This window comes from Nesoenas mayeri (genome assembly GCF_963082525.1).
Source record: "Nesoenas mayeri genome assembly, chromosome: 3".
Lineage (NCBI taxonomy): Eukaryota > Metazoa > Chordata > Aves > Columbiformes > Columbidae > Nesoenas > Nesoenas mayeri.
The window spans coordinates 34,478,255-34,597,727 of NC_137544.1; the positions used below are offsets into that span (position 1 = coordinate 34,478,255).

Genomic DNA, 119,473 nt, shown 5'->3' on the forward strand with positions numbered 1-119,473 from the left:
GTAACTTCTGTAGGGTCTCAATGTTATTAGCAAACCAATACACACAGTTGTAAGCACAAAATAGTACATGTACATCATACAGGCATGTGTATGTGATAAGTACTTGTATTTCTTTCTACTCCTAATTTGTATGACCTCATGCTTTGTTTTTCAGGGTAGAAATCCATCATATAGTACTACCTTTTGTCCCTAAAAATGTATTGTTTGCATTATTCAAAGTGAATTTCCTGATGTATTTATCTGCATTAAAAAGGATGCACATGGCTCTTTGTCTCACTACCTACCTCCTAAAAGCTAAATTTATTCACCTTGATTTTATTGTAGCATATAAGGTTTCTCTCTAGAGTGCCTTGAGGCTGTTATAACCTTGGGGAAAATTAAAAAAAAAAAGGAGCTCTAATCACCTTTTTCTGCAATTTAAGATGTCTTTTAATCTCCCTTTCCTGGTGTGTTTCCTCCTGTACCACACTGTAAAATGACACGGCAAATTCCCACATTTAAATTAGCAGAAATGCAAGAGCACCTAGAGGTTAGCACTAGTTTAAAAGCTGCCTGTTATTTCCCCCAGACACAGCAGGAAGTGTACAGGCTGTATCCCCGATTCAAAAACTGGGAACTACGTAAGCTGTCAATACCAGATTTGTTATTGGAAACACATTGTCAAGCCTTGGCCAATTTTATGAAATTTAATACACTTTCCTCTGCATGTGAACCAGCATGTATATACAATAATTTACAGCACAAAACTAACAGCCCTTTTATCAGCTGAATGTCTAGGTCCCCTTGGAAACCAATCTGTTACAAGAACTTCAGGGATAAAAGAAAGCATATTATGTAGTAATTTCACACAGCTAATTTGTCTTCATTAGGTAGCAAACAGAAAACGAGCTTTTGCTTTTTCTAGGTGGGTTTTAAAGCCCTCTACCTCCTGTAACACAGCACTGTTGCAGAATTGTATTTAAATTATTGTTAAATGCACAACTGTGTTTAAAAAAAAAAAAAGGCAAAAAGAAACATTTGAAAAACTACTGCAGGCAAAAATACACTACTTTAGAGTAAGGTAAGGACTCAGGACACTGTGTAATTATTGTGGTCTGGCTATATATTGATTAACCAGCAATATGTTAAAATTATCTCAGCAAGATTTGCATGCTTCAAATTAAATGCAAATGTTGATGAAGGTGAGCTTAAAAACCTAACCTCCAATCTACTATGTAAGTGCAGGGTGAAAGGGTTCCATCCAGCCTACTGCTTTTATAGAACCATTCAACCATTTAACATGCGCCTAAATTCAAATTACATGCTAAAGCATTTACTTGTAATCATCGATCCAACAAATGTGAGCAAAAGATTTAACAATGTGGTGTAAAAATTGTAACGAGCTTGAAGTTAGTGAATAGATGGTATTTTTTGTGTTATGTATAGTCTTTTTTGGTAAGGCAAACACCTCTGGCACGGATTCAGAATTAGTACTTGAAAATATTTGTACAGCAATATAGTAAATAAGTTGTCTCTACACTACAATTTATTTGTTTAATAAATATTAATATCCTACGTGTTGCATCAGGGTCCTTTATCAATTCATAGTTTTACAAATATTAAGCCATCGTAATATTTAACTCAACCAACTCAATCTTACAAGTCTATCAACAAACTGAACACACGTACAAACCCGACACTGTACAAATAAACATACGTAAATCTATATCACAGCAGTCTAATCACTGGAGGAAGACATTTGTCTGTAAAGCTGTATCACTGGTAACTGCCAAGTGACAAAAAGCTCTAGTTCAATATTGACAATGAACACTATAGTGGTAAAATTTAAGTTCTATTCCCAGAGAACATACTAACAACAGAAACAGACTAAAAAGTTGTTAAGTATGTAGGCACAGGCACAGTGATTTCTGTTAAACACTGAGAGCACACCGGTAGCACAGAAACAGAAGATATTTCCTCAGCGGTAGTGAGAGAACACACTTAGTAAGATACCACTCACTGGTGAATACCAATTTTAATGTTTTTCAGTATAGAGTAGAAATATCAGAACAGTATCCTCATATCCACATCAAATAAAAATGAATTTAATTAATCAAACTGTGTTAATTGCTGCCAGGTCTGTAAGATTGATTGAGTGTCTATGACTATGAAACGATGTAATATTTACAATGCATATGTGAAACAAGCACATGAGATTTTGATACTCCATTTTCTGAACCAGTTGTTAGGTACTTAGGATGCCATTATAAAACATGCATAACGATAGTTCTTAAAATTATTTCAGAGCGCTGATCAATAGTTTATTGCTCACATTTAAAAACTTCAGACTTTTTAATCAAAAGCTCTTTTTCTGTGTTGATACACTCATGTCACAACAACTTCAAATAACATTTTTCCCCAACCAAAATGCACAGTCTGATGGTGACTAAAGTCTCATAAATAAAGTTCCCAACCTAGAGAAATTAAATTATAAAAATATAACTTTTAAATAAATCTGGTATTAATTCCTAATAAACTTTTAGCATTGATTCTATTTTAAAAAATGACCCAAATTATCCACAATTTATTTCTAAACGGAAAACCATTAGTGTGTCTAATATGAATAAAAAATTATTGGCTAAAGTCACCAATATTATTGGGTGGGAAGCAGTATCCATGTTTGGCAGGTAAGGCCTCGTAAAATTAAGATGTAAAATTTTCTACCTACTGTTAAGGGAACGCATGTTATTTCAGTCTCCCAAACTTACATACAAGGTATTTTTGATATATAAATACATACATAAACATGCCATATAAAACATTATTACAAATGGAGTAAATACAGAAGCTGAATTTTGATATAATCTATTTCTTATATTACAATGCAGATAACATCAGGAAATTACACATTTTCAAATGATTGCCTTCATCAGTGAGATTTGACAAAATTACCAAGTAGAATCAATGAGCTTTGAATTGTGAAGCTGTATTGCAACTGTACAACCATCGCTTGTTATCTTTCCATGTGTTTAGTGATTCCAATTTAATTGAATGATAAAGAAATAGTTGTTAGAAAAAATAAATATACCAACAAACGAAATGCAAACTAATCCCTGTTACCCGAATTCATATCCATAACAATTCAAAGAGGATCTGGAAAACAGTTTAGTCATTTTTTGGTAGCAAAATGCGTAATGAACTACATAAAATCAGGTATGGTGGATAACAATTTGCCATCCACAGTAGCATATTTCTATTCCTCTTGGTGCCAGATACCAATGATCTTTGTTTAAACATTTAACTTTTTTTTTTTTGGTAACAGAAAATAAAGGGTGAAGAATCAGGCCTCAAATACATATCCAGAATCTGTGCAAATTTAAGGACTTAATTCTGTATGCCCTTCCCTTCCAGATATTGCAGATGACATTTGTTAAAAAAAAAAAAAAAAATAATAATTAAGGGTGTACAGAATTGAGGTTTCATTTCAGGTTTATTTTTTCAACTAAGTTAGGGTCACACCAATAGAAAAAAAAAATCTTTCACACTACCCAAACTCCCAAAATAATGCATAACCGGAAACTTTTGGTTACATTTTTGTACCATACCAGATCTCAGAAAATATGACTCCTTCTCTAATTTTTTTCCTTAAAACTGGACAATATTTTTTTAAGTGATAGAAAATGGTATTAAAGTTTGTTTGTAAAGGTATAAAACAACTAAATGTACCATAAACAAATAAATAACTGCTTTTTTTTCCAGAGCAGTACATATAACAATACATTCCCCTAAGTCATATAGTTATCATTTACAATAGACAACTTAATTTTACTAAGGATGCAAGAAATAATAGAATACAAGGCACAATCATTAAATGGAATTTTTCTTTAGGGTGTATATTGACTTATGTCAGCGTGATATACCATAAAAAGTGCAGAAAAACACAATGTGCAATGAGACCACTGTATAAAACATGATTGCATAAAAAGTGATTTGGCCTTTTAACCTTAATAATTGAAAATAACCAATCTTCCCCTTAAAATTAAACTATAAAGTATGACATTTTAAAATTTATTTTCAATTCTAGTGCTATCTAAAAAATCCTGAAAAAAATTTATACCTGGGTAATATTTTATATGTACGTGTTTATGTATATATTAATATATACACATACACTCTTCTTTGTAGGTCATTTTAGCCTCTTAAGCATGTCTAAAGTTGTAGAAACAACAATCAATCTGGACCAGAAAGTAAACATCATAATTCCACACCTGTCCTGTAGTTTCCTTGAATCCTTTAACCAATTATACATTTTGTCTAAAACATCTCTGTCAAAGGACCCCACCAGTGCATTATTTTCTACCAAAAGTACCAAAAAGGATACATTTCGAACAATGTTAACAACTCACTATTTAAAACAATACACAGCTTTATCACTGCAAATGGTATGCTGTACTGACACTCCAAAAGAAAAAAAGGCTTTCCACTGCACTGATTCTCAGTCTTTGGCACAATAAACAGAGATTTAGTGATTGATACAAGAATCAAGGTCTGAAAAATTAGACATCAGTCAAACTTTTTCCAATGTGGATACATATATATATATTTGTGATTACATTTTTGCTATGTTTGGCAGAACTTGGATAAACCAACAGCCTGTGCTAGGCTTCTTTTGCAGTTCAATGTTCCATCACAACTGAAATTAAGCATTTTCAGATTAGCAAAGTTTGGTATTTTTGTGTTTAATAGAAAGGTAAGTGAATTTACTGCCACTTTTTGCCAAAATCTGCCTTCCTAGGCAACTTGACTTTACAATCAAAGTGTACCTACTTGGTCAAAAATGGACTTCTGTTTTCAGTTTGTGGCATTCAAAGTTCTATCACCTTTTTTAAATCGTGTAGAGATACTACTTACTACTCGAGCAGAGTAGTTCTCAACTCCGTACACCAGTCAGAAATTGCTTCAATTATTCTCAACTGTGAACAAAATGACTGTTGAAATGCATAACCTATTTGGAGGGCAATAAATAGCAAAAGTTTAAAATATATATTTCTTTCAAAGAATGTTCTTTCAGTTCATTTTTTGCTAAATTTTTCTCCCCAAATCAGAACATATTCTTCTAACCCATAATAGCAGCAGGGAAGCAGAAGTCTGTTCTGCTGTTCCTTTATTGTACCTGCTTCATAGCATTCCGAAGTAAAACCCTTGGTAAAAATTACCAACCAATTAAATTAGCTTTTGCTTTTTCAGTCAACTTTCGGACTCTGCCTCTGCTGGATGTTCCAAAAGTTAAGGAGGTGTCTTCAAACAACAGCTGCCTTTGCTCTTCCTCAGAGTCATCTTCATTGTAAAAGGCTGTCCTCCTACCCTGGTTTCTAGTTCTCATGTGAGGTTCAGAGTCTTTAAGCTCTTCAGACCCCTCCTCCATAGGCTCATCTATCTTTTTCCTCCTGCTTCTTGTTTGCATTTTAACATTCGCAGGAACTAAAAGGTCCGAGCCCACCTGATGGGTCTTCATCTTTCTTTTTGGCTTTCTACCCCCACGGCCTTTTTTTTGTACCAAGTCTTCCTTCATATTATTTTCAGAAAGAGAATTGCATGCAGTAGAAGCAGAGGCTTCTTCTGGTATGTCCCTTGCAGTCTGGATGGTATTCTGCTCTGCAACCTTTTGCTGTTCAAGAATTTGTAGCTTTTTTGGTTTTCTGCCTCTTTTCTTGTGCACCACTTCACAGGTACTGTTGTTAGTCTCCACCTTCGGTTTCCGTCCAGGACCTCTTTTAACTGGAGGTTTCGAAGGCTGTCCTCCATGTCCGTTTACCTGAATGCTTCCTGACGCCAAAGCGTTATCCTTGCAATCTGCTGTAAAGAAATGAGAGTATTTATCACACAACAGATTTGCAGTTACATCCATTTTCATACTGCCTCAATAAAACTCTTACTAAAATATCTGAATGGATTCACAGTGACTGCCAATCTGTCAAAATCTAAGGAACCCAAAGTCGAGCTCAAAGAACTTCATGCCAGTAGGCAATGAGGACTAACTTCTGTTTGGGGTTAGCTCAAGGTAGCCTGAGGAAAGAAAAAAACCAAAAACAAAAGGGAACGGGAAAGGGAACGGGAAAGGGAACGGGAAAGGGAACGGGAAAGGGAACGGGAAAGGGAACGGGAAAGGGAACGGGAAAGGGAACGGGAAAGGGAACGGGAAAGGGAACGGGAAAGGGAACGGGAAAGGGAACGGGAAAGGCAGGTGCTCAAGAAGCATTGCTGAAAGGACTGGAAATGCCTCACAGCAGGTAATCTCTGGAAAAATAAGTTTCTTTCAGCCTGAGGTAACATCCCAATATAGCCAGTTCATTAGACCAGGGTTATTTCAACAACAATCAAGAAAAAGGGTAGAAACATGAGACTTAAACAAAACAAAACAAGTATGCAATCTGCACAAATTTCTCACATTAACAGACACATGGCAGAAGGCATTTGCTTCAAGACTTCTATGGGCCATGAGTTTTTCTTAGGTGAGTGGTACCTAGCTTCCTTGGTGGGGAATGTCACAGGACCCCAATGGACATGTTCTGATAACACAGCCTTTGCCTGTAACATGACCAGGAGCAGACTTGCAGCCAGCGTGACAGTACCTCCAGTCCTTTGATGGAACATCCATACACAGCTTCTGCTGTGTTCAGATGTGCCCCATCATGCACTGAAAGCACAGGCCTCCACTGTCATATGAATAGATATACAGGGGAGAAGGGATCACATCAACAACGTGCAGATTGTTGACTTCTGACATGACCAACCATCCAGTCATATAATGGGCACATTCTTTAGCCATGCAGTGAGGCCTTTGTGAGAAAGCTTGCAAGGAATGGATGTATGATTTAACTTATCAGATCACAAGCTGCTTTTTCAGAAGCATGGAAGAGTAAGAAAGGCCAGATAATCTTCAGGGAGAGGAGTACTACAATGAGTAAACAGATTAATCAGGTGAGGCTCAATTTCCAGACTACTGTTTCTGCATCTTCAGAGTAAAGTTGCCTAGTGGATCTAGTTGCTTCACAGCAGCTTCATAACAGTTCAAAGCTCCTTCATCAACAGGAAAGCTTTTATGACTAGGAGATCTTATTTCAGTCTCCACAGTAGCTTTGAGTTTTAAGGTATCCTGACATCAAAAGACCAAACAAGTTCAGTCAGAAGATTACATGAATCTACGTCTGATCAATCCATATAAATATACTAAGCAGAAACAGTAAACACTGCATAGTTCAGTTTTGCTGGGGCAAAAAATGAAAGAACAAAGTTGCAGCTGGGATGCTCTGACCTTTATGCTCATGGTTGTGGAGAGTGTCATCACATTCAGTATTACTGAGTCAAATATAACCCATGTTAAGTTTTATTAGGTAAAACCCACAGGGTTTAAAGTGTGACCCTACAGAAGTCTGCTTTGGAATCTCAGAACTCATAACATGATCCTTGTCATAACTTCAATCACAGAATACCAGGTTGGAAGGGACCTCAAGAATCATCTGGTCCAACCTTTCTTGTCAAAAGCACAGTCTAGACAAGATGGCCCAGCACCCTGTCCAGCTGAATATTACAAGTGTCCAATGCTGGGGAATCCACCACTTCCCTGGAGAGATTATTCCAATGCCCAATGGTTCTCATTGTGAAAAATGTCTGTCTTGTGCCCAGTCAGAATCTCCCCAGGAGTAACTTGTACCCATTACCCCTTGCCTTTTCCATATGACTCCTTATAAAAAGGGAGTCTCTATCTTCTTCTTATGTACAGATATGTTAACATATCAAAATTAGTTAGACAACACAGTTATCACACCATGGACATGGTGTTAAGAGTAGTGAAAAACATGTTAATTTATCAAGAAGGAAAACAACTGTGACTGAGTTGTTACATTAGACTTCCATATTCTGCTAAATCATAATGCATACTAATTTCCCGACCCCCAAATTATCACAAATAAAGTACAAGAATACAGCCACCACATCAATAACTGGGGAGGGGGCGGAGGGTGGAATTCCAAAGAACTCTGTACCTTGTTGATTAACAGTGGAGGACTTTACTTTGCGCTTGATTTGCTTCTCTTTCTCGGGATTTTCTCTTGTGGAGTTATTCCTGGTGTTATGACTGTAATCAGACTGACTAGGGATGGATACAGTATTCTGGTTCTTGGAATGTTTGGTTGAATTCTCCAGTACTGGAAGGAGAAAAAGGAAAAACAAACAATTATTCAAGTTAAGTAGTTTTTTCCACATTCAGTCTTATCTGGCTAAAACACAAGTAATGTTCTACTACAAACAAACAATTTGAATTGGTGATCTACAAGCAAGAAAGCTTCCTGGATAAAGTAACAGCCTCAGTTTTCCTCCAAAGTACCTCAAAGGCCCAACAGCTTGAAAACAGAACCAGTCTTAACAAATACATTAATATTTGCAAAAAGTAAGTTTTATGTTTAAAAAAATATTCACAGCTTAACAAAAAAACCCCATACAACAACAACCAAAAAAAAGGGCAAAACAAAAAACCCCAACTTGCCTGACTTTCCTGACCCTGCAGTAGTATTAGGCTTTGTAATTAAAGGCTTTATTGTTAAAGGCTTTGCTCCTGAAGAAGTAGATGGTTGCTCTATAACAGCCACATCTGTTATTGCCCTATTGCTTCTAGTCCGGACCAGGGAAGAGGTTTCAGCTGCTTTTCCATTCATCTGAGGTGGAGCATGTCTCAGTGCTGTTGACCGTGCAGGTGCAGAAGATGAAGAGGTGGCAGAACTTTCTGCCTTCAGCTGAGGTTTTATTAATCTCCTCTTCCTTTCAGGGCTGAAAAAGGAAGAACAATTTGTATCCTGGTTGACCACTTTTTTATTTTACAGGAAAAAATAAAATTAAATACCAGTGTCTGAAATCATAGGAGTAAAACAATCATCTCTGTATGAAGTATGTTAAAAATATGACATTTACTGTGGAAATTCACATAGCTGAGAGCCTCTGAAAAGTGAACCTTTACAATAAAAGCTGTAGTTGTATGACAAAGCACGATGTCATCGCAATCCTAAACAATGCTATTTTGCTGTGCATGTTTAGTAGTTATTTGAATTTTAAGCACTTACACCAGGATAGCTCTAAGTTTAAAACTCTTTCACATCATAGGGACTTGCATGTCAAAGCTATAATTCTGTAATATAGGGAATAGTAAAGGAAGTAATATGAATAAAACAAACACAACCACTCTAAATTCTACTGTTTAGGAATGTCAAACTTGCACACCATTTCATGAATACTGTAAAGGAATAATGTACCTGGATGCAACACTACTAGAAACTGAGCTGCTTCTACTTCTTTTTTTCCTTCGTTTCTTTATTGTATTTCTTTTATGAAAGCGTAGGGCAGATTTATAATCTGATAAAATAGAACTTATGTGTTCTTCAAAGAAAGCAGAAAGGCGCAAACTCATGCTGTAGATCTAAAAAAGAAAAGCCAGTAAACAAGCAAGTTTTACACTTTTCCAAAGCATTCATTTCACTTACTTTTCTAGCTGTTGTTCAATGATAAATAAATTGATTAATAGGGAAATGTTTTAGGGAAATGTTTTAAGGAAATTTACAGTCTGTCTCAACAAATTTACACTAATCCATGTGTACATTTGCTTTAACTATTTTCATGGTTTTGAAAAGTGTATTACCACTGAAGATCACACACAAAAGGAAAAAATAGAAAAGCCACTATTTTCACTGCCCTTTTTCAACTGCCTTTCCAGAACACATCCCTTTCCAGCTTCAGCAGGAACCACAGAGAAATCCTTAACAGAAATTTACTGTATCACATCTAGGGTCAAGAAATCTAATTTTCTTCTATATTAAGTTGCTTCCTCATATCCTCTTACAGATGAATTGATACTACCAGTGAGCTGGTTGCAAGAGGTACAAAAATGTATTAGAATTACGTAGGTGCACATTTTCCCCCCTGCCTTTAGCCTTGGATGATTTAGAGAGACCAAATCAAACTCAGTTTTGATCACGCCTCATTATCTGAGTACAGTTGCTATTAATTCTGGAAACAAAACCACAGAAGTGAAACGCCTAGATACTCTAAGAGGGGACACGGCACCTACTTAGAATGTGAAGCAGAAAGGCAATATTAAACAGTTGCCTGTCTAATGACAGACCAGAAAAACTATCTGAGCAGCAGACTAAACAGCTAAGTGTAACCAACCCTGCATGCATTACTAGAGAGGACATCCAAAGATATTTCTTAAGAAAACATGTAAAAAAAGGATACAAAAATGTATGTCTAATGTACCAAGGAGAAGAAAAGCTTTCAGGTTTATGTCTACTCTTCAAGTTAACATCAGTCATGTAAGAATAACGAGTGAAAACATCACTGTTTAACTAGTATGTGTTGCATGCACTGAGAGTACATAGGTTCTGGAATATTAAAATTCTTGACACCAGAAGCTTCCTCTTCTAAGTAAAATAAAAAAGAGCTACAAATTTACTACTATACCAGTCTGTCTGGAAGAAATATGAAAAAATACAAAAATATCAGAAGAATTTGTGAAACTACACTGGAGCGAAGATCACATCAAGCATTCTACCTTGGTTTGAGGAGATCAAGACGAGAACAAAAACCCACAAAAGAATCCAGACCTGCCCAAAACACCCTGCCCTTTGATGCAACCGAAAGACAAAAGACTGATTCTTAGGCAGCCCAAACAGTGAGTGCAATTGTCTATTACTGACTGAAGAGAGACCAATCACTCATCATTCCTTCTGGAATTTGTCTCTGTGTCTTAAGATAGTAAAGTCCTGATGATTAATTTGCTATTTGGAACAGCCAAACATAAAAAAATATTAATAATTCTAGTCTAACACCTAAAGCATATTAGTAGAAGGAAAGCTACACAGAAGCCTTGAACATGTGTAAACATATATTTATAACTTTCACTGCTAACAGATACTGCACCTGCAAGATAATCTGAGAGAAAACATTATTAACTCTACCAGTGGCAGGGTATTTCCTATCAGCTAAGTAAGAACGGCTCTGTAGGCTCATGCTTTATGTAAACAGTTCTGTTTCCCAGAAATCTTAAGTCCTTCTTTACAATCTTATTGAATACCAGTGAAGAGCATACAATACCATTATCCTCAACTCTCTATACCTGGACATTTTAATTTGGGGCAACCTCTGAAGTGGAGGAGTTTGAAGCTCCGTGTGTGTTTTGAAAATCTGGTTTCTTGCCCAAGATATCAGTTAAATTCCACAATCATGTTTCTACAGATCTTTCCTTCAATGTGGCTCTCCCTTTAGATCCACTTTCAATATTTACTTTCAAAACACATGTGCAGAACATTAGAACTTTAGGCATTTAAACAGACAATGTTCCTTTATTTTTTTTTAAAAAAGCTATTATACTTTCTCAGAAATATTCATGTCTTAGTATCAGAAATAATTAAACTTGTTTTTCAAGTAATCAATTACACTGTCTCTCTGTTTTTCTGTTCTGTTTTTTTCAGCTGAAAGTACTCTTTCAAACAAAACTCTTACCCTTGATCTTTTACTTGGTGTGTAGGCCTTGGAATTGCTGAAAATAAGTCTTACATCTTTACATAACTCCATTGGTGACTCATAGTTGCCAGCTTCCAGTGTTTCTCTAACAGTAGCAAAATCCATAGGAGTATCTATAATATCTCTATAATCCTGTTAAGAAATAGCAAAGCAGTGTATTACAATTCTTTTTTCCAAATTTTAACATATCCTTTTTTTTAGGATGCATTTGATAAACCTGTTTAAACGAAATGTCCTTTTTAAATAGTTCTAGAAGACTGCTGGAAGACATTTTGCTCCTTTCTACTTGTACACAACATAACTCCTCACAGACATACCTGCCAGGATCGAGGCTAGAAGTTAACTGATACGAGACTTAATTCATTTTGCAAACAGATTTACTGAAATACAGAGCTCAAAATTCTGTATCCTAAGGGTTGTATTACCGACACTGTCACAAAGATAACCAGGAAACATGGAAGTGCGAATACAAGCTCTCCTGGGTGGCTTAACAGCTCAAACTTGGTACTAAGCCTAATACTGTTTTTACACACTAGCTTTACAATATGAAGTTTGAATATTTGAACCTGATCAGACGTTTAGCACATCCCTGCTGAAATCTGAGCAGTTTCCCAAACGGACACCTGACGATTTAGGCAAGTAATATTAAAATAATGAAAACTCCACAGGCTTAAACAGGACCCTGTTCAAACCAATAAAAGAACTTTTTTTCTAGGCTATGGAAGAAACAGAGGAATACCCATATTACAAAAAGCTTAAATACCAAGTCCATCAGCGCAAACAGAAACTGTGCGAGTGCCTCTGAACATTAAATAGGTTTGTGACGCCAGGGAGCAGAGTGTTCCGTGCATCAGTTCATTTGAGGATCTCAAACATAAAAGGCCGCTAGATTCAGCCACAACATCAAGTTTAAGTTACTTCAAAAATGATGGTACCCCACTGGCTGTGGAAGTGTCAGGACAGACCTGCTTGTGACTTCCAAAAGAGAAGCACTTCTTTTCTCCCACTGGGATGAATTATTTCCCCCAAGTTAATCACCTCAGAGTGATCTTCTAAAGAAAAACTGAAGGAAAGCATGCAAAACCTTTGCTTTGTTACTTAAAGTAGAACTAGACTGAAAAGCTAAAAGAGATACAAGGCAACAAGACTTCTGTGTTATAATATTCTGTAGTTACAAATGGTTGATCACGGCAATATGAACTCCAGGGTAATGACCCAGGCATAAAGTGAAATTTGGGAGAGTCACTGTTACTACAGTTAATGTTTCACTACAGTTCTTCAGTGGGTACTTTTTATGCATCAAGCCCAGATGACTGTGGTATGAAAACTACTTTTAGCTTTTATACTTCTGAAATGCAAACAAAAACTGCTCCATGACATTTGTCACATGCAACAATCAACATATGCACTTCAAATGACTATTTTTCACTCAGAAATGAAAGACATCATAATCGCAAAAGCTGTAATTTACTTATAAACATAGGCAACCCTGAATATAAAACATTTTGTAGCTAATTTAAGAGAGCAGAGAAGTACAATTTCTTCCGAAATTACTTGAAAAAGACAATAAACATTATTATCAGGTGACAATGAAGCACTGAAAAAATATGTCAATAAAGCTGCCTGAAGTTTCAATTAAAAAAGCTGGGAAAATGGTCACAGTTGAAAAATAAAATCCACCTATCAACTGGATCATAACCAGCCTCCTGTTCTGAAATACTCACTGGATATTCAAGGAGATCCACTGGTTGTCGAAATGGTTCAGAGTCTTCACACTGAAAAATGAGATTCAGCAGCTCCTGGCATTGCTTCTTCCATGACTGAATGTCATATGACTGAGCTCTATTACGCAGCCGCCGCTTCGGCTGATGATCCTGAAATGACAATGTTGTCTGGTATATATTAAATAAACTAGCTTTTTATACAAAATATAATGGAAGAGTTACTCTGCAGGATATAAATTCTAATTAATGAATTTGTAGCACACAGCAGCACAGACAGAAATGCTTTTACATTGAACAGCTCAGAAGAACACCACCTCAGTCAGCTTGAAGCTGAAGTTACACAATAATAAAAATGTTTTCAGTTTTACACTCATTTGTTTACAAATGCATTTCTAATGATGCATACCACTATAAATAATTTAAAAATATATAAAAGTTTACCTTTCTTTTTCTAGTGGAAGTTCCTGGCACATTTGTATCTTTCTCTTCTTCCTTTGAGCAAGATAATGAGTCGCATAAAAAGGTTAAAAAAATATAAGCATATATGAGTAGGTGAGTTCTTTAATACTTCACTTATAATTTGAGTCCTTACAGCTCTATCCCTGTCCCCCTGGGGAACATTTCATGTGACTGTCAGTTTTGAGAACCTCTCCAAAGTCTAAAAAAAAAAAAAAATAATCTAAATTCTCCAATAAACTGTTAAAGCTCTCTGCACTAAAGGAGGAGGATGGATTTTTACCCAGTTTAATGGCTGACAAAAAGAAACATTTAATTGACAGAAAAGTACACCCCACTCCCTTATAGTCACAAAAATAGCACTCTGGCATCCAGCAGGAGGACAGAAAAGGTGATTCCGTTTCTCCAGTCTGTCAATGGAAATGTCTAAGGCACAATCACTTACCTCATCAGAGTCAGACAACACTTTCTTCTTCATTGAATTGTATAATGGAATTATGTCATAGCAACTCTGGTCTCTGTGTCAAAAGAAATACACACTAACATTTATTTTCCATCTTCACCTGTGGAATCAACTGTATTTTGCCTATGGTAGGAAAATGTTTATGAAGCCATTCCCAAATAATACAACAAAGTGTTCAGCGCTATATGAATACCAAGAGGACTGCAGCAATAAGAAAAGCTAATCTTCCGCTCAAAAGTTGCAAGATGTTATCTGCACTCTGTAACACATAGACCACTTAACAGTGCCAATCCTTTAAAATTAAAAATCTTAATCCTTTAACATTAATTTATTAGTATTAAAAAAAATCCTAACACTATACCACATAAAGGGCTTTGGGGCCCATCTAGCTTTGTAAGAAACATTACTGTGGATTTAATGTACAAAAGTGCAAACACATTAGCATCCACAATTTAAGACATTTGAAATGCAATGTTTATTTGTGTAAGGACTAACATTGTTATTATATAAACTTGCATAATTAAATCAGCAAAACAAATACCAATTTTCTGTTCTTGTATAACAGCAAACTCCTACACCAAAGAAAGCCCAAAGGGATTCTACTGTGTAGCAATACAAACCATCAGAAAACAGGAGTAAATACTCAGTAACTCTGCACTAGAATCCTAATCCATAATACAGGCTACAGCACTAGAACAGCTAGGGGAGATGGTGAAAGAAGTCGAGAACCAACCCTCCCCATAATTTCCTGCTTTTTAAAAAGACTTGGGTAACTTGGAGACTAAATCTTAGCTTCCCAGAGGCATCTAGATATTTCACTCCTGTTGGAACCATGTGGTTTGCTTTCCATGGTCTCAGCCTTCTACCCTACAGTTAGAACTAAAAAAAAAAAAAAGTCTGGGTTTTATATATGCATTGCTAATTCACTTTCATGAGTATATTAACAGACACAAGCTATAGGCCATTATTAAAAAAGAATATCCATGTATTGCACTAATTTTACTAAGCCAATTAAAAACACACACTTTGAAAACTCCTGAGCTCCTTAATTAATCAGAAAAAAGCCACATAGAACAAAGATGTTAACAAAATTAGTAACAGGAAAGCCCTTTAGATAAATATGTGTTCCTAGAGATGTATTTGACGAAAACTTTCAATATCTGAAGCAGTTTTAAGTATTTTTCACTTTCCAGCCAGTATGAGAAATCACAGGCACTGAAGATATCAAAGATTTATGCATGGAGTTAAAGTCCTAGATTTCCAAATACATAATGCAATTCTAGTGTTTTTAAGAACACATTAAATAAAAAACAAGATTCAATTTAACACTGAGAAACTAAATCACTAAAAATGTTATAGTTTTTGTTAAACTATTGAAGTATCTTGCCATTTCCACAAGGTGGGAACAGCAACATTCCCTGTGTCCAAGCAAACCAGGGCACTGGACACATAGTAAATTCTTATTACAAACTTCAAGTCTGCAGACATGTCAACTGACTGAGAAATCTGAAACATTTCTCATTGAGTTTTTCTACAGACAATAAAAAAAAACACCTGAAAGACAACTAGTATTTCTGTCAACTACAAAGTTTCCAATGTTGCATATCAAACACCATTTTCAATCACATTATAAATTGTAAAGACTAAAATTAAATGCCCAGAATTATATTAACACAGGCAGTATTGAAACTCAAACTCCTAACTTACCTATAAATATATCACTCCACGAAGACACTCAGACCCATTTTTATCATTTAGCAGAAAGTTTCTTGAAAAATGCCATGCAAATCAATGTATTATAAAACTTCACTTTGTTTTGCAAACTTGAGTATCCTTTGTCAAGAAAAGCCTTACTCTGTTTTGCCCCAACAGTAAAAAATAGGCCTTACTCAAGCTGCAGAACTATCTCACTTGAAAATTCAGATCTGAAAAGATTAAATACCTTTGTAAGAGACAGGAATAACAACAGACCTACTAAGCTACTCACTTTATGAAGTGCAGCAGGAGATCTGTGACAAATTTGGCAGATTTGACAATAGGACTTCCAGGTTCATTAAATGTGCGAGTGTTATGTTCTATGTACCGGACTTCCCACATTAATGAAGAAAGGCGCCTGTGTGTGAGAAGTAAGAGGGGAGGGGGAAGAAAAACAAATACGAATTTGTATACGAAACAGAAGAAAAAGCCTTACAACCTTCTTCCAACGTATTACCCCACCTATAATTTTTTTTACATTAAATCGGAAAACATGCACACTTGTGTATGTTTCCTGTGTGACCAGCAGAAGGCAGCTTCCTCAGGCCTCCCGCTCTCACTTTATGTCCTGCAGTAATTTATACAAAAGGCTTTAAGAATATACTGCCAATGCCCCTCAGGCAAATTCAGTTGTGATGCCTCAGCTTTTATTATTCCTTTATGATATACATAATCCCTCCTATATCACCTCCTCTTAAGTCACAGCTGAGGATTAACAAAATACTAATAAAAATTAAGAGTATACATTTTTTCTGACAGATAGACAATGATCAGATTTCCTTCCATAGCTATGATTTAATGACTTAAGTATAGAATAGCCACAACATTATGAAAAAATTACGTACAAAAGCAAAAATAACAAAAAAACCAAACCATTAACCCCAAATCTAAACAAACAAAAAAAAGGGGCAATAAAGAAGAAAATATATTCTATTTAAAATAAAAACTCTGACAGCATGGAAGTTAGAAATATATAGAGTTTTCTACCTTCATACTAGCAAAACATGATGAAAAAGAAATGCTGCACAAGTGTTTCCTAGAGTGAACTGGAAAATCACTTAAAATGCTTAGTGTAGCATAAGCGTTTAGATGGAATTTAATCATGTTTACAGGTTCAGCAGTGACTGGGAAAGACCATATTTACCTTGTTTTGAATTTTTAAAAAACATATGGACATGCTAAGATTCCTGGATCAGAAGAGGAAAAAATGCCTCATGAAAAGCTACCAAAATTACAAGTGATCTGAACAGTCCCTCCTGCTTCTGCAGGTAAAGAAAACATTTTCACTGGAAAACACAATAGAAGGTGGCTGCTCGTTATCTAACTGGGCCTTGGCAATACTACAAACTAATAAAAACAGATTTATGGAATAAGATAGGCTGATTACAAAAAGTAACTGCTTACTCTTTTGACAAGAGAAACAAAATGCAGTGAAAAGTCCTCACCAACTCTAATTTCAAAGCAGTACATTACAGAAGTCAAAGTTGGATTATCTTGAATTACACAATAAACATGTAACAATAAACGTGCATTATTAAATTATAGTGTATAAAAAACAGGGATATCTTTGAACATGAAAAAGTTATTTTAGTTTAGAATTCAATCTTCAGTTAGTACACAAAAGCACTAAAAATTAACTCTGAAATCTGTCCCGAAACAAAATGCTATCCATGTTTATTCAAAACAAGTATTACACGAACACTGATTTTCAAACCAGAAACATCCCGAGAACCAAAGGAAACAGAGGGAATTTAAAAGATCATACTTCTAAAGTGATAATATATACAGCAAAAAGTAGCAATTACAAACATAGTTTAGGAAAACATCAAAACAATGTCAAAAAGATAAAGCTTATTTTTGTTGCTGCCCAACAATTTAGGATCTCAAGGCAAATAATTTAGGAGACTTGGATCTAACCTGTAAAATCTGCTCTCCAGTCTTTGTTTAATGGTACTGAGGTCTGTGGGATATGCGACAACAGTGCAATACATTGGGTAAGCTTGAAGATCCACAGGTGCCACAAATGCAGAAGCAATATCTAGATAGAATTAAAAAAAAAAATAAAATTAAAAAAAAAAAAATCTAAGTTATATACCACAAAAAGCTTATAGCAGCTTCAAGATTCCACCCCTGCCACAAGATATGCCATTTCTTCTGAAACACATAGCACTTTCCCCAAAATAACACAAATAACTACGCTAGATACTCTGAACAATTTTTGGTATTTTTACTCATAAAAATGTTAGGTGAGATGTATGCTGCCAATATAATCACTGCTGTGACTACCCATTCTGTTGTGCATGAAGCACCACACTTCTCAGAGACAGGCGAGTGTCTGCAAAATACACACCTTTGAAAAGGAGACTTATACATATAAATTATACATATCTGAAGATATGCAATTCAGTACTGTTATTTACAACACAGGCTCAATTCATTTGGTTTTATATTGCCACTCTCATCTTTAAGCAAAGCAATCATTAGATTCTTACCATAAGACTTAGAGTACCATTTCAACGTCATTAAAATACAGGCAAAATCCAGACTAAAAATAAAATACAAACACAACCTCCCGTCCCTACCTCAGAGCAAAGAAGCCTTCTAAAACCAACCCACCACAATGCTAGAAGACTGCTGAGCAATTTAAATCTGTGCACCTACACAAACTTGCTTTTCTCCTCCTGTGCTCAGAAGCATCACAAGTTCCTAGACACATCATGCCTATATTTCACATGTCAAGAGCAAATACAGTAATACAAAAAACATAAAACCCCTTCGAAGTGTCTCTCCGAAGTCTTTAAAAACAGAAAATACGTTGTTGTTAAACAGACTGCTCTTCTTCTAAAAGCTGTTTACTTACTCTTATGAATGTTCTAGCAAATGCTACTTTGTACAAATACGCACCACATATGCCATAGTTGAAACCCAAACTAAGCAGTATGCCATACAACATAATGCTAAATGTAAAACCATTACTCTCTGACAACACAGTGACAACAACTAAAATTTCATTTTCTCACAAGTTTTTTAATTTAAATCTGTAAATTGTATTACTACACCATATGGATATTTCCTTTCTTTTGGAAGCAAAGGGAAGCTTTTTATGTAGTGTGTAACCAGAGAAGTCATCATGTGATACATTTAGGTATCAGAAGTATTTCAAGAGTTAAGTTTTCAGGCTTTTTCTAAATGTGTCTTACCTTGCTTCAGGGACTTCAAAAATCAGTTGAAGAAACTTGTCTGTGACAACTTATCTATACAAATTATGACCACTGATACCCAAAAAACTAAGAGTGCTGACTGACACACTTCGCTCGTCAAAAAAATATACGGAAGACTTACAATTCAGCCTGTATTTCACTAATGGATCTCCATCTCAGACACACATCTTTCATCACGTAAATGTTGCAGCTATATGTCAAATGTTTTAACAATTACCTTTTCAGAAGCTGCCTGGAAAGAGTAATTGCTCTACAATCAAATAGCAAGTGGCTGTTCATAAGTCAATCAATTATTTTATCCTCAACATTTTGCCATTTCCTCAACATTTTGCACAACCAAGAAAATGTAGGGGAGAAAATGGGAACTAGAAAAGGTTAACATAGGGGAAATCAACATATAGGTATTCATTCTCTGAGTAATTATATAACATTTTTTTTAACATATCTGCCTGTAATATAGTTAATATTCTGTTTATCATAAAGTTTGCAATTTTAACCCCAACAAGGGATTCCAGTAGCTAAAGCAAAAAAATCAAGGTTTTAGCATGTAAAACCCAAACCCCTGACATATCAAATTATCTACCAAAAAGCAACAGTGTCCTTTGAAAACAGGAGAAAAATGTAGTTTTTTTGTGTACCCACTACATGTGTGGTGAGAAAGTTTTCTTCAATTTAAGAGGTAAAAGGGTGTATTTTATCACATGCATTTTGGTAATTTCAGAAGTACCATGAGCACAGCCTGAAAAATATAACACAAAAATGTTCCCAACATTATTCATGATTTACCTAGAGTCATGAGTTGGTTTATCCCTGCAATAATTCTGTCACACTCCTCATCTCGTGTCCTGGAGCCCCACTCTCCATCCAGAGGTTTGTAGAGCAGCGTTCTACGTTCTTCATCTGTTAAAGGTACACTAGTTCCCAGTTCTTCTGGAAATACAGCTAGAATGTAACACGAAAACTAAATAAAACATAAATCTCTGTATCTTGTGTAATATACATCCCTATAATTCAAAGATATGTAACAACATAATGCATAATTCTTGATTTGCTCAAAGACATGTTGGATGCATCCAGTATCCTTCTGGTACATTGTTCTGTTAAATTTAAATCCTTACAATGAATTTTGGTGTAAAGTCCTTCATGAAAAAAAATTTATCCTCTACCATATAGCTAATTGTAGAATTTATTTTAGAACCAAGTAAGACACTCCTTTATCAGTTAAAGACTGTTGTGGTTGTGTTTTGCTGTTGTGGGGTTTTGTTCGGTTTGGTTTTTTTACCCCAGAATTCTTGTTAATAAATGATTTTGGTAATGAATAATAGATGATTTTCAGATGGAGTTTAAGATATTGACACTAAAACATTCTCCAGACAGTAGCTTTACTTCATCAGTTTTATGAGTTCAAATGCTAAAACCAGAGCTCCCAAGGAAGCAAATTAAAAGGGCCATCAGGAGGTTCAACAAGGCCAAGTGCAAGGTCCTGACCTGGGTCAGGGCAATCCCCAGCAGGAATACAGGCTGGGGAATGAAGGACTGAGAGCAGCCCTGCAGGGAGGGACTTGGGGCTACTGGTGGATGAAAGACTGGACATGAGCCGGTAATGTGTGCTTGCAGCCCAGAAAGCGAATCGTATCTTGGGCTGCATCAAAGGGTACGTGACCAGTAGACTGAGAGAGGTGATTCTGCCCCTCTGCTCTGCTCTGCTGAGACCCCACCTGGAGTCCTGTGTCCAGCTCTGGAGCCCTCAGTACAGGAGAGACATGGACCTGTTGGAGAGGGATCAGTGTAGGCCACAAAAATGATCAGAGGGATGGAACATCTCTGCTATGAAGACAGGCTGAGAGAGTTGGGGTTGTTCAGCCTGGAGAAGAGAAGGCTCAGGGGAGACCTTATTGTGGCCATTCAGTACTTAAAAGGGGCCTGTGAGAAAGATGGGCATAGTCATTTAGCCTGTTATGACAGGACAAAGGGCAATGGTTTTAAACTAAAGAAGGGGAGATCCAGACTAGACATGAGGAAGAAATTTTTTACAATGAGGGTGGTGAAACACTGGCACAGGTTGCCCAGAGAGGTGTAGATGCCCCTTCCCTGGAAATATTCCAGGCCAGGCTGGATGTGGCCCTGAGCAACCTGATCTAGTTGAAGATGTTCCTGCTCATTGCAGGGGGCTGGGCTAGATGACCTGTGAAGGTCCTTCCAACCCAAACTATTCTGTGATTCTATGATCTCTTCTAAGTTCTTGTAACTTTTCTGTCTATTTTCAGCATACACTAGTTTGTCTAAGTATGGCTGTATGTTTTTTCACAGTTCATTTATCATGATCTGCTTTTAGTTTAATAATTGATTTAAGGATGTTCATATGCAACTGGTTTATGGGCCTTCCCCCTACTTCCCAAGAGAAACACGATTATTGAGGTAAAACCATACAACTTTTTTTCTTCTTTAAATACACCCTTAAAGCAAATTATATTATTAATGTACCATACCATTACTTGGTATCAGCTCCATGTCCCAAGGGCTCATCTTCTCAGTGTCACCATTGTCCCAGCTTTAAAATAACCACATTTACATTATCTACTAATATTGCTTCAACAATGTAATTATTTAATGTTTGTAATGCAGCTTATTTATATACCACAGAGTATTCTAATAAACTGGTACGGTGAGATGCAAGACTGAATTTAATAACAGCAAGTTGCTCAGTCAGTACTTCAAATGAAATAACTAGTTAAAAACAAAAGATTGAAGATAAATTTGCTCACCAGACATTGTAGCACTGAAATAAGCTATCAGGATAATCAGGCTGAAGAGGTTCCTGGCTTTCAATTGTTCCAAACCACCAAGCATCATCTATCACTGACCTGAAACGATCACCTAGATAAGAACACAAAATAATTTCATCAATGCAAGGCATCCTACTCCTCTCAGGAAAAGCAGGTTTTAGATACATTTGGCTTGATTTTGAACACAGAAATCCTTTTGCACACTTGTAGCATCAACAGGCAAACATGAGTTACACCCAGTTTAAAAGAAAATTATTAAATTATTTCTGAAGGTTGCCTTTAAACAAAAATAGATGTTAAAATGATGTTAAAAAACAATTAATGATTGGCAAATCCATCCACATGTTCTTTATATATGAATTTATTTATTATTTTCATGTATAAGGTAAGACATTTCAATGCAATAACTTTAAAACTGAAATCTACTTGCATTAAAAACTACAGTAAAGTGAACATTGTGACACTTCTGTAAAGGCAATATTTTACATGCTGCCAAGCAACTCCTCTGTTTCTGAAGTGCTTTTTCAGCTACACAAATGTAACTCAGAGGTTCATTCCCTTTACTACAGAGGCAATCTGACTGATAAAAGAATAAAATTTATTAAAGCTTCTTCAAAAGGTTAGCAAAGTAATTTAAACTGTGACTTGAAATGGTTTCACTATTGCAAAGCATTTGCCTACCTGAGAAAAAAGGTCAGAAGCGTTATTAAAAATATTACACATGAGAATATGTGTATTACACGCCATCATAAATTCTAACATTTTCTAACACATGCCAGAGAATTTAGAAAAAATTTTTAGTAAAGTATTCAGCTCGCTCAATACGAGAACAAATGTAATATAAGTCTGAGATTCCACAAACTGCATGTTTGTTTTCATGGGGTTTGATTACACACTTACAAATTCTCAACTGCTGTAGTTAGTTCCATTTCAGTACATCCTCATGCTGCCCAAATGTTTGCTGCAGTTATCTCAATTAATAGGGAGTAAATATCTTCTAAAAAATGTTCTGCTTTCTTTATGGCACTTTTTTTTAAAAAAATAATGGATTGCAAGTAATTCTAGGACAATTACAAAGCTTCTATTAATAGTCCCAATTGTGCTAAATGTAATAGAACCAAGTATATCAGAAATATCTGAAATGCAAGATCAAAAATGTAAATAAGGGCTGATGCTTTATTTTAAAGGAATAAATAATTCTGAAGAGGTCTTGAAGTACAATCTCTCAAGATGGCATTCCCTAGTGATCATTTAAAAAAAAAAAAAAAAGAAAAGGGGCATCAATCCAACTGTGGGTGCCTTCATAGGGCTCAATATCAAGCAGATCAAAACCACGGAAAGGAGTGTGTGCTGGCAGCCACTCCCGATTTCTCAAGAGCTGCAGCATTCCTGTGGACAGAACACCACAGCAGAAAACACGACTGAAAATGCCCACAGAACCACCTCCTGAATCACTCTTTTCCAATGTCATCTGTGTCACCTCATCTATGTCGACAGCAGCACAAAAATTCTTATTAGAAGGACTTAGCATAATTTTCCAGAACTGTGTTATTACTAGAAAACATCAGCCTGATGAAAATACAAAATATGTATTGAACTTAAAGTGGTTGCTATGTAAGAGACAAGTATGCACACCTGTCTGAGACATACAGCTAAAACTGCAGGAATCCTACTGGAATAACTTTTAACACAAGTGTTAATCTTGCAGTTAAACTATAATAAGACAAAGATATAGAATAAAAATCTGGGTAGAAATAAGAACCTGTCACTTCTCGAACTTTACATTTGTTCTTTCTGAAAGGATTACACATTAATATACTTTAATATTAATAATTAAAAAAAAAAAAATCAACCCCTAACAACAAAAGCACACGACAAACTGCCCCCCACCCCCCCAAAACAAAAAAAGCCCAACAACAAAACCAAAAGCAAACACCTCACACCAAAACCACCAAGGACTGTTACTGGTTCAAGATCAACATTTTAATGACTTAAAAGTGGAGTCTGAAAATTTAATATCCAGTGACTCTCCAAATAGTAGCTAGAAAAATATCGATTTGTAGGCTAAATGCCAGAAATCATAGAGAAATAAGAAAAGGAAATAACAGTAGTTCCTGAGAAGACAAACCAGCAACTGCTTGACATGAAAAAAAAACCAAACAACCTGTTTGTTGACAAAGAGCGATGGTGAAATTTGGAAGACACGAGCATGTCAGATAAATCTTGGGGATCCCAGATTCACATAGTTAGATACTCAGGAACAGTTTCACATACAGTTCTAAGGCATTTCTCCTTATCCTGTCAGAAAATACCATCTGCTTTCAAAGAACATTTTTATACTGTGTCCCACAGTGCAACAAAACACCGAATGATTTGTTCCAAGTACATAAGCGTACACCAGTACAATATTCCAAGTGACAATGCAGAGAGCAGGGCAGCACTCTAGAAGGCTCCTGGAAGAGCTGTAACATTTTTAACAGTAGTGTCTTTGCTATCTCTGCTTCAGCATTCCATACTGTCTCAAAGAAAGAGACTATTTTACCACTATTTTTACCACCCAAAAGAGGAACTGAAGAACAAAGTCTAATACACACTTGCCAGAGTTACAAGCTGGCATTAGACACTATCAGCCTGAAACTCACATTACTTACGCTGAAGGCTTGATAAGAGGGTCTGGTACTTTTGATACTTTTCGTGTAGCTCCAGTGCCTTCTATATGACAAGCGTCTAGAAATACAGTTGCCGGTCCAGGAAACTATCTGCACTCATAGTTTTGAGAACAGCAATGGTGACACTTGACAAGTCCCTCCTCTACTCCTGGATTTCTATCACGACAGCTGATGTGACCTCTAGCCAGGCTGTTTACATACAAGGTACAGTAGTCATTGTTTTCCTGCTGCCATGATCTTGTGGGAAAATGTGTACGGCATGGCAGAGGAGGACAAGACCACAGATCCATAACCATCGGAAAGAGCAAAGCTCAGTGACATGTTATTAGATGTTGACCAATCTTTAATCTGATCTTTAAACTGAAATGATCTTTAAAGAAGATATCAAGGTTTACATTACCTATTGAATCACAAGCCTCGGGTCTTTACCACGTTCCCTACAGAACTGAAGACTAGCTGTCTTTTCGGACAATGTAAAGTAAAGCATGAGGTGATACAAAACTTATTAATATGGCATCATGTAATTTATACATCTATTGCTAAAGGCACACACATCCTAAGCAAGGATATAATGATGTACATCAAAGGACAAGAGCTCAATTCTTTCCTGGCCAAAAAGTCAGGCAGGGAACAATTTAAAAACCAGTTTTTAACATCCAGCTGTGCCACTTCTTCAGGTTACTTAGCTACAACAGACTTAGGAGACTATAGCACTTGGAAAACAGCAAATACAGACTAAGGAGGCAGCATATTTACAGAAATATATGTCGTATCACTTGTTTCTACATAGGTAATCAGATAACCCATCATGTTTTTGCATAGCAATGTAGGGGAAAGGGACCTGAGGGTCCTGGTGGACAGCAGGATGACCATGAGCCAGCGCTGTGCCCTTGTGGCCAGGAAGGCCAATGGCATCCTGGGGTGTATTAAAAAGGGGGGTGGTTAGTAGGTCCAGAGAGGTCCTCCTTCCCCTCTACTCTGCCCTGGTGAGACCGCATCTGGAATATTGTGTCCAGTTCTGGGCCCCTCAGTTCAAGAAGGACAGGGAACTGCTGGAGAGAGTTCAGCTTAGAGCTACGAAGATGATTAAGGGAGTGGAGCACCTCCTTTATGAGGAAAGGCTGAGGGAGCTGGGTCTCTTTAGCTTGGAGAAGAGGAGACTGAGGGGTGACCTCATTAATGTTTACAAATATATAAAGGGTATATATATATATAAATATACTCTTCTCAGTGAGGGTAACAGAACACTGGAACAGGCTGCCCAGGGGGCTTGTGAAGTCTCCTACTCTGGAGACACTCAAAACCCACCTGGACACATTCCTGTGTAGCCTCATCTAAGTGTTCCTGCTCTGGCAGGGGGATTGGACTAGATGATATTTTGAGGTCCCTTCTAAGCCTTAACATTCTGTGATATGATGCTTTCCTCGAAGCAGCAAGAAATGCTGGCACATCAGCTGTGCACGTGCCAGCCACGGCTCCTGAATGGAAGAACTGCACAAACTGAGTTGTTACAGTACTCACTGCTACTTCACAGAAAATGTGTTTAACAATGAGATCTGCTTTAAAAAAAAAGGAAGGCTACCAACATCTCACTTTCAGGACCACGTCACTTCACAGAATATATTGCTACACTGGAAAGGACTTAACAGTACCTATCGTTCTGTAAATACAGTATGATATACAAATGTCTCTCTTAGGGGAACAGAAGGATCAGTAATACTTGTTTAACCTTTTAAGTATCAGGGACAATCGAATGAGAACATACACACTTCCTGACCTCCGGAAAAAAAAAACAAAACAAAAACAACTTAGAGGATCATTTTGCTGCAATGCAGCTTTCTCCCTCAGGTTAGATTTCATTTTTGAAAGATGATCTTTGTCATCATATAGAAAAGATGACTAGGAAATGGACCTGACTGGAGGATATGCCTGTCATGGACATTCTCCAGTATCCAACACTTGGAAATAACTCAGCATGGGCAAAGTAAAATGAATTAAAAACATTCCCACATCACACAGCAGTGAACTATAGTTATATACACTTCAATGAAGCTAAACTATATGGGGTTTAGAACAGAAATAAAACAAGTATAGAGATATCAGAAGGGTATTTCAAATGGTGGAGAAGGTGTTTCTGTATTTCCAGAAGAAATTCCACAAAGTGGAAAAAAAAAAAATAATCACAATAATTAAAAAAAATTCTAATAACAATGAAGTTGTAAGAAGACCCTCAAACAAACAAACAAAAAGACAACCAATATGTAAGCTGCAATAAATTATCAGTTACTAATAAACACCATATTTCTAAAAAGTATTAATTCCTCTCTGCAAACACACAACCGAGATTTTCTTTGCACTTTCTTCTACAAATCACCTTCAGTATTTTGTTTGCTTGTTGTAGATTCAGTCAAGGACAAAGTAGGACTCCACATCCCATATGGAGAGAGTTTGTTCTCCATTTTCAGCACAGTACTAGAATTTTATTTACCATTATCTACTTTTTAAAAAGTTACCATGAAAATAGGTAAACACTTAGAAAGATAAGCAGAAAAGTCACACCAAAAAAATCCCCACAACTCACCTATGTTCCATCGCCTGTGTTTTGCATCATCAAACTGCTGCCTCAAGACGAGGAAGTCTATGACATCTGGCATATCATGGTACCTAATTACAACAGAACACACAACTATTAAGAGATAAAACAGCAAAAGCACAAAGTAAAGCACTTAAATAAAAATTATTATTTCAAACTCAACACCTCAAAAGCAAAGTCATGATATTAATGATATCTTTTAACTTTAAACATCACATTCCTGCAAGAAATTCCCTAATTTGAATATAATATTTCTTTCCTTACTTCATGGTGAATGATCCTCCAGTTAGTTTACCCGTATCAGGGTCAAGAAAAGCCAGTTTAAGACAGCAGAGAGTAGGCAAGCCCACTTCATACTTAATCCCAACTATTTTCATCAGCTCTTGCTCCTGGAAGAAACAGAATGTTACATACCACGACTGAGGTTAGGAACACTATAACAACTTTCTGAAACATGAAAATATGAGTATACTGAAACAACGAGACTTCTGCCAGAACCATCAAAATCAGGTATCTGAACTTTAGTCTTTCAAAACAAGCTATTATTTCACAACATAACTTGTTTGAAAAATACTTTGCTATGAAGTGTAACCATCTCATCAGCCCAAACAGATGCAAAAAGAAGTACAGTTTAAGGTCTGATAGCATTTGACTATTTATTAAGATAACTTTTCTTCCTTATCGTGAATTACTATGAGCATGACATTAGAAACATCTGTATTAAGGATACTTTTTTCAGTTAGTTTCCAAACTGTTTTTAAGATACAAACAAAAATGAAAAAGAAGTCATACCCGTAATTCCATTTTATGCCACGGTTGTTTCTTGGGATTAATACTATATATTTTGTTCTTCTTAGCCATTACAACGTACGCTTCATGACCTTGTCGGAAATAGTAGACCTAAAAGTGAAATGTGACAGTTATCTAAAAGACTCTGAGGAGCTGAAATGCTAGTCTATCACTGCCATACAATGTTTGTACTTTCTGTTTTATCATCAACTTTTTTCCCATTGTTTTTCTGCAAGACTTACAGGTTTTCAAAAAATTAAGTGATGGAAAACTAAGTAGGTATCATAGAAACATTTACAGAAAAATAGGAAAGATTCAGAACACTGCTTTCCCTTTGAGCAAAATATTCTAAATTACACGTGAGGACAAAATGAAATCAGTAACAAAAGCATCTATTTATCATCGTACTATAGAACAATTCAAAGACAGCAACATGAAGTCCACTAATCCATCCAGTTATTTATCACTGTAGAACAGCCCTGAGATGACAATCAAGTATCAATAAATTCATTATCAGGCTAATTATGTCCTCTTGGAACAAGAAATATATCCTAGAAGAAAAATTCAGCTGCTTGTTACTGTTCTGCTAAGATTTTGGTGTTTGCTTCTATACCAGTGAACAAACAGCCCAACAAAGACATGAACAAACTGAAAACAGACATTCCAAGTGCTTATTAAATTGTTTTTCAAATCCTTCCACTATAAATTTCCATGGTTCAGACAACCAGAGCCTATTATTTTACTGAGATCCTGTCATATATGACACCATGTGGATGAATGTTTTAATTATAAACCATCACAGTAATGAAGCACTAAGCTGAAAACCTTAAACATATTCAAGGAATGCATCTGAAATGCAAAACAGAGGTTCCTCAAACTAATTAGAACAAATATCTGATGAACAACTATATCCCAGGTACAATACATTCCAAATTAAAAACAAAAAAACAATAAAAAAAAACACCCACACTTCTGAAAGTGCCCCACACCATAAACATAGGATTTTTATCAAATAGAAATAGGGAACAATGGCTTAAATGTAAACATATAACACAACAAAAAAAGCAGAGTGAAAAGCCCTCAGTAAGTTTTAAACTACATTTATACAAATAAATACACTAATATTTGTATTGTCATGTGCTTTCCAAAATTGTTGTATCACAAAACACCACAAACAAGTGTCTGTCAAGTTTCTACATTAACAGTTACTGAACTTCCTTAATGTCACATGGTGCTTTTGTTTTTTTAAATGGAGAAGGACTCAGTACAATTTTTTAAACTCTTGTTTTTCGGAGTATTCTATGAGCGCAATATCCTTGTAGGGAAAAAACACACAGTAGTTACAGAGGGCATGAAAGCAGTGAGAATCTCCTGTGCCCTGTCAGAATCCAACTGGCAGGAAAAGGAATCAGGGCTACTGAGAGACAGATCTAAAATAATGTCAATTTCAATTACACTTTCAACATTGTGACAAGTGTTTCCTGTACCTTCCAGGGAATCAAAAAAAAAAAAAAAATTTCCACTTAGTGGCACAGGCTACAAACAATTAAACAATTCCTCCTACACTTACTGCTTCTGCTAAACCTCTACCTGAAAATTCAACCCACTGTTTACAGAAGTGACACATTTTTATTTTGTAAATGGCTCTAAGCATTACATCCTCTGTCAGAAGAACAAATTAGAAAGATATCTGTGAAAAAATAATTTATGCCTTTTTCCTAGAATTTATATTTTTAGTCTTGATAAATTCCTTCTTCTGCATGTTTATGTACCCAGACAAAAGGGTTCTTTATTGTGTTGATGGCCGAATCCTCTAGTGAATATGCATTGTATTTCAATAACCAGACAGGGAAATTCAGTCCCATCTCTCTGATGTGTTTCCACTGTTCCTCAAGACACATGACAAAGGTCTGTAAATGGCAATATTCAGAAAGGGAAAAAGGATGGTATGTGCTATTCTTACGCACCGAGTGTAACTAAATGTAGCAGTACTGGGTTTTTCTTTCTTGTTTGTACAGCTGCAAGAGAACAAATTTGAAATATCTCTCCTCCCAAATTTTGTAAAACATACCAACTATACACCATAATGTTCAAAGGCCACATGAAACCTCTTCTCATTCTATTTCTCTAATTAAACTGATCTTCTATTTCTGTGGATCTCAAAAGTAACTTTCTAGATAAATAGCTTCTTTTCACATCTTAAGCAAATCTGGGGAGGGTGAGTATCAGAGATGGAGTTTTAGACAGAGCTGTTTTATTACAAAGGTACTCTCCAGTGGTGCAACTACTCCTGCTTTCTAGACACAAGACAGGAAATTTCCTGTCCACCAATACAAAGCATTTTTCAGCAAAAGGATGTAGTCTAGTTAGATATTCCTAGTACACACTGCACAAGCTGTTCAGCAGGTGCCACAAACCAAACACAAGGGTTTATCTTACTAAACCGATACGATGTTAAAGTCTTCTGAGTAATAGGGTACAGATAAATCCTTGGCTGCTTCACTGTATCCAGATGGTATCAGGCACCAAATATATTTATTCGGACTTGATCTTTTGAACAGCAGCCTCCAAAACATGCTTGCTGGAGGGCATAAATACATAAGCATTTTCTCCAGTTGCAACTCTCAACTTGAAGTGTTCCTTTCCTCTCTTATTAGCAATGCTGATTTAATTTTTGCATAGCTGTCCTGTGAAGTGCATTAATGAAGTGATCCAGTAAAAGCAGAACTGCTGGCACAAGCAACCTCTGCTCCTGATTCCATTTCTAAGGTGGTGCCTACAAACAGCTCTAGCTCAGGACCAAAGTTAATCGAATTTGCCACCACGTCAAATATTTCTCCAACTGCATTCTGAAGGTGTGAGCTGTACAAGAACTCCATTTAGCACCTCAGAAATGCACTGCTACCTGAAGAACCAATGCACGACACATTACAGCACAAGCCAGCTATTTCCTCTTATTTTAACCTGAGGGGATTTTAGGTAACACGCACAGACTCTGATTTTCAAGATTGCCTTCTATCTGATACTACTTAGTCATGCAATTCACTGTAATGTTCACATGCTATACCTTCCACAGTAAAAACTGGTAGGTGTCCCTTTGCTACTGTATTTTATCTGGGCCATGTTTACAAAGTGTTTACAGTCTAATTCATCTAAAAATACATATATACAAAACTTCTGTGGTTTTCTGTTGTAAGAGACCAGAACAAATTTTCTGATACCAGAAACATAAGTGAAAAGGACAATATTAGTTTTAGTTCAGAATACATGAATTAAAAATCATGAACCAACCAAACCAAACATACACCTTGCCCCCAAGAGGTTTATTTCCTGGTTTTTACTTCCAGTCCTAAACTGAAGTTTTCCAAGCAACTTAAATTCCTATTTGATTTTTCACCTCTTCTTCAGCATACAAGAAGCTCCACAACTAAGGACTAGTTTCACTAAGTAAAGCATCTCATACAGCTTGTATACACCTGTCATAAAGAAATCAACACACTGAACACAGTACGAGAAGGAATATTACCTCAACAGCATGGAATAAAAAACAATCAAAGAAACACTATACAGAATATTTAAGTATGAGAAAGATTAAAGGAAGTGAAAGCAAATTTTAGCCAGATCAAAGAATGTTTTGAAGAAAATCCAAAATATTCTGATAATAAGTCTCTGGAAAAAAATGCAGAGATTAATATAAAAAAGGCCAAAAAAAAAAGCTGAAATAAGCAAGAACACAGAGGAAGAAAAACTACAATACCTCATCCCCCATCTGTGGCACAAATGGGCACCGACGAGGAACAGTGTCTGTAATCCATGCTGACGGCAGCCATTCTTCCAGTGTCAAACCATTTTCTGCCAGAACTCCTACAGCCAGCCTCTGAAGAAAATGCACACAGAAGATTAATATAAATAAACCAACAACTGGGGAACCCTTTTATTTTAAGAAGTGTTCTATTAAAATCAACTGCTATTTCTTAAGTATATTTAATGTAAAAAGAAAATCATTGCCAGTGTGAAAATAAATCTTACTTAACAGCTTACAACATCACCAAGACCAAAAACATTAATAATCTGAAAAACTAAGTGTGTTTTTCTAGTTTGTTGGGTTTTAGAATCATAGAATCATTTCAGTTGGAAGAGACCCTCAGGATCATCGAGTCCAACCATAACCTAACCTAACTCTTAGCACTAAACCATGTCCGTAAGCACCTCGTCTAAATGTCTTTTAAACACCTCCAGGTGTGGTGACTCCACAACTTTCCTGGGCAGACTGTTCCAATGCCTGACAATCCTTTCCATGAAGAATTTTTCCTAATATCCAATCTAAACCTCCCTGGCACACCTTGAGGCCATTTCCTCCTGTCCTATCACTTGCTACTTGGGAGAAGAGACCAACACCCTCCATGCTACAACCTCCTTTCAGGTAGTTGTAGACAATGATAAGGTCTCCCCTCAGCCTCCTTTTCTCCAGGCTAAACAGCCCCAGCTCCCTCAACTGCTCCTCATGAGATTTGTGCTCCAGACCCTTCACCAGCTTTCTCATCCTCCTCTGCACTCTCTCTAGTATTTCAATGTCCTTCTTATGATAAGTGGACCAAAAGTGGACACAGGATTCAAGGTGCGGTATCACCAGCGCCGGGTACAGTGGCACAATCACTTCTCTAGTCCTGCTGGCCATACTATTCCTGATACAAGCCAGGATGTTGTTGGCCTTTTTGGCCACCTGGGCACACTACTGGCTCATGTTCAGCCGCCTGTCAATCAACACCCCCAGATCCTTTTCTGCCAGGCAGCTTTCCAGCCACTCTTCCCTGAGCGTGTAGCACTGCCTCTGGTTGTTATGACCCAAGTGCAGTGGTGGTGTTGGGGCTCTTCTAACAAAGCCTGAATTTATTGACACTCCTCATGCCCAAAAAGATAAAACTGAAACATGCCATTCTCTTTAACTAAATTCATAGAGTAGACTTGGCTCATAAGACATTACAACTATACAGCTGCCTCCAATTAAGGAACACAAAATTAGGAGGAAGATATTTACGAACATAAACAGAGGTAAAGCATGTGGCAATGATCCCAAATGGGTAGATCTCCATGACCTACTGGCTTTTTTACTATAATGTGCTAAAAGAGGCTGAAGAGTCAGCCTCTTTTTTACTATAATGTGCTGAAAATTACATTTTCAGATGTTATATCCACATAACATATTTCCAAGTAACAAAGCTCACTGCAGTTGCAGGTCCTGGGTGCACACTGCAGGTCTGTATCTAATAGGCCAGAAAAAGCAGGTTTTCATACAATCGTCCAAGCAAGGTTGCTTTGAAATTATTCACATCATCTTGTGCACATATAGAAAGCAATCTTGGACAGTTGTACAGAAATCTACTACATATAGTCACTGATAGAAGACTCTGCACCCCAGCCTGCTAATGGGACCCTCCAAGTGTGACTCCATTACACTAATTCAAATATGGTTTCACCAGGATGGGAACTGCTTTGAGTGCAGCCCTGGAGCACCGGTGGGTAGCACAGGAAAAAGCATACAGACAGTCAAAAACAAACAAAAATCAAACCAGATCCTCTCCATTGCAATAAATCACTAACATAGAAGCGTCTTGTAGATCTTCAGATTCAAGCAACTCTGCCTCACGAAAAACTGATGTGGTGCACCAAAACAAAGTTGGTCTAGGTCATTGGTAAATTGTGGGAAGGTAACAAGAAATAGCCTTTAAACATAAAATCTTCCCTTGTTGTAATTTCACACATTAATCACCAGTTTAAGACCCTCTGGAAGCCAAGCCTGAACTCAATCATCAGGAAGAGACTAGTCTCAGTGAATTTGTCTAATCATTTCTGAAACTCTACTACATCTTCAGTAATTAGTTCCACAACTTGATTACATGCTCAGGTTGTTTGGGGTTTTTGTTTGCTTTCAGGGGGTGGAAGTGGCATGAGGAAAGGGCTCTTTTTTTGAGTTTCATGTCTGTCATTGGGTGTTACATCTGACTGTAGCAAAATAAGGAACAAAATACTTCATTTATTCATTTCTAAACCATTCATAGTTTTAATAAAGCTTTTTATTGTATCTCCTCCAAACTCTCTCCCTTTTAAGAGTCAGCCTCTCTGTGTCTGTCCCAAAGAAAAAAAAATATTTGGTACCCTTTGATCTTCCTGGGTGCTCCTTTCTTGCCCTTCTTCACTGCTATATCAGTTTTTAGATTGATTTCTAGTAGACAGGGATTAGAAATGGATGCACCATCAAGATCTCAACAGTCCAATCATTAATAGAGAAAAATAACTCCTTTCTTAATTTCTCAGATTCTGTGCCTGGCTACAAAGATGGTCAAACTTCTTTCCTCAATGGAAAGTCCTAATTTGATTCAAGGTTCAGGAATCAGGAAGAACCTCCTATCAGAGCAAGGGCTGTGAGCTCTCTGCCCAGTAAGGAGGTAGAGTCTCTACCACAAGGAACTTCAAAAACAAGCAGCTGTCAGGTATAACAGGTACAATTAATTCTAGCTAGGGGCACAAGGAAGAGGGATGGTTTTCTGGTATTCCTATCAGCCTAATATTTCCTTGTGATTCAAGAAAGGAACGAGACATCTTTAAAAATATGAAATACCTAAGTCTTACATTTTTTGTATCAAAAACCTCCTGCAATCTCAATAACTGTGACCAAAGCAGATACAAAATTCCCAAAAACACTCAGGTCAGCTTCGATTTAAGTGGAAATAGTTGGCTGTCAGCCAGTACTATATTTTATAATAAAAAGCTAAACTAGCTTTCGACCACTGGAAAAACAAAAACAAAACAAACCCACACCATCTGTTTTCCTGATCTCATACCTTCTTCTGGTTTCAGACTGTGTAAACATCAAGATACTATTAGTATTGACACTACAACAAATGACTGTGTACAATCAACAGAAAGTACCCTAATTGAAGAATAAGACATGCCTAACATCCTGCATGCTGCACCCAGGATCCACAGTAAAGCTGATATTATGCCAACCTGCATATTGAAACAGCTGTTTTGTCATTCTACCTTCTAATGAGGAACAAAATATTGAAATAATGATCTTAAGGAATGCTGAGGACTCCTAATCTTATAAATAAACAAAATACAGTTATTTAGTTACTTAGATGATACAGTTTGTTTCCTTGGGTATAGCAAAAGAGCGGCTATGAGCTTATGAAAGCAATTAGCACCTACCAGACAGATTATTCTTGGTCTCTGTAAAAAAAGCATGAAGAAACCAAGTTTTCTGATCTAACACTTAATTAAAAACAAAATAACCCTCTCCAAAACAACAATACATTGAAAATAAAAAAAAATGACTGAAAATTCCCATATACTGGTCTAAACTGGAATGACAAGGTTATATTAGAAAGCAAACAAAACACAGACAAAACCCTGATGAAGTTAAATTCCCCAGGAAGGAAGCACAGTGGCAAGCATAATGCAAATATCACACATCATGGAACAAACTGATAGGAAAAAAAAAAGACAACATGATTGTGCAGACCTAAAAGAAATTGCAGTACAGCTGAAAAAATACAGGTACACGTTACACCAATACTCAATACATCCATAGAACAGAAGTTTCTTGGTCTGAGAAAAACGGCATTAAGAATAAGTGTCCCTTAAGTGAAACACATCAAATTTAGAAACTGTATCATTACAGTGATCTATCATTTGACCTAGAAGAGTCAGTAATTATCATTTGTTATGAGTGAAAGTTATGTGTTTTCAAATTAGACAATATGAAGTTGTAACTGAATCATTCATCTAATTATTTTTAAGACAGCAGGAGTGAGCATCCTGTAATATACAAAGGACCTCTAACCTTTTGTTTTCTCTCTTTGGGTTTCCTCTTCTTTGGTGATGTTGATGGTCCATCTTTCTCCTCAATGCCCTTTTTCCTTTCCTTTTTAATTTGTTTCTTTTGTTTTTCAGGTCCTTCTTCATCCTCTGAACTACTTTCTGCTTTCTTTGTTTTAATTTTAGGAATTTTCTTTGGTGGTTGCAAATTGATTCCTGCATCTGCCGTCCAGTCGGAATAATCACTGGAGTAGTCACTGCATATGACAGATTATAGTTAACTGTCTAGATAACTAAAATACTTTAATAGTTAAAACCAGTGCCTAAACCCCTAAATTCTTTCTACAAATTAAATGGTACTAAACCAAAAGCCTTGAGACCATCTTGCAAGAAGCTTAACTTCTAGCATCACTCTAAGTAAATCCACTGTTTACTTGGTGGTCAGTTCAAGATGATACATGTTAAAGTCTGGATACTGTTCTCAGGACTTCTGGCTATGAATAGCTTTGAACAAAAGTTATTAAAAAAAATCTGCTAAAGAAGAAACAAAGAATGTGTGGAAACTACTTCAAGCTCTGCGCTCTGACTTCAAGCCAAGGGTCAGCAGAGGCAGTCACACAACTCAGACTGACAGTCATAGGAAACTGCTACCACATGCCTGAAGTGTGCCTGTGCTTGCAAAGAATTACCCTTCTGCAAAACCAACCAGAAACAATTCTGCTTCTGACAAACAAGGATGACACCTTCCCTAAATTTCAGTTAGTAATACAGCTGAAAATTAAATCCATAAAGTTTTAAGCCCTTTTTAATATTTTCTTCTAAATGTGCTCAAGTTTAAGTCATTGCTCATTAACTGGTTACAGAGAAAATTACTTAAAATTTATCAGCAGGACTTCTCTCTGTAAGGTATAATGTTACTTACCTAGAACTGCCATCACTGTGCCACGCTCTTTCATCATCTTCTGACGTTCCACCACTGGCAACAACAACTTCCCCTTCCTAACAAGAACGGGTGGTGCAGAAGAGGAGCCAAGGGAAAAGAAAACATTTTCTTTGGAACTCAAAAAAGTTATAATACATGACAATATGACTAGGACTCTTCTAGGCTTTAAATGTATTATATATTATTTCAGTTTGCAGATAGTTACTTTAAATTAATGGACTTTAATTAAATGCAAATACCTACGCCTGGACACACACAGTGTAAAACAACATTTTTTTAACATATAGCCAGTGGATATCTCAGTGCTTCTAAATCTCCATTTTAAAATGTTAGCTTACCTTTTTGAAAATTATTTCCTGTTCTTTTTATGTAGTATTTCCACATCTTCTCAATATGAAACAAAAACCTAGCGGAAACTTTAACTACTTGTATTACTAATTTCTCCACTGTAGCTAAAAAGGCACAAAATCTTTGAGGCTGGAGACGACCTTGGGAAGTCGTATTATCCCATCTCCTCATTCAATCTGAGACACGCTGATTAGGCTTACAAATATAGGGAAGATTCAACATTGCACTTTGAAAAATGCCCTTACAAATTAGTATTTCTCTCTTCTGTCAATTACTTTTTAGGCAAAACTAAACACATACAACAGCATGTGAGAACCTAATTCGACACCACTTTTTAAAGAGAGAAAATGCACAGTTAAGTTAGCTGAGTTTCCACTAGAAACAATGTCTAATTAACTGAAGCAGGATCTTAAAGAGCAGAAATGGAACAAAGTTTGGCTCATGAATAAGGATCTTACATCTGAGGAACTGTGTCCATTTTCTAATTCTTCAGCAGGCCTTGCAGTTTCTTCTACTGCGTATCTTGTACGGTAGGTGTGCTGATTAGCTTGCTGTTTTCTTGAGTCGCTAGTGTCTAGTAAATGTTCATGAGAATGGTTCTGTGAAGACACAAAAGTCAAAAAGTATACACTTTATTAATACATAGCATTTTTTTCAATAATAGTATTCCAGGAGGCAACTTTTGCAGTAAAAAAAAGATACAGGTTTCAAAATCACAAAATTCAAAACAGGCCACAAGTCCAAAACTAAGGAGCTGCTGAAGAAAACAATTCACATGCATAGTTGAACATTAGCACTAAGTAGTTCAGTATATTCTGGAAACAATTAAAGTTTCTTCCCAGATAAAGACGAAAATTTTCTGTTCTAATTATTAAAACTCCTCATTCTTTATACGGTACATACCAGTTAACTACTGATAGGCTGCTAAGAGCTTGTAGCTCAAAATTACACTAAAAACAGTCATCAGAGGAAAGAGGACTCTTACAGAGAATTCCAGAGTGTGTTATTTTGCAATTGAGGGGTCAGATCTGTTAGAAGACAGGCCCATATAGTAATACATCCCTTAGCATATACGGATGACTGTTAGAAGTAAAGGCCTTTAAATGGTGCAGTGATGCATGGAAAAGTTCAAATGGATGAGTCAGTTGGAAGGAATCTGAGTTCTTACGAAGCTTAGAAGAATGAAATAAGGTTATAATTAAGAAACATTTTACATCCCAGCAAAAAGAGATTTTTTTTTCCTCCTGTAAAACATACATAATGCAAACACTTGATCTCAACACGAAGTGTGTAATCTTGCATTAGTCCCCCAACCCCCAGCAAAAAATCAAGAGCTACAATCTCAGTTTCAAGAGTTTTGGACTATTTTTTTTGGCATGCTTATTCAAACTTCAGCTGAGCTCAGACCAAATAACAGTTTCCGGACACATTCCTAGATGCCACAAAATAAGGTACACTTGCCCAGCGCTCTCTTTCTTGCACAACGGAAGCCTCAGATACCTGTTAGGTGCTGATATGGTTGAAAAAAACAGACCCAGAGATAAAGCAATCAGAACCAAAGCAAACCACAGAAAAGTACTCATATTACCAAAGCCTTCTAGTAGGGAAGACTGCTTGTATCTATTACTCTCATTTTGTTTTGTTTTGTTTTTCCGTGAAAAGAGAGAGAGTATCTTTCCTGCCATGTATGATCAAAGTTGGTTCATAAGGTTAAATTTTCTCATTGAGGAAAAGACCACCACACTTTTTTGTGAAAACTAAAACTTGGCTAAGCAGCAGTAACTAAGATTTGGTTTTCTTTAGCCACAACAATTTTCCTTAAAATGAAGAACTCTGGCAGGTAGAGCTCTTCTCCTACCCTTCCTGCCAGAAGATACATGTTTTTCAGGTGTGACTGCAACAGTTCAGTAGAGTAGGCCAGCATGCCAATCTGTACAATTGCATCACAGTTTTCACTGAAGCACACAGAACCAACACAACCTGCTTTATGTTCTGTTCAGTGAGCACTGTGTTTCTGTTTTTCTGTCTGGTGAATTCTAGTTGGGGAAGCTACCACTGGCAGCACAGCTACCAGAGACACTTCTGACGGGACTGCTCAGCAATCGCTATTTTAACACTGGCCAAGGCTTTTGAGACCTGGAGCATTCCTTCTCCTGGATTCAAACTAGCAGCACATGATCTCCCCAAGCTGCTCTGACCTAACCCAGAGGGCCCAGATGGGCCCTAAGACCAAGCCCATCACACAGCCTGCTGTCCCGCAGCCTTCTGGGGTTGCTCACCTCTCATCAAGCTCTCAAGATTCATTGCTGGAGCAGAGAAGCCACAAAAGCTAGTGTTACAGCAACTTGCTTCTGCTGCTGAATTGCGACGTGTTTTAAAGCCCATCTGCCTCTTACTATCATGAAACACGGACAACAGAACAGAATCACATAAGCCCAATGAAATAAATTAGTCAAGTATCCTGTACAATAAAAAAGATGTATTTTGCAGAGCTTCATTACAGCCAGACTGTAATGCTCATCTTTGCTTTAGAAACAAAAGTCCTAAAAATCTACATCCCCTTTCTATTCAGAGATGAGATTTCTCTCAAATAGGCATTATAAATATAGCTTTTCCATGCTTATACTACAATTATGGATCCTTGGAAAACTGAAGTGCTTTGCATTACTCCTTGGTTTTGGGAAGAGTTCTTCTCTTTTGGTAGTTCAAAGCTTGAGGAAAAAAAGAAAGTATCCCACACCCCACAACTCCTCCAAAATATCATTCCTTTATGGAAGTAACGTTACTGTATAAATACTGTGCCATAGTGATGCCAAAGGGTAACAAACTGCTCTGGGAAATGCAATGTCAAAACAAGAATGGAGAAAAAAAAATAGATAAAACAAAAACAGAACCACAGGTAGTCATCCACAAGTAACAGAATGACTGAAATTTGAACGGACTTCCTTCGCTGGAGACATTCAAAATCCGCCTGGACATGTTCCTGTGCGACCTCACCTAGGCGTTCCTGCTCCAGCAGGGGGATTGGACTAGATGATCTTTTGAGGTCCCTTCCAATCCCAAACATACTGTGATACTGTGACTTCTGGATGTCACCTTGCCCAACCCCACTACTCAAGCAGGGACCAGAAAAGGGACCACAAGGTATACAGCTTCCACATCTTACAAAAAAAAGTATTTTAAACAGCACTCTTACTTAACATAGCTTTGCCAAAGTCTGATGAGAAGCTGCAGGTCAGGCAAGTCTTTATTTACTTGCGGGAAACTGGGGTCGGGGGGGGAAGGGGCAGGAGGGTGGTGTGTTTCAAGTGTGAATGTTTGACTAAAAAGATAAAGTATTACAAGCTTCTTCTGACAACAGAATATACCACCAAAATTTTCAACAACGACTGAGGAAGCACAGTTAATGGTCTTTGCCCCCAGCCCCATATATATCCTAAAGAAACAGCTTAAAATTGGACTCTCAACTTTAACAGAAGGCTTGGAAATAAAGCCAGGATAACCTATGATTTGATGCTCAATCATCAGTCTCTCTCAATACTCTTTGGTGAACAGTCATACATGCTGACAAGTACCTTGTATCATAATCAAGGTTTCCAGTCAATATCAGAGCACATCTATAAATACACTAGAAATTAGAGCTGCTGTCAGAACAGTTTTTCTGTGAAATACGAATGATGGCATTCCCTGTATTTGAGAGGGACAGATACACATACATGTCACCTGGGCACTGCTGAGGGTCTTTGTAACACCATTTGTGAAAGCCACAGTGAAAACGCAGTGGTGTCTTGACAAGTCAGACCACTGCATTTTACTGTCCCTACAACCCTGACTGTACCAGGAAGCACAGCTTTGCTGCGCTTTCACACAGGGTGCAGCAATTTTGGAAAGCTTTGGCTGTAGCAATTATATAGTATTACCTCACCAGCAGTACCTATTCTTTATCTGAAATCGGATCCTCCTTCCTTAAGACAAAAGGAATTAGCCTCTACTAGAAAGTTGAACAGGGGCAAGGCACAAGTGTATGTCCAGTGTCAGAAGCCCAACACTAAATAGATGTTCACAGCCTCTTTAAGACAAAGAAAAGAATCTTTGGCTTTTTTGTCTGCATATGCTTTTCACAACACTACATTTGAAACGTTATGCTGGAAAAAAAAAAAAAAATCAATTTCTGAAGCAGCATACGTAACTGTTTTCATTCTTGACTAGAAATGCTCTTAGAATTCTTCAACCCAATATTTATCTCTGCACTTAAACGTGCGCTTATTGAATTTCAGTTATTTTTTCTGGAGAGGGATACTTTTGCATTAGCCAGGTTGATAATATACACTTTCATCCATGTTTAACATTCTTGAGTGATCATGAGTTCTCCCCAGGTGACAAATACAAAAAATCCCCCATACTGTTAGTGTATAAAGCAGTTTTTATTTCACAGAAAGGTGAGGTTGGAAGGGAGCTCTGGAGGTCATCTTGCCCAACCCCCTGCTCAAGCAGGGCCACCTAGAGCCGGTTGTCCAGGAGCACGTCCAGACAACATCTGAGTATCTCCAAGGTTGGAGACTTCACAGCCTCTCTGAGCAGCCTGTGCCAGTGCTCAGTCTCCCTCACAGTGAAGTAATTCCTGACGTTCAGGCAAAATCTCCCTCATTTCAGCAGTTTGTGGCCACTGTCTCCTGTCCTGCATTTCCTCCTTAGCCAAAGAGCATCCTTCCACATTCCCCTCAAGTCTGGATGGGTGCTTGTAATTACTTAGTTTTCACTCTTACCACATCACATATGTGTAAGAAATTAGTGAGAACTGTTCCAAAAGCAGTGAAGATAATGGACACTAAGTGCTAATCTATCAGGGCTCAGATTATTTTCCTCTTAACATCTTGCTGATTTACCTGGAAGTTGTGTTTAAATAACATGGTAAGTGGAAAAATACCTACTTTTGAGGAACACAACTAAGCAAAACAACGCACACATTTCTCCTTACTGGTTCCTGTTAGCTTACAATAGTCACATGCACCTGTAATAGAGACCTTTGCTTACTTTTGTCTACCCATAACTATCTCCAATCTTAATTCTTTGAAATTTCTGCTTATAACGTCCACTTAATGGTAATGAGAAATATTTCCAGTTTTGTCATTTTTTTTACTAACACACACACCCCATATCAACCCTCTAGTGTACAGAAATTTCATGCTCTTCAGTAATTATTCAAATGCTCTGTAAACCCAGTAGTTTAATCAAGTAACACTCTAATGACTTGAACCAGGAACATTTACCTAAGCATGTTATTTATGTCACTTCTCATCTTCGGCATGGTCCTAAAGATATATATATATGTATATAAGTGTTTTTGTTTAAAAATAATAAGAGAAAATCCTATTCTTCACCAACGACTTTGAAAGTCAAACTGAGTTCTTCATTCCATACGCAGATCAGTGACTCTAAATACTATTCAGGTCAAAATACCCAACAGGTTCTCCCACACAACTCCATTAGTCCCTCAAGCAATCACATACAAACACTTCTCAGCACAACCTATGTCTAAGAAATGTGGCATTTTAAACTTCAAATAGCAGAATACTTATGTGATTTCCATTAAGCTGCAGATATTGTTAAAGAAGAAAGACTGATCTATAATTCTGTACTACTTTTAACACACTCTATAATGACCCTAGACTAAAAATTAGTAATAGGACTTTGGAATCTCCTCAAAAAGTAATTACAGCTGCTCTGTGTTCTTCCTTATTGACCTACACTTTAGCTTGTAATCCAAAATGTCAACATTTGTTCCTGTCCTCCTTTTCATTTTACTTTGTATTTTTGACTCCTTTCGGTTCAAAGGGAATGGAAGAAAATATTATTTTATAATTATTATATGAACATAACTGGTAAATTTCAAAAGCTGAGAGAAAAATTAGTATTTCCTACTGGTATGAATATAAATAAATTTGCATATGAGGACAGTGTTTTAATACAAGCCCTGTTTACTCTGTTCCCAGACCAGCTAACAGTACTGTAGAATGACACTCTTCCTAGAATTCCTGACACTGTAATTCTTAGGTCTATAGATTACTGAAAGATAACATTTTCCCCTGTATTTTGTTTGAGGTGTTCCCCATCTCCTCTACATCATAACTTCTCTCATTAAACCCTTAAGAATTCACTATGCAACACAAAAGGACTGTACTCTTGCAATACTACTGTAATATAGATTACATAGTATCAGTATCAAAACCTACTGCATGCATTCACAGAAAAGATTTACACAGTACTTTCCAGTTCTATCTTCAGTCTAACACAGCTTCTATTTAAAGCCACACAGTCACTGTAAAGAACAGCAACAGAAGAGCTTCTATAATTAAGTTATTAATTTATATTAAAAAAACACCAAACAGAACACTTAAAATATCACACATCAGGTTTTGTAGTGCAGTCAGTCTTGCTTCTCTTACCAGGTGTTTGATTTTAGTATGGACACTACCAAAACTGACAGTTCCAATTCACCATTCCTGTTGTTCAGATACTACTGAGAAAAAGTGTTGCTCATGCCAACCATAAGCAAAAACAATAATCACTAAAAACTGAGCAGTTTATTTAACTGGGAGACTCAATCACATGAGATCAAGTATCATTTTCTTTTTGCAAATTTGCTTATTTAAAGCCCATGTGATACCTACTAATTTCTGAATACCTCAGATTTATCACAAGTGATATGAATTACTGTACTTCTCAGCAACCCAAGTCCTGCAAAAAGGGACACATCTAATGCAGAATAAACTATGGAAGAATATGTCATTTTTATCTCGAGTTGCCATTAAAAAATATCCTGTAGGGTTTAAGAAGGATTTATTTAAGTGTTCTGAAACTGTTACTGAATTCAGGAATAATTCTTATATGGAAAATTTACTGACATACTCAAGTGCAGAGACCAGGGCTGTCTGCTTTTTGCTGTATTTCCTCAGGACGAAGGTGGGAAGTGACTAAAGGATTTTCCAGGTGCTCTCTCCCGCACATTCTGGGCATCAGAACCCAGACCACAGACCCTCCAGGGACTGAGACAAAAGAAAGATGCACTCTTTGGGGTAAATGTAGGAAACTGAAGCAAGGCCTTCCGAAGCTATTATTTGCTCTGTAGGATTTTAAGGACATAAATATGGCACTCAAAATGATCCAGTGATGTCTGGAGACTAAAAAATTTCTCCTCTGAGAAAAGATTTGCAAAAACATGAAATAAAGGTAATTGCTGAAACCAAAATGCCTAACCAACTAGCCTACTCTACTATTTTTACGTCCTAGTGATATAATAGGAAAACTGTAACCCAATTAGAAATTTAATGGTAAGATGGTAGGAATTCACATTGTCAGGTAGGATCTTTTGACTAGGCTGTAGCTGAAGAAAAAAATAAATAAATAAAATAAAACCCTGAGCAGTGTAATTGTTTAATTAAACTAAAAGTCTATAATTCAGCACCAAAATACATCCCTGCAGGAAATATCTTTGTAAACTTCTGAATTTGTGAGGCCCATTTGCTATTATTTCTGAGAGAAAAATAGGAGTTACCAAGATTTCTGATGCCCAGATATATGATTAATGAGCCCTGCCATGGCCACCTCCAAAACCCTAAGTGGCACAGAGCTTCTTCCTTCTCTGTACAATAACTGCAGATACAATGAAGAAATATTTGTTCACTTTATCCTGGGTAAACACAGTGTTGGTGACTGCAGCATTGAAATTAGCATATCAATACCATTTCTTAGGACAGCAAAGCACAGAATTCTAATACAAGGAAGAAACGAAAGAAAAAATTAAGGAATTTAGTGAAGAAATTAAAAATGATTAGGGGACTGTTTGGGAGTGGGGAAGTGTTCATCTCACTCCTTTTGAAAGCTTTCCTTTGAGTATGAAAAAAGAAGCAAAACCAAACACTCAAATTTAGTATCAAGTAGAAACACTTGCCCATCTTAAGTTTATTCTTCCTTCTGCATATAAAATTAATTTACCATTATTAAAAACTACTTAAGCAGTACTAGAGGATCTGAAATTTACTTATTTTCAGATTGCTTTTGATCTCAATCCCTTCCTCTCCAAGAAAATGAGTAATAAAGGCATTAAGCACAGTACTCTGATGAAGTTAAGACATGCACAGCTTTTTGTATGCTTGTTCTTAATATTTCATTTCTTCATTTTTCCACCCTGAATGGCATGTGATATTTACTTCTCCATGGACAGGCTGCAGCATTCTTGAAGGTCTACATTTTACTAAGCTTTTGATTAAGGGTGAAAAAATCTAGAATAAACATACTACAAAGACAAGAGTATGGATTCTCCTTTACAGTGGCCTAAAATTTACTTCCTTCACTACAAAATACAGCTGGTTATTCAGCTAGAGAAGCACAGATAAGCAAGCCAGATGCATAGGTAAAAGAACTTTCTAACTAACAAGGCATAAAATTATTTCTTGTAAATATAGAATATATATCCGTCACACTTTTTTACCAATGTAAAGACATCAATTACATTTTTTTGCAAGTTATATGAACACGTCAAGTTAAGTCATCAAAAAATGCACTCCAGCTCCAGCAAAGAGCATGACTTTCCCTAACACTAGATTCACAGAGCTTCTCACTCAGATGGTCCTACAAGCAACCCCCTTTGTTTATTCAGAACATAATGAAACATCGGTAGAAACATGCTTTCTCCTTCTGGGGAGATAAACACATTCCTGTACCCCTGGTTTTTAAATTTAAAACTGAGAAGAACAACGTAAATTTACGTGGCCTAACACACTGAGTTAATTTTTATGCTTATTAGTGCAAGTGACTACTTACCTTAGAGAAAGTTGGTATTTTGTTTTCTCTTTGAAGGTGACTTATGACGTGTTTTCTTTTCTCTTCTGACCGATATACCCTTACTTCTTCTTCTCCCTTTGCTGTTCTCCATTCTTCCTGCCTACTGAAAAAAGAAAATTGAGATGTTTATTTTAAAGCAAAATACAAGAGAGAGGATTTATTCCAAATCAAGGTATATATGTTCAATATTTATAACAGTCTTTGAACAATAGTTCTTCTCTTTACAGTCAGAATGTGGCTTCAAAATAACCCTTTCTGAAGAAAGTAAGATTTCAATTTTATTTCAAAAAGCTAAAGCAGTTTGTTTGATTGTGGCTAGTAGGGTTTTTTGACTTATTGATTTAAGTATTCATCACTGGAGTTAATTACTGAACAAAATAAATTTCCAGTTTGGAAATAAAAATTAACCTCAGGCACCTAATGGATTAGGTCAGTGCCTGAGCCATAAAATGCCATAAATTAGCAGCAATGAATTGAGTTAAAATATATCGTAATAATATGCTACAAGTCAGAAAACATTGAGGCAGCTAGATCCCATTGCATATGCAAGTTATATTATTCCATCATGAGTTAAACGGTCAATTTTTATTCATAATACGTCTATAATCCCAAGATTTTTCAACAGCAACTCATTTCAAACTGAAAATGATTTTGTAAAAAAAATGAGACCACAGAATAGATAAATACTACACATAGTTCTAAGACAATGTGAATTTCAAAACTGTTCAATATAATTAAGTTCATCAAACTAAAATTCACTGCAAACTTGGCCTTTGTTTACCTGGCCACACCAGAAGACAGTTCAGGCACTACAACCCTGCGACTCCAAGCCACAAGGTCCCGCTCAGTGGCTATTTCACTTCTTGGAGCGTTGCTATGCATCTGCCGCACACCTTCAATTTGTCCACTACGCCTTAATCCTATATTTGGTGGTGAATGTACTTCTGAGGTAGAACTTATAGATCCTAAAAAGTCAAAAAGTGACAGCTGTACTTGATCTGAAACTCTAAGGGAAGCATTTAAAAACTCAAAATGAAAAGAGGAAAAACATTTTACTTGATCTAGTATTGAAAAAGAAATCAAATATTAACTGAATATAACTATTTCAGCAATTTCTACAGTCACTACAACACACACACACTGAAAACAGGTACGAGGCTGCAGTATTCTGTTCAAAAGTTCACATTGAAAAGGACTTATCAACAAACTGAAGTGAAGCAACGTTTCATTGGTTTGCTTTTCTTTTGAAATTCTTTTGAAAACATTTATGTGAAGTCAATTATTGCTACTGCACTCTACATGCCTATTGAATCCCAGTGACCCATTATATCGCACTGAATCAGTGTATTCCTTAAACAGTCTTCTACCTTAAAAAAAATGAAGCCACAACACTGGAAATTATTAAGAGGCCCAGCTGTAAAATTTACAGGCAAGAAATTGTAAGTAATTTATACACACATAAAACCACACACCCACACACAAAAAAACAACAAACCACCCCACCCCACCCCCCCCCACAAAAATCAACCAAAACCCAAAAACCAACATGTATGCAAGATCCTTCAAACACCCACGTTGTAGCAGAATTTCAACATTTTTCCACACACAAACTGTTTTTGCTTACTTGAGTAGATTGCCAACCATGACTTTTTAAGTGTTAAAAACTACTGTGTAATCTAGTGCAAGACACTGAAATATGAAACAGTGGTGCTGAGAAATAAGCAGCTCCTTCCTCTTTTCTTCCCTCCTATTTCTTTATTTGAGACAACTCAGACTTCAGTCAGGTATAAATCGTCAGCTCCAGATTAAACAGTAGGGTAGTCACTTCTAAAGGAATGTAGGTAATGCAGGTTCCCTCAGTGATCAGACAATAACAAAGATAAGTTTGTAATGTTAAGAATCCTGAGATTTGCAGAAAGGTAAAAAAGATGGGAAAGATGTATTATTTTCTATGGCTCCATTCCTCCTTTCTAATAGTTAAACGAAGTGCACAAATCATGTACAATAATGTGATTTACGTTTTCCAGCTCTCAGCTGTTTCAACAGAAAAGCCACAACGCCCATCCGCCAGTAATCTACCTCTGCTTATCCGGCTGGTACTACTGGTTCCTGCCTCCCCAGAACGTCTCTGGTCCTGCTCTTGCTGAAGTCTTTGAATCATGCTGTCCAACGGACTAACTTCTTGATTTGCTTGTTGACTTAGAACTTGATTCAATCCTGTGAATTTAAACATACAGGAAAACAACACATAAATGTTGAAGAATCAAATGTTACAAACATCTCATCTAAGTTTTAGCTTTGAAACTCACAAGTACAGCACAGAATCACATGTGGAAATATAGACTAACATTTTTGTAACAGCCTTTTTTAAAATAGGACAACTTTTTTCTTAATATATTGAGAACGTATTTTCTGGAGCCGAGTCAAGATGATCATATGCCACTCCTAATAAAAGCTTACATTTTATCAAGTGCCAGCAAGTCACAGAAGCTTAGTACAACTGCTGTTTGTCAGCTCAAAGTAAATTGTTCAAATGCATCCTTCGCCTGCTCCAAATGCATTATAAAACACCTTAGCATAAACTTCAACACAATACTCCATCAAGAAGGTCTAACTGAATTAGAAGAGAATTATCTACACTCGACAACACCAAGCAGTGAAATGCCTGATTGAGATCCACATAGGTGTAATGATGACACAGAGGAAGTATTGCTAATTTTCTTTGGTATGTAAAACCAGTCAAAAAACCTCCTTTTGGGTAGGTCTCTGGAGTAAAAGACAGGAAATCATTCTCACAGAAGTGATTACAAGGTGATAACGCTTTTTCTCTGCAGCAAGCAAAATACACAGCATGTAAGCATGAAAAACACAAAATCTGTTCTCATACAACAGTTGCAATAAAATTAGAGATGTATGGAGAAAACGGCAAGGGTTACGGTACTGATTTGACAAGGAAGTCGGATACCTCCACACGGAATAGTTAGATGGTGGAGTAGAATGATGGGAAGCTCTAGTCAAAAGAAGCAGAACTTTTAAAACTTTGTAACAAGGATGACAATGTTCAAAGAAACAAGGTACAGAAATCATTTTTTCAGTGTGATTCCAAAGAGATATCATAGTATAAACTGCACTTTGCAAGATCCAAGACAAGGTATTACAGTAAGTTGTGCTATGAAATGAAGAAATTGGATTATGTGGCTAGATAGAAGCAGCCACCTCTTACTAGATGATGGTATACACAAAGAATATATTTAAGACAGTGTTCTCAGGGTTTCAATGTTACTGTAGTTGAAGCTAACTTCCCTAAAGCAGCAGCAGCTCAGATCATGCAGTGAGCTCTCATATAACCACAGCTGGATGTTTTCTGACTCATGTAGTGAGCCAGTCAGATTTGGTATCTCATGAGCAGACATACTGTCTACTGGAAACAATGAGAAATACTACGAATAACACAAGAATGATCTTAAATAAGGAAACTGCTACCTAAACAAAACAAAATGTTGTTTATGTATCTAGCTTGTGAGATTTTGCTTTTTTAACAGCAAGTTTTCAAAAACATGAAATAGTAAAGACACTGGTATTTATTTTTTTCAAAACATCTAGTTTACAGGAGCTTCATGTATATCTAAGCAGTAAATCAAGCATGACTATCTGAAGTCCACCTATTCTTATAAGCCCCTACAGAAAACTTGAGAAATAATCTGTCAGAGCTCTGAGGGAAATACATCAAATTCCTCAATAACGTTTCAGAAAGAAACAGAGCTTCCTTAGTGGAAGAGAACATAAATAAATGAACATAGTTTCACTCTGGATAAGACTGCATATATTATTGCTAAACTGTAAAGAGGTAGAAAAATATCTCCTCCCTCTCCAAAATCTCTCTTGTCTCTGTCCACCTGGTTGATGGCTTCCTGCTATTAAACCAAATGCTGTGGACATCATCTTCGTATAGACATTTCATGTGTCACACAGCCACTCCATTAAATTTAATATTGTTGAGTCTGTGTGCAGAGTCTGACTTGTTTCAAGATATTACATTGAAGAATACGCTCAGAACATTTTCAAATTTGGAGAATTTCAGAATGTCATGGATCCATGCTGTAACTGTAACAATGAAGTAAAACTGCATTCTTACTTGGAAATCAAATTAGTTTCAAAGCTACTAGCTAAAAAGTTAGAGATAAAACATGGTATACATTCATCAGAAAGGATTTTTAAATTCTTATAATTGCTTCTTAGGTAGCATTTCTTCCTGTAATTTTGGATGGAATATGGAAATACTCCTTAAAAATTATTATTTAAGTATTCACTGGCTTATAATCCTCAGGTCTAAAAATGAGGATAAAGAGATCTTTTGGTAACAACACTGTCAGATGATCTTTTGGTAACAACAGAGTCAGTTCACTTTCCTGGAATGTCTGACACACCCCAAGCTTAACTATGGTGTACATACAGGCTACTATTTACAGGCACAGTCAGTTTTCCCATATTTTCAACAATATCCAAATACTTAACAATGCTTATCTTTAAAACATTTAAAGCTACTTTAACCAGTCACTGATTGCTCATCCATACTAACATCAAACTAGTGACACACAACAAGTAGGCACCATTTTTACATCCCCACCCATGTGGACCACTTTTAGGCAGTTTCCAACAGCCAGTCATTGGCACAAAATATGCACATTCCTCCTGTGTCTTGTGCATGGAGAATACAACTTTTCAGGAATTTCCTAATTTTGTATCGTCATCAAGTCTTCAGAGTTCTCTAACCAAACAATCAAATTTTAAGTTGAATGACTGCCTTCATCTAAATAGGAAAAGTATTTTGCATATTTCAGGTGTCCTCTCATTTTTCGCTTCTTGTTGGTGTTACCTGTTCCAACTGATCTATGGAAGATCAGTATATTTCTGAGGTTTTCTGAAGTAGGAAATCTTACCCCAAAGAGATTAACTGCAAGGTCACTCGGCATCATACACTGTTCCAATAATGAAATGAGCTCCAAGCTAACTGGTGCTGTAGCATCAACTAGTACTGACTTGATCAATGACAGTACTGTAATTGTCACCAGCAATCAGTGCCAAGGACATTGCAATTCTTCCACACTACATGAACTACTATGTCCAGAAACGTAGAAAAACGATGAAGTGAACGGGGAAGTGTAGAACACCTGGAGGTAACTAGATAGTCTACTGTGTACTGAAGCAAAATTTTTCATACCTGAAGATGTCACTCCCATCTGAGGAATAAGCTGTTCCTCCCTGCAGTTCTCACGACCAGGAACTAGCCTCTGATACCTTGCAGGATGAGGGTTGCCATCCACATCAACCAAAAATGGGGGAGGCATAAGGTGTGGAGCCTGCTGTGTCTGTTCATCCAGGACAAAGTTGTTGGCATCACGGATAAGGGGCCGATAATCACTATGAAAGAACATCTGATCTGCTATCTGTAAACAAAGTCATTTTGTAATTTTTTTTTTAAAGAACCTATTAAAAAAAAAACACACAGTAGATAACTGCCAAAAGTATTTTTAACAATGTTACTTGTGGTCACTTTTGCAAAAACAAAGCTGATCTGTTTATCTCAGTTTAAAAGGGAAAATTTAATGACTCCATTATTATTTTTTTCCCAGTATTCCCCTCCTATATTATAGTGCAAAGAGAATAATCCACATGTTTGATGACGGGGAGCATTTAAAGAACAGGAGAATAGGGCAATATTTAACTACTTGAAGACATATGACAGAACACAGCATGGACGTATTAAACAGGTTACAAATTTTCTTCCTATACTATGAATATATAGTCTGATAATGAAAACTGTGTCAAAGACTTAGGAGTTGTGGTATAGGAAGAAGAGGAACAGGAAAATACCACGTCACATCATCACCAAATATTTTAACATCAGCAGTCAAACATGTATACTCTTACTATAATGTTAGATACGTGAAAAAGTTACAATAGATAAAATAAAGCTGATCTAAAGTTGAATTCTTCAGGCTCAAAGTTTTCTTTTTTATTTCAGTCCACCTATTCATAATTTATTCTAGATGACTTTCCACAGACACTCAAGACTGAGGAATTAATTTTGTCCAAATAGTGTGCTCCATCCCTCACTGGCACATGCATCTCAGTATCGTACAGTCAGAAAGATAGTGAACCATAAGGAGAAAAGAGAAAGAAAATGGAATAGAAGCTGACATCTATACTACACATCCCAACACTACCTACTGGCAAGCAAACCCCTTGGCAGCTCATATACTAATTTTAACTTTGAACTAGTAAAAATGACATAATAGAATCAACATTCACGCAAATTAGATTTCCAGTACAGCACTAAAATGATTAAACAATTGACTCAAGGCAAAGAGATCTCCAAAACCAAAAAAATCTTGTCTGAGGTCTTAAAGACAGGTATTTGAGCACAGACAAAGGAATGCCTAAGTTGACCTAGAATATCCTCTGATTTCTGAAAAGCATGCTCTGTCATTACCAATCCATAACATAGTTCCCAGTAACTTGTTATGTAGAAATCAGTGAGGCTGAGGTTAGAGCATCTACTCAGAGGTCTGATCTCTCAATAATGAAAGTTGTCCTGTCCTGAGAAGACCAGGAAAGAAAGATAACACACACCTGTCAATTATAACATCAGAAAGTACCTACATGCAGTACATGAGGTGGACAATTTAAAAAAAAAAAAATCATAGGAATGATGGGATCTGGACCCTACAAAATTCAGAGAAGTAACAACAGGAAGAAAACTGGAAAGATACAATGGCAAAGAACTTACTTCAGGGATTCAAAAGATTACTCTGAAAAAGTGCATATGGACAAGGTGACGTCTCACTGCAGTAAGAAGCCCTGACTGGATTAAGTCTCATTGCAAAATTCTCTGTTAACAGGTGCTGAATGAGAAAGATACTTTTATGTGTCTGACTGAATGAATCAAGGCCTGCTTAACTTTGTTTCTTCAGCTTGAATATGATAAAGATGCAGGTCCTGTGGGAAGACTGAGAATTTTCCCCAGAATCACAATAGTAGACTATCCAGTACTTTCACCTAGTGTCAGTTTTCCTATTAAGTACTTCCCACACTGAGAAAGAAGGGATTCCAATGGCATGATCATACAGACTGCGAGTTTTAATGTGCTGAGATTTGGCTGTCACAATGTTGTCTGCATCCCAGGTTTTGTAACCAAAGAGAAGACCTGAAAATCCTTTCTTAAGATTCAGTGACCCCTACCAGCACAGCCTCCAGTACTAGATCACAAGGGACTTCTTTGTCATTACCCCTCTGTGTACTCTGTACTGCAACTGAGTATGGTAGAGAGAATAAACAACAATTTTCTTCTCCACAAGATAAGAACGGCATTTCATGGAGAACCCAGGCCCCAACCTGCTCTCAGGGAGAACACTGGAATGTCCCTAAACGCTGCAATGTCCCAGGGCTGCAATCTTATCCTCAGGCTATTCCAAGTCCTGAGAAAAATCAGAAGAATTAGATGTTTCAGAGAATCTTAAATGTTTATGTTCAGTAGATGACTAGTTAAAAGTACCAATAATCAGATCTGTTTCTTGATATACTATTAGAGATTAAACTCATGACAGTAAGAATATATATCACCATTAGGACATGAGTCCTCTGCACATATGACTTCACAAACCCAGCTTGGGTTTCAGTGGGAAAGCTTTCCACAAGGTCTGAGCTCTACAAATAGACTCTCCTTCAGTAACTACATTACACTACACATTCAGAATGCCGAGTTTCTCCACAACTACACAAATGCAAAGAGATTTTCCCTACTAGTGCACCAATTCCCCACACAGGAGCTGTCAACTTGCAACAAAGAACTGTGGTTTGGGCAGTGTTTAGGAATTAAAGGCATAGAAAGCTCAAATACCTAGTCCAATCTAAGACCTAAAATGAACAGAAAGTTCTCTCTGGACAAGTTTCCACCTAAGCAAGAACTTCAGAAGTGCACATGCCCTGTTGATTCAGCTGTGCCCTCCGACATGCCCTGTGAGCTCAGCTTATCTCAGACGATGTTCACACATTCGGAAATCTCAGCTGAGACTGGCTCAAAGTTCCTTTAATTGGGTCAAATAACAAAGGAGCCCAAAACAAGCAGCAAATGCATTCTTCCCCCCACTAAATAATTACTCCACAAAAAATATTAAAACAAGAACAACAAAAACAAAAAATGACTGGGGCTGAGAGGAAACAGTCCAAAAACACCCATTCAACCTTCATCATGGCCAAGATCACAATGTGGAAAAAAAAAGCCCAGAGAATGGTTCAAGTCAACTAGGAAACAGAGATGCTATCTGAACATAACATGGAAACATACATTTGGAAAACCAAGAGCTTGTTCTCTCAGCTACAATCATTGTCCTGAACACAACTCCCAAGTGCAGGAATACAGAACAGGTTACCATGCTCCTTTCTTCCATAAATATAATTCCCCAGGACAGATGGAAAACCCTTTAAAGTAAAAAGCAGGTCCTACCAGAGTATATGCTCACAATATGTCTGGAAAAAAAAACAAGTATATTAGGGTGGGAGTACAGAAAAAAGAACACCTAAACTCCAGCACCTACCTACCTGCAGTTACATTTTACAACAAAGCAGGTCAGACAAAAATGAAAGAGGAAATGGACCCAGACAAGAAAGAGACCGGAAACTTCCAAGCTGAGTTTTCTGACAGCTAAAGACTGAGACTAAAAAGGTAACAAATGTAAGTACTATTTGCTCCCATTTCTTCTATGGTCAAGAGTGCCAAAATTACCACTGGCACAGTAACAGCTGAAGAGGATTATTTTAAATTACCAAATAAGTGAAAAATTTTTGACATAACCTTCTCTCAGAGGCTGCAGCAAAAACCCCAAGAGAATGAAGAGTCTGTAGAATTCAAGAAGTGAAAAGCAATTGTCTTCATTCTTCAAACAGATCTAATCCCTCACAAGGTAAATTCTCAAAAGGCAGTGTAAAGGAAGCTCCTGGTCCATCACAGCAAAGACAAAAAGGCTCACTATTTCAATCTCATTTCCAACATTTCTAAGCAGCTGAGGACTATACACTTCCAAAATGACCAGAGAGAAAATTAACCTAGAACAACCCACAGACACAGTGAGAAAAATGTTTCTATTACAACAAGCTTTAAAAGTTTGGAAGAGTAAAAACTCTGAAAGACAAAGACCTTGAACATGATTTGATGATCCTGTTTTTCCTTGCTTGGGGTGTCTCTGCTTATTTGTCTTCTTTGGAATGGAATGGGAAATGCACAGCTAGTAATAGCTGAGGGACAGCAACAGCAGCCAAGTACCGAGTACTTCAAATCAGAGTTGAGAGACAAGGAGTCCCAATATACAAATGCTGCTGTAACTAGCATGAAAATAAGAGCTGAAAGACTACAGAAAGAAATGCAGTGGTGGCTTACAAGATTAAAATTCCTTTTGCTCTCCCCTCTTTCAGGCCCCTCTGTGCTGCTCTTTGCCAAAATGCTTTCAAGGCCAACCTGAGTCCAAATATCCAAACCAGAAAGGAACATCCAGAAGCCAGCACTTCATCAACAACCTTCATATATCAGCTGCCAGAAGCAGAGAATGAAAATCCTGGAGCAGATACGTCTGTTAAAGTCTCAGAAAGAGGGAGAGGAGACATACCTCACTTTTTCCCTGGGTAGCAAAAGAAGAACTAGGACCTTGTGGGCACTCCAGACTAGGTAACCTGTATGGTTCATAGGGCATGCTCATCACCAGATAAAAAAAAATTACCACCACGTATCTTTATAGTCATGAGGGTCTGTGGCAAGACACCCACACTTAGAATTCACAATGCAGACTATGACATTACAATAAAGATGTAATATTTTAATTACACAGTAATGGTAGAACATTGCTGTGTAAGTATCAAGGTATCCACAACAGCAGAACTTTATTAGCAGACATAACATTTTACCTCTAGAAGCTTATAGTACATAAACAATTGTCTCCCACGCTATGTAATGTTTAAATACAGATAGCAGAAACAGTTCTATTACACCCTCCCTCCTTTTTTTCAGTCTTACTTAGGTATCAGAAAAATATTTCAAGGAAAATGTTAAACTACTATCAATTCCACTGCAGTTTATTCACATATCCATGTGGATCCATTAGTAGACACTTTGTAAATTCATCACTTAAGAGAGCAGACAATGACTGGCTAATTATTTTTTAAATTCTTTTAAATTTTCCATGTAAACAATAGATTAATAGCATATTTCTGCTGTTTAAAAAAAGATCGTAAAAGAAAACTCAATGTCAACAACAGGAATCTGAAACATCCCATTTTAGAGGCTCAAAATTATGTTAGGATATACTTTCTTGTAATGAAGCTCTGAAGGAGAGTTTGCACAAATGCATTCAACACAGAGAAACATCTTGATTTTTATCTTGCACTGTACCTTGTCATATTTGCTACTGGAACCAAAGCCAAAAATCAGAAGGTGACCGTGAGAATCAGTACATGCAAAATGCTGTCCATCAGGAGAGCACTTGCAGTCAAAAACTGCACCATGTCCTTGTCCTTCAATCTGAAATACAGTAACAAATAAAAGAATTAAGTTACCAGAAACAAATCATTTTCAGTTATGATTTTCAAAACTGGTGTCGATGTAGAAATTTTTAATAAAATCTGTAAGACAGTATACTGCTAGATGGAAGTTACTTTAAAACATAGTTTGTTTTTTAGCTGTTCACTTTCCAGTGAATTTTGTAATAATGCTCGTGAAAGACGCCAAATTGATAGTAGTAGAAACTGACAGACTTTATCCACAAAGCAGGCACAGTATAGGAAGTGAAAATAAAAGCTTCCCCTTCAAAGTCCTGCTAATAAGCCTAACCAGAAAGCTGGGTCCAGTTCAGGGATTTAGTCGCTACACCCTTTCCATCCTCTGCCTTTTTGCTGAGCTAGCCCAGTAGCGCTGGCTGCTGTGGTGTTTCAGAACACCTGCCCACTAGGAAACGCACTGACATAGACAACCCACATTACACAGCTTAGCAACTGCCTGTCATTCCTACTCCTAATTTATTGGAGTGGGGGAGGTGTAGATTTGTGTAAAAACTCCACTTTTTAAAGAACTGCAAAGATTTTAAAAAAGGAATTTTTACCTGATACTCATTTTCTGTTTTCCAGTTCCATTAAGCCAGAACAAATGGGTTTTTGTTTTTCCCTGCAACCTGTCAATCAAGCAGAGGTGACCAATCACCACTCTGAATTTTCATGTCTTCAGCACCTCTTCAGAAAGCCCCTTTCTATTCTCCCCAGCAAAGCACTTTTGCATTTTCTTTAAAGAGACACCAAAACAATTATTTCCCTAACCGTGGCAGGCCTACATACTGCCAGAAAAAACAACAGTATCAGCTGCAGGCAGTAACACCATGCACTTCTGTAGCACCTTCCAGAGGCCATCAGCATTATTTTTAAAAAGTTAACAAACTAAGCCTCAAAAGACCTGTGAGGTAGGCACTGTTCTCACTGTCTTACAGGCTGAGACAAAAGCAAGAAATCTAAATCTTTTGCCCACAGTCTTACAACACATGCACACCCACATCCCTGCACACCCCCCCAGTGGCAGAGGTTGCTACATCTAGTATCAGTGCTTTCAGGTATTTGATAAAGGTCTTTCTTACTACAGGTACTTTCCATAAAAGCCAAATGAGTTTCCAGATTAGCAAAAGAGGAACATAACCCAACGCAAGTTTTATGTTCTGTTTTGCCCATTACTCCAAAAGAAATGAATTCTTAACAGAAGTATCCTATAGAAAGGGATGGAAAATAAAAACAGTTTCAAGCAAGTGACACTAACATCACAACAGCTAAGAATGCAGAATTAATTTAGGCTACTAAGCAAGATCCAACAACCAAGGCAAAGTTACAACTTTGTGCTGCTTTTTGTATGTAGAAAGCTCACCGTATTAAAGGGAGACAGTTCGGGGAGGCAAGTGGAAAGGAGGAGGAACTTCAGCCCAAGAATAAGCTTTGCAGATTTATAGTAAACACCTGGAAAAGGAATACTTTACAGAGAGATTTCTGTTCCCTTGCCCTTCCTCCAGTAAAGGTAACATGAAAGTATCTAGCTTCCTAACACTCAAGTCCTTCATCAACAGAATTTCAGGGTTCTCCTAGAGCCTAAGATTTGAACTCTTTTTGCTTTACAAGGAATGTAAGACATGTTGTGGGAAGAACTTTTTGCTAATCATGGCAAGGCAAAAAATAAGAAATAGAAGAGAAAAAAAGAAAAGAGACTATTAAGATGGTGGGAGTTTCTAATTCCTCCCACCAATAAATTATTTGGATGGACAATTTTCAAGAAACCCCTGGGAATTAAGAGTGTTAGTTGGAAGACATTGCCTTCATATGTAAAGGAAAAGAATAATGATCTACTATTCAGTGATCAGCACAGTGCAAATTGTTTAAACGTGGCCAGAATCTGTTTTAAAAAGTGCTTTTGGAAAGGACAGCAGTAAGACCTTTTAGTACCATCTGTCAAGTCTGATGTACAATTACTTGGAAATAAATATGCTTAGTATTCTAAGAACAGAAATTACTGCCCGGGATAACTTTCCAAGATATGATTACTATTACAAATAAAAGGGCAAAGTCTGCCAGTGTGCACTACCCAGTAGAATTTTTGTAAACAAAAATATTTGGAGATTAATAAATGAAAATTTACAATGGAATTTCTTAAATAATAAAACTATCACAGAGGACTTGGTCATTTGAAACAGAAACTAAATATTAAGTTTCAAAAGGGGAAGCTGTAGTAAATCACTGAAGCTGCAACTTCAGCAAATTAGATAAGGGACTTGAGCAAGAAGGAAGCTGCTTTCCCCACTCCATCCCTTTTAAATCAAAGATGCAATAACTATATGAAGACCATATCCCAAAGAAGATTAACTGTTTATTGTGTCTGAAACCTCTCCTTGCTGCATGAAAGGGTATCAGTGGTGATGGAAAGAGACCGCTCAGGAGAACAGAAAAAGCGCTGGCCAGTTAAGAGATGTCATAAAGGGTTGCCAAGAGTGAACAGGTTATGATGCTTCTGGTAGCAAAGCAAGTCGCAAAAATTCTTCAGCCACAAAGAGGGGGGAAAAAAGTGATGCTACACAATGAGAACTAAATTGAGATTACTTGTAGTCTCAACCCCAAGAATTAAGCTATTTGCCCACATTTTCATGAGCAAGGAAACAAATGGACATTGATATATCCCAAAGGGAGGAATGCTGATGGAATAAGAGAATGAAAAAAGGAATGCATTCTTTTCCTCTTAGTTTTAAAGAGAGCTTATTGTTCTCCCAAAAGATAAGGAGACTGGAGTTTTGAAACTAGTACACAAAGTAACATGTCTTAGGTCAATAAAAATAATTTGTTGTATGAAAACAGTAGTACCACCTACAGAGAGAGCGCTCAATAGCAAGCCTTTCTGACCTGTTATCAAAAGGCAGTATGAAAGACTTGGAAACCTCGTTTTTAAGAAAACCAAAAGACACGGAGGAGGGGAAAAGTATAAAGTAAAACGGAAATTAATCAAGAGTAGAGAGTACAAGACAAACTTAACAAACTTTCTTGAGTAAAATAACTGAATTTTTATATCAATAAAATATAATTCAGTCAACTTCGCTAGACTTCACAGCCACGATGTGGCACTGAAAACTTAGTTCAAATGGAACAGATTGCGATTAGTAGGAGAAATGCAGAGTTAGGTAAACTTCCTACAGAAAGGATAATGGTTATTTGTTTTGGAAAGACATACAAAGCTAAAAAGATGTTAATGGTGAAGTTCCTCAAGCCAGGCCTTTCTACTAGTGACTACAGAAAAAAAACATAAGAGTCCATTGATGAAATGTATGTTAGAAAAATCATACACTAAGAACAGATTTTGGACACAGCACAAACTATATCAGCTGAAGCAATTAAAAACCACCAGGACAAGATGCAATTGGCCTAGAACCTAGTAAGATTATTAGAAATAACTCACTAACAGAAAAACTAACTGAATTCAGTCTACACGCAATAATGCTATGTATTTCTACCACACCTTCCAACGCAAGTCATGAGCACTGTTTTAGTAAGTCAGTGAACTGAGCCTCTACCAGCCTTAGGTAACAGTCTCTCCCATCCTTCACACTGAGTTTGATGCATTTAGTTGGAAACACAGGCAGACAGATCACCACGTATTTACTGCAATGCATCACATATGATGCAACAACAAAAAGAAAACTATAATCCTAAAATATACCAGCGATGTATCCAGAATAGAAAGAGCACAGATGCTAGACAAGCAGACAACTATAAGCACAAACTCTTCCAAGGAATGCACAGTTTTTGCTTCCCATGTTCAAGATAAGTAAATTCAAAGTGGAACAGCTACAGAGAAATGTTTCCACTCATCATGACAATGAACAATCTAAGAGGTCAGCTTCTTCACACGGACACTAAGGAAAGAAGACTGTTCTGTATGCCTATACAAAAAGACCTTTAGCAGGAAGAGAACTACTCTACTTAAACGCATAGAACAACCAAAAATGAGTTACACGCAACATTCAGTCTTGAAAACTGTAATTTAAATTCTAACAATCACAAAGCTATGCTAGAACAACTTTTTAAAACTAGCAAAAAAGCAAAGTTAACTGTTATTAAAATATATAACCACCTTCATAAGTGATGAAACTACATATCTGCTCAAGTCAAATCAGTCTCCAACATTTTGAAGTTCCTTTGCAGGCTTATGTTCTCCTTTGTTTTAAGTAACAATCTCTGATCACAGCATGCTTCCATGGTAAACCAAAAAATACCTACAGACTTTCTGCAAGGTAGGAGAGCTTGGAGTAGATTTGTAGGAGTGCAAAAGAACACCGAATTTGTAAGTCAGTTTTAAAAAAAAATATATATATCAAAATCAACAGGGTTCCTACGCTGCTTCTAGAACAGTAACAAAGTATCAAATGGTAGGAAGACAACAAGAAGTAATTAAGAGTAAAATGTTTCTGTAGTCCTGCATTTCAAGTCAATTCTCCATTCACAAATGCTGTTAGTCTTGAAAGATAAACATATGAATGAAGAGATCTAACAGGTCACCCACCCTGTTGATGCCTGAAGTTATAGAAAGGTTATATATAAAGTATTTACAGCTTTTTTCTGTTGTTAAAGAAAATTTTTCTTAAGAAACATCCTGCAAACTCAGTACTGGCTCCTACTTGGACTACTAGAGTATTGCTGGCTTTGCTCTTCAGGATCTGCTCTGATGTAGAATCTAAAGGTGGAACCTCTGGAAAATTTCAAAAACATTTTAGTAGGACTATGCACAGATTGATCCAAAAATAATCCACCTACAATCTTATTGTAAGTCATTCTGTATTTCAAATGACTATAGAACCTGGTCTTAAAATACAATCCCTTAACTCAGCAAAACTGGAAGTCTCTTCAGACTTCATGAAGGCCACAACACCAGAAGTAACCATCTTTAACTCTAGTAAACACTGGAGATTGCAATACATAGGCCATATGAGCAAGTGGCATGCCTTTTAGACATCAGTCCAAAAAATCACCTCATGTGGCAGAAAACTCATGCACAAATCATTCTGCTGAGCTGACGGAACCTGATCTTCCATGTTGTTCTTCTGACAGGGACTCCAATTGCTTGGTATGTCATTTAGGCTAAAACTAATCAAGTACTTGCAAACAAAGATCTAGGTAGGCCATGCAGGCTTACTGATTAACAAAAAGGAAACAACGTTGTAAGTGATCTGATTAGAGCTTCAGAGTTTATCAGGTTGCATTGAAAGCAGAAGTAGCATTAGAAAGTAAGGAACTGTATCGCACAGACCAGTGAAAGATCAGACCTGAGACGAGGGGGCCAGGAAAAACATTAAAATACGCAGACATAAGGAGGCACAGCATAGGAACTGCCTGTAATGAAGTGTCCACTCAGAGCTAAAAATAAAGGACAGAGCCAACAGCTCTCTGAAGGAGCAGTACACAGAAAAATGTGATTGCAACTTAGTAGTCTCTGCTTGATTGACAATTTGCAGGAAGAAACTCTTTTGACTTGAATCAGTTGATACCGTAACACTGACAGTAAATTCTATGCAACACAAGGATTAAACTGTACTAGAACATTAAAACAGTCATTAACAAGGGATGTATGTGATCAAATTCACAAAAACTAAACATCGCCATTATGAAATACATTACTACTATCACCCCTGTGGGGGTTCCCAACTTTTTTTTCACAGATTTTATATAAAAACATAAGACATGTGGGAAGAGGGCAGAGAGACCAGGGTGTGGGGGGAGGACAAGCAACACATCACCGCATCCAGATGGTCCGATTTCTTCAATTGTCGTGCAGACTTTCCATTAACTTCAAATAGGGTCAAAATTACACTCTCTACAATTTCCATTGCAGAAATCAGGAAAATTCTTATGGGCTGCTTGAACTTGATTTTTTTATGGTCAAGTTTTATATATGACAATTTCAGTCACTGCTTATGCTAGTAGCTTCAAATAAATCTACAATATATCCAAAGCTCACAAAGCTAGTAAGGTGTTTCTATCCAGAATTTTCAAAAGATACATCCAACATGGGAAAGTTAGGGAAAACATGTAAGCTTGAAAAAGGACCATGCAATACAACCACCATACATCCTATAAAAGTAATTAAGGACCCACTTGGGAAAAATGCATGAAACCAGGAACAGTACCAGATGACTTTACATTAATTAGACAACCAGCTAGCTACAGACTTGGGGACAAAAACTCAGACATTAGCTTCAGCATCTTGCCCTTATTTCTTAATGTCTGTGGCCTCCACTTTCAACGTTAACATCAACACATGCTGTTTGTTTTGCTTTTTTAATATAAAATATTTACCTGTAGTAACACTTTTACACAGATTAACTAGTATCTGGCTATAAAAAGGCATATATTCACCATGGTACTTCACACAGCGAATGTAAAGCAAAACCACTATGAACACACCCACTTGCTTCAAGCTTTCTCACTCGATGTGCAAAAGTACACATTTTGAATTTTAAAAACAAGGTGTATGTTTTAAATGCAACTATTGCTCTGTTATAATATATACCACTACTTTTCCTGATTTTGTGCCAGCATTTCTAGAAGCAAAACCTGTTTCATTAAGATACCATTTGAAATAGCAGCAGCACTTTGGAGCCATACAACTCCAATCATCATGTAACCAGGAAGAAGGTGGCCTTCCAAGGTAGGTTAGTATCTGCTTGCTGATCCAACCACCCCATTTGCTTTCAAAGGCAATCAAATTAAGTAAAAGAATTTCAGAGATCACTTTCAAAACAAGCATATCAAATCCATTTTTTTGTTTCCTCAGCCCAAGGTTTCACAAGAAAGAAGCAACCTGAAAAAGAAAACTAAGGACCAAAAAGAGTCACATTTTTTTCTTTACTATAGCACAGTTGCAAGACTTTTGGTATAAACTTCAAACTGGTCAGGAAATTAAGGGACCTAAAAATAAGTTCTTGAGTATTCACAAACAAGTTCTACTATTTTGATCATATGAAAACATTATATACATAAAAAGTTAGAACATGGACTAATGAAAGCTACTCTAGCAGAGGAATAAGTAAATAACGTTTTGAAGAGCAGTCTTGCATCATCACAAGATCCTTCCAACACTCTTCCTTCTAGCTAACTTTCCTATTGGAAACTGTTAGAAATATGGCCATGTTGCAATCCTCTAAGTGTGAAAAGCAGATGCTGGAGTTTTGTCTCCTCAAGCTTATGGAGAAAGATCTTCTAGTCAAGTAAAACTTTTGTTCTTCACAACTACTACTTCAGGAACACCCAGACATAACCACTACAGCTTTTCAAAAATGTCTATCAAGCTTTATTTACTTAATTGCCTCGCCTCATGTACCTGACATATATACATAGAGATTAAAAAGGAAATTTAAAATTCATTTATAATGAATTTTAAAGTAAAAATAGATATAGTCCTTCCTCCAAAAACTAAATAATGCTGAGAAAGGCATTATGCATGTTTGCTGGAAAACTAGATAAACAAACTGTGGCACTTCTTCCCTTTTCATCTATTTTCTCTTTAATTTGTGGTAGAAAAAATATATTAAGTTGGTCATGCTAAGTAGCTGGTCTTAAGTCTTGCTAAGAAATCCTGACCAGCATTCTCAAGTACAGCTGTTCATTTTTCTATTTCAGATAACAAGCACTGCCCCATTAAATTTGAGACTTCATTAGAGAAGCCATCCCAAGCGCCCAGTCAACTTGGTAAGACAGTGTAAGACGTTCAATACTGTGCAAAAGATGTCACAGCTCAAACAACTCAATAGCTAACAAGTTCACAGTTTCATTAACATTTTTTCCCTGCTGCAACGCTTCAAGCTTTTTGTGTGTGTTTTTGTTGATTTTGTTCTGTTTTTCTTTCAAAGATTATTAACTTCTGCAATACCTTCCTAACTCCAATCAAGGACGTAAGCAAAACATCAGGCTACAAGGAGCTTATGCCTGTTTGTACTATATGTTCAACAACAGTTTATATTTGAGTACTTTAAAAAGTGTTGCAGTACCAAGAGTTTTAGATTTGCTGCTCCCCATTAATGTACCCGTTAAGAATTACTACATTTAAGTTTTGATGTAGCAGTATGATGCAAAGTCAAAATTTTATCTTGCTCAAAGGGTCTGTAACTATTTACATAAGGTTCCAGTAGGATGTCCTTTAATCTCTGAACTCCAAGAATGCAAAGTTTTGTATCCGTTTTTCTTTTAGATGTCACAAACATTCTTCAGAAGAAAAAGAGAACAAAAAGAAATATAACTTCGTTCAAGCAGTTAAATCCAGACTTTATCCTAAAAGCTCAAATAATTTGCGTCTGGCTCACAATTTTAAATGAAGTTGGACAAAATCACATATTACTAATTTGATATTAAAATTGCAACTGCAAAAACTGTAACTTCTTAGAAAATTATTACTTTTCAATTCAGCTGCTTACAGTGTATTTGTTTTAATGTACAGGTTTTAATACAGATGGATGAAACCATGCTCATCACAGCAGCCAGATCTTTGAATATGCTAGTTAACATTTTGTGAAATAATCATGAAAGTGATTTAGTCCTGACTTTGTTTAGAAAATGTTCATATTTATAGTCTAAGTCTCATCATCTGTTGCTAATTAATAAGCATTTTGGAAAGAACACATGCAAGTAAGTCACAAGCTTCCCAGTTCTAGATACAATGTCTACTTACATAAAATGTAAGCAATATATTTTACATGAAAGTGTGGGACTATTCATCATGACCTGCCAACAGAAAAGTGCACAGAATGAAAGGAAACAGCTAAGATTCTGGTAGACATATCTAGATGAAAATATGCCCCCATTTAAAAAAAATTTAAAAAAAAAAAAAACCCACAATTTTTTTTCTAGGACACCTGAAAACCTGTAAGAAGCCTCATTTTTACTTAAAGCAACTACAGCTATTAACGACATTGTAGGTCTCAGTGAAAGAGCAAATCTTAGCCCCAGAACCAGAGTTTTTCAAAAAGAGCCAAGAAATGCAAGTGTACCCTATATCTTCTTCAGCACTGATGCAACAGGGAGGTCAGCAACCCCCCACAGGCTTTGTAATTTTAAATTTTTTTCTTCTCTCTCTTTTTTTTTTCCCTGCTGATTTCCATAGAAGTGAGACAGAGGGCACAAGAGCAACAAACACCAATTCAAGCAGTAACCATTACACTGCTGTAAGAAATCATCCGCTATTCTTGAAGTACCAATTTGGTTTCCAGGGCAAGCAACATGTACACAGTGACATAGAAGAGAACGATGGTGTTTCTGGGAGAGATTAAAGCTTTTCTTTCACAAATCTAACAGAATTAGTTGTCATTTCAAAGGAAGCTGAAGGTGAGAAAGGGGGAGAAGAGGTTTGGTGAACAATTTTTTTTTCTTCCTCCTCCTCAAAAAAAAGAATCAGTTTACTTCAAATCATTAGTTTACAGAGCTTGAGTTCTAATGCATTTCTGAAATATGTTCATGGTACTCTATATGCTCTGATGAAATGTGCTTTGGCATTGAAAAAAAGACTCATCATCAAATTTGCAACAGCTGGAGATACATAGTGTGACTTTTAAGTGCCAAAGCCTAAGGTGGCTTAGCCTTTCAGCAAGTCAGATTAAGTCACAAAGGTAGGAGGATTTTGAAGCATTTGGATCTGTGAATTTAATACAAGATAATACAAACATTCTTTTTGTATCAGTATTTCAAAGCATTCTTCAGAATACCAAGAAAGGACTAAAGCCACCTTTGCATTGAGTTCAAAGTGGGTTCCAGAACTACACCCACCCAGAGCATGTTGCAAAGAACAGTGTAATACAGGACAGCGCTCAGAAAGACTGCTCAGCACCAGGGAACACACACGCATCCAAATGATCTCTCCACAGCCAACGGGAGGAGCACATTAAGGTTACAAGCAAGTAAAACTCTGACCTTAACAGGCATTGGCACACAGGAGGCCCCTGAGACACATGAATGTGTCAGACTTAAGAAAACTGACTCCTCAAAGATGCAACTTGCAATGAGAATTAAGAGCAACACCTAGTAATGAAAGATTGTTCAGTTTTTGGTTTTGTTTGTTTTGTTTTGTTTGTTTGGGGTTTTTGTGTTTGTTTGTTTTGTTTTTTGTTTGTTTGTTTTGGTTTTTTTTTGTTTGTTTGTTTAAATATGTTGACCAGGAGAACCATTTTTTTTTTCTTTAAAGGCATCAGTGTTCCTACTTGATTGATTTCTACATTACACAAGGATTTCTTAAATGTCATAAGGCTGGTTTTTATCAACTAAAACACAAGTTGACTGGTGCAATAATTGCAATGCCTACTAACGAAGTCTGACCAGTCAGGTATCGGACTCAGGCAAAGCAACTGCATTCAAAGAGACAGTACAAAAATCCAATATTCTACAGTGACAAAGATTGTAAAAATGCCTGCTTACTCCAAGTCTTTAATTCTTGTTACTGTAGTACAGTTTTCATACTTTTACATAACTGCAGTCACCATATGTTCCTGCAACTGTTCATAAAGCTATGCTATAAACGAAATCATAAAAAAAAAAAAAAAAAAAAAAAAGAGAAAAGAACAGAGCTACAGGCCTGTACATATCCTGAAACCTTTTGGGAAACTTTTAAAAATACTCTTCTACAGGTCAGCCCACCCATGGGACAAGAACTATCAGCTTTACCACAGAAGAAACCTACACTCTAAGCTCCAGACAGAATATCTTTTGCAAGCAGTCTGAATCAGCAGAGCTTAACCCTGGCAATGTCATTGCCTCAACTCAGAGCTCAACCCTGACAAGTACTGCTTACGGGAAACTACATAAATTCAAAAAACTAAAAATTAAGTGCAGCACCATAACACAAACCTATATAGAGTCGGACTTGAAGAACACCAGTACTTAATGTCCAAATTGCAACACCACCACCACCAAAAAAACAATCACCAAACCAAACCACCATGCATCCACTTCACATTACTAGACACCCCCTTTTTAATCTGGAAGATTCTCTAGTCCCTGGCATTCCTAACAAGCCACCAGTGTCAGGTCCTTTAAGAAGTAACTTAGTGAGAAGACCTGAAGAAAACATGACAACAACCAAGTTGTATACAGCTTTTATTTATGACCCAATAGAGCATTAATCCTGCAAGTTCGAGAGCTTGCCTGAAGCTTGAAGCCACAGCCCATTTCTACCACCTTCTAATTTACCTAGAATATGATTCCATACCCAAGAAAACAAGTCTAGCAGAAGTGCCTAAACCCACAGGTTATGGATTCACACCTCTCCACACTGGCAAAACTTCCAGGAGAAAGTCAGGAAAAAGTCCTCTCTAGATATTCATAGCTGAGACGCCCTCCTGGGTAACTGGCAGATGTTGAACTGAACACCTTGTCACTGAGAAAAGAGAATCTAGGTCTTGCATTTCCCAGCTCAACATTAGTTAAGACAATCCCAAAAGATGAGTGAGTGCCGCTTGCTCCTGTGCCCTCCTTTTAGGGAAGCAGAGACCTTTCTCAGTTACTGGAAAGGTGCCTTAGCACAGAAGGGATACAGATGCCTCATTGCAGCTTTTAATAAGAAACTGCATTTCAAATATAGCTCTATGTACATTATCATGCAGTGGCTTTCGCTAGACAGACCACCATTCCTGGATCATCCACTATGACACCTAAATCTCATACACTGCTCAGTAAACTCAGAATTTGGTATGACACTGCATTCCACCTTGGAAATTAAGGACCTTGGTCCCCAATAACTTAAGTGCCACAGCAGTCAAGTGCTTCAGTGAAGCTAAGCCATGGGTAATGAGCCACAATTTAACCATTTACAAGGGTTTGCCCCGTCCTTATGCAGCAAACTCATTATTTTTTGAAATACATATGCTTTGAAACAGTTCGCTGCAGCAACCACTTAAGGTTTATTACCCCGATCCTTCATAAGTCTGCTAAATGCTTATTAGTACCTGGAAAATACAACATGTGAAACTGTCCTAATATTACAACACCAAAGCCACAGCCTCATGGATTCCTTGGAAAAATGAATGACAAAAATATGCTGGGAAGCATTTTTCATTAGCAGCTGTATTAAATCAAGACTGGCAGGGATATTACACAGGCCACAAAACAAGTACCTGTATTTACACGTGAGACTCATTTGCTGCATCTCAAAATTGCCTAAAAAGCTTTAAGTCTCTCACACTCTTGACATTTCTATGGCAAGTTTCACTCTCTGAGGCAGTGAATACATTCCTAGAGTTTAGCTGACTCAAACCACTGAATTAAACTAGTTCTGAATGTCCGTGAACTCTGACACCAAGTTATACGATACTTACAGAATTAGGTCAAATGAAGTTAAGACTACAGGTGAAAATGTGGAATCTATAAAGCATATATAAATATATATATACTTTCTGAGAGTAAACCCATGTGTGTAGACAGTCACTTACTGGACCGAGTTTACCATTAGTTACAAAGACCAAAATCTGGCAAACAGACCAAAACCGGTTCAAATTAACTGTAACTGTGCCAACTCATTGAATAGTAAATCTTAACTTTAAAAAGCTGGCAAAGAATGTTCTGTAGGACCACCAGAGTCTCCTAGAGGCACCTGTCACCAGCAAGGCATAAGTAAACTTTAATTCTTCCATTTAAGTTAAATACAAAACAAAAAGTGTATTGGGTAACTATGGCTTTGCAATTTCACATTCACTGACTGGATAAAAGGAAAAGTTTCAAGCTGATTGACATCACTTGCATTCCTTGGAATTTGTTTTTTTGATGCTGACAATGAAGGAATTTGGGGGCAGGGGAAGAAATAAAATACCCGACTCTACTTTAGGAGTTTGCCACAAGGCTTTAGATGTACCAAGCAATCCATCTAATTTGGGAATACTTCACTGGACTACCATTAAGCTAACAGTTATCTCAGATTTTGCTAGTTCGACCAACACCCCCAAGGTCTGCAATTTTTTTTTTAAGGAGCTCTTGTTATGACAAAGTCATCCAGTGCTAGTTTTGGTACCACAGAGATTGTTTTGTCAAGCAATGATAATAAGAGGTTCTTGAATGGTAAAGCAGATATCTCATGTCATTTAGCTCTCATGTTTGACTCCTTCAGATGATCTTCCCTGTCTGATCCAAAAGATCTGTAAAAATTTCCATGCCCTGAATAAAAATACTGTTTTTTAGAAGTATGAGATGACATATTGAGCAGGTCAATGAACATCACAGCAGTTATCAGAATAATTTAATAGTGACTAGTCTAATCACGTTGCCAGCTGATATGCCAGTTAGGAAACTGGGAGAAGACTGGCAGCTCTGTATGTAATCATGCCCTCCCTTAGTAAACCAGACACTTAACATTTGCAGCTCAGCAGAGATGACTATGCAATCTAGTCTCATGATCTAGAAGCATCCCCCTGCCACTGCAATCACCTAAGAAAACCTCTAATTTCCACCCATGTCTTTTGAAGTATCAGATGTGGAAGACTGGCTAGTGAAATACTCAGAGACTGTAGAGAGATGCCTTTCTTGCAAAGCTGGCTCATATGACCTATTCAATGGTTTGAGACAAACTGATTGCCAGATTTACAATTCCCCTTACCTCACACAGCAGGCAGACTTTCTCACAGGCATTTCTAACCTGAAGTACAGATTACTAGTTGCTGAAGATTTTCCGATACACATTTCTCTGACTCCAAAGACCTTAAAATGTATGTGATTTTTACCCTTTTTAGGTGTTTGTGTTATGCTGTACCCTTTAAATAAATATTTCAGTCTTTCAGGGGGTTGCTAACGTCACAGGCATTTGCAATTTAGATTCTGGTAGCTCTTGAATGAATTTGTCTTACAAAGAGCAGATGAGCTCATCCTCTTCTGACCTTATATTCCATGAAAACTATCATATCAATACATCCATCGTAAGCAGCAGTGGAAAAGCAACCTAATCACGCAATGAAAATATACACCCCAACCGCTAACAGTGAACAGCACTGAGTAACAAAGATCTGTACTCATAGGTTCAAGATGATTGACTTGGACCCTTCATCAGTTCAGTTGCAGAAATCAGTGCAGAGGGAATGATATTGAAGCTAGGTCAGTGTTGAAGGAGTCTAGGCTGCTCTCTCTCCCATTATGCTCGGCAGAATTTCCTCAGAGACTTTATGAACTACACTGTACACTGTACATCTCAAAATCTTTCTTTAGGTTCAGAGGGACCTTCCTGGCTTGACTTTATTTCTAAATGTCCTTTTTTTTGTGAGTACATCTATGGCAGGTCTCTTCTTTCAGGTGATCTTCTTTATGCTGGCCTCCAAGACTGCCATTCCACTATGACTGAAGGCAGGATGAAGCCCATTTGCCTACTCTCAGCATTCTCAATCATCCCTCATATTCTTTTGTAATTTTCTCCAGGAGACAAAGTCTGAATTGTACAACACATCATTACCTTTTTGATGAAAAAGTTATGTACAAAGACCCACTTAACATCAAGAAACAGATGAAGATACCTGTTGTATCCATCTTCCAGAATAATTAATTTAGTGCAGAACACAACAAATTTGAAACCTGTGTATGGAAAAGTTCTACACAGAAAGGCTGACAGTATTCAGTGCAATGGGCCAAGGCAGCATACAACAACATTGTATAAGATCAGGTGACTCCTGAAGAGCTTTAATCAGATTAAGAATTAGCACTGCATAAATAAACCAAGTTCCACCTTGGTTCTATAGGCAGGAAACAGAGCACTAAAGGAGGGTCTCTGTCACCCTGTCTCTTATGCATGACCTCTGACAATGTAAACTAACACTCCAACTTCATGTGGATGAAGAATAAAAAGATGACACTATGAAATACAGCCAAATCAAAAACTTTTTCCACTCTAGACATTTAATCTTTGCCTCACTAAACTGAACAGGAATTTCTCTTGACTTCACTGGATCTTGCCCTGTACACAAATACATGCTTCAAGATGGCCTACATAAGACTGTACTAAAAGCAAAAAAGTTTAGAAAGGTTGCTGTGGCATAGCTGCGTACAGCACAATAATTACCATGTTGAAGTAAGACCGGATTTTGACCCCTCTTGCCAAATCCCAAACTATGACGTTTCCATCATGTCCAGCAGAGAAGAGAACTCTTGGATCAAATGGATGAGGTTCAAGTACAAAGACTTCATCTTCATGTCCCTGAAATTAAAGATACAAGACAACAAACAAGAGGATTGTCTCAAATACTTACTGAGCAACTCAATATGTTAACACTAGCAACCACAACATTAACCTATGAAAGTGTCCAACAAAGTATGAGAATTTTTTTTTTAGCAGTGTATCATACTCTTTCCAGTTGCAATTTTATGTTCCTAGTAAGTATGCCAAGTATGTCACCTTCACAACAAGTATGCCCTAATACTTTTACCATTATTTTAAAATATTAGAGTCCACAACATTCAGTATTTTTGGTATTAATGCTCTGCAGATTTCAATTTGTTCAGGCAGAGCAGCAGTTAGCAACTTCATTTAGATCTATAAAGAATCAAATATTAACTATAATTTAAAAATATCTCCAAAATTAATACGAAATTTTAAAGCTTTGTATAAATATTTCCACCTCTAACAGAATGTCGAGTTACCTAGAGTCACCTACTTTCTCAGTTAAAAAAAGAGTATACGATTTGTTCTAGCTAGAAGACTATTTTTTTTTGGATTCGTGGAATGATTAGGTTGCAGAAGTGTCTGTTTAAACAGGGCAAATTTATCCATGAATGGTATTTCGAAACATTTGTCACATTAAATAAAGGTAAAAAGAAACAACTGTTTCCCTCTCTCCTTCAAGATAACACTTTAGGAAAAAAAGTCCAAGATTAGTTTCATACATCTTGAAGAGAAATGGTTATTTGTAACTTTAGAGTTTTATTTTCTAATAAGCAGCTGACAGACATCTCTATTACACTTCAATTATCTGAAAACATCTGGTAAGGCAGTTTTCAAACAGATAAAAAAAGGCACAAAAAGGAGAATTTTGATGATGTATAAATAAAATTTGCATTCAGGATTGATAAATCAAGATGGAAAACCTTACCATGAGAATATGAATGAGCTGACCAGTGAAAGAATTCCAGACTTTCAGAGTCATGTTATTTACTGCAGTTATAACAGAGTTGTCATGTCTGTCCCATGCCACCATGGTCACCTTGAGCTTTGTGATTTTATCTTCAACTCCTTGTAAACTTTGTCTAAAACAAAAAAGCAAAAGGTTTCAAGGCAATCCTAGTTTGCCAAAATATTTTTATTTCCCTAAAAAGTGCAAATACTTATGTATTTTGCTTTATTAAGAACAGAAGCATTACTTCTAGAAACTAGAGAAATTAAAGATATTTTCCATTATGTAGCACATACAAGAACAGAAGAATCGTAGATGCTTAAACAATTACTATAGGGTCCTCTTAATATCTTAGAGCTAATATGTTGATCTGTTTTTCCAGAAAATGCCCTCTGATACATGACTTCACCCAATTAAATTCAATAGCTGCATTATTTGTTGTGACATTTGAACAGCAAAAATCCAAACTGGTCAATCAGTGAACAGTGATTTGTCCTGGAGAGCATTTGTAATAAGTAGTTCTCAATATGGAGAGACATATTTTGGTATCATTAAATGAGTTAAATTCTCAGGCTATATTTAGTACTATACCACCACCCTTACATCACTTTACTATCAGTAATAATGGCACTTAACCTTGCGTGTATTTTATTTTTATCCCTATGAAAACCAGACACTAGCCATCTGTAATATAATCTATCAGAATACTCAAAAATTACATTTTTATCAGTGTGGTTTAAAGAGGAATCACCACTGCATTCTCTAACACATTAATTTCTGAAAAAACATCAACCAAACACAAGAACAGCATGTTATCACCAAGTAGGCAGACAAAATATAAAATCTTCCATATAGTAAGCACTACAATACATTACACAATAGTATCTATTGTAAAACTCAATATTGGAAAATGTAGTTCTAGCCAGATTCCTTTCTAGACTCAATACTGAAACCCAGGAGGCTTTATAAGCTGAATTCACTCTTTCTTTTTAGAGTAATTTCATTTTCTTTGATAAAATTGTGCTTGTGCAGAAAAGATCAAATTTGGAACTGTACTTATCCCTCCAGTCAAAAGGACAGAACTGAATTCCGCTAAAGGTGCTTTACTGAAATGAGCAGTTGAGTTTCTCAAAGAAGTTCATCATTTGTGACCACAAGAAAGAAGAACCCATTCCTGTTTCTCCCAGAATCAGTTAAAACTGAGAATTTTTACAGGCTGCATTTCAAGAGAGAGTAATGCAGTCTGTTCTCAAAGTGTCGGTGTTTTAGACACTCTTGAACAATGGTTTTAGATTTATGTTTTGTTGCATCTGTCCATAACTAACAGATATCCTCTGATCTAAGTATTTAACTACATTATAGTTTATTTAGCTTTCTCTTCCATGGCTGTCTCGGTCTTTCAGACATCTTTCCACAGAATTACTCCGGAAATAATTTCCTTTTTCCACAGAATTACTCCAGAAATCTTTTTTTTTTTTTTTTTTTCTTTCTCTTAAATGTCATCCTTCAAACCACTCATGATAAGTAAGGGAATAAAGGTTTACCCTCAAACCTATTATAAGTTTTTCTAATGTATGTCAGTTGGAAAATGTCTCCTCCATGCCAAACTAAAGAGGTGCAAGTCACAATTCCCTAAGTTGTTCTCCATCTTCGAGTCTTCTTTCATGTTTGTTCTAGTGTACAAAGTTTCACGAACTTACAAAGCCATGTAAATTCTCAGATTGTTTTAACAAATAAGAACTCATTACATAGGAAGGGATTTATTTGCTCTGGCATGTGGTATGAAAGAACTCAACACTGCTTTTCTGGGCATGCAGATATCACAGTAAGTCTTAAAGTACTACTAAATGCGAGCAGTCTCAAGAATAGATCTGATCTGACCTGGTTTTCTTGCTCCAGAAATAAATACCGATGTAGAAAGCCAAATAAATTTGACCTTTAGTGGCTTTTAAGTATCTTTTAGTCTTTTAATCTAATCTAAATACTAGTGGAGCTACTATCAGGACATGTTAGTTTCCACAGCTGAATATGTAGTCAAATACTTGTTTCTATTGGACTTCAAGAGCTAGACAAGCATACTGTGCATTTAAAGCAATAATAATTTAAGATGGCCTTCCCCTCATTTTCTTCTTTGCACTCTCCTTTTTTTTTTTAATAAATCAGCAAATTATATTAATGTCCTTCAAGTATCTGTCTGATAGCAAAACATTTTACATCACTTACCCTGCTGGGCGAGTAGCCATATCTAACAAAATGCTTTTCCATTCCCTTCGCTTAAATTGCCAGATTCGTGCTGTTCCATCACGGCTTCCACTCACAAACCTAACAAAAGGGGAAAAAAGTTACTCTGAGATCAAAGGCAGACCTGTACAGAAAGGACACTTGAAAAAATGATGTTCCAGAACTTAGAACTCAGAAAAGGAAGCTGCAAGTAAGAAGTTCAAACAGTGTCAGAATGCTTTATAACCGGTTTGAGGTGAAAAACACTTCACGTACCAGCAAAAATCTGAAATCTTGGAAAAAGCAGAACCTGCTTCCCTATCCTGAGCCCCTTCCAAACTAGCTGGACTTTGATCTTTGGTGCACCTTGCAGAGTTGCGATGCTCTGGCACAGTGACACCATCATCCCACAAGCACTGAGAAACTGACCCTATCACACCAGATAAAGCTAAGGAAAAAATTTAAGAGGTGAAAATAGCTGAAGGGCCTGGAGAGCCCTGCAAGCAGAAGTACAGACATGATTTTAAGCAAAGCCTACTCCAAATAAGTAGCAAACACTTATCTGAGTAATTCTCTCCCAGTTTGAGTTTCTCCCTCACCTTTTTCTTCCCCCTTTTTGGGTGCAGGGGTAGAAGGAGGAGAAAGAGGTGGAGGGAGCACAATGGAACTTGGTTTACAACTATTTATATCACAATAAAAGCATACATTAGAACATCAATTAAATGGAGTGTCAGAAACTTCATAAACTGAACTGTTTTCTTTAGCATCCTTCATATCCAACACCTAGAACTGAAAGTGAAACATTAAAAAACATTAGGCTAGCTAAACAAGATATTGCTAGATCTAGTTGGTAGCTCTCCTGCATCCAGAAGTCACTTAACTGAAATAAGGTTTAAATATTTAAATATATCTAAGACCGCATGTATTTTATATGAGTATATATATATATATACTTTTCTTAAGAAGAAATTTAAAGTATTTTTATACTCCTTAATTTTGACAAATTCAAAATACTTTGTTCATTACAATGAAAACAACTGTAAAACTGAAGTAATATTATTAAACCAGAAGTGAGAATCCAATAGTTACAGATGATTTTACTAGATGAACCTGAAAACAGAAGGCATTTTTAATATCTACATCCAGAAACTGGTATTTACAAATGTCCAGAAGGTCAAAAAAACCAGCTCTGAATAAAGAGTGCACTTACCTGCTACTGCTATTAGAAAACTGAATGCTGTCAACTTTGTCCTATATAAAAGAGTAACAAAAAAAAAAAAAATCAAATATTATTCCAAATTATCCAGATTTATTCAAATTATTATTTTAACCAAATACATATGTAATTTTAAAGAAGTATTTACAGTATGAAACTCCAATTCTGATATCTTCTCTGGCTGACCTGATCCAAAGAAATAAACCCTAATGATGTGATCTGTACTCCCAGTGGCCAAAAACATTCCACCTGAGAAAACAAACAGACAAGTCTTAAGAAAAAACAGCATTCTAATAGTATTTCAGTATTTTCAAATGGCTGTAACATCAACACTTAAATTAATTTCCTTAAAGTTATAGCTGAATCCCATTTCAGATACACCTGTAACTGACCTTTAAGTTAAAAAGAAAAAAAAAAAAATTAGAAACTCAAAAGTTTAACTGGAGTTGAATTACCTCACATTGGCTGTCAGAGAAATGTGCATCTACAGATAGATTTGAAAGATCAGCTAAGTACAGCTATTTGCTTCAACTAAGCCCTTAGAAGCCTCAATTTTAAAAAATCGAACGGAATTAAAGCTTTAGCACACTTTCTGAAAGTAAGTTTCTGTCATTTTGATATTTTATCCAATTATTTATGTTGCATTCTTCAACTGCTAGAAATACTGCTCTGGAATTAATCATATACAGACCATGAGAACCTGGTAACCAACACCTTCTTGTCCCAAATTCCAACTCAGATAAAGCTGACTCTCAGAATCACTCTGAGAAAAATGTATACATTGTGTTTTAAAAGACTTGTAGTCACAAGAGACTTACTTTCAACATTTTATATTTAACTGGTTTCAAGAATTTCCATATCACCAAGAACTAATGCATATATTCTGAATTTCTATTTTAAATATTTGGGGTTTTTTCATAGCTACTTTAATTCAATTCCACCTTATTAAAGCAATATGCTGCAGTAATTATATTACACTTAATTTTAACTCTTCAAATGACTTCTTATATTGACACAAAAAAGAAAAAGGAAAAGAACAAAAAAGTATTTTACCAGCACTAAAAGAAGAACAGATCATTTGGACTCCAGGCCGAGGGCGTTCTGTAAACTTTGTTGGCCTTGGACTACAAACAAAGAAACAGTTAAAAGATTTCCTAATAGAGCTTCAAAAAATAAGTTAGTATCTTAGAAATAAATCACAGAAGGACAAAATTAAATATGAAGGAACAGATGGCTGCCCAACTATAAACAATTTCATGTGACTATGCTTCATGATTGGATCTTTAGGAAACTAAGACATTGAGATGGACTAAGTAATCCATGTATCAAGGCGAGTTGTATCACAACTTCAATCCCATTCCCATCTCTCCTCTAATATTGCTATACAAAACACTCTTCTTAAGTCATCAGCAAAGCAGAGCAGAAGACACTACAGCCAGCTGCCCAGGATGTTCAGTTTTAACCCACTGAGTGAACTGCAACTCTGGTTTGTCCTGCAGCACACTGCAGCTTTCACAACAGAGAAACAAGGCCTGGTGCTCTTCATAGAAAACAAATTTAAACAAATGCAGAGTTTCACAGTATTAGAAGATACATATTATTTGTGGGCTAGTTTCAAATAGCACCCAAAGAACGTCAGGCTAGTGGTTAGAAATTTGTAAGGAATTTTACTTAATGGCCTGTGCGTCATTTTTGACTTTTCAAAACCTGATGTGCAAGCACAACTAAAGCTTCAATGGATTTTATACACTTTAACAGCGTATAAAAACGAAACAAAAAAATCAGATCTGATTCTTCAGTCATTACTTCAATTCTGCTCATGCACTGCAGCAACCTCAAATCAGTAGGTGGTCTTGCATAGTATGCCATCTGCAGTTTTCAAAGAATAAGCTTACTAGAGAACAGCAGTGTTACACCCACAAGTGTCATCACTAAAGATTTGTCTTTACATAAAAGAATGAATATTCATAATTTATCAATTTTTTTAAAGCAAAATGGTCCATATAATTCATTTCAGCAGAACGCAGATGCATGAGACCTTTCTCCACTAATCAGCTATTGCTATGTCAAATAAAGTAATAAGCCTTAAACTTCGGGGGGTGCCTACACATAAAACAAAGTAATAAAAACCAGGAATATCACTTAAGAAATCTTTCTACAAACTGTCCATTCAGTGTAGGCTGTTTCTGTGAACCTTCCTGTAGGAGTTTTAAGGTAACTCCCTGCAGACTCCTAACAAGGAAACTTCACAAGAAGTTACACTAAACAAGACAAAGATCCACTCTACAGAACACTTGAAACCCTTTTTAACTGAGATACTAACGTAAAAAGAACTATCAGATGATTCAATATGCAGCTTACATAATTTGGAGCAAGTGTAAATAGATAAATAGGCTGCTCTTTTCTTCCACTGTGGTTTGTGAACTCTGCCTTTGGAGATAGGACAACTGCAAAATAGAGCAAGTATGCACTTACATTCTAGTTTGAATAACCAAATTAAATTCTCCAACTTATGACTCTCTAATGTCTGTTATTTTTTTTCAGATTAAGTGCCTTCTGCTTAAGAAAACCACACTGATGACAATTAAGAATCAACACCTTGTCCAAAACAGGAACATCAAAATCATCAGCATGTGTTTTTCTTAAGTTTTTTCCCTCTTTTTAAAATTATGAGGGGAAAAAATAGAAAAGAAGCAAAGCAACATTCTAAGCTCCTCTACCCAAAACTGTGAGACGGTTCTGCTGCCTTGTTCATATGGTCTACCAATATCAGACTAACACTGGAAACTTGTGATCCAAACAGGTGGCAGAAGAATAACAAGAAAACTTCAGCATCTCTTTCAGAGATACATATGCAAATATTGTGCAGTGCAACTAATTTAACTTGGATGCACTGACTAGATGTAATAACTCTCCCTTAAATTTGAGACAGATTATTCTTCAATTTCTGATGACCCAAGACTGATTTTTTCTCTCTTATACCTACTGTCAACTGATACAGGATCTGACTCTTGTGCTTTATACCATCATCCAGAATAGCAACAGGGAAAGTAAATATCGGGAAAAGTTGTGATTGTCTAAATTTTTAATTGATTTCCCATCTTGTTTGGGCCATGTTTATTGACTTCCTTACCTGCACCAACAACCAACCTTACTGTTCTTCTATTTGGAAACTAAATTAATCTACCTGGAATATTACTGCTTTCAGGCATACATGAGAAGGGCCTGGTCTTTTGGTCTTGCTTGACAGCTCCCATTTCTCTTTCCTGGGATGGGAGTGGTGCTGGAACCCAGATAGAGGGCAAGCAAGCTCAGAGCCTGAATAACTGTGGTAAGGACCTGATTTTCTCCGCCAGCTTTCCTCCTTTTCAGAGATACTGATCAGAAGCAAGCCTGTATTTTTTGCTACAGCAATACAAGGACACACTTCCCACCCTACCAGTTATTCTCTCTTCCAGATGGCCTATACATCATGTTTTAAAAAATAACCTCACAAAGGGACTTATGAAAAACATTAACATTAATCTTTCCTTCCTGTGATGCTTTTATATTGCTGGCACTCGTTTTCCCCTGGCACATTACTGAACCGATGTAGAGGGAACTTGCCATGTTTCTGCAGTTCTGGAAGCAGATCCAGATCTAAAGGTCTAAGGAAGTGCAATCACCCCATGCAATGACAACCACAGTTCGAGACGTTTACAATTAGCATATTAAGTAAAACCTCCTGTGACTAACAAATTCCCCTGAATCAGTATACTGTTCAATTCAGGAAAGTTACATTAAGACTTTTCTGGGTGTCCAACTATTTTGATATTTTAAATGACACAGGTTCCAGTCCTAAAATACGTATCTGTTTCTTATTTAGACTTTATCATATTTTTATCAAGCTTCAGTTTGGATCAAAAAGCATTAATTACTTAAATATACAGCAGCTCTACTAAGTTCAAACACAAATCTAAGATGAGCATCCTGCCTCCAAATTAGGCAAAACTGGATGTGTAAGACCAGAAAAAGCCCACAGTGATGCCCTTTAATATCTTTGTATAATGCATAAAACCCTGTGACGAGGAGTCTCATAACTTAACTGCATGTTTTGTAAAAAAACATCTCTCTCCAATTTGGAATTGGCTACTTTCATTTTGAACTCTCTAGTACAATAAGGGCCAACAAGCAATTACGCATTATATGCCCTCCTCCAGACACTCGTGACTGTACATGTCTCATCGACATGCATTCATTTTTTTCCAGACTGAAGAAAGACAGCTTAAACAGTTCCGCTATCTTCTCAAACACAACTTATAAAATACTTCCAGAACAGAAGGTAAAGATGGTACAAATTCCAGTCTCAAAATCTACTCCGCACTGTCATGCAACATGAATCACGTGTATGACTCGGGTTACCAGACCACTTCCTTGTTGTACTGCATGAGCTAAGGAACTAATCTGTTTTCTCAGTGCCACTGTCTGATCACATCTGCTGCAACTACTTACGCATGAAGTCATTACTCAAAAAACTTTTATTCCTTTAATATTTGCTGAGTGTACCTCACTGAAAATTTTTATTCTACTGTTTACCTATCACCATAGAAAGGAATTAGTTGAGAATCCCCTACCGTAACCGATGTTACCTTTCTCAGTCCTTAAGCTTTACCTCAAGACAAATCCCATCCAACACCATGATTCATCCAAACATCCATGATTTCTAAACATTCATCTCCAAGCTCATATATAGGACAACCCACTTAAGTCTCATGGATTCCACTATTATCAAATGACAGAATTTGTTTCAAAATTCAATCCCATAGACTCAAACTTTACTTAGGAAAAGAAGAAAAAAGAAAGGAAAAAAGAGAGAAAGAGAGAGAAGCGTGTGGGCTCAAAAGGTTTACAAATCAGGCAGATTTCATCTTGTCAGCAAGAGCTCAGACTTCAGAGACCTCAAGAAAAATAATGTGGTAGCAACTCCTCTCCTTCAGACATTAAAAACAAGCATGTAAGCCATCTCCTCCTCTCCTTGGTAAGAAGAGTCTTTCTTTGATTACAGCATGCATGAGCAGCAGAGGACTAACAGCCTGAGAAGCACCTTCATCTGCAGTACTGAAAACAGCCAAAACACTCAGAAAGCATCAAAATAGTGAAGGTCCAGATAACTAGAGGAATATCTAGGCAAATGTACCTACAAGCCCTGCATAATCTTGGCACAGTGTAAGAAAGAGATTCTAACAGCGATTACCAAAACTGTAAGAAAACGGAACCTGCCTGCTACAAGAATATACCTGTAAGAACACATCCCATCCCCAAAGCTAAATCACTAATGATTACTATAACAACTATTTCCCATTGTAAGCTACAGATGTTTTGTGATAAAGGAAAAGAAGGAGCAAAAAGCATCTGAAAGCCATTGAACAAGTTAATTTTTAAAAGTATCTCTATTTGAGGGTCCTGACAACATTTTTATCTTATACCTTGAAGGCAGAAACATCAGGCTCAACTTCAGCCACAAATCAACAGCTGCCCAAGAATTCTGCCTCCTGCCATGCTACAGTAAAAAGCAACTATGAAAAAGGCAATACAGATAAGAAAAGAACAAATATCAAAACTACCCTAACCTAATTTGTATTAGAGCATTACTGTCTCCTAAAAATCCCTCGATTTTCAAGTTTAAATTGCAATCATTTTATCAACATAATTTTCATTTTATTTGGGATTAAGAGATGAGAACCAAGAAAGCACCAACCTTAACATCATATTACAAAAAAAATCATTAGACTTTTAAAATAAATGTTAGAGATATAGCAAAACTGGGTATAGAGTTATTTGCTTCACTCCACAAAATGCTATATTATCAACTTAGTCCTTAAAAGATAAGCAAGCAAGCTATAGCTACATCAGAAATAGATCACATCCAACAATCACATAGTGAATCTGCCAGTGACAAGTTTTTTTAAATCAAATTTTTCTCCAACATTTGTACATCACTCTTAACTACAAATAAAGAGATAGCAACAAATAAAATAGCAACTAACTTTATTTTAAGGGTGCCAGCATCCCACAGCCAAAAGCATATTGTTCCATCTGCCCCGGTTGAAGACAAATATCTCTTTGAGCCACTGCACAGTGGAGAGAACTGGAGATGTGAGAGAAGAAAAAGAAAAGATCTCCTGTTAATCTGTTCCAGCTATGTCAAGAAGTTCCTCAAGTCATTGACTTCTCCCAAAGAAAACAAACAAAGAAAAAAAATCAAGTATCAAACCATACTTCAGAAAAATAAATTGTAATGAACACCAAAATAACATGATACTGCTCAGTGTCACTCTTCCCTCAGAACAACCCTTCTGGGTTCCTTGCCAAAGCACTCTGGGTTCTCCCTCCCCACAACCCAAGTTGTGCACCAGCATGTAACTGTCATGAGAAAACAGCCAAAGTATATAGCACTGACTGCAGTTCTTACTCGATATACCTGAGCTCAGAAGTACAGCCTACAAAGGACTGACACTTCAAAACAGAACTGCCCACATGCATCATGCAATTTTATTTAGCAGGGATTATGTCTGGCATTTTTCAAGGGTCAGGCATTTTGACAACAAACACATGTTATTTCACAATGCACACCATGAAAATTCCTTCTTGCTTCACTGGCTTAAGATGCCAGGCAAGCATTTTTATTACACAGAACATTCTCAGGTGGTTCCTTTTTCAGTCAAATAGGCATTTTTTTATTGCTCAGGTGAGTTCACAAAGCAAAAACCTACCTGCAATGATGTTATAGATGCACTGTGGCCCTGCAGAACTGCTAAGGGTGCACAAGTTCGAAGGCACCAAACTCTGATCATTTTATCACAGCTTCCAGCAGCTATCATGGTGTTTTCATAGTTCACTGCCATATCAGATATTTCAGCTGCATGTCCTCTCAGGGTTGCCAACAACCTTCCATCATCCGTTGCCCAGATTTTTACAAGGCAATCATCTGATCCCTAGAAATAAGGTAGAAATAATTTCAACCATACCATTAGCTGTTTTGATGTTACAGTTAAGTAACACAATGAACTGAAAAACAGAACCAGTGGCACACATAGATAAATGTTCCCTTTCCATGCTTTTAAGTTTTTCACACTACATTCAAAACACAACATGAGATTATGCTAACTCTCAACAGTATATACAAAGCATGATGCATTTATAATAACGATCACAAACCCTACAGCAAGTTGGATTTATGCTCTTCAGTAAGACACTTTTTCCAAAACACCAGCACAAACTGAAGAAGCTGTTGCAATACACTAAAATTAAAATTTACGTTAAACATGAAAATGAATTATGAATTGGTAATGTGTTTGGCATGTAGCATTATACCCACTTACGTTCCTTATCTTTCTAGTTTGATCTTCATGCCCTACCAGCATTGTAAGTAACACTGTAACAGCTGCTTGCCTGTGTGCAACAAATTCACAGCCCTAGCAAAAATTTCAGAACTCAGTCCTTCATTTTTCATCACATTTCTGCACCTCCCCTAAAAGTCTCAAAGTCTTTGCACCTCACTGAACACAATGACATTTAAACACTGCAGGGAGACACTGACAGAGAAGATCTGCTATAAACACTTCATTCATTTGCTTAGGTTCAGAAGCAATACAAAGCTCAGTGCTGGGTTTTAACATCTGGAGCATCAATTTGCTACTGGACACTCACAGGAGCCACAGCACATTACAATGTGACACCATCATTATAAAATTTCAACTGGGTTTTTCCTCTTCCATTTACTTACAGTGCCTCTACACAAGTTTATCTAGTATTTATTCTTTAAAAAGTCAGAAGGCGGGGCAATACTATCATCCACCTTTTATAAAAAAGGTATCCAAAGCACAGGGACCAACAGCCAGATTCTTAAAAGACTGGTAAGCCTTCAGTGAATGTAAGCATCTAACAATAAAGTCTTAAAAATATTTAGAGGCTATGACCCTATTGTCAACATTACAGCTTTTGTAAACAGGTAAATGACATATTTTCCTTATTTAGTACACTCCTTGGTCTATATTCAGGTAACTATAGAAGTCCCACAGTGCCATGGTCTAATTTAGCTACTGTTCTGGGCAGCCCTGTCCCAGGACACCAATACTCAGCTTGGGAAGTTCTCACCAACACAGCCACTATGTGTGAAACAGAGCTGTCCCACCAGACAGCTAGGCAAATGCTCCAGGAAACACTTTCAACAGGAACCCAGATACATGCTGTAGTTAGTGGAATGCATTAAAGGATTTGGAAAGCTTCTTTGTTTGTTTTTTTTTTCTTTTTAAAATAAATATGAGCCTGTTTACATATGCTAATGCTGATGAACAGACAACTTATTTCCCCTTGTTTCCTTAACTTCTTTATGTTGTTAGTACCTAAAAACTCCTCAGTTCTCTACCTGAAAAAGGTAGCTAAATTTTACTCAATACACTAGTTCAGATTCAAAACTACTATCTGAGAGAAGGAGGAGAACAGCATACCTGCAGTTCTTCCCACCTCTTGCCATCCTGGCCTGCCCCTCCTGAAGACCCTGTATCCATCCAGGGCAGCACCCCAGCCCTATGAGCTATCCCACCCCACCCCACCTGTTGGGTCCCAATGAGATCGTAGCCCTGCAACTACACACAGAATCCCAATTCCTCCAGCTTTTCTCCACAGTGCATGCATTACTGTACAGGCACCTAGTCAGGCTGATTTCTCAAAATGTGAAAGCTTTCCCCATAATCCACTTCTTCATCTGTGTGTGTACACTTGGGATGGGCACCCTCCAGCTCCTTTTGTTGTTTTCATGGTTTCTCCTGTCTACAACACCCCACCTTCTTCACTTACCCACCTGGTCTACTACTTCCTCACATGATTGGGGTTTGTTGTGTCCCACATCTTTCCTGCTCCAACACTCTACTCACCATGTTGGTTACCCTGTTAAGAAAGATGTTTTTGCCCTATATTTGCCTTGTATTCGCTTCCTTTTCACATCTCTCAGTATCCATACCAAAAAGTTTTCTGTCCCCTGCAGGCTTTCAGCACCTCCGCAAGTTAGAATCACCAAAGTCCTTGATACAGTTATTTTAATGGGAAGTTACTCTGTTAACACAGTTGTAACAGTATCCAAAGAAAAAAGTACCCCATAGACAAAACTGTGTAATGATCAAACCACCTCTTTGCTTTTACAGCACAACTTCCGGATTGTGCTAGAGCACCTTACTGAGAGCCATCATTTTCCAAAGCTTTGGACAATGTGACAAGTGTCCTGAGGATTAATCTTCAATTTTTCCAATATCCTTAGGGCATTTTCATTAAAAGAAATCAGAGCAGTCTAGCAGCAAGTACAACACAAATTCTGTAACTTCTCTTAATTTCATCTAAGATCTGACTTCAGCAGTCATTTTAACCACAACACAGCAACCTAAGTATATATTAAACCAATTATTTGCCGTGAATCTCAGAAGTCCTTCTGAATTACCTCAGAATTTCTTCAGAATGTATCCTCACAAACTGTAACAAGTGTGTACAGTCTCTGCGCTCTGCCCCATCATGTCAGACTTCATTAATATGAAAACCAAGTGCTCAGGACTCTAACTTTGTTACTTCTCTTATTCTCTCAAAATCTGTATCAAACCCTAGAAATGGCCATTTCCTTTTAGATCACTTTTTTTTTTTTTTAATTCATATCCATTGAACTAAGACTCAATAAATGAACCTACTACGCATCTTATTCTGTCGTTATTGCTGTATTTAGCACAGCTCAAATACTTACACAAAAAGAAAGTAAACCACCTTCAGGAACAGGTTTTAATAGGCATAACTTGGGACCTTCAAGTAAGATGCACACCTACCCAGAACTTACACAAGAATAAAGAAGATTCACAGATCTCTTATAGTTGTTCAACTGCATTTAAATGTAGTTGAATGCTTTTGAAAAGGCTCCATATTGCATTTATATTGAATACTTTGAAATAGAGACACAGTGTTATTTGTTGAAAAAAAGAGAAGTTTAAATTATTAGCTCAGTCACAGTGTTTTTGACAATCATATACACACAGGCTAATTTCACTTATAGCTCATTTTTTTTGCTTCTACTAAGTTGCTGAGAAGCTAAGCAGAAGGAAAAAGGAAAAAGTTGGTAAACAAGCTCAGTAACACACTTCCAAATCAATCCCAAGGAACAAGTTAAGATGAGTTTACAACAGAACAAGCCAACTTGCTGTTTAGAGCTTTATAAGCAGAGTTTAGAGAAAAAAGGGAAACCTTTTTTCTCTAAACTGCTCATAAAGCTCTAAGCAGTTTCAATTTTAATCTCTGCTTCTTTAAAACAAACATCCAAACATTCTTACAAAGTACTCCAATTTGTTTGGTTTTTTCCCATGCTACTCGATTAGTAAGTTGCCGTAACTGCTCCTGTGTTTCTAGATTCTGTATCTAAAGCTTCAAAAAACTTCAAACACTATATCTACTTGATGCAGTTATTATCTGAAAAATAGCACCAGCTCATTCTGTTCTGTTGTTACAATGTGAGCATGAAGAATCTTGTGCATTCTTCTAGAAAGCGCAGTAACCACCAAAAACCCCAAGAAGTGAAAGAGACAAAGGGTGAGTATGTGTGCGTGTAAAACTGATGCTGACAAATAGCAACCTCACCACTCAAGAGACATCTGAAAGTAGAGGAAAGCAATAGAGAAACTAAAACTTCCACAACACTTTAGGGGGTGGAAATCACTCGCACGTGGATTAATTGCTTTGTCAAAGCAGTAGATGCATGAGAACAGAATCAGGCCATTAATATTTATTGCATCATAGTCTAGAAATCTCAAACCACTGGTCCCGTTTTCCTTGGCACTGAATGAATTAAAAAAAAAAAAAAAAAAAAAAAGAAACACACAAACAAAAAACAAGCCCACATACCCAAAACACACACCACCTCTGTCTACAGAACTATCCATAATACATAAAATATGCTTCTGCAATTCTCACATTGTACAGATCAATGTTACGAATAAGCTACTGCCTTCACAGTAAGCTTACAGTCTGCTGTCATTTTACTGGATGAACAGATTGTTTAAAGCACAGAAAGAATTAAAAAAAAAAAAAAACAAAACAGAATAAGACATGCAATAAACGAAACACTGCATTATGAGATCCCTAAAACGCTGCTTGCAGAACGCAACTGATGAAGAGCAACCTGCACACAGACAACTTAAAGATGTAAAATGGTCACCAAGAAAAGGTAGTTCTGGGACCTAATGCCACCTGGACAGTCCTCAGAGGTCTATTTAATAACAGCAAACCACAGAAAGAAGATCAGCATAAAAACAGCCTTATCCCTACCAGCTGGCTATAGTATAGCCACAGAGGCATGTGTTGTACACCTCCACTGCCAAGAAAAATAACTGCTAGCAAGTCTCAACAAGAAAAAAGGAAAATAAAAAAAAGAAAAAAAAAAAAAGAAAAAAAAGGCAAGAAAATATACTAAAGTGAAATTGTAAACTCTGCAGCATCTTGGCAGGATAATGTTATTAGAGTTCAATTCAGAGGATTCTGCCTGAACTGAATAGGACCATTCCCAACTCTTATAATACTGTTGCAGCTCTACTAGCAAGGGCATTGGCTTATCCAAAGCTCATGTTTCCAACTTTATGTCTACAGCTGCTATGAATTATGTGCCCATTAAGAATCATTTGTCAAAAGTGAATCCTAGAACAAGTTCAGCACCAAGAGAGAACTGATGACAGCACTGCCAAGGTATGGAGTAAAACTGGTTCACTTTCCTACCATTACAGAGACTTGTGGGTGAAGTGAAACTGCCAAGAAATAAATTAATCTTGGGTTGGAAATCTTACACAATATTGTTTATTATTCCCTAGAAAGAATAATCTCAGATGAGAGAATATGATAAAGGTGGGAGAAAAGGAGATAGCCACCTTTCTTTGCAGTCAGAAAGTTATAATAAGTAGTGCAGGAACCAGAAAAGGCAATGCCTGATCCTCTTACCTGGCCTGTGTTCTACAAATCACGCTTTTCAAGAGATCCAGAATACACAATCTCAGAAATAACTACATTTTTTTCACTGATGGCTAATACGTCTTTTAGCTGTACCTTTGTAAGTAAAGAGGATGCCTTAATTGCAGTTATTTAAAAAAAAATACCAAGACAACAGTTTGTACATTAAGAATATTATTTGTATATTCAGAAAAAAACACACAAAAACCAACACAAAAACAGTAAGAGGTTGATCTTCAGAAATCTTGCGAAATCCATAAAATAATATAAAAATGAAGTAGGCAAACTAAGAGCACATTCTTCTTAGTAAAGATAACATCTCCCAGAAGAGTATGCCTCAAAAACATGCTGGATCACTGCCTTTTCCTTTTAAATTAAAGCAGAGCATAAACAGAACTTGAATTTAGAGGCTTTCAGTCCTTCAGAGGTTAGGAGGAAAAGGTAACAGTTATGATGCATCTTCTACAACATATTATATCATATCATATTAACAAATCGAAACCAACCTCTTATATAGTTAATGTCACACTGAATGCAGGAGGTTGTAGAGTAAAAATGTAGAACAATAAATATTCCCTATTTACACATGCAAATTTAGATGCTGCCAACAGACATGTGGAATGAAGTTTGACTTACTTCTGATTATAAACTCCTGTTCCTACTCACTACACTTTTTTTTTTTTTTTTTTAGAAATGGCAGTGGTCTGGATTGAAAAGAATTGGCACCATTTCATTATACAGACACAATTACAACAGGACAGTTCATGATGGTTTATCCACTGACTACATCATGCCAGCCACAGCAACTTGGATTTCACTGGAATGTCAAATATAACCCTTTGGCTTTCTGCTTGACAACAACCACTCACACATCTACACAAAAAACACTGGATCTACTTGAGAACGTTGATGTAAGAAGTTCTGCCCCAGGCCCTCCAAAATGAAAATTCACCAGCCACAATTCATTTCTGTGGACACTATTTAAATCTAGATTGAAGTAAACATGATCTAAACTGGGATCTTTTTCAAGCAATCATACCAGCACACCGCACTGTATCTGTCAGCAAAGGATGGCCAGCAAAGCTCTGGGGTGGCAGAAGCAATATTGCTCCCCCTATTTTATTTCAGGTTCTTCTCCTTTGCTTTTGGAAACATACTGTTACGGTCAAGAAAATTCTCTCTCTTTAATCACTTTTAAAGGGCAAGGGCACGCAACAAGGAAGGATCGTTGCAGAGGCACTCAAGAGGAAATTTAGAATATCCCTGGAAGTGGAAACATTTGAGGAACGTGGGAAAGTTTTAGGAAAATGAAAAATCAGAAGACCTTAGCAAGGAGTTTTATGCAGTTTATCTAGGAAACACGAACATTAGTTTTTATTTAGAGTTGAGCAGGATGAGCATAGGCAATTTTTATACTTGCACAAATAAAAATCTCTAATCCATTCTGCCATGTCACATGTAAAATAAACCCACAACAAAGATCTCTTTTCCTGATAGGTTAATCATGCATAAACTACAGGAGATAAGAATTTAATGGCTATGACTGGTGAGGGATTTAGCTTGCTGATGAAAGCTGAAGAAATGCTAAGAAAGTCTCCACTATGCCTGAAGATAACAAGTGAACAAATAAACAGAAGTCCATTTAAAACACTAAGTGTCTCATCCTGCAAGCACACATCCCTCTACATGAGCAAAAGGGTAAAATACAAAATTCTTTCAAGGTGGTTTTAAAAGTAAGTTAGGACTGCAATACATAAAGTAGAACTGAACCATACTTCCATCTGCATCATTCAAGTTGTCTGCCATGAGATTAAAGAGTACACAATCAAGGTCCTGGATCCGCAAAAGTATCAATTACATCCATCATTTGTGAGAAGGCAATAAATGCAGCCAAAGTGTCCCAGACAGGCACGAACTGTGTGTTTACAAGACCTTTGGCCCTACAAAAATTGACTACTTACCAAGAAATCCAAATTACACTGACACCTGTTTTTACAATGCCCACTCCTTGGGAAACTTGCAATTTCAGTACCCATTTCCGATATCCTACCTATATATATATGTATGCATATATGTGTGTGTGTATATATATATATAATTTATTTTTTTTTACAAGCAACAGCGAAAAAGAAAACAGTTACAAATACTAAGAACACCATACAAAAAAAGTCCCTAGGATGTCAAAGACAATTCCTTATGAATCATCGTTTGTTAGAACACATCATGTGAATTTTCAGCTTTCTAGTTTCCAACAACATGCTGTACCAAATCTAAGTATATCAGACTGTTAAACTTCAGAGACATGCTTTAAATTTAACAAAAGTTACAGAACAGAGTCAAAATAATCTTTAATTACATATTGATTGCCCTCTCTGAATTCCCAATCAAATTCTGTGGTGGTGGTGCATTCTTTTGCTTATGATTTTGCCAGAAAAAACAAGTCCAGAAGAAACAATCTACATAAGGTAATTCCTTTCTACTGAAAATAACCTGTGTTTTCTGACTGAACTACACAGATCAGCAATCACCATCACATCTAGCTTTAAGAAATGTATGCCAAAACTATTTTAACATGCAAATCAGCTTGGTTATTAAAAAGCATATTTGACAATAACAGGATAAAAGCATTTATCTGCTCTTGGTACAAAACATCAGTATATTTAGACATACTATCTGTACTCGAAAAAAAAAATTATACTTACAGTAAATATCCGTCTGCCAGTCCGATCAAAAGTGACACAGTATACAGAAGATAGGTGTCCTAAAATTCGTTTGTGCATCTTCATGTGTTGATAGACTGCAGTTGGAACAAGGCGTTCAAGTCTGTATTTTCCATTTAGCTTTCTTGAAAACAGGGTATCCACTACCAAATGGGGAAAGAAAAAAAGATACAGTATTTGTATTAAGTTCATAAACTAAAATGCTTCTCCGGAAGGGCAAGTTTATTTCAACATTGGACCGCTTGCTGTATGAACTGCTTTCTATAGTAATTGTCTCATTTTGTCATAGTTAGGGAAAAACATACACAAAAGTAGCCTACAATACAAATGTACAAAAAAAGTACCAAACTGTAATGCAGAGCATAAAGATGCAATACAACTTTCAATGCCCAAATGTACGCTTTTCACTTTATACCTAGTGTGAGAAATTCAGGACTGAGTCAGTTTCCATGGAGGAGTAAACTACCTCAAATATAACAAGCCTAAGAGCTTCCACAGTGCTATTACCTGAAGATCAGCAAACATTCAAACCTCCTCCACAGCAACCAGTTTTTTGTGGTCTACACAGCCAAACATTTATCCATCACTTGCAAAACAATATTTTTTTAAGGATATTGTTACTCACTACAGCTAAACAAACAAAAAAACAAAACCAAAAATGTACATGCATACTTACCAAAACCTTACATAAATATTCTGACTTCGACTAACAGAACTTTGTTCAAAAGATTTGGGATCTTTTTGGGGTTTAAAAGCTAAGAAGGTCCAGGAGCAGGATCTACTTGGTTTTAATGAAATGGAAGTCTTCAATCAAGAACTTCAGTAAAGAAAATAAAGCTCAGCATTACCAATTTTAAACTGCTACTCATGCAAAGATAAGGCAGAGTAAACAGACATTAGTCAAACAGTTCCCCATATCATCATCAGACAGAAGAATGGTAACAGCAATACATTTTGTATTCCATAAAATTGTGATGCAGCAGGTAATATGTTCAGATCTACAGCTTCTGAATAACTGAAGAGGACAAAAATAAATGCCCAACAATGTCCACAGCACTACATACACATGGAAAATGAGATCTATCCGTGTCAAGAGAGGTAGTTGATACTTCCATTATTAGCCTAGTTAGGCACTCCTTATTTATGACCAAGGCTATGTCTGTGCTAGTGAACTCAGCAGGACCAGGGCACGGATCTGGGTGTGGAATCACATTCTCTCCCCAGCATCAGCCGTGAAATGGCTGCAAAACTCTCATATCACTGGGTTTTAGCCCAGACCAGGTACACACCGTTTCATGAGTCAGCACAGGTCAAACTATACTAAATACGCAAACTGGATTGTAGCTAGTCTATAAGGAGCAAAAGCACTTAGTGGTATGGACAATTGCCAAACCCATTGGCCTCAGGCCATAAGAACAGTGCTGAATGATTTCATTTAACTGCTTACACAGCCCAAGGATTCAAGGAAGTTTTCCTAGTTCAAGATGCTTTGTGAAGGAGCAGGATCATTAGCTGGGGAGCCAGGCACTTTTAGTGCCACAACTGCCTTAAGGTTCTACCATATCTTTATCCTCCCCTTATGCAAGAAAAAGATGCAGTTACACTTGCTTTATGACAAAGCTTTTCCTTGCCAACAGTCTACTTTAGAACAGCACGAAATCAAGATTAGTTCAGTCACAAGACAAAGCTAGTTCTGGTTTCTGACAAATAATCCTACAGTTGAAAAAAAAAAAAACAAAACCAAAAAAAACCACACACACCCTCCAAAGCCCCCTAAACACACACATAACACACACACAACCAGAACAATAAAGTGAGCATACACAACAGTCTCAACCTGCTCAGAAGTTACCTTTTGTTTGCTTTTAATGCAAAATGGAGACAGTTGTTGGAAATTTCTAGCAATGCCTTCAAATGAAACCACAGTAGATAGCTTTTATCACCTTCACTTGCACCAGAAAAATCAATTTCATTGTTTGGCTGCAGGAATTTATTTTTAGCTTTGTACTAATTATAGGCCTTTGGTTTTGTAACAATTGTTACCCATATCTAGCATCAACACTTGTCAAGCCTTCTGTGGTCTCTAATCTATTTTAGTTTCATTTTAACTGCATTTGGAAAAGTTGTTTTAGAAAGCCTTGTGACAGCAAGTCTAATATCTCTCTGTTTTCAGCCATACTAGCAGTTTTCTGTCTTCGCTTAAATTTTGCCTGGCCACACAAAAATGGATACCAATGAAAGTGTTAATCACAAGAAGAGTGATAAGGTATAAGCAGTTAAGTAGCTGCAGTAGGAGCCAGAAACCACACATGAGGGAAGAAGGATGAGACTTTACCCAAGGAAGAGTTAGAGAGCACTGGCTGGGCCTTACAGCAAGTCAACAAACCTGAAGAAAGAGGGCTTGGAAGGAAGAGAGAAGGAAACAACAGAACAGAATGCCTGCACCTTCCTGGAAGGGACACTGGACAGAAAGAACTCCCATTCAACACCCGGCCAACTAAAGAAATTAAAATTTAGTTAGCTTTACACAGCTGACTACTACTCACACATAAGATCCTGCTTAAAAAAAAAGAAAAAGCACAGATGTTATTGAGTGGCTGTTGCACAATACAGATGACAATGCACCACTTCCAAATGATATTTTCGTTTCAAAATCAGGATTCTTCATATTTAATAATGAAGCTAGCTGATCAATAGAAACCAATGCCTGAGAAATACATGTATTTTGTTGATGTTTTGAACACACAAAAAACACTTTGCAAAAATTTTTATGATTTAAGTTGCTATCAGTTCTAAAAAAAAATGGATTGTGTTCTAGTTTTTAGGTAACTGGGCTCATTTTCACACAACATGACCAGCCTTGAAGACTGAAAAGGCCTGTTATCACAGAACCACAGAATGGCTAAGGTGGGAAGGAACCTCTAGAGATCGTCTAGTCCAAGCCCAATGCTCAAGCAGGGTCAGCTAAATCAAGTCCTCAGGGATGTGTCCAGTCAGGTTTTAAATGTTTCGAATGATGGACACTTTGCAACCTCTCTGGGCAACATGTGCCTGAGCTTTGATCAACCCCAAAAGGTGGGGTTTTTAAATGTTTACATTGAAGTTCCTCTGTTTCAGTTTCTGTCCATGGCCTCTATCCTGTCAGGAGACACCCACAGGAGTCTGACTCCATCTTCATTACAGCCTCCTATTGAGGTATTTACAAACAATGATAACAAACCCCCCTGCTCCCATGCTCTCTCTTCTCAAGGCTAAACAATTCCAGCTCTCTTGGCTTCTCCTTGCATGACAGATACCTCAATCCCTTCATCCTCTTGCTGATCCTTTGCCAGACTAGCACCAGTCTGTCCACACGTTTCTTCTGAATAGAAGGCCAGAGCCTTCTGTCTTAAAGTTAGGGGATAGTAATCTGCCTTATCCAATAATCAGTGATAAACCCAATTTAATTTTGTACTAAGTTCCATTTCTTAAAAGTACACATCAAAAACATTATGGCTTATCTTTCATTTTCTTCTTTTCTGTAGTTGTATTTAACTCATTTTATGTTCTATCCTGCAGGACAGAATCGACCTTTGTTTCCCTTCCATTCACACAAAAATAGAACCAGATTCAGAAGAAACCTGAAGAACATACTACACTTAAAACTCTTACCCATATCAATTTAAGTTTCATAACTTAGGAGGCCAGACACACCTCTACTGAATATCAACACATACAGAGTTGTTAATAATAAAAAAGAGACTGCTAGACTCCTTCTTTCACCCTCCAAGCTAGTAAGACCAAATGTATCAAGCGCTCAGCTTTGGGTTGTTGAAGATTTTTTTTCCCCCTTCTGTAAATATGTCCAAGATCCAAAAGGCAGTTTGAATTGACTTCTACCTTCCTACCATTTTTCTGTTTGATCTCAAAACTCAATGCAGTACTTGAAGCCTCCTGGCTTACAGATGATTGTCAACCAAGTAAAGTGGTTAAACTGGCAATTCAAGTCAGTACTTGTCTCTGGGCATTTCATGAAGGTAAATGTATACTGACTCTTCACCTGAGCATTTCTGAAAATATAAAAATTCTATATACATCTAAAACTTTACAATATTAATCTGCTCAATGAAAGTAACTGCCAACCCTTACTAATGCAGAGGGGTGGGACAAGAGATATTTGGAAAGGCAGAAGGTAAAACAAATGAAAGTTGTACAATCTCAAGCACTTCCAAATTGCTCCCTGACTTCAATGCAATCCCACTTGCTTTCACTATGTATTTTTTCAGTTTGTATTTTACTCAAAGTATAAATACCTTAAGACTTCTATAGCTCATTTCTTCTTGCATAACAAGAATTTACTTCGGTATAATTAACTTTAGACTTAAATAAACATGTGTAACAAGATGTTACTTTTAGGTCTAAAATATTTATTTCTAAAAACAGACATCTACACCACTTTGAGAACCTCACATTCTCTTCACAGCAAAACCAGCAGCATCATTTAACAAACGAACTGTGTGAGAAGTGCAAAATGCCTCAGAACTCTTCAGCAAGATCATGAAATACTGTTTCTGAAAGGCAGATATATTCACTGGTCAGGAAAAACATACATTGTTGTCTGGGGCAAACAGCCAGTCTCATTCAGGTCTTCATACCCGAGCGACCAGACCAGCTTCTCCAAGAGCTTTGAGCTCAAAGCTCTTAAAGTGTTATGCTTTGGTTCTGTGCTTTTTCAGCAATTTCTGAAGGTTACTGAAAAAGAGTTATTCTTCTGTTCCTGCATCTAAGACAGGACCTTTAACAAAACAAATTAGCATATGACATAGCTCTTTTGTTCATAATTAAGCACTTCAGCAACTTTTTATAAGATATGTTGCACAAGTGATAGCAACTGGACAAAAATTATTCTGTATTCAAGTTTTGTTTCCCTCTATTATGTTCTACAGAAATTCTGTAGTTTTCTGGAGAAGTACATATTTGTACAGATGTATTTTAGCTGCACACAAACAAGATACCTAAAAGGCAGCTAGCACAATGTACACAACAATCTAATTCTAAATAATATCCCATCAGCATCACAATTGCACTGATTCATCAGGCTAGGAAATAAATGAATATTTCTGTATGTTCACTGAAATGTAAATTAAGTTCTTCTGCACAAGACAGAAATACGGCAGTATCTTTTCCTCAACTATTAGTGGGCTCTCCACCTGAAATACATACAGCCTGAAGAATAATAGGCTCCAATTTGTTGGGGGTTGCAAATACATAAAATACAGCCTTCCCGAGGAAAAATGGGAAAGTTATTTAAGGAAACAGAACAAAATTTTCTAGTTCAATTTATAAAAGAAGTGTCGTTCCAGTTCATTATTTCATTGAGAAGATCAGACTAGAGTAGGACAAATCAAAACCAAATGCTTTAACACACAGCTCTGAGCCAGACATCAAAAAAATCCAAATACATTTCATAGTCGAAAACATTCAGTTACCAGCACTTATCTCAATGTTTGGAAAAGGAAATTATTGGTCATAAAAAAAATTATATGTTGAAATAACTGTAATTTTGCAAATATTCGGTGCTCTGCAAAAGGTTCAATAAAAATAACATTTATTTAGAAAGCCTCACTTGTTCTTCCCTAAAAAGAGTCTGAAAGTTATTTTTCTTAACATTTAATTCCACTACCACGGCACCTCTACAACTTTCTTTTAACTCCAGCTGCCATGGATTTCATACAACATTCTTTCTCTCTTTAATAACTCTATACTATGGAGCAAGCTACAGTACCATGCTAAACAGTCCCATTCTACTCAGATTTCTCCAACAAGGAAAAGGTAAGGCAACCACTGAAGAAATCTTAGCTTTTAGAAAACTCTGTCCTCCAGTTATTTTGCAGAAAAAGCTGCTAATCTAGCCCAAGTTCACAATCTCCAAGCCAATGCACAGTCACTCGCAAGGGGAATTATTCTATTCAGCAACAGGCATTTTCTTCCCCACACCTAGAACACAACATAGGAACAACTCTCTACAAGAATACCCAAACAGCATTTCTAAACAAAACCACATTGAATGGATGCAGGTGCTGGGTGAGGGTTTAAGTCAGGGGTGTCAAACTCATTTTCACCAGGGGCCACATCAGCCACGCTGTTCCCTTCCAAGGGCTGAATGTAATTTTCAAGCTGTATGAATGTAACTACTCCTATATGTGGTCCCAGTGAAAATGAGTCTGACACCCCTGGTTTAAGTGAACCCTCTCTGACCAATATGCATACTAGCTGAGAAGGCCCTGAAAACTTACCCCTAAACACTCAGCAAAACCATGTTCTCTTCCTATATTCCAAGTATCTACAGAAATATCATGGAAAGCATGCAGCTCGTGCTTTAAAATCAAAAAGCTACTAGGACACCAAATACTTTGCCACCCAGCCAAGTCAAAACTGGCTGTGCTCGACCTAAGAGCTTCTTCGCTATGGCATACTTCTACTTCAGCTGTTAAGAGACAACTGTAATTCTCAGGGTAAAGTGCAATGGTATGCATTTTGAGATTTGATTTTGAGTTTCTTCAACATTAGAAACAAAATAGCCCAAAATAAACTCTCTTGATTTTTTCTATATACTTACATATGCACGCCCCAATTCATGGAAAACTTACAGGCTACCAATAGCCTCCAAAAGGCATTTAGACATCGAAAAATTGTAATGGCAAGTCACCGCATTAAGAATCCGGTTCACCCAATGTATCTTCTCTTTTTTTGCCAAGACAGAAACCTTTGTCTTTGCAGCAGCTGCACCTGATCAGGAGCCAATCAATTGGATATTCTCTGCCCACTCTCATCCAACACTACACATCTGCCTGCAACTACCATTTTGGTATAAACCAGTACTGTTTGGTTATAATCCACACTGGTAATTTGGTCTTAACTGCTCCTGCTTCCCTGGACATCAGCCGAGAAAGCTGAAAAGACAAGTGATTTTGCACATTTTCCTATCCACAACAAAAGGAAGAGAATGCTCCTTAAAGAATTGCCGAAAATTGCATCATGATTCATTCAGCAATTAAAATACAAAACAAAAACAAAACAGAAAATTACAACAAAAAGCCACAAACAAACAAAACCACCATAAATCTTATTGTTAAAAGGTTGAAAACTAATGAACATGTTTTAGTGACCATATGAGGGCTTAAAAATAACTAAAAATGAAAAATAATATCCCTGATCTCCAGCTTCTCAGTTTTTCAGTGGTACAGACATCACATGCCTGCTTCATGATACAGCATAACTAACTAAAGCACAGCTACAAAATTACTGAATGGACCAGAAAGAAAAAGAATAACTTCTACAGGACACTAAAATCTTTCTAAAGAAAATTATCACCAATCTACATGATTTATTCTCCTAAACTATGTTAGCAAGTTATGCTGTCCTGGTTTTAAGTTGCTAAATAGTACTAATTTTGTATCTACTGACCACTTTATTACATCTTTTTATTAAAGGGCTTTATTTGTCTGTATTCACTGTTGAAATATATTTTATTCCGTTTCATACATCAAAGATAAAATTAGCTTCAGAGCAAAACTACTGTAGGTATTTACAGTATCTACTTTTTACGCAGACACAAACTGGGAAATACAACACCATAACACCTCAACAAAAAGAACACTAAAGGTAAGGTACGTGACACTAACAAGGACAAATACAAACAGAACTACTACTTAGGTCTCATCAGCACAATAATCATCCTAGGAGTTAGGTACCATAACGGCAATGCCATAATAAAATTGACTTACCTATACTCGGTGGACTGCCATAATTTACAGGGGACTCTGGAGGCCTCCCACAATGCAGTGCAGCAAGAGCAGATCCCTTCCATACAACGTGTTTGCAACCTGTTTAAAAAGAATTACACAATAAACACAGGCAAGCATTTTTTTAATGCAAAAACACAGAAAATGCATGATAAATCAAGAACTCTCAAAATCTCATCAAATTTTCATACTTTTGTTTGTACGAAGCAAAGACTGTCTGCCAGCTCCTAATAACGTCTGCACTCCAGGGACACTTTGGGGAATTTCTTGCTCTAGAAGAGGTCCGAGTCGATGGCATATTTGAAGCAAGTGATCAGGTGCCAAGTGTCTGTAATATTTCACCTATTATATAGAAGAGCAAACAACACATCTGATAAAGAACACAATATTTTTGAAGAATTACTGGTTTATTCTGGTTACACAAATCCATAAGAAATTATAGCATATTAAGGATAAAAACAAATCATGACCTTTAAATACAATAATTCATTCCAGCTGGTCCTAATTAATTCCTCTATTCAGCACATGCCACATTGTACAGAGAACTGTTGGTATTTACTACTTTCTGACTTTAGTGCACGGTTGGTCATAGACAGCGAAAAATAAAGTATATATTCAATATTATATTTAAATAGCAGTCTGGTCAATTTTCTGTGCAAGATGAAGATGAGACAAAGATTGTAAGGACAGCAACACTTACAGAATTCTTGGAAGATTCACATACCCCCAATAAATACTATAGCTTTGTAGAAAACAATGCTTTGTAGAAAACAATTTTTTTACATCTAAAGCTTTTATACTAAAATGTTGACTTAAGCAACACCACTTTAAAACTGGCATACATGGTCCTCTATCAGGCTACGAACATGACCAGCTTTTGTAACTGCTCATAGCTTTCAACTGCACAGTACCAAAACAAGCTCCTATTATCAGCAACACATCTCCCCACTTGATTGTAACAATGTTAAACCAGTATTAATAATTGCAGACAAAACCAGTTCATTCATTTGGACTACTATAACTCTAGACCAGAAGACCATCTTACATAAGAAGAAAAAAAGCTTTGAAATATGCATGACTAAAGCATACTCCTATTCATGCAATTAAATAGCTGGTTAAGAATAACAGTTAGGAATAATGATTAAGAAATGGCATTTCTTAAAATGCGTAAGGTACAGCCAGCTTCAGCTACAACAAAGAAAATTTTAAAAAATAAAATTACGAGGGAGAATAGAAACTCAGTTTTCTTCAGTTCTTGTACAGAATGTAGCATGTAGTAGTTTTATCCTTCATATAGCTTGAAATACGTCTTCACAGTTTTACTTTGCAGAAAAAAAAAAATGTACTGCAGTAAAAGCTCACGATGTTTTTTTATTCTTCAACTAGAGAAGGCTGTGACTGACACTTCAGGCAGACTGATACTTCTGTATTACGCTCAATTAACAGAAATATATCTCATTCTTCATGAAATATGCTCCTATCTTGCTGACACACTGTAATCGCTTCACATGTTCTAGCTGTTTGTTATCATAAAGAGTGCAGATGTCTGAAACCCAGGCTCTAGAAAAGCCTTGCTTACACCAGTAATTCCCACCACCACCAATGCAACCTGCCAGTGAAGGAGAAAAAGTTTTCTCTTTTGCTTCTGTCACGGTTTAACCCTCGCCGGCAGCTCAGCCCCATATAGCCATTTGCTCACGCCCCCACAGTGGGATGGGGGAGAAAATCAGAAAGGTAAAAGAGCAGAAACTGGTGGGTTAAAATAAAGAGAGTTTAACAGGTAAAGCAAAAGCTGCACAGCAAGCAAAGTAAAATAAGAGATTCGTTCACCACTTCCCATTGACAGGCAAATGTTTAGCCGAATGTTTTCCAGGAAAGCAGGGCTTTTCTTCTGTGAATTATGTTACATCTGTAGAAGGCCTTGCAAGCTGTCTGAATTTGAATGCCTAAAACTTATATGACTTACAAAATTCACACACCTTCTTTTTTTTAAAGGCTTTTCTTTAAAAAACATTAGCAATATTTTTATAATAAAGTTACAGTTGATTGTACAGATCAATTCATATAAAATGACTAAATTTAATGTCATCAGGCAGGCACCCTGCTAGAAGAGTGGCAAAAAATAATCCACTGAATTCAAAACTTTGGTTTTGTTTTCTATTTGAAGTAGGAATCACAGTCAAAATATAAGCTTGAGAGCCCTGAAATATCAGAATAGCCACCAGTAGCGACAAAGCTATGTACAGCTTCTGCCATCAACAGCCCAGGTCAATTTCCTCAGCTTTTGTTCTCCTTCAATCCTATGAAAAGGAGTGCAAATCTTAACAAATACTGCCTTTTGTACAATCCTATCTGAAGCTGGACTCCACGTCTGAGAGACAAGTTCAGATTCTGCAAAGGTAAATAATTAGTGACTTTTTTGTTTAATCACAAATACTAGAATTACCTATGCAACGCAGTTGTCATTTTATCCTGCTCAAGACCCTTCAGTTCTACACATCCTCACAAATGCACAAAATGTAAAGTAAATGAAGCAAATCGGCTTTGACGCATTCCAAACTACAGCCAGCTGACATCTTGAGTCATGCTTCTCATGATTTGCCATGAGCCATGTGTTCACTTTATTATTTTAGCAGAAACTGGGTAGGCTCAATTCCGTGTGCAGTTTTTAAAGCAAATGTTTTGGAAAGGGGGATCTATTTGAACTACTCTTGATCATATCTATTGAAGATCTTATCTTACTACATACCTTTACACCCACTCTATAGTCTCTCCTCATTTTAGTCCATTTACGTGAAAGCAGGTATTTATGACAAATTACGCAGTAGTTTTATGATGTTTCTGCACAGCATGTCTGAATAATCATTTTTCACTAAGCAGCATTCACAACCAGCTCATTAATAAACTGATTTAACAATACTAAGTGTGCTGTATGTTTAAAAAAAATTAAAGTGACACTGTCCATCTAAACACTTGACAGCTCCAGAAACTTTATAAAACTATTCCATTAATCATTCATACAGAGTCGTCCTTTGGCTCTCACTTTCCTATACAAGACCAAAGCACACACAAGAAACTTTTAAAAATAAAGGAAGCCTAATTTCACTATAAAATCTGCTAGGGAAAAAACCCTGTTATTTCATTAGGGGTTTTATTTGGATTTCTATTTCATTTTTCTCCTTCTATAAAGAAGTAAATGCTGGAACTTAATTTCTTAAAAGTAGGCTATTAAGTAAATTTTCTCCAGATGAAGTACTTCCTTCCCCATCAGAAAGAAATAATTTTCTTCTAACAATATTAATACAACATGTCCAGTTGAAAGGGACCTACAGTTATCATCTCATCCAACTGTCTGACCACTGTAGGGCTGAGCAAAAGCCACCGCACGTTGTGAAGGGCACCATCCAAATGCCTCAGACACTGACAGACTGGGGGCATCAAACACCTCTCTAGAAAGCCTGGTCCAGTGTTCATTTTCATGTGTGACTATTGGCATCACAGTAGAAGCCACAAATGAAAAAAAGCGTGTAACATAAATTCATCTTAATCCCAATTCCTCCCTTATGAAAAAGGGAAAAAAAAATGCAGAAAAGAGAACCACAGTGTGGTATCAACACCTCAAGAAAGGATAAGGTAAGCAAGTTCAGCTGATACATTGAATTACAAAAGTGCAACTTGAAAGCCTACCAGGAAACAATTCACCCACCAATGAACTATTAAAAGAAGCAAAAGCCAACATTAAATGTAATCTACTATCCTGTGTCCTCCTAAAATAAATAACAGCAACAACAACAAAACCCAGACAAGAGTACTTTCACGTCGGATTTAAGTGGCAAAAAAAAGAAATACAATTATTTTTAAAAGGACACTTTACAAGCTTTGTCAGAAACAGAAAAGCTCATGAAAACTGAATAGAATTATGGAAATTTGTCTTGGTATCAATCTCTGATTCTAAGAGGAGAAAGTAAAAGCAAAAGGAAAAAATAACAGATGGAAAAGTATTTAAAATTCATACAGTTCTAAACTGAAAGTAAAAACTGGACTCTACAAACAACAATTTTATGCCAAAACTGTGATGTCAAAAAGTATATAAACAGCACTAATTTTTTTCTCTGTCAGTCCCACCTAGCTGAAATTCTAGCTGGTTTCTTTCCTCCTCCTATTAGGCTTTCTGTAAAATCTAACTCTGCTCTTTTCTTCCAACAGAAAGGCACAGAGGATATGCTTTTACAAGTATAATAATGACCTCTTTTTGTTCGAGTAGACTTTTCACATGAGACAAGTTAATAACATTTCTTAAACATTACTGTAATAAAAAATCGGAACTGTTAGCAAGTACAAATTTTCAGATCTTAAGCACAAATAATATTTTCTAGAAAATAAGCATCAGCATTACCCTCAACTTCACCCCTTACCTACTACCCTCAGCTTTATTTATTCCAAACAAACAGCATGGGAATACACAAAATGCAGCTACACAGCCATTCGGACTAACATTTAAATCTTTATTACCTTCGAAATAGACCTAAGTGCTTATATTTTCATTCGGCATGACTCTGCAGAATAATTTAGCATTAGAATCACAATGAATGCATCAACAGAATCATGATTTGACCTAAACTCTTTAGCTAAATTTGTCATATATAATGCAGTTATTTGCTGCCAGTGTTTTACACATCAAATAAAATATGACCTTATTCTGGATTCTGCTCTAAGCAGTGTGCATACCAAAATGTTCTCTCAAGTACTGTTGATTTTTTTCCCCCCGTGCTAACAGTTAACATGTTTAAATACAAGTTTGACTGCAAACATCTTTCAGAAAAATACACTTCCACCCAAGGACATTTAACAACCAAATCTAAGTCAGTCAGCTACCCACATTTCAAGATGCGAGAGCTCCATCTTACTAATACCAGCAGCTATCCCAGCTTTAACTATTCTACTACATAATACACTACCCAAAACAAGCTCCAAATTGAATTACAGTAATTGTTGTACAATATCAGACCATCAATCTAATTGAGTATCCAGTACCACCAGGCACTGCCTTATCTCTTTAAGATTAAGAATGCAATAAACTACAATTACTTTTCTCTGAAACATTCTGATTCTCTTTGTGGTATATTTTGTTGTTGTTCCTTTGTTTTTTTTTTTTTTCCTTGGTCAGTTTTGCTGTTGGGGCTTTTTTGTTTGTGGGTTTTTGTTTGTCAGTTTGTTTTAGTTTGGGTTTATTTGGGTGGGGTAGGTGGCAACAGACAATGGGAAGAGAGAACTGGAGAGTTAACTATTTTCCCCAAAGCATGTTTATTTCTCATGTACTTTCTAATTATGCTTGAGCATACTTCTGTCTATGGATAGTTAGCCACTATTTCTTACAGGAATGCCTACAGGAATGCAAGATTACTTTTTCTCTAATTAAACAGACCTGTATGAAATCCGTCATCCCAATAACATACTATTTTTCTAATTATTTAATGCTTTTAATAGTTGTGAGGCTGGAGCAGATAAAACCTCAAACCTTAGTATAAACAGACTGCTTCAAGCTTGCTACTTGCCACATGAGAAAGTAGCATTTTCAGTCTTGGGGACTAAGATGTTCAACTACATCTATTACTGTTAGATTACCCGAACCTGGTTTTGGTGTGGTGTGTTTTGTTTGGGGTTTTTTTTGTCATTGTTGTTTTGTTTGTCTGATTGTTTTTTAACTCAAAGGTACACCTTAGAAACTTGATATTCCTCTTTAGCCCATCTCTTATCAGTGCTTCTCAGTCTTGGTTTGAAAGAACTAGCACAAAACAGTTGACTTAGCCAACCCTCTTGATTATCTGTGGAAAAAATGTGTGGTACTTCACAGTTGAGTTCCTCCTCATCAAAATCTAACAGTTTGAACAGAGAGGCTCTCATATCATCTAAATTCCTAGTTATGGCAATAATCTGTAAAACAGAAATGTTTGTCTTTTAGGATTTATGTTGATGTATCTTCAACAGAAGCACTGACAATGAGACCAAAAACACTGCTAAGGATCACAATCATTTCACAGGCTTCCTTACCTCCAATGCCAAGCCTTTCAGACCACCTTCCAAAAGATGTATAGACTTTCCCAAAAATACCATTAATAATGAAAACTGGGTGATGACACAGCTCAATGATTCAATGCAAGTTTTATTTTGGCTCCCTGTTTCTTTGAATACTTTTACAGCACAAGATTTCCTGAAGAAACAAACCACTTATTATCTGGTTACTTATTAAGAAATAGTCATTAAACGGTAACCACAATGCTGCCTAAAAGACTTTACTATGTTAGACATTATATGGACAATGAAATAGTGTCAATGTACTTAGTGTCCCAGTTGTACAGATACTCTTTTTAATTTAATGTACCTTTGCACAACCAAGAAGAAAGAACAAGGAGATGGCCTGAGAACAGTTTTGTCATTTTCACTTTAAACTACATTTAACAATTGTGGGCAGGGGAAGGGGAAAAAAAAGTTAGCAAAACTGTACTATACAGTTACAAAGAACAACAAGGCATACTGCCTACCTAAACCCATTGCACCATCTTCCTATTTGATGTGAATTCCCTGCCTTCTCCCTCCTCACCCACCAAAACCATGAATAAAATTCGAATTTAATAGAGAAAATGACATTTGCATGAATACTTCAGATAAGAAAGTAACCACGCTGGTTCTGAACATATACACTACAACACTTGTACCCTACAAGACCTTAAAAAAAACCCAAAAAAACAAACAAAAAAACCCACAACCAAACAAAAAAACCCAACACACCACACAAACCCTCAAAAACCCCCAAATGAACAAACAAACAACAAAATCCCAACCATGCTGTACTACCCCTCCTAAAAGGAACACCACCAACACGTTCCTCAGTATGCACTCCTACGCCCTCCCTCATAGTGGTGGCAGGACCCACAATGCTGCTGCATACAAAAGCAGAGCTGAACCATCTGAAAATTATTTTTTTTACAGTTCGTTTTCCAGACAGTTCAGCTCCCCTACCCAATTGACTGCACATTTGGATAAGCACTCGTGCCTACACAAAGGATGCAGCAAAAATGCATGGCTTTCATCAACAGCATATAATTAAGAGCAGCTACTGCAACGTGAAAAATATAATAATTACTCTGGAGTCAATTGCTGCACCATAGCTTGTTCATGTGTCAAGGCCCTAATAAATGTGTTTTAAAGACTAACTACACACAACACTTAAATATCTTTAACCACAATCTATAAACAATTCACAATGGTGCTTTGCTGTGCTAAAGTGAAGTGTTAAAATGCCTCAATTTCTGTCCCCCATCATGAGAAATTCTCAGTCTTTCAAAAAGAAGAGAAAAATAGCTGGCTTACACAACAAATGCAAGAGAATACAAAACATTCTGATATGTTACTGAAGAGTCTCACCACCCTTGGTATACCTACTTTGAAACTGGTCTACCTGAGACTCAATTCTCAGAAAGGCTTTGGCTACAGCACAAATAGAAATCTTAATCCTGACAATATAAAAATAAGATTGGCACTCTGAAATGCAATACTACGCTCTCAAAGCATGTGCTTTATACCAAAAATGGTGACTGTAGAAAAATAAAATATAGAAATATTTGAATTCAAGAAAAATCACTTAAGAATATAAAACACAGTATAATGGCATTTCTGAACTCATCTATTATTCTGTAGCATTACAAGCCTGCACAGCATGGTGTTAGCTTATAAGAAAATGAAACATTTACCTTCACTGACCAAACAGAAAAATGCAAGTAATTCACAAGATAAAAATTGCATTTGATTTAATATTACTTACACAAATTAAGTTACAGAAATAAAACATCTAAGGCTGTAAATTTCACTCTAATAACAGGAAGTTAACTCTACTAAGTAATTCTTAAAATTAATGTTTCCAAAATGAGGACAAAACCAGGATTATTAATCTCTTGAAAACATATCCACCTAAAAAGATGTATAATAAAAGGCATGATTTTGCAAACAACAATGCACATGCCTGGGATTAAATTCCATCCCCTGTTACACAGAGACTTTACTCCTTACTAGAGTAAAAATCAGACCTGTAACAGAACATTTACTGGTATTTTTATTTTTTAGATTTTGTCCTTTCAGGCCCTTCTATGAAGTTTAGTGAAAGCTCAAGGCATTCAAGTCTGAGAAGTGGCAACAACACATGATAAAACATGCCTCCTTCAGATAGAAGAGTCAGCATCTGAAAGCTGGAAATGTTTTTCAAATTAAAAAAAGAAAAAAAAAAAAGAAAAAAGAGAAGGTCAGCTCATCATCAGCCTCTAACTTAAAAGCTAAAGATTCTTTGGTTTGAGATAAACAAGTTTTTTGTTTAATGAAACACGACACTGTGAAAAACATTTACTTTGTATCAAATGTAACTGTCACCCTGCAAACGCCCTTCTGTGCCAGTTTTCACAAGCCTAAAATGTCAACTAATACAAAGTTCACACATCTTTGACAACTGAAGGAGGAGCAAAAGAGGGGATGGATCAGGAACAAAGTAACCAATTTATTTTCCCCTCTCTCCCAAAATCTAGGCAGGGACCAGGTGGAAAAGGCCATATAAATATACAAAACTTTTAAGATAACTTTGTTAAGAACAGAAAACTAGGAAAAGTGGAAGGACATAGACAGCATCACATCTCCAAATTTATGTATCCAGGATCAAGTCCAAATTTTGAGGAAGTACATCTTATGCCATTACATACCTATTCTGACTAAATTAGTCCTTACCTGCATTTCAACAAACAAAAGATGTTTCTTAGAAAGAAGAGTCTGAATGAACTTATTTCTCAAGTCTTCTTACTTCAACGTTTAAAATGTCTTTTTCCTTACTTGCTCTTTCTTCACATCCTTTTATATTCTGACTACATAGAAAAAAAATCCATTCCACACTAAGGCTGCACCTCCAATTCTTTATAATTCAGAGTATGAAAGAGGAATTCATGGGAAGTTTTACCAAGCAACTTCTGGTCATTGTTGGAAATAGATAATACAGCCTTACAGTCTTACTAATGAAAACATAAATAAGAATAGCATCATATATCACAGAAAAGTATCAGCATGTTGAAATTCCTAGTTGAATTTCATCATGATCTTTGATTCCAGGAAAATTAAAAAGTATTGGTACGTTCTTCCACAATACATGCTTTAAAATGCCTGGGCCAATCCACCCCATGTTCCAGAGAAAACCAATGCAGTAAACAGACCTGTGCCAACTACAATAAATACTTATGACTGATATTGTAGCACTTCAAATATAACCAAAATAATGTATAAGCCTACAGTCTTCACAGATGGAAACTGTTCTGTCTCCTTTAGTGTGAACTCAAAAGCCCTCCACATGTCTAAGTCTCAGAAATACTGGAGTTCAGAACTACGATAACCGACCAGAAGGGAAGGGAAATCTCTTTGATGAACATTACAGGCATGGCTCAGTCTCCCCCTGAAATCCTATTCAGAAATTCAGACACCAAGTTGTACAACAGTGCACCTGTTATGAAAACAATACTAGCAACAAGTTGCTAACAAACACAATTCAGACCTTAATTGCTGTTTTCCCGACTACTGTAGTTCACAACATATCAGAAAAAAAAATATCCAGGCCCCTCTCTGCTAGCAAGAAATACAACATTGTAAGTAATATTTTTTTTTACCACTGATCTACACCTGAGATTAAAGGCACACAGTGGAAGAATTAGAAAAAAAAAAAAAAAACAAAAAAAACAACAATACAATAAAAGCATGGAAGTCAAAGTTGTCCTGTGAACCTGGCAAGGACAGTTTTTCCTGCACACCAGATACATTGTATATAAAAAACGCAAAGCCATATAATGCACCTTACCAGCACACATGGAATCACGAAGGAAATCACAAACCAACCCCCCCCGCGATGGAGATCCCAACCCAAGTTAACACAACGGCGAATAAAAAACATCAGCGACCTGGGATCTGAGCTCCCGAGCAACCTCTCCCGCTGTCCCGCAGCCGGACACCGCGGGGCTACCGCGGCCGCTTGTGCGGGGGGTGGGGGGCGGAGGGTCCGCCGCGCCGCGGGGCCATTGTGTGCGCGGGCGGCGCGGCCGAGAGCGCCCCCGCCTGCCGGCGGCCCGGGGCTGCGGCAGCCGCCTGCCCGCTGCTACTGCCGCTGCCGCCCGCGCTGGCCCCGCCCCGCGCGGCTCCCGCCCGCCCGCACCGCGTCCATGACGTACCGCTCCTCTCCTCCCAGCCCGGCCAGCCCGGGGCTCTCGCATCGGGGCGCTTGTTGTTATTTACCCCGCGCCGCCCGCCCCGCTCCGGCGGGGCCCTCCGCCTCTGCCCTCGGGACAGAGCAGGAGGAGGGGGCCGAGACTGTATTTACAAAAAAATATCAAAAAATCCCCCAACTTTTGTGTGTGGGGTTTTTTTTTTTAAGTTGTTTTTTTTTTTTTTTTGCGGGAAATTCAATTTTTTTACTGGGCTGCTCGTGGAGAGTAAGGGGAAAAAAAAAAACTTTGCCCGCCGCAGCGCGGTCGGCCCCAGCCGCTCTTCTTACCAGGTTCTCGTAGCTCCGGGGATGCTCCTTGCCCGTCCAGTCGGTCCGCTTGGGCAGCAGCTGGGGGAGCGAGGAGAGGATAGCCCGTGAGCGGCTCCCCTCCCCCGGGAGCCCCCCAGCAGTGCCCGGGATGGGGCGGGGGAAGCGGGAGAGAGCAAGGGAAGGGGGAGGGAGGCCGCAGGCGGGGCGAGCGGCGCCGCTTACCTCTTTCTCCGCCACTTCTCGGATCAGGACCTGCAGCAACAACAAAAGCGGGGGGGGTGGGGGTGGGATAAGAAAAGGGAGGCGGTTTTAAAAGAAGAAAAAAGGGAGAAAGAGGACGAGGCTGAGAGCGCGCCACCCGCTCCGCCGCCCTGCCCGGCCGCCCCCTCCCCGCCAGGCCCGGCGGCGCCATCCATCCATCCATCCCCTACCTGAGCCGCTTGCTGGCAGGGTCCGTCCTCCAAAAAGCGGGCGATGAGGAAGTAGAGCTCTGAGGGGAGAGGAGAGGCGGTGAGGGCTGCAGCTCGCCCCTTCCCCGCGGGCTCGCCTTTCTTCCCCCTCCCCGCCGCCCCGCTCTGGCTCCCGCGCGGCGGCTCCCCCGGCACTCACCCGCTCGCAGCTCCGCCGTGTGCCTGCTGCCGCCGTCCCCGGACATGGCGAGGCGAAAACCGGGGAGGGGAGGGGGGGAAGGGGAGGGGGGCTCGGGCCGCGCTCCCGCGGCAGCGTCGGGGCCCAGCGAAACGCGTCCGCCCGCCCGGTAGCTGTCACTGTTCGTTCACCAGGAAGAGTCTCGGCTCCACCATTCAACCCACGGGCAGGAGGAGGAAACAACAACTCACAGCAACCCGCCGCCAACGCCGCTGCTGCCGCCGCCAGTCAGCGCGAGCGAGCGCGATCCCTCCGCCCGGAGAAAGAGTCCCCTCCTCCGCGCCCCTCTCCTCAGCCTTCTCGGCCCCTCGCGCCGAGCCCAGCGCGCCGCCCCTCCCTCTCCCCCGCTCCCCTCGGTCCCCGGCGGTGGGGGCGGCCCAGCGGGGAAGGGGGGGAGCTCGGCTCTCCTACCCCCTCTCCCGCCCCGCCGCCGCAGCCGCGGCGGCCCCTGGCGCTGCCCGGCTGAGGGGAGAAGGGGCGAGGGCGAGCGCTACGTGTTTATTAGCGGGCGGGCTGAGGCAGAAGATGTCGGAGCGGCAGCGGCTGGGTGGGCGGGAAGCGGCGGGCTGGCGGCTGAAAGGCGCTTTCTCTGCGAGGTGCGGGAGGCCGGCGCGCGGAGGGATACGACGCACGGGGAGGAGGGGCCGCGGCGGGGCAGCGGCGATTCGCGGCGGCGGGGAGGCTGGAAGTTACCGAGTTTCAGTGTCGCAGAAATGGGAAGCGAGCGAAGCCAAAATGCCCCCGGGTAGCGCGGCCACGCGGGGGAGGCGGGCTGAGGAAGCCCAGACCGACCTCCCCCCTGCTCGCCGCGGCTCCCCCATCCACCGTAGCCAGGCCCCTCCGGAACGCGGGGCTGCGGCGGCCCCGGGCTCCCTCAGGGCTCCGCGGGGGCCTCGGGGCGCTGCGGATTTGGCATGTGCGCGTAAGTGCCGCTGTCACGCGTTGTTGTTTCTTATTCTTGCAACATTGTGCCCGGGGCCGGGTTCGTGCCTTGGGTTTAAGGTGGGGGGGGGGAGGAAACCTCAACGAGCCGCAAACGAGCAGAAAGGCGCTTTTCTCCGTTGTTCGGCGCGGCCGCCTCGGGTCTGGGTGTCGCCACGGGGAGGGCGGGCGAAGGGCGCGCAGGGTGCTCCTGTGAGAACTTTTCCTTTAAAACCCGAACAAACAAGCGACTAATGATGATTCTGTTCATCGTTCTTGCGGCCAACCGGATGAGACGCGCGGGACTCGCGGCTCTGGTGGGTTTCTCGGTGGCGGTGGCGAGAGGAGCGTTGTGAAGGCGAGGACGAGCGAGGGCTGGCGGTGCCTGCACCCTATGGCTGAGCCTGAGGTAATTCACCGGATCAATAACCTGCCGAACGTTCCTGAAAGGCTGCAGTGTTGTACGGAGCCTGCTTAACAATTAAAGCCTTTCTTTATTAAGTGTTTTGATAGGCCGACGGTACCGAATAAACGCTCTGATTTGTGCTGTAGCTGTTTATTTGCTGCTTATAGTCATAAAGGAAAATAAAGCAAACATCCACCGATAATTGCCTCTAAAAAAACCAAAACGTATCGGGTGAAGAAGGGATTTAAGTAAGCATAATGACTTGTCTTTAGAGTCTGCAGTGCATTTATGCTTTTTCAGGTCGAGTTGGGGCCTTGCAAGATGTGTTTGTAACAACGACAATGAATTTAATTGGGATCAATGTAAACACGAAAAGCTCTCATGTTTTTAATATTTATTTCGCCCCAGTTATTAACTAATGTAATTTGTGAAGAAAAGCCAAAAGTATGTTTGAAATTATATAGCAACTAGACAAAGAATATTATGTGTGTAAAGACCCCGAAAGCTCTCCACTATATAACTTTTAACAAAATTCAATTTAAACTGTATTTCTGTGCCCCTGAGGGGAGGCTGAGTTGAGCATTTTTATATGTGTGTTTCCAAGGTCTGTGAGCTCAGTTTGCGAGCTTACTGCCTGAGCTTTGTGCTTGGCGTGATGAGAGCGCTTGCTGCAGCCACCCTTCTGCTTTACTGCACAAACGTTACCATAAAAGATTAGAGAAAGGAGGCTAAAATGTCACATATTTCCATAAAGTCATGTTATAAGAAGTGACAAAAATTATATTTATACAGCAGATGCCTAGTTGCCATGCATTTTCACATACAATTACCAAATGTCCTAAAAATCATTAAAATCATAATCTAGCATGTGGTGTGTAATCACCAAGGTGAATGTATTTTGTAGTGTAGATTTTTTTTTTCAAATAATTAAAATGATGCATACTAGATTTGATCACTCTATCTGTAGCTACACTCACTTCATCTTTTTAAATGTACGTGTCTCCCTTTTCTCAGTTTTTATAACAATAACCACTCTGTGTTTCAGCTTTATTTTAAATCCACGCTTCAAATAATTGAAATGGCAATGAAAACATATTTACCCTCTTAATAAAGATTTAAAAAATAAAGTGACTTGAGTCTTTTCTTAGTGATGGAAAATATGTATTGTAGTCTCTGTTGTGGTTCTCACAACAAAGGGCTACATGAACAATGTGATTAACATTTTAATTTCCCTTGATGTTTAAATAAAAGAAGGTATATTTATATGTGACATCACTGAAACTATAAACCAAGGAACAGAGAAATTTTAAAGAGTCTGAAAACAGACGAAAACTATCCTGAATATATTGAACTTCCCTGCTATTTTGGCAACTCATAACTTTTCCTGATGCACTTTAAAGTACAGCCCACAGAATTAAAATGTTCTTGGTGTTTTGACAGTAAAATAAGGAATTGTGTCTTTCATTTAATTTTCATAGGGCACTAAGCAAAACGAAATCCATGTCCCTGACTTGAGATTGAGCACCACAGTACTACAAATAATATTTAATAAACAGCTTGGACAAACATACATTCCACTTCTTGTTACAGATGCAATGTGATACAGATTTTTGTTTATTTGTGACTTAATATGGAAGTCCCACAGACCACAAGAGAAGATGCAGAATTATTATTGTTTGGTGATGCATGCTAGAATGAATTTTAAGAATTCCTGCAGCAGTAATAAATACTCCTTTATTTACTCAAAGATATTTCAAAAGTTTTTTATCCTCATTGCAGTTAAATTGAGGATGTTTTTGTTATGTATCCAAGTAGATAAAAATATTCTCATCTCTGAATTTTTATTATCTTGTTTTGCTTTCAAATAATTATTTTCTTTCATGTGATCTTATCACATTAGTTCTGCTTTGTCAGTGAGATTTAATGTTTTTAGAATACATTTCTACTCTGAAAGGTATACATTAAAAAAAAAAAAAGTAGTTGTAATGAAATTATTTTCCTTTTCAGCTATAATCATTGTTACAGTTAAAAAGAAAGTCTCAGATTCTTTTAATCTAGGAATTGGATTGTTTTAACATCTGATAGGTTTACATTTTCTTTTTCCAAAAGTGGTGTCCTGTTATTTTTATTGTGAGTTTCAAATGTGAATATTCACTCATGTTCACAAAAATAATTTTTTTAAAAAGCAGAATTGAAGTTTATTGGATTTTGCTGCTAATATAGTGAATATATAAAACTTGTAGTCAGGTATGGACTGATCTCAAAGTTGTTAAGTTGATTTTTTTTTTTAATTATTACTAGTATTATTATTAATTTTCCATTATTTGCCTTTTTTTTTTCTTTCCCTCCTTCCCCAAAAAGTTCTATAAGTACTAAAACTATCGGAATACAGATATGTTAGAATTCTCTTGAATTACTGGTTACTTTTGACAGATAAGAATGTAATATCTTGGGTTTCTTCTTGATTTTTCTGTATCCTTGTAGTTTTATGTTTTGTGGGGTTTTTTTACCTATTGCCCCCCCCCAATTCTCTATATCAGTTATCAGTATGGTTTAATAGCTTTGTGTTGCTATTGCACTGGAAAGCATATTACTTGAAACTTAATGGTAGCAGTTCTTGACATGAAATGCTTTCTATTTCTTGTGAAATTTGCTCTTTATAGACAAAGCAAAGTATTTAAGGTTTGTAAACTGTCAAGCTGAACAATGTAGTTAAATATTTGAAGCACAGTATCAGTGGAGGAAGGTTGAGAGCAACATAAAGGATTGACTAAGCTTCCCTCAGGTTTTGTTGGTTGGTTCATTTTTGTGGTTGATTTTGGGTTGGTTACTTAGGTTTTTTTTGGCGGGGTTTTTTCCACCTCAAATGAGAATTATCACCACCAGTTGTCTGACTTTTTGTGACTCTTGATTCTTACTCTTGAAACCAACCGTTAATCTTACAAGGGCAAGAAGTGAGGCAAGATGAATTTTTATTATCGTGTATATTAAATGTCTGCAGAAAGAAGCAGACATGCCCAAATACAGTACTATTGTAAGTAAATTCCTTCTGCAGGTTTAAGCAATAACAATTTAACTGTGTACCTTCACATCAGAATTATTTTAAATACTCACTCATTCATGCTTCATGCCAATAAGATGTCCCTTCCGCGCCCTGTGTCAGTAACCCAGCTGAACTCTCCACTATGGAGCTGTGTACAAAGTGCTTTCCTGCTGTGTTTTCTGCCCGCAGCAGGTATTAAATTCTTTACCTTTATTTCTTTTTTCAGTGCACCCATTACCAGACAATGTGGATATCTTCCCACTCCAACCAAAACACACCATTTCACCTTTCAGTTTCTTCTCCCTATTGGTGAAAAGTCGTGTAGAATTAGGTATCCATCTGCATTACCCAAGCCACTACCAGCACTGATAAATGAACATTTTTATAAAGTTACACAAACAGAATAACCTCTGACAAGCGTGTTTCTAGGTGTTCTTCTCGCATGCAGCTAGAAGAGTAAAGCAAAATCAAGTCACATATGAAAACATCATTCATTTTTATATGAAAATAAATAATAAACCATGACTCTGCTACCAAGCTTCTGAAACTAGATCTATGTGTCTTTTGTATTCGAAGCTGCAAATGAGTCTGGTTGAAATTCATTCGATGACCCTAAACCCCTCTTTAGTCTATTGTTACCCAAATAAATATGAATTGCACCAGCCATGACATTCTTTCGGTTTCACTATTGTATCTTTGCATGAATACAAAAAACTTTTTATGAAGAAAAATTAAGAATTAGAGCTGTGTAATTCCTATTGAATAAAGGTATTCTGCTGTTTTATGGTGGGGTTTTGTTTGGTTTGGTTTATTTTAAAGAAATTTAGTTTGTGCTCCTGTATTTTTTAAAAAGCCTTTGATTAAAGTTACTGGATCAGTTTGACAGTACAGCTTTCTGAGCTGAATACATTCCCTAATTATCCAGAGAATTTTGAGAAAATGATTAAACTGCTGTACTTAATTGTTCATTATTGGACTGTTCTTCACAGAGAATCTTGGATATTTGCCATGTTCAGTTTTACGCCCATTTGATGTCTCCAAAGTTTTCTGAGAATTCTAAGGATTATGTGGGGTTTTTTAAGTGGAGCTTTGAAAAAAGCAATATACAGGGTGTATTTTAGAGGAGAGCTACTCCATGATGAATATAGGAGCAGTGAAAAAAAAAAAAGGTTTATTATGTTGATTAGGAATTTGGATTTGACTTTTTCAGTGACAGTAGAAGCCTGCTAGAAATACAACTTTTTAAAGTACAAATGAGGGGTTATTTGTCTGACTTTTCAGAATGGGGCTGGTTATCAGTAGCTTTGCTATAGACTTGGAATTTCTCTGAAGTTAATACAGTGGACTAGTACAGATTTACATCTATGTAATAACTTGAGAGATTCTGTCATATTGTTATCAGATATATAGTCTGATGTACTTGTTAATGTGTAATTACAGGGGAAGATGAAGGAAAAATATTTCACTGTCTACAGATAATCATTGTACAATTTAGATAAAACCAAAGCAGGCCATAAGAAATATCAGAGAGCTCTACCCAGAGAAGAGATGAACAGAACAGTGTAGGTAAAATTTGATGATGTTACATTCAAAATAATCCATTAGAAGAAATAATATGAGTCAGTCATGTTCCTTATGGGCTCATAAACCAATATAAGAAAAAAAGCTCTATTCAATAGCCAGTAGTAAATCTTTTAAAAAGGCCATTCTATTTATTACATATTCAACACTGATAATATGGTAATTTTTTTCTAGAACTCTAATATGAAACCAGTGAAACAGAACGATGACACATCTCTTGGAATACTGCATTGAGTCTTTCACTTTATCTCCAAAGAATTAGCGTTCAGACAACTGTACGGAAAATAATTAGGATCAAGAAAAAAATATAGGAATAGAATTAAAGACCAAGGAAATGGAATAAAATATTTGGAGAAGGTAACATTTAAGTATGGCATACAAAGTTTCTCTGTTTCAGAAAAGATAAAGTAGGATCTTCCATAAACTCTAGGACATAGTTCAAGAAATGACGTAGTTGAAAGATTTCAAATAAAAAATTATATTTTTCCCCATCACAAAATACAGCCATCCTGGCTTTTCTTGTGCCTCAGAAATCACTAAAGCAAGGATTTTGGCGGTCTTCAGAACTGACACTTCCATTGGTGAGAACATCCAATGACAGTATGTGTCCATAAAGATCATTCACCTGATCCAACACAGCCTTGCTCTGTTCCTGGCTGCCAGGCAATCCTTAGTTTTTCCTGAGTGTTTCCTTCTAATCTTGTTTGATTTCATTTAGAGCTGCAAAGTATTTTTATTTCTATGTAGTTTAAATATCTGCTTTCCCCAAAATAGTAATGATGTAGTGTGAGTAGCACCAATATTTGCACTTACAGTAAAGATTTTAGTGCTGTTAGCATTGAACCATTTGGCTGGCAGTGCCCGCTTTGTGTGGCATATGTGATTTGTCAATCATCCATGAAAATCGCATCACTGAGACTCTGATGTCTATTTATCATTCAGCCTTTTGCAAAAATACTGGGCTGCTGATAGAGATTTGTCAATATTCTATATTCGTCTATAGCATCTACTTGGTGTCTTTACAGGATTATTTGTATTCTTTTTTTCAGTTTGGCCAGCTAAACACTGCAAGAGTTTTGGTTTGCCAGGTAGGCAGGGTGTACCAACTGACATATAAACAGTGTAAGGTACCTGCTGATTTTTAGTTCCTTGTTTTTAACCTAATACTAATGCAAGGTGGAGGTTGGCACGTGTGCCTTCCTCCTCCCATGTGAGGACTTTGCACAAAATTAAAAGATTGTGCTCACCCTAGCTTAAATAATCTGTGGTTTTCACGTTTGAAATACAACTAAAGTTTGAATCACCTAGTTAAAATATAAGTCACGCCAAACCTGCATGTCAGCACTTGAGGAGTTGGGACCCTCCAAAATCCTTATCTAAAAATACCGAGGTTCTGTTTGTTTGCATGCAGGTATTTTTGTTCTTAAGAAGAATTTGAGCCATGGTTTTTCTGTTAGAAATAAAAGCCGAGGTTTTCAGAGTTTACTTTTCTCTAGATCTGAGCAACACAGTAAAATATCTAATTCCCACCAACTGAGAAATGAAAAAAGAAAACATAATTTCTCCCACGTAGTCTAACACAATTCACAAAACCCATTGGGGTTTTGAAGAAAAAGGGAGGGTGTTCTTTGAGCTGGAAGAGGAATTACCCACGTGAGATCTTGGTAACACTGAAAATAATTTATTGACCTTTTAAAGAAAGGATCATGTTGATCCTGTTGACCACAATTTCATCAGAATTTAATCTTTATGTCTCAAAGTTTAAATTTCAAGACAGTTATGTTTCAGAGAATTCTGGAAAGTTTGTTTTGTGCAAACAGAAAGGAGAGTTGCCTAATAAATCACCAAATATTTCTTGCAGGGCTTGCTAGTTGCCATGTTTTTATAGTTTTGGTTTCACTGTTTTTAAGGGATGAAAAAGTAGCAGATGAGCCAGCAGAAGTCCATGGTAAGTCACCTGTGCTATAGGAAAGCCATTTAAAAATCAGGGAAATTAAAAAAGGACAATCCCTTAGAAGAAAAGTTACATCAGCTTTTCATCCTTCAGGCAAATGCCCAAGTTAAGGAAGAATTTATTTATACCAAAGCTCAGAGTCCATGAATTAAAATTGTGGAGGTTCCCACTGAAGTTCTGGTATCGATGTTTCTGGTTACTGAGAGTTAAACATTATAGTAGGTTCTCAAACCCCAGCGGGACATTCCTTTTTCCCAGACCTTGCGTAGCAGTTGCTGATGATTTTAACAACGTATGCAGCTGATTTCTAATGCCCAGACCTGAGCCCTGCTACTGTTTAAGTTATTACTTAACATTTATTTTCAAAGTAGTAAATGTTCTTAACGAAAAATCAGGAAGAGGTATTCACCTACATAATCCCATTTTAAGACAAGAAGACTACATGCTTCTTAAATTCTAATAACATAGCTGCACCTCTATTCTTTTGCAGTCAAAGTCCTTTTCAAGTCCTTTACAAGCCCTAACAAAAACTGTCCAAATAAGAAGTACTAAAGCCCCTTTATTTGTGTCTTTTAGTCTAAACTAAACAAATACTCAAGTAAAATTAAAAAAAACCCCTCAACTGAAAACGCCGTTTGGATATATGTTTCACCACTCCTGGTGTGTCCCAGATTTCATCAAATGAAGTGTAGCTCTGAAATGTGTTGCTCACGTGTACTCCTAACCCTGGTTTTCAGTTTGAAATCTTCCAGCAGGCAGCAGCCTTAGACTTCTCTTCTCCCTCCAGGAGAGTGGGGTGTGCGCCTCTCTGCTCAGTCACTGTTGGATGTTCCTGGTAGTGTAGGACTCTCCGTAGGAGGGCAGGTCATGGCATATTTGCAGAAGGTAAGGAGTACTTGTTGCTGTATTGCTCAGTTCTGAATTTTACTCATAAACTGAAAAGTACCAGTGCCCGCTCTATTTCTGAGGCAAACTGCCTCGTGCCAATGGCCATGGCCATGTTATTAACCTCTTTTAACCACCAAAACAGGATGGCTGCGTCTGCGTTGTCAGCTGGGGCCGAGCCAAGCCCTGAACCACGCCAAGGGTTGCTTGGAAGAACGCGGCTCGGCCTGGACCGAGCACAGGGACTCTGTGACAACAATTTAACAGTGTAAGCAGCGTCAAGTCTCCCGCTCTGCGCCCTGGCACCCTTTAATTTGCTAGCGGAGACACAGCCTTTGCAATGAACAAAAACCCACAGGCTGCCATTGTGCTGTATGTCTGAAAAATCAGATGTCTTTTTAGTGAGGTGTAGTATATAAAATATGGAACACGTCCAACACACGTCCTTTGTTAGGAAGTTCTAGAGGCTGAACTAAATCTCAGTATGTTTTTGCTGAGCCTCTAAATTATTTGATTCTTCATTCTGTTCAGCAAATAACGACAAAACTCATAAAGGCTTCTCAGGACCGCACTAAAGATCGCTGAAGGAAGAGTTGATGTAGAAAACAAACCTGGAAAATAGAAAGTATAAAACTGCCAAGAAGTTGAGAAAACAATGTTACATTAAATGAATGTAAACATAAATTAACAGCTGTCAGGGACATTCACAGTGTTCTGAACTGGTAACTACCTATAGTTAGAGCTGGTTGCAGTTGTTTGCAATGAATCTATTTAAAAGCAGCTGAGGGATATTGAAAAAGAGGTGCTACAGTGATCAAAGACTTCGTCAGGCCTTACTAGGAACAGAAAGGCAAATGCATGAAAAGCACTGAAAAGAATCATTAAATGGGACTTTGGCATAAA

The 119,473-nt window shown here is 37.3% G+C and overlaps 2 protein-coding genes across 7 annotated transcripts; one reads left to right on the forward strand and one right to left on the reverse strand.

The window, feature by feature from the left end:
- Nucleotides 1-3,450: 3,450 nt before the first annotated feature.
- PHIP (PHIP subunit of CUL4-Ring ligase complex) lies at nt 3,451-110,055 on the reverse strand. 3 transcript variants are annotated; one of them, XM_080341252.1, is made up of 40 exons: nt 109,742-110,055; nt 109,564-109,622; nt 109,355-109,384; nt 109,151-109,210; nt 98,772-98,922; nt 98,563-98,661; nt 90,779-90,939; nt 82,823-83,044; nt 82,097-82,197; nt 77,124-77,194; nt 76,219-76,319; nt 76,065-76,105; nt 74,858-74,956; nt 72,614-72,767; nt 71,587-71,721; nt 56,401-56,529; nt 51,181-51,406; nt 48,039-48,176; nt 46,741-46,924; nt 45,939-46,059; nt 37,574-37,714; nt 36,747-36,823; nt 35,850-36,081; nt 31,764-31,883; nt 28,010-28,117; nt 27,482-27,606; nt 27,206-27,288; nt 21,935-22,046; nt 21,659-21,720; nt 19,956-20,111; nt 17,866-17,986; nt 16,181-16,306; nt 14,176-14,248; nt 13,716-13,766; nt 13,275-13,424; nt 11,530-11,682; nt 9,285-9,448; nt 8,525-8,805; nt 8,025-8,186; nt 3,451-5,835 (listed from the first exon to the last, which is right to left on the reverse strand). In XM_080341252.1, the coding sequence occupies exons 1-40, from the start codon at nt 109,785-109,787 to the stop codon at nt 5,192-5,194; spliced, it is 5,469 nt and encodes a 1,822-aa protein (XP_080197378.1). In that variant the 5' UTR covers nt 109,788-110,055; the 3' UTR covers nt 3,451-5,191. The 3 variants fall into 3 exon arrangements, with proteins under 3 accessions (XP_080197378.1, XP_080197377.1, XP_080197376.1); XM_080341251.1 differs by having other exon boundaries at nt 3,451-5,832; nt 45,939-46,062; XM_080341250.1 differs by having other exon boundaries at nt 45,939-46,062.
- A 405-nt stretch (nt 110,056-110,460) lies between these two features.
- LOC308039342 (uncharacterized protein) lies at nt 110,461-119,028 on the forward strand. Of its 4 annotated transcripts, XR_013922018.1 has the most exons (5): nt 110,461-110,702; nt 110,950-111,110; nt 117,642-117,679; nt 118,473-118,570; nt 118,716-119,028. XR_013922018.1 is itself a non-coding variant. In XM_080342589.1 (3 exons), the coding sequence occupies exons 1-3, from the start codon at nt 110,516-110,518 to the stop codon at nt 114,461-114,463; spliced, it is 435 nt and encodes a 144-aa protein (XP_080198715.1). In that variant the 5' UTR covers nt 110,461-110,515; the 3' UTR covers nt 114,464-114,807. The 4 variants fall into 4 exon arrangements, 3 of the variants coding, with proteins under 3 accessions (XP_080198715.1, XP_080198716.1, XP_080198717.1); XM_080342589.1 differs by lacking the exons at nt 117,642-117,679; nt 118,473-118,570; nt 118,716-119,028 and adding an exon at nt 114,377-114,807; XM_080342590.1 differs by lacking the exons at nt 117,642-117,679; nt 118,473-118,570; nt 118,716-119,028 and adding an exon at nt 112,153-112,226.
- Nucleotides 119,029-119,473: the final 445 nt, after the last annotated feature.

What these genes read in the sequence shown, in the direction of transcription:
- PHIP (XM_080341250.1), bottom strand. Translation starts at nt 109,787, where the DNA reads ATGTCCGGGGACGGCGGCAGCAGGCACACGGCGGAGCTGCGAGCGG. An exon ending in TACCAGCCGGATAAGCAGAG is followed by an intron (nt 46,925 to 48,038) that starts GTAGATTACTGG and finishes TTGACTTTTTAG; the next exon opens with GATCTATAAGTTCTACCTCA. An exon ending in AAATACCAACTTTCTCTAAG is followed by an intron (nt 37,715 to 45,938) that starts GTAAGTAGTCAC and finishes GTGTCTTCACAG; the next exon opens with AACCATTCTCATGAACATTT.
- LOC308039342 (XM_080342589.1), top strand. Translation starts at nt 110,516, where the DNA reads ATGCCCCCGGGTAGCGCGGCCACGCGGGGGAGGCGGGCTGAGGAAGCC. An exon ending in TGCGGATTTGGCATGTGCGC is followed by an intron (nt 110,703 to 110,949) that starts GTAAGTGCCGCT and finishes CGAACAAACAAG; the next exon opens with CGACTAATGATGATTCTGTT. An exon ending in ACCCTATGGCTGAGCCTGAG is followed by an intron (nt 111,111 to 114,376) that starts GTAATTCACCGG and finishes TTCTTTTTTCAG; the next exon opens with TGCACCCATTACCAGACAAT.